The following is a 122,532-nucleotide window of genomic DNA, read 5'->3' on the forward strand; positions in this document are numbered from 1 at the left end:
TTTAGTAAATTTGATAGGCAGCTAATATTGGTTGGGGCTGCAAAGGGTTTAATCATGAAGCTATTGGTTCTGTTATTTTACTGTAACTGGATTAAATTTGTAAATTACCGTACATTTCCTTCAATATGTCAAAAAAGGCACATTGATTTTGGACTGTAAAAAACTCATAACCCCTACAACGTTTGAGGCAGTTGACAGAATTTTGCATTTCGCTTAATCAAATAATCCTACAAAAGTTTTGAGTCTCAGGAAGTGTATGATTATTAATGCAAGTAATGTATAATCATTTATGCAATGCAAATGAAGACACTAGATTCAAATTCTGGAAATAGGCGCTGCTAATTAGAGTAGCGTTTGGTAGATCCATACCACTTCCTATTTGAGTTCAGTAAGATAATGTGTGGTTGCTTATCTTTTCCTTGTAGTTGAATTTTGCAAATATTAAACTTTATTACAGAGTTTAGCAGGGAAAAGGAATTGCATAAAGACTATATTGGCATCACTTTTAAAAATCATTAAATTCTTATAACAAGCAGCCGATTTCAGCTGCTATATCTTTCTCAAACACAGAAGTGAAGCATCTGCTGAGACTGACAACACTTTACTTCTCTTCCTTTTTATCTAAGAATGAGTTTGCCTGAAGCAGTGAACACTGAGTATTAGGCTCTGTTGAGTATTATTGCATCACTGGGTATTAAATCTCAGTACTGTCTTAGATTGCATTACTTATAAAAGTGGATTATGCACAGCAAGGAGAAGGTGTTTAAAGAAGCATTTTGCCCTCTCTCATAACACTAGAACTCATGAACATCCCATGAAGCTGAATGTTGGGAGATTCAGGACAGATAATCACAAAGTGGATAGTTAAATGATGAAACTTGCTCCTACAGGAGACGGTGATGGCCACCAACTTGAATGTCTTGTTTGTGGAATCCTAATGCAGGTCAGCAGGCATATATCTCCTGGGCAGATTACAATAACAGTACTTCTTATTGTTGGAGATTAAGTGGCTTTCATTCATATAGGCTCTGCAATGTCTTTTGAAAATGCTGCAATAGATTTTGCCGCTAGAACAATTTCACAAAAGGTATTAGCAATGTACATCAGAACACTCTGCTTTCTAGGTTACAATCATTGGAAAAGTGTGTAGGTATTCTATAGGGATTTCTGGTTATTGTTTGTGTGTCTGCACTACAACCTGTTATGGTGAGATGACCAATACTATAGTTTGTCAGTCTTTATATAGATTGCTTTCTGCCCAAAGCTTACCGAGAACTCAATATATTACAAAGTACGCTATTATCACAGTTCAAGGCTTTCAAGTAGTGGCATTTCCTGGTTTTGCCAAGAACATTGTCCTAAAATAGAACAGAGAACCAATGGAAAACAACAAGCATCTTCAGCATAAACCAATGAACCCAGTGACTGGCAGTGTTTTAGAAATCTCTACTTTTTATTATATCCATGGAAGAGAAAATTTAATCATATCTTGTTCAAAGCTGCAACTATACTTTTGTATGAATAAAACTATGTAAACCTTAACTTAGCGGAGCCATTCATACTGTTTTATTATATGTGCTAATAAACTTTTGTGGAATTCAGCTCTTTGAGTGAAATTCAGTGGTCTGTAATAGGAATTTGCCTAAGAAGTTGGATGCAGGTCCCACCTTAGAATCCTCATTGCAAGTGAAATTTGAATTTGATCTTGCGAAACGCCTGCTGTTTACATACGGATAGTGCTTATATTTCTTTACACTAGATCAGGGGTGAGGAACCCTTTCCAGCCCAAGGGCTAGATTTGAGGGCCACATGTAAGGGGAGCAAAAAATGTCAACGTACTGGAGGCTTGTTTGATCAACTCTCACACATTCCTCTCTAAACAAAATAAAAAAAATCCTTCCAGTAGCACCTTAGAGACCAACTAAGTTTGTCATTGGTATGAGCTTTCGTGTGCATGCACACTTCTTCAGATACCAGATACATTCCTCTCTGTCCTCCATCCAGACAAGCAAGAGGCATTATAGAGTACAGTACATTATACTTAGGCAAAAACATTTGGGTGGAGCAAGGTTGCAGTCTGGTAAGGGGTTTGGAGGGCCAGACAGAGAGACGTGGAGGACCAAATTTGACCCCTAGACCTGCCTGAGGTTCCTTACCCCTGGGCTAGACCCACCCAACATCAGTGGTGTTTAATAATAATAATTTATTTTATTTATACCCCGCCCTCCTGGCCAAAACTGGGCTCAGAGCGGCTAACATCAAATATATAACATATTACCATGAAATCAAGCAATCAATTAAAATACATCCTAAAATCAAATCAGAATCAGTGACTACACAATGGAAAGGGGCAGGGCCATTGCTCTTGAAGAGTTTGGATTTGGATTTGATATCCCTAAGGAGTCTCAAAGCGGCTAACATTCTCCTTTCCCTTCCTCTCCCACAACAAACACTCTGTGAGGTGAGTGAGGCTAGGAGACTTCAGAGAAGTGTGACTAGCTCAAGGTCACCCAGCAGCTGCATGTGGAGGATTGTGGACGTGAACCTGGTTCACCAGATTACGAGTCTACCGCTCTTAACCACTACATCACACTGGCTCTTGAAGGACTGATGTGCTACTAAGATGTAGTCAGACACTGGTGCTTTGGGAGGACTGCCATACATCCGGATTTTCCCGGACAATACCAGGATTTCAAAGGCGGAATTAACGTCCTGGAATTAACAACCACTTTGTCCTGGATCTTAGGCAAGGGGTTTTTGTGTGTGTGTGTGTTTTTGTAGGGAAAAAAAAAAGCTCAACAGGCAGGCCATTATAGTTTAAGTGGCATTGAGTATCTGAACAGGCCATTATAGTTTAAATGGCATTGAGTATCTGAACATTTAAAAATGACATCTAAATACCAACCCTCCACCACAATATTAGTTATAACTTCATATTCAATGCACAAAAACATTGTCTAGAAAGGTCCTTTGACAGTTTCGGCATAGCTTGTTGCAGGTTCTTGGGAAGTTGTTATATTCCTCCCTGTCAATGAATAATGCATAGGGTAGACTTTGTTCCTTGTTTTTCTTTATTAAAGCATTGATTTCATAACAGTATGACATTCCATGCAGCTCAGTTCTTGGGTACTGTTTAGCTTACAAAATAGGAAGAGTAACTCAATGTTCTGCCCATCCTTATTACATCAGCCGTAGGCCTTTAGTAATTCCCATCTCCCTAAAACACATGTCTTGGTACATTCAAAAGGTATTTATTTTTTCACCTACTAAAAAAGGAGAATGCCGTGGGTGTAACTCTCTGGAATACAGCATAAGGGCAAGGCTCGTGGTGTTGTGTTTCTACAGTAAGCAATGTGAGCCGTTCTATGCACCTGTCTGCTGATATGGAAAGTTTTGGGATTAGCCGTGTAAATTGCCTTTGTGTGTTTTTCTGGAGTCCAAGTTTTTAAAATCCTTTGCAAGATCTTACATGTGCTGTTGTAAAAAAGAAGCAGCTATACAATATGTGCAGAAAACACCTGAATTTAACATTTATTCTGATCTGCTAGACCTCCCTAAAACTACAGCCCATGCATACTTACCTGTGTATAACTCCTATGGATCATAGTGGGACTTCCTTCTGAGTAGCCTGCAGTAAGTGTATTTTAGGAGACTCCTCATCTTCATGGGCATCCTCCTTTCTTAAGATGCCTAACATTTGAAAGTTAAGAAGAGTAGCTTGATGCACCAAGGGACTCTTTGCATTGGCTCCACACTCTGTGGAACTGCCTGTCAAGGATGGTCCACCTCATTCCAAATCTCCAGTCTTTTCCAGCACATTTTAACATCTTCCTGGTTTTGAAAAAGCTTTTCAAATTTCTATCCTATGCACATTTACGTGGGAATAAGCCCCACTCTGCACCATGGACTTCTGAGTAAACATAGGATCTGATAATTTCAGCTTTCTCCCTTCCTCATTTTCCCACTTTTAAATGTAAAGGTAAAGGACCCCTGACAGTTACGTCCAGTCACTGATGACTCTGAGGTTGTGGCGCTCATCTCGCTTTACTGGCCGAGGGAGCCAACGTTTGTCTGCAGACAGTTTTTCTGGGTCATTTGGCCAGCGTGACTAAGCCGCTTCTGGCGAAACCAGAGCAGCGCACGGAAACGCCATTTACCTTCCCGCCGGAGCGGTACTTATTTATCTACAGTACTTGCACTTTGACGTACTTTCAAACTGCTAGGTTGGCAGGAGCTGGGACCAAACAATGAGAGTTCACCCTGACACGGGGATTTCTGCAGCAATTTGCAGATTTTCTTTTTAAAAAATCCTCATGAAAATTCTTCAGCGTTTTTATGCAAATTTCTCCCAACATAATGCATTTTTTGATGTTATTTTTGTGGGAGATTTTACAGTCAGACCTTACAATGCATGTCTATGTCAGTTAGTAAATGAGGCCACAGAGCTGTAAATCCTTAGAGAAGGCTTAGCTAGGTCACACACCCTCAACTTTGGGGAGGATGAAGTAAGGCTAGTTCTCTCTCTCTCTCTCTCTCTCTCTCTCTCTCTCTCTCTCTCTCTCTCTCTCTCTCTCCCTCCTCATAAAAATATAAAAAAAACAAAGGATTTCAAACGATGACTGTATTTCAGTTTTCATATGGTTTTGGAAAGGGCTAATTTGATAAATTTGGCTTTATCAAACTGGATCAAATTTCTCCCCCATTCCTAATTATGACTATTTTATTTAGAAAGAAATTTCGGCCCTTCTGACCTGCTGTGCTCAAGCTATGCTATTATGCAGCTAGTTGTGATTGTGTGGTTTTCTTGTTATTGCTGATTTTTGCTTCGTTCCTTGATTTGATATTTTTAATAAGCATTTGAGGCTTTTTATTCTTCTTGTCATCTGCCTTGGAGTGCTTTGGTAGAAAAGATGGGGTTCAAATAAATAAATAAATAATAAGGGACACCATTCATGGTACTTGAGAATAGGTTCCCAATGAGAGAAAAAAAAGAATGTACAAAAAGACCCAACACAGTTAGATTTTTAAGAGAGGAAGTTACCTCTGCAGTTACATCAAAGGCATTACTGATATTGCATTAATAATAATAATAAAAAAATCTCATGAGGATACTGAAATCACGGATTAAGGAAACATTATACTAAGCATTCGATAAAGAAAGGTGTTCCTTTATTGGCTGATTCTACCTACTGTAGCCTGGGTCAACTGTTTGCTGGACAGTGTGTCATCTTGACATAGCCAGGCATTGATTTTGATGTTCGGTGGCTAATCATCAGCTAGACTGCAGCTAGCACTTTAGTTAATATTTTTCTTTTGCATGCAGCTCTGTGGAACAAACCGAAGCAAGCCAATGAAGGAGCATGGGAGGGGACAGGGAGTTGGTCATTTACAGGAGGGTACAATAGGCAAAAAGTGGTGTCCTTGTAAAATTGATATATAACAGACAGCCCAAATTTTTGTAAGAGTTCCAAGGTTCCCTGAGGGATTCCTTTAGATAAGAATTTGAAGGGCACTGGTCATTTCTGAAGGTACGTTCCCCTCTCAAGGTCCAGCGTACACAAGGAAACAAAACTCTTCAGACATAAAGTACCAAACAAAACCAGCTGTTCCCCCCCCCATGCGTTCAGCAGGACAGCCTGTTCACAATTTCACATGAAGGATAGAGAGAACTCAGGTTGCCCATGAAAGTCTTATTGTGCAGTTTTGGAAATGTCACTTGGACTCTCAGAGAGAGAGAGAGAGAGAGAGAGAGAGAGAGAGAGAGAGAGAGAGAGAGAGAGAGAATACTTGTACCTCAGCTGAGTATTGGTGCAAATACACTGATACTTCAGCACTGAAACCAAAATAATAGATGAACTAGAGCTAAATCATGACGAAACAGGGCTATGAAAACACCACTGACCACGTAAACAGTTTTGCAGGTTGTATTAATGGACATCAGCTGCAGAATGAGGAAGTGCATTCTCAGAAATTGTATAGTCAGCTATATTGCCAACAAGGAATGGACTGTCCCTACAGAGTCTGACTGACCTTTGAAAGCGGTAGATGATTTAGGAAAATGTCAGGAGCAATTGAATGCTGGCAAGGTGAGACCTGATGGATCTTCAAGAAGAACACTAAGTGCAATCCTTTACATGTCTACTGAGAAGTAAGCCACATTGAGGTCAATGGGGTTTTCTTCCAGGTAGGTGAGTATAGGATTGCAGCCGAAAGTAAAGAAGTGATTTGATGAATAGCTGCCATCTTAAACTTGCAGTTAGTTGAATCGGGCCTATATTTCTATAGAATATTATTTAATCTTAACTATTTTACAGTTTCTATTCTACTTCTTGTTAATTCTCTAGTGTGTTCCTCTAATGTGTTTTTAATAATAATAATAATAATAATAATAATAATAATAATAATAATAATCTTTGACTAACTTTTGATTACTTTAATGGCCATTTGGCCTCTACTTTTTATGTAGCAATAGAGATGTTTGCTGTCCACTCTACTTACCCTTTCTCCCTTGAACTTGTCTGCCCTTAATTGCCATTTCTTGTCCTTCAGAAACCCCAAAGTACACAAGTATAACCTATGGGTTTTGAGGGAAACATACAGCTCTTTTTCACTGAAACCCAATATTTTCCTGCAAAGTATTGAATCTTCCCCATTTCCAACCAACCTCACTAACCACTCATTTTACAAACATAGGGAGCATAGCATTATAAAAAGATGTAATGATGTAATGGGGCATTACAAGCTGTAAATGATCAGGGCACATTCCAGAAACTGGTAATTTTTTTGTTCTCAAGAGGCTACCCATGCTGGAGCCAGACCCAGAGCCACACACACACCTACACACCCACACACACACCCAAATCCAGACATTTGCTTTAAAATGTAAAATTCCTCCCTGATGGGCATGTAGGACCTCCAAAAGAGGACATGTCTGGGCATTCCCAGATGTAAAAACTAACCTGTATCAATTGATATCAGAACGATGCACCCTTGGACTCTTACAGCTTCCTGCATTTCAAGGGAATAATATCTAATACCACCAAATATAATTACCATGTATGAGCATGTGAATATGGGTTGAGCAAACATATAGCAGGTGCATTGGGTGAAGAGGAACTTCTGCAAAATGATGAGTAAGGTGTGTTAGTGGAAGAAAACAAGAGTGGCTGGAGGAAAAACCCTACAAAAGCAATTTGGATTAGGGGAAGCATTAGTGGTAGAGCCAAGTTGTGGGTGCCCAGACTTGCTCAAAGGGAGATGGCTTCTATTCCTCCTCCTTAACTGTAATTGCCAAATTACTGTATGACAAATAATAAGGAATAATAACAGTAGTGGAACAGATCCTTACATAATCAAGGAAATGAAAGACTTTGGCTTCCTCTTTGCAGTTCATGAGAGAAACTGATTTGGTGCACCACATACTTTGAAGTATTTAGTTGAGTGGCAGTGGATTTATGCTCATTGTCCCTTGTGTGGCATGCAAAGTGCCACTGCAGCAGTGGAATATGGAGTAATGTTCAGGTTGTCTGTTTTAAAAAGCCAAAGTGGTTTTATAAAAAGGTCACACAGTATAATACGAATAACACAAAATTCAGTATAAGCAATACATTAAAATTACTGAAATAGCAGCACTTAAACATTTAAGAGTAGCATTCAGTAAAAATCTATAAAAACAACAGATCTCTGAATGCTTGTTGGGGAAGGAGAGAGGGACCTAAAAACAGAAAAGAGTGCAGAAGAACAGAAAAAGCTTGCAGAATAGGACCAAAACCCTATTTAACATCCTGCTTCTCAAAGTGGCCAATCTGGTGCCGGAGGAGGAGGAGGAAGAGGAGGAGGAGTTTGGATTTGATATCCCGCTTTATCACTACCCTAAGGATTCTCAAAGCGGCTAATATTCTCCTTTCCCTTCCTCTCCTACAACAAACACTCTGTGTGGTGAGTGAGGCTGAGAGACTTCAAAGAAGTGTGACTAGCCCAAGGTCACCCAGCAGCTGCATGTAGAGGAGTGGAGACGTGAACCCGGTTCACCAGATTACGAGTCTACCGCTCTTAACCACTACACCACAGTAGCCATCTTCTGTGGGTTCGATGCAATTGCCAAAGCCATTTTCCCCAGTTGCCTGCTCTGTTTCTGCCCCCTTTTATTGTTTTATTGTTAAATTGCCAGGCCCGTAAAGCTGAATTCGGACAAATTAAATGCGTGCAAGTTGTGAGTTACCCTATAGGATAGTCGAGGGGAATGACAGTGTGGGATCAACACCCAAAGCTCTGCCAATTGGAGCACCTGCCCCTGCTTTTGTTGTAGCTGTGGTTAGGATCGACCATGTGGATCGCCTGAAGTGCATTAAGTCAGCAATTTGCACATGGGCTGCATAATCAAAGCATCAAAGCCTTTGGAAAGAACTCTCCTTCAAGTTTTTTCTCATCAGCAACTGTGAGTCATGGCACTAGCATGGATTTTGCCTTTTTCAAAACTGTTACACAGTTGGCATTTTCACCGAGTTATCCACTATAACCCCAATATTTCTATAACACCCTTCATCCAAGGATTGCAGGGTGGTTTGCAATATAAAAACACATAAATACATAACTTAAAAACAAACAAAACAATAACACCCCACCCTCTCTCCTGGTCATTCCCTGCTAGCTCAGCCCCTATCAGTATGTATGTAAAGTTAGGGAGTTTGGGCTAAAAGTCATCATTTTACATTTACATGCATTTGTTCACCCACACACAGCAAATCATCTTGCCCCCTGGAAAATCAGGGTTCTAAAATGCACAAGAAGCCTACCCACCACCCTTAATCATTTGGCGTCATCCACAAACTTTCCCTCCTTATTCCATCTTCTAGCTCAGTCTTGGTACCGTCCAGATCTTTTGGACTACAAAAGAACATAAGAAGGGGCTGCTGAATCAGGCCACTGGTCCACCTAGTTCAACCTCCTGTTATCACAGTGGCTAACCAGCTGCCTGTAGGAAACCAGCAAGTAGGAGTTGAGCACAAAAGCACTCTCCCCTCCTGTGGTTTCCAGCAGTTGGTCTTCAGAAGCATTGCTGCCTCCAGCTGTGGAGATGGAGCATACAACTCCCATCAGCCCATTCTTTTGGAAGTTGTGGTCCAAAAAATCTGGAGGACACAAAGTTGGTGAAGGCTACTTTAGGTCACTTATGCTAGCTTTCGACAGGAAGACAACCCCATTGTTTCCCCCCAACATCTCCCAAATAGCCCTGCCTCCATATACAAGGGTCAGTATATCTCTGATTACCAGACGCTGAGGGCAGTATTCATCTTGCTCCACTTGTGAAATTCCCTGGGGCATTTTGCTGGCCAACACTGAAGACACTGTGGGAAGGCTAGATTGTTTGTCTGATCCACATTGGGCTGTTCTTATGTTCTTAGATGACACTGCCATATCTGCCCAACAATGGGTACCATTTTAGATACAATAGCATAACAATGGGTACCATTTTAGATACAATAGCATAAACCTCTGCTTGTTCCACCATAGCTGAAGTACAATTCTACAAGCTGAAAAAGATTTGTATCGAAATGCAGTGCTTCTGCCCCCCCCCAAAGGTGGGGGAACTCACCATGAAGATGGTTTGTTTGCATGCTTGTTGCAGTGCCACAAACCCCTCCCCGGTCAGTGGCTAAATGTAAGATGTGATTAATAAACTCAAGCCAAGCAGATTAGATCTGGATTATAAATGGCCACAACTGGATTAGATGACCTGGATTAGAAATGGCCACAACTTTATTGATTACAGATATAGGTGGATTTTTGGCTCAGGCATTGGGTTCCAGCCCCCGTCCCTGCCCAAAAAACAATTATTTAATTTTTAAAAGGTAAGGGAACTCAGTTCCCCCAAGTTCCTGTTCCCTCTCCCCACTGTCTAAATGCATAGTAGTCCGCCCTCCTAGTGGACAATCTGGTTTAAAAATGTTAATGTGCAAGGGAGATTGCGCAGTAGAGTTTCAGTGTCTGTTGTTGGAAGCACGATGAAGCATGACTCATCTAAAACAAAGGTTGATCATTATCTTCTGTGTACTTTGGAACAAAAGACATGCCCAGAAAATGAGGGGCTCCCAGGCAACCCTACCCAGCATTGGCATGTGACAGCTTCATTGTAGAAACGTGTTTCATGTAAAAAAGAAAGAAAGGATGCAGCATCTTGTTGATACTGCTGGAGGAATTTAAATTGCATGGGTATTATTAACTGCCCAGTAATTGCCAACCATTAAGAGCCTGATCTTAAACACATTTCCTGGAAGCAAGTCCAAGTTTCAAGGAAATTCTTTGAGATGCCACGTATTTTTCATATTTTTTTTTTTAAAAAAGCAGCAACATTTCTCTTTTCTCATGGAACATCCAAGATGCTTTCTATGCATTATGCCAGGTGTATCTGAGCTGATTTGTCCCACAGTGCTGATGTAATGGTAAGGAAAGCTTGGCATCATGTGTGATGGGGAAATGACACAGAAATTTGTCACCCAATTGTCGTCCCTGGCTGGGGAAAGATTTCATCCATTCATTCAGTTGACAAGATTTATACACTGCTGAATCAAAACACTATAAGTGATTTACATAAAATGAAATGATTTTTTAAAAATTAAAAAGCACTAAGAACAGATCTTTTTCAAACATTGGATGTAATAAAGCTTTCAAAATATAGATAAAATAAACATTTTTAAAAAATGTTCATAGTAAAATTATATGTCTGGGTAGGCTTGTCAAGACAGGCGTCAGAAATAAAACAATGAATAGCCCCTGCCTAAAAGAAATAGGAAAGTCCGATGCTGTAAAGAAAAATATTGCATAGGAACCTGGAATGTAAGAACCATGAGTGGAGGTAAGCTGGATGTGGTCAAAAATGAGATGACAAGAATAAATATCGACATCCTGGGCATCAGTGAACTAAAATGGAAGGGAATGGGCGAATTCAGTTCGGGTGACTATCATATCTACTACTGTGGGCAAGAATCCCGTAGTAGAAATGGAGTGGCCCTCATAGTCAACAAAAGAGTGGCAAAAGCTGTAATGGGATGCAATCTCAAAAATGACAGAATGATCTCGATACGAATCCAAGGCAGACCTTTTAACATCACAGTAATCCAAGTTTATGCACCAACTACCGGTGCTGAAGAAAGTGAAATTGACCAATTCTATGAAGACCTACAACAACTTCTAGAAATGACACCAAAGAAGGATGTTCTTCTCATTACAGGGGATTGGAATGCTAAAGTAGGGAATCAAGAGATAAAAGGAACAACTGGCAAGTTTGGCCTTGGAGTTCAAAATGAAGCAGGGCAAAGGCTAATAGAGTTCTGTCAAGAGAACAAGCTGGTCATCACAAACACTCTCTTCCAACAACACAAGAGACGACTCTACACATGGATATCACCAAATGGGCAGCATCGAAATCAGATTGATTATATTCTCTGCAGCCAAAGATGGAGAAGCTCTATACAGTCAGCAAAAACAAGACCTGGAGCTGACTGTAACTCAGATCATCAGCTTCTTATAGCAAAATTCCAGCTTAAACTGAAGAAAGTAGGAAAAACCACTGGGCCAGTAAGATACAATCTGGATCAAATCCCTTATGAATACACAGTGGAAGTGAGGAACAGGTTTAAGGATTTAGATTTGGTGGACAGAGTGCCTGAAGAACTATGGATGGAGGCTCGTAACATTATACAGGAGGCAGCAACGAAAACCATCCCAAGGAAAAGGAAATGCAAGAAAGCAAAATGGCTATCCAACGAGGCCTTACAAATAGCAGAGGAGAGGAGGCAAGCAAAATGCAAGGGAGATAGGGAAAGATACAGGAAACTGAATGCAGATTTCCAAAAAACAGCAAGAAGAGACAAGAGGGTCTTCTTAAATGAGCAATGCAAAGAAATAGAGGAAAACAATAGAATGGGGAAAACCAGAGATCTGTTCAAGAAAATTGGAGATATGAAAGGAACATTTCATACAAAGATTACCATAATCAAGGACAAAAGTGGTAAGGACCTAACAGAAGCAGAAGACATCAAGAAGAGGTGGCAAGAATACACAGAGGAATTATACCAGAAAGATATGGAGGTCTCGTACACCCCAGGTAGTGTGGTTGCTGACCTTGAGCCAGACATCTTGGAGAGTGAAGTCAAATGGGCCTTAGAAAGCACTGCTAATAACAAGGCCAGTGGAAGTGATGATATTCCAGCTGAACTATTTAAAATTTTAAAAGATGATGCTGTTAAGGTGCTACACCCAATATGCCAGCAAGTTTGGAAAACTCAGCAATGGCCAGAGGATTGAAGAAGATCAGTCTACATCCCAATTCCAAAGAAGGGCAGTGCCAAAGAATGCTGCAACTACCGCACAATTGCGCTCATTTCACACGCTAGCAAGGTTATGCTTAAAATTCTACAAGGCAGGCTTAGGCAGTATGTGGATCGAGAACTCCCAGAAGTGCAAGCTGGATTTCGAAAGGGCAGAGGAACCAGAGACCAAATAGCAAATATGCGCTGGATTATGGAGAAAGCTAGAGAGTTCCAGAAAAACGTCTACTTCTGCTTCATTGACTATGCAAAAGCCTTTGATTGTGTCGACCACAGCAAACTATGGCAAGTTCTTAAAGAAATGGGAGTGCCTGATCACCTCATCTGTCTCCTGAGAAATCTCTATGTGGGACAAGAAGCTACAGTTAGAACTGGATATGGAACAACTGATTGGTTCAAAATTGGGAAAGGAGTACGACAAGGTTGTATATTGTCTCCCTGCTTATTTAACTTATATGCAGAATTCATCATGCGAAAGGCTGGACTAGATGAATCCCAAGCCGGAATTAAGATTGCCGGAAGAAATATCAACAACCTCAGATATGCAGATGACACAACCTTGATGGCAGAAAGTGAGGAGGAATTAAAGAACCTTTTAATGAGGGTGAAAGAGGAGAGCGCAAAATATGGTCTGAAGCTCAACATCAAAAAAACCAAGATCATGGCCACTGGTCCCATCACCTCCTGGCAAATAGAAGGGGAAGAAATGGAGGCAGTGAGAGATTTTACTTTCTTGGGCTCCTTGATCACTGCAGATGGTGACAGCAGTCACGAAATTAAAAGACGTCTGCTTCTTGGGAGAAAAGCAATGACAAACCTAGACAGCATCTTAAAAAGCAGAGACATCACCTTGCCGACAAAGGTCCGTATAGTTAAAGCTATGGTTTTCCCAGTAGTGATGTATGGAAGTGAGAGCTGGACCATAAAGAAGGCTGATCGCCGAAGAATTGATGCTTTTGAATTGTGGTGCTGGAGGAGACTCTTGAGAGTCCCATGGACTGCAAGAAGATCAAACCTATCCATTCTTAAGGAAATCAGCCCTGAGTGCTCCCTGGAAGGACAGATCGTGAAGCTGAGGCTCCAATACTTTGGCCACCTCATGAGAAGAGAAGAATCCTTGGAAAAGACCTTGATGCTGGGAAAGATGGAGGGCACAAGGAGAAGGGGACGACAGAGGACAAGATGGTTGGACAGTGTTCTCGAAGCTACGAACATGAGTTTGACCAAACTGCGGGAGGCAGTGCAAGACAGGAGTGCCTGGCGTGCTATGGTCCATGGGGTCACGAAGAGTCGGACACGACTAAACGACTAAACAACAACAAAAAGAAATAGGTAGGGATTTACAGAAAATAGGTGCCACTACACTCAAATATCAAATTCTTACAAATACGGAACCAACATTACATGACACTGAGATCCCATTCTATTATTAAACACTAGTTTTATTTTGTGCATAAGCAAGCAACAATTTTTCCAGGTTTGATTCCCCCCACCACCACTTCAGAGGGAACAAAAATGATTGATATTCATTTAGAAAACATGGGGAGCTCTTGATTTCAATGCTACCACCTTTCATGTAGAACTTTAGTAGTGCTTAACATGGAAAAACAGCTTGCGACTCTGGAATTTCTATCCTCCAGTGTCTCAGAAAGTCAATACTGCTGCAGATCTCTTCAACAGTCATACTCTGTGTTAGTTTCCTGTGTTCACTACTTTTCACTTCCTCCACAATCTGGATTGACTGGTTAAAGAATGCCTTCTCAATGCCTTTCACCTGAATATAGTATTGACGGAGTGAGTCAGCCATTTATCAATAAGGGAAATTTAGGGTGCCCAGTTGGTTTCACTGTACAGTATTGCGTATCTAAACAGTACATAAGAGAACTGGATTCTACCAGGGGCATGAGAATTTTGAAACCAGGTATACAATAGTATTGGAGGATGGATGCAATTCTGGATTTCTGTTTTTCCAGAACAAGAGCAGTTGTGTTGTTGACTGGAGCCCCAAGGTAATTGATGGACCCTCCTTGGCATACATAGGCTCCAGCTCCTAGGGGCTGAGCCTCTTCAATGTTCAGGGGGCATACTGGTTGAAACTGGCATCATCATTTGCCTACAGAATGCAGTGGTACCTCTACTTACGAATTTAATGCGTTCTGAACGCACATTTGTAAGTCGGAAAAATTTGTAAGTCGAATCCCATAGGAATGCATTGGGAGAAAAAAAAATTTAAGTCGAAGCAACCCTATCTAAAAATTCGTAAGTAGAAAAAATCTAAACCTCATCCAAGATGGCGGACGGAGCTCCATTCGTAAGTAGAAACATTCATAAGTAGAGTTATTCGTAAGTAGAGGTACCACTGTGTATTGTTACAGATTTGTATTGCAACCCAGCCAAATGGTCAGGGTGGTATAACAACAACAGCAGCAGCAGCAACAACAGCAGCAGCAACAACAACAGCAGCACATGTCCTGAGGGATAGCTCTGTTGGTAGAGCATGAGACTCTTAATCTCAGGGTCATGGGTTTGAGCCCAACATTGGGCAAAATATTCCTGCACTACAGGCAGTTGGACTAGATGTTCCTAGATGATCCTCATGATTCCTTCCAACTCTATGATTTTAGGTGGCTAAATCTTCTGAGTGCTAAGAACTCCAAGGGTGTTGTGTTTTCTTGCCATGTCTCCCTTGGAATCAGGTTAACTTCAGACTTGCTGGCATATATGCTTTATTTACACGCATATACAAGTTGAGCATGGGCAAAGAGACAATTCAACTTGCACAGATGCCCCCAACTTTGTGACCCCATCAGGTTTCTAAGGAAATATGAAGATGGAACAGTGCAACTCAGCACTCTGTCCTTCTCTCAACCTATACCTAGAAAGGATGAGTCATCGTTTCGCCTTTCTTGCAGGTTCACAAAAGTTTCCTCTCACCTGAAAACTATCAGTTAACTGAGGACGAGATTCTGCAAAGAACTTGCCAGACCAGTCCTTGCTAATCCTGGAATTTTCACAGTCATCATCACTGGGTCAGAAGATACCCTGTGAGGTCATTCAGAACCATTCCCAAACCCATTAGAGTATGTACAGTAATGTACAGTATGTACATTTATGTGGGGGTTTCGTTCCAAGGATTGTGCCTAAAGCCTTCTTAATGAATTGACAGCTTTGCAACAATAACCACTCCCCACAAAAAGGCAGGAAATCACAGGTTTATTTATTTATTATTACATTTATATCTCACCTTTCCTGCCAGGAGCTCAAGTTCTCTCCCCTCCCCATTTTACCATCACAACAACCTTATGAGGTAGGTTAGGCTGACAGATGGTGATGGGGTCACCCACCAATTAGTCTTTAACATTCAGCTTCTAAGGTCAAACGAGACATATGATATATGGGAGTTCCTGCATGCTCATATCTTTCAACGCAGAGCAAATAGCTTTGAGAAGGATTTTCAATGGAAATATGGCTTGGGGAAAAATATCCCTTCCCATGACTCACAGTTCTGATCTGGATTAAATCCTTCCTGCAGCTTTATCCCCTACCCAAGGAAGAAAGCATTGACATTCCATTTGTGGCATTCTCAAGTCATAGCTAGTTTGTAGCTTGACAGGTTTATAGGTTTTGACAGGATTTCACAAAGAGGAAAAATGCAGAGTCATAAGTTTATGGTACAATTCTGTGCGGCAAAGACTAAAATGCTATGTAGGGGCATACTTTGAAATTGGATAAGCCACTAACCTCTAACCTGGAATCTCTTGGAAAATAAGAGCCTTTGATCGTGTTTATCTAGTAACAGCATCTCCTGCTTTAGGGAAGGAACACAAAAGAAATGGCATTTAAGAAAAAGGTCAAACAAATTTGCAAAGAGGCTATAATTGCTAAATCTTTGCAAGTGATGCAATATTTCATGCTTTGAACAAGAGTTCACACAGTTGTTGTTTGTTTGTTTGTTTGTTTTTCAATCTTAAATTTAACAGCTTCACTTCTTTTTTTATCTGCCAAGGATCACATGTCTTAGGAAGGGCGCTCTAATTCACGAAAGCTTTTACTGCAGCAAATGTGTTAGGAAGAAATGTGTTATGCTCGGAGTAGACCCGCTGAAACCAGTGGTTAAATCCAATGGATCTACCCAATGGATAATGTAATTGGATATCTCACCATCTAAGGTGCCATGGGACTGTTTTTGCAGCAGCAGACCAATGTTGTTATCCTCTGGATTGGAAGTAATTATTCAGTTACTGTATTGTACTGATGATTTTAAAGAAAAGTTTCACCAGATGCATATCATTTCACAATACAACTCCATGGCATGAAGGGGAGGATTGCAGGTTAGGTACTTCCTCTCATAGTCTCATTTGGAAATGCCCATGTCGTCTAGAGAAATAAAGGTTTGAGAATGTGTTTATTTTGCTAGAGTAACATAAATGCAGATCTGGCTTCAAACATGAAGGCAAGAGGCAAAATGGCAATACAGTACTCAACTGATATGTGAGAAGGCAAACAAAACAAAGGTATCTATAGTTACCTTAGTTCTGCAAGTTAGCAAAACTTTTTGCAGCTGCCTTGATACGTTGCAATACTATTGTGTCCTTAAGCCTATCTGTCCTCAGATACCAGTTCAGGGTGGAACAGAGGTCCACTTGCTTTTCTTGAGATTATGTGAAGAGGATAAAAAATGGCCTAAAGTGGCTTCAAGTAGAAGCTGGTTGATGATTCTTCCAGGTAATCTCACCAGGGAGTAATTTTTCACAATTTAGCCTAAGAAGGTGATGGCAAAGCAGCTCTCATGGGACAGCCCCCCCCCCCAGCATGGAACTGGTACATAATAAACTACAGCAGCTGATCTTTAAGCTGAAGTCCATGACTCATGCAATGCCTGGAGTCTATCCAGGTGTGATTAACATGGATGGCAAACAGAACTCCAATTAGCCTTAAGTAGTTGTAATGGCTCAGAAGAGAATGTCCATGCAAATCACTTACTTTGTTGATTGCTAGGACTATCTACTGATTTCTTTATCTATTTCTTTTTTAAAAAAAACACAACCCTTGACAAAATAAACAATTCCCAGACAGTTCTGGCTTTAGATTCTAGGAGGGTAAGAGCGGGTTCAGGCAGGTTATGGCAATTTGTCTGTTGACATTCTTCTTGCGGCATTCAAAATGCCCATTAAAACAGGTTCTGTCTATCTTGCTTCAGTGGCTGCTTGCCAAGAGCGTGATCTAAGAGTCTGATGTAGAGGTTTGCATGCGCATTGCAGGACTTTAAATAGCAGAAATTCCATCCTCCTAAAGAGATCTTAAGGAGAAAAATGGCTTATCAGAACAACAGCACAACAGAAAAGTGAGCTTGAGGGAGAGAAAGCCGCTAACACGCGCAAGAGAATTTTTTGCAAATGGCACAGGTGAGATCATCTCCTTGGGTGACAAACATTTACCAGAAAAGTATCACCGTTGGTTTTAATGGGACATGCATCTCAAATAGGCATGCTTCAGGGAAACATCTTGAGATAAACCGTGCAAAAAAAAAAGCTAGCATAAGAGCTGTGTGGGGAATTTAAATCAGGGTGATTTTTCTGTCAAGGACCATATTTCTCCCATTGCGATCTGTCAGAGGCCACACAGTAATGATGGTGGAACTTGAGTTAAAAGTGGGCAGCAGTTGGAGCCAAAAGCAGATGGGATCTGAGCCAAAAGGAAGTGAGTGGAGTTACCTCCTCCTCTCTCTCTCTTTTTGACACTGCTTTGTCATTGCTACCCCCTTTCCTCCTTGCCAAAATTTCCCTCCTAAAATTAGGCCAAGGGTGGCATGAACTTGGGGCCGAGAGTGTAAGCTGCCCACCTGTAATTTAGATGGCAGGTCATGTAGAATGAGCCTGCTTCTTCTCTGTTCTAATGTTTGCAGGGCAGTCTCGAGCAGGTCGCGCGCCCTGGCGCTGAGGGGCGGAGATTGCTCCGGCGCCCCCACTCTCGCAGGGCGCAGCATGGCTTCCGCGCGGCTTTGCCGCACGGCGCCCGGCCTACCGGCCCGGCGCCCCACACCACCAGGACTCTACCTAGAGCCAGCCCTGAATGTTTGCTTGTTCTGAAAAGCAGCATATGTCTTTGAAACCATTTCCTCACAAAGTGGTTTAGTGTTTGGGTTGAATTATTTACATGTGCTTTATCTTGTATTTTATTCTGTGAACCGCCCTGGGATCCCTTGATGAAAGGTGGTATACAATTTTTAATAATAATAATAATAATGATGATGATGATGATGATGATGCATCAAATAACAACCAATAAAATCCAAAGATAAAGCTAAAAGACAATCTTGAAAACTGCTTGCTCCCCTGCCGTTTTGCCATAGCAGTAAGATATCCTATTTAAAGTTTACCATTGTTTATTAGTAGTAGACTAACAGGCGTTCTGCATGCCATAGGCATTCATAACATTCATCCTTAAAAGGCAGCAGGACTTGTGATCACCTTTGACCCAAGGACCAGTCCCTTCCTCATTAACTAATATCACTTCCACCAACTCTGTGCAATTTCTAGTTGAAGAAGAAGAAGAAGAAGAAGAAGAAGAAGAAGAAGAAGAAGAAGAAGAAGAAGAGAGGAGGAGGAGGAGGAGGAGGAGGAGGAGGAGGAGGAGGAGGAGGAGGAGGAGAAAAAATGAAGAGCCACTATGGAAAAAGTACAATGTGGTTGCCATCATCTTCACTCCGTTCCCTGTGTGAAATGCGCTACCCATGGCGTCCACAGCCTGCTTCCCCCGTGACTGTTATGTGCGTAAGAGTGAGATCAGTGTAGGCCAATGAGTTGCTAATTATACGTTTCATCCAAATACGGGAACCAATCTTCCATCTGAGGGGTGATTGTTTTTGCTTGCCTGTTCTTAATTTGGCATATCTTACTTCAAGCATGGATTTGTCCTTATTTTGCTAAATAAATAAGAATGTACTTGGAAGTAAGCCCATCTTTATGGCAAATTGACCTGTGATCCAAGAGACAGATCTTTTCCCAGCAACAATGAATCTATTTAGAGGTAATATGAAATACTGACCCGCTTTGAAACAGATTTGCTTTCCTATACAGGCAGAAATACAGAGAATATACAGAAAACACCAGGTCAGAGTATTTGCCTATCTAGTCCAAAGTAATATTCCCTGATAGGCAGTGGCTCGTCAAGGTCTTACCCACCACCTGCTATGTACCTGACACAGGGACCTTCTGCATGCAGAGCACAGTCGTAGCACTGAGCTATTAGAACAGGGCAGTGCTACTTTTCATACCAAGTGGGCTGCAAGAGTACTTCGACATGAAACTCGCAGGCCGCACACTGCCTTGTGGCGAAGCAAGGCGTCAGGCTTTGTGAAGGAAGTGTGAGGCTCTGGCAAGGTCCCAGAGATTCTCCCATCTCCTTCCCAAAGCTGGGAAGTGCAAACTAGGCTTTGAGAAGGAGTACAGAAGACTCCAGGACCCTGTCTAAACTCTCCCACCTCCTTCCCGAAGCCTAGCACCCTCAGTGCGAGGGCTGAGGGGGCATCAATAATGGAATACTGAATGGTTTAGTTTATGTAAAATATGCAGGGATTTATGCTATGCAAAATGAACCATGGAAAGAGAAGAAAGGAAGTCATTGATATTTTAAGGATGTTTAAATGAGTATTCTAAATTGAAAAACAGAAAATTTAATAAAAAATATATAACGAACAAACGAAAGAAAGAAAGAATGAAATTAAATTAAATTAAATTTCCTAAACGACAATTGTTAAACACTATTTAAACTCTGCAATGGCCAAAATGAAGTTTGTAAATACTGAGACAGTCTGGAAATTTGTAGCAATGGAAGTGTAAAATTCTTTCCCCATGCAGCTGGGCTAAAACAAATAAGGCAAACTGTATCTACTTTGCTCCTGCTTGTTGTGGACCTGGCTTAGATGCCACTCAATTACTTGTGATCCTTCTTGTTCTCTCCCACATACAATTTCCTTGTAACTGTAGTGCTGCTGTGAAAGACGATGTCTAAATTTCATTGTAACAGATGAAAAACCAGCACTCAGAAAAGTAATTGTATGGATAAAACGGACCTAAAATAGAAGCAAAATTACTCTATGTATTCATAAATGATATACTTATTTCCATTCTTCCAACAAGGTTTTAGAGCTGCATAAATTAAGTCTACCATCTTTCTGGAACACAATGACAATATTGTTGAACACCACCCCAATCTCCAAGCAGTGTGAGATCCCGGGGGTTCCAGGAGCTTACCCAAGGTTTGGTTTCCTCAGAATGAGGAACAGCAGAGACTGTGGTGTCTTTAGGTTATATGGTTTATTTACACATATATACAACCTGAGTCTACAGTGGAGGGGCTCACAGCATTAACACAGCAAGAAGGTCTTGCTTCAACCATAGCTGAAGCCTTGAGTCCCTGCAGAAATCAGGCATGGCTCTGTCTCTCAGCTACCCAGCCTGCTTCTAGCCTCCAGCTCTCTCACACACCTCAACATTGTTTTTTGGCTTTCTAACTAACAGCTAGCTGAGGGAGAAGATACCCATTTATTCTCTGGCACAGAGCCACTTTCTTTGTTACCTTATTGACCCATACTTGGGGCCATTACCAAGAAGCTACTTCACCAATTGAATGATCAATTAGATTTTAACCCTTGCTGGATCCAGGAATTAGAAGGGATTCATGCATACAGGCTAATTCCATCCCCAACTCACAGCACTTTTATTACTTTGAGGTCTTATGCAGAGATACAATTTAACTGTAGTTCTACAGAGTTTCTTTTTATGCTATTCTTTTCTAAACCAGCAAATGTATAGGTTAGCATCCATCTGTCTTGGGAGACAATGGAGGACTGGGCCTTCGGGGAGTGTGTCTGTGAATTTGCTGGTTTAGAAAAGAAGAATAACATAAGAAGATACTCATAAATTCATAAATGCACTAGTAACGCCATCTGCAAAGTGGTACCTCCCATTCCATTTCTTCAAAGACTCTTTCCTTGTCAATGAACGACATTGCAGTTAATGGGGAATTTTGTGAAATCCGGAGTGTATGGTGAGTCGAGAGAATAAGCCTTTGTCCCACACAAGGGACGTACAAGAATTTTGAGTAAATGTGCCTTTTCTAAGCGAACAAGTCACAATAAAGGACACACAGTCACATGCAGTGCTAAATATGCATGAGCTTCATCTTGGGGAGAAGTCAGGGTATTGTCAAAATAATCAGTTGAAACCACACCCTCGTTACCAAAAATTAGACTCTGTCTGGCAGTGCCTTTAGGGTACAGCTGTCTCATCACACTCACAAAAATAGCCATCACATGAATTCACATGTAATGTCAGATGGAAAGTCCAGTCTCGCCCCCCCCCACTGCTAATAGAGCAATTGTATGCATTTTATTCAGATGAACCCTACTGTATGCAGTGGAGATTACTCTTAGGTAAATGTTCATAGGACTGTAGCTTAAGACTGGAACTTGAGGAATCTTATTCACACAATGCATGGCACAACCAGTGTCCTGACAGTTACAACAGGCTTCCTTTCAAATTCAATATGAGTTGTAGATATTGTCTGGGGATGGTTCAGTAGTTTTGTGTATAATTTATACCCCACTTGCATGTACTTCAAGTGGCTTACAAGTTCAGTTTAAGAAGCAGTAATCAATAAAGCAACATCAATAAAGAAAATGAAAGTACAGTATCAGCAGCTGTGGCATAAGCCAGATGATGTAATCAAATGCCTGTGTGCAGTTTTCATGTATTTTAGCTACAGCAGCAAATGAGAAGAAGCCATCCCCAAGAGAGAGCCATCTGTTAACTGTATCTTAATATACGGTAAGGGAACATGACTCTCATTTTCAGTAAAAAAAAAAAAATTCCTTCAGTAGCACCTTAAAGACCAACTAAGTTTATATTTTGGTATGAGCTTTCGTGTGCATGCACACTTCTTCAGATACATTTTCAGATAACTGATGTTGAGTGGTTTGACTTCATATTACCATCATGGCCATTAAAAAGTGAAATAGTTTTGTTGCCCTTCTTGAACCAGGTTTGAAGAATGAACACATTCTTGCACAGAACTTGGCTTTGAAAGTACACCTAATTCTGTGCTGGGTTGATAAATTCACTCCTAGATTTCTCCAGACCTAAAACATTTAATTCAATAGGGGGGGATGATGCACATGTGTAACATTTTGAGTTCCTAATCCCTTGATGTATCAGGCTGACCCTGTGAAAGTCTCTGTGAAGTAAAACTCAGATACCTATTTATTTTACAATGTGTATGAGTAAATAATCCTTTATTGTGTTTTTTTTAAAAAAATGACATTTTATTGAATGCAGCTCTATTCTGATTGGATATTGATGAAAATAAAGAACTAGAGAGAGAGAATAATCAAGAAACAAATTTTAAACAAATTTGCAGTGAATGTAGAAATGTGTTTCACTACTTCTAAGCAAGGCTGCCAAGCACATATTATTTTTAAGTGGTAAAGCTCATAAAACTACCTTCTGGCAAGTAACTGGTACCAGGGTCTAACAATCACTAAATATTATAGACAGTGTGAAGAAAGTGTGTGTGTGTGTGTGTGTGTGTGTGTGTGTGTAAGTGTAAGGTAAAGGGACCCCTGACCATTAAGTCCAGTCATGACCGACTCTGGGGTTGCGGCTCTCATCTTGCGTTATTGGCCGAGGGAGCCGGCGTACAGCTTCCAGGTCATGTGGCCAGCATGACAAAGCCACTTTTGGCGAACCAGAGCAGCACATGGAAATGCCGTTTACCTTCCCGCTGTAGCGGTACCTATTTATCTACTTGCACTTTGACGTGCTTTCGAACTGCTAGGTGGGCAGGAGCTGGGACTGAGCAATGGGAGCTCACCCCATCGCAGGGATTCGAACTGCCAACCTTTTGATCGGCAAGCCATAGGCTCTGTAGTTTAACCCACAGCACCATCCGCATCCCTATATTCTCTATTGTCCCCACCTCTGGACCCACCAGCCAGGACATGACTTGCCAGGCTTACTGATGTCAGCCACATTCCAATTATTTGGTGTTGTATGCAAATTAGTCCAGCTTGTAATATTTGGCTGTGAGATCAGTCGCCCATTGTAATATGGATTGGGGTCACACTGAGTAGGGCACAGTGCTGTATCCCCATACATTCACTAGCACCACATAGGTTTGGGAGCAAGACGCTGGAGATCTCAGGCTCCAAACATGACAAATACATAACACATGCCACATGATGTCATACAGCTGTGCATCTCCCAGAAGCATGGAATGGTCGGTACTGCATCATGACGTCTAGTCCCACCCCAAAGGTACCTTGGTGAATATAAATAGGTGATCTGAAAGTAGTGTCAGTGAACCTGCACCCTCTCCAGCTTCTTGCTTTTTAACCAGTTCAGTCATTGCCTTCGAATTTCACCTGCAGATGCAGATTCAATTAGCCCATCTCCAAATGAATCCAATTAACTCCAGCTGCCCTGAGATCACCCCTGTGAACACTGCACAATTATAGACTCACAAAATCCCCTCTCTAGAGGGAGGCAACAACCAGCAGTGAGGCTGTAATTACTATGCACAGACCCAGACTCAGGCTGGCTAACCGAGTATATGCTCCATAAAAGAATCTCTGTCAGAAAAAAGGAATGGAGACAGAGTGACTCCAAGGTCTTTACTTTGTAGAGACAGTTCCTTCTTTCAGACTTGTACTGAGTTCTGCAGCCGTCCTTCCCTGTAGACCGTTCTGTCAATGAACTGCAAGGTACCATAGAAATAAAAAGGCACTGATGAGAAGAAACCCAACAAGCACTGTTTCAGTTCACTGAAACTATGGAGTGCCATTGCACTTGATTGCATGGCAAGCTGAGAGATTTTGGCAGTCAGTGACCATATGCATAACTTCTCTGTGTCCTTATATCTCATTACAAATGTTGTCGCTTCACCTTAGCAGTCGGCAAAAGTGTCAGCTGCTTTTAACTGTCCACGAATATAATGGCTAATGACCGAATTATGGGAGGGTGGGGGAGACAGGGGATCCTTAATGAGACCCACAAGCCATACCTCTGACTTCCCCTAATTTTAGCTCTACTTTGCCTCCTACCCGCATCTTCAAAAAGCAAGCAAATAGCTAAGGATGCCTGGCATCCTCTGGACTCCCATAATTATAATACTGATAATGGCTGCCTCTGTTTATTGATGAGTTACTGTATACATTGAACTTATAATTTAAAAATATAGTACACTACATCAAAGATACTCCATGTATGCTGAATGAAGAGGACCAGTGAAAAACTGAAGGTATTCTAAATGTGCCAAGAGACCACAATGTGCAGCAAGAAACATAGAGCCTCATAAAATCTGGATATATGTCTGTCTTAAAGGGACCTTCCTCACACTTTGGGAGTCATAGTTAAGTCACCAGTCTGTTAACAGCTAATGCAGATCAATTTTATTGGACCATCCAAATAGAAATGTATGTTGTCATGTCTGCCGTATTAATGGTGTTTTAAAGACAGATCTTGTCTTCATCATTCTTCCAACAAGAAACCAAACAATAATATTGATTTGCCTAAGAGTATCTGACAAAATCATGCTGGACATGGATTTTGCTGCAAATTAGTCCAGTACTTTGTGGATTATACTGTTGTATGATTCAAATGCAAGGACCTTGAGTTTGTTTTTGCCATCGCATAGAAATAATGTTTGTGGCTGTTCTCCCAGATGAATGAAAACAATAGAAATGTTTATAAAATGAACTTTTTTAAAAAGAAAGAAAAGAAAAATTGAATTTTTTTATCTCTATTTTACACACCATTCCAATACAGCAGCTTTCTGGTTTGCCTCACCTCTGGGCCTGGGTGCTTAATGCTTAAAGCCATGTTTTTTTCATGATGTGTTGAGGGAAGGAGACCCTCTTGCTGTGTTAGAATTCCATTCCTAAAGGAACCCCATCCCTACAACAATTTAAAACACTGTTTAATATGTCACCATTATTGTTCTTTGGAAGCAGTGCACTTCCTCTGTCCAGTGCTGAAGCAAACATCTAGTCACCTTTTTTAGTAGGGAAAGGGAGAAGCAGTATCGCAACCCTTCTTTTGCCAGCTGTTACTTGCAGACAGGAGACTATGTTACCACCATTGAAAATGGACTTGTGCGAGTATGATGGAAAGTCTTCTAAAATGTGGATGGTCACGTTGTGGCTCATTGCATTGAAAGACCCAGAGGTTAGTATGGCAGACGCCACTGAAGTGAGTCAAAAAGAGGGTGTTCTTTACCTGAGGGACCACAGTTTACCTGACGCTGTTCTTTGTTTAAGCCTGTATGGCTCAATCAGAATGACAACTCTTTTTTTTGTATGACTCACACTACTTATTGGAGGAAGAAGCTACATCTTAAGTTCACATGATTCTCATATGCTATGAATGTACTAGTAGATAATTAACTGTTGCTAGCTCATAAATGCTGGCAGAAGCAAGGATTCTGTTCAAAGTCTTTACAGTCAGGAGTTGCATAGGTGAATGCAACTAAATAACTAATAGGGGTGAATGAAATGCGAGCACAGAAAGTCAAATGATCTCCATCCCTCATTTGTTTTTGAACATTTTTGTTGTTAGAGTTGCAAGGAGCCAGACTTCAAGATGAGATCCAGTGCAGGTTTGGAAGTTGGAACCACTGAACATTTGATAAACAAGGTTTTTGAAGTTTGCCTTAAGTGGCCCTGCATACAATAGTGAATTCTTTCATCCTAGTAGCTGGATGTCGCTATGTGGTGCCTGCCAAATATTTTGTGCAATTGGTTGCCACCAGTTTGCAAAAGGAGACAATCTAGCGAAAGCACTTGACTATACATGTTTATTTAAGAGTGTGTGAAACCAAGAGAGTTGGGTTACTTTTCTAGTAAAAAAATATTTCAGAATGGCTTGCAGGGAAAAAAGAAAGCTACCTAAAGAACAAACAAACAATAATTAAAAGTGTTTTAAACAGAAGAGATCAATAAAACATTTAAAAATGAAATCAGAGCAGCAGAAAAGAGGGTCCACAGCACCAACAGCTATTGTAAGACACTAAAAGTCTTGGGAAACTGGAAGATCTTAAGTTGCATTCTGAATGATGAAAGAATTTAGACCATTCTCAGCTACTGAGGGAGAAGAGTATTATACAAAAGGGTTGCCATAACTGAGAAGGCCTTCTCCATAGTCACCACATACTGGGAGTATTTGGAGAAGGGTCTCTGAGGCAGCTCTTAAATTTCAGTCAGGTTCATAATGGAGTAGATGATCCTTTAAGAACCCAGTACCAAGCTATTAAGATTTCATGTGTCATGACATGTTCACCATTCCTCTTACATTTTGGGCAAATTGGAGACCTCTTTTGGGGATCCCTTGTGTAGTTTCCCACCTGCGTAATAGCTTATCACTACTCATGCATTTTGAAGTAACAGTATAACTAGATATGATCCAGCCAAAGTAGTTTAAAATCCTGTTGATTCCAGTTGAAGAGTTAAGCATGAGGTTGAAATCACTGTGAAAAGCGCTTAGTGAATCATTCCTATTATCTAGGTTTTTCTTCCCACCCTAGGAATTCTGAACAAGTTCTATAATACTGATTAAAAATACAGTAATTATTAACGCAGTTTACAAAGAAAAAATATGACGAAGGAATTATAAATAGCTTGCATGGTGATGTCAAAGAGAGCAATGAATTAATTCACTTCAAAAAAGATGGCATGAAAGAACTCCATTCATATACTATTGCTTCTCTAAGAAAAGGCAGTATATTGAAGCAAATAGATCCCCCCCCAAGAAACAGAGATCACTTAGAATGTCTAACTTAGTTCTTCTTTAGTTTCTGTGATCACTTCATTGATTACTTGATCAGAAACTGAATGGAAGACAATATCTATTCCAGCTGCATCTCAGCTTTCACTAAATCATAGTAGCACCTTTTCTTAAATAATACCAGTCCTTATTTATTATTGTAGCCAGTGCTTTGAGAGGCTTGTGAGTGAGAGGTAATTATAGGACAAATTGTTTTTTCACCTCTAACACAGATTTCTCACTCTGCTACATGTTCCTTTCCCTTATCCAACTGCCCCTTGCTTGAAGTACAGTCATCAAACCCTAACAACCAGTTTAACAGGAATTGTTTACCACGAATCAGACCATGCTGGATTCAGGGGGAGGCTATTGTACGTCTAGCAGCTGTAGGAGCTAGTGACCTTAAAGCACCTGCTGAGAAAACAATCAACATATTTTGTGCTTGGACCCCTGTTGCGTATTTACTAGAGTAGCTGGTATCTACCAGCTATTATGATGTTAGCAATTCAGTTCAGACATGAATCATTGATCGTCTCCTAACTCGGACAAACAGAAAATATCAGGAATGTTTCACCTGCAACTGAGTGAGTTGTCTTGCAGCTTACAAAGTCCAGGCAGGTGCTGGCACAAACTGCATCAGCCTCCACATGGAGAAGAAGAAAGGGAAGAGATCCAGTCGGCTATTTTAAAAAGCCCATTGGAGAAGAAAGCAAGACACTAGGTCTGCATAAGCACAGGGTATACTTACTATGAATCACCATAGTATCTAGGAATTTTTACTGGCTCTTCTTGAGCTCCTTAAGGCATGGTGGGGAAGGCACATGAGGCAACCACCTTGTTGAAGCTAAGCAGGTCTGGGCAGGCAATGGATATGTGAGCACCTGGGAACCCCCTTCGGTTCCATGATGGGTGGGATATAAATGTAAGACAGAAATAAAATAGCCCCACCCCCATTTAAAAGGCTAGATTGATATTTGGTAGGCATATTACAAAAGAGAGTATGTTTCCAAGCACAGTTCAAAGTGTTGGTGCTGACCTTTAAAGCCCTAAATGGCCTCGGTCCAGTATGCCTGAAGGAGCGTCTCCACCCTCATCGTCCTGCCCGGACACTGAGATCCAGTACCGAGGGCCTTCTGGCGGTTCCCTCGTTGCAAGAAGCCAAGTTGCAGGGAACCAGGCAGAGGGCCTTCTCGGTGGTGGCGCCCACCTTGTGGAATGCCCTCCCATCAGATGTCAAAGAGAAAAACAGCTACCAGATTTTTAGAAGACATCTGAAGGCAGCCCTGTTTAGGGAGGCTTTTAATGTTTAATAGATTATTTTATTTCATTTTCCTGTTGGAAGCTGTTCAGAGTGGCTGGGGAAACCCAGCCAGATGGGCGGGGTATAAATTATTATTATTATTATTATTATTATTATTATTATTATTATTATTAAGGGTGTCATGAACTTGTTGGATGCAGAGGAATGGTGGGAGGAGCCAGCTGGGAAACCCCCAAAGGAAGAAGGCTCAGAGCCAGGGGATTGGTGGGGGGGGGGACAATGCTGAGTGGTCAATGGGAGAGGCCTGGGAGAAGGAGGTGTCAGAAGCTGAATAGCTAAGAGGGTTTAGTGACCAACGAAAGTCTGTGGCAGAAAGAAGTCCAGAATCAGAAGCTGAGGCAGGAGAGGAAGGAGACCAAGAGGCAGAGAGGAGTCTGATTGTGAAGAGGCATGAGTGTCTCTCCCTCCTGCTGTGACAAGCTCACTTCCCTGCAGTCTCCCAGAACCAGAGGAGGCATGAAACAGGAGGAGCAGGTACACAGGTGCAGTCTCAGACTGTTTGGTAAAAGCCCTGGGGAGGAGGGGACTTAGACAGTTGTGGGAAGGTGGGGACCTTCAGTCTGCGACTGCTTCATGGGGCAATTCCTATCGAAGAAGAGCTGCTGTGCTCTTTACAGATGCTGTTTTTTTCCTAATAAAGAGTTAACTCCACTTACTTTGTGCAATATACTGCTGCCTTGCTCCTGACAGATGGGGAGGGGGCGAGGAAAATAATCAAAGGTTAATACTATGGCCGCAGTATGTAGTATCTGTGTCTTTTCCTCTAAAATCGTGGCCTAATTTTACAGCTGCCCCTTACTTATCTAACATCACTAACGAAGCTTATAGATGGGCCTTTTCTAGAGCCCGCTTTGAGGCAATGCCCTCAGCGGTGCTGTACGGTAAATTTATGCGGGTACCAATTCATGAGCGCCTTTGCCCTTGCATGTCTAACAAGGTAGAATCTGTGACTCACATTCTTTTATTTTGTGAATTTTATAGTGAAGAACGAGCTCAACTCATTTTACCCCCTTTATCAAAATTTACACCCTTGCAATATTATTTGGAATTTCCCCCCAAACTCTTACGAAAATTCCTTCTGGAAGATTCCTCAAGCCCAGTGTCATATGACGTGGCTAAATTATGCACTTTATCTATCAAGAAACGTAAATCGCTTCTATTGAATGACACATTGCAAATCCCTTTTGTGCAATTGTTTTATTTCTGGTGTTGTTATAGCTGATTTTCTTTTGTTTGGAATTATGTTATTCTGTACTGCTGGCTTTTGCTGTAATAAAAACTGAACTGAACTGTATCTGTGTCTTTAAGGCAGTGTCTCCAGGTGCTGCTGGACTCCAGCTCCAGCCAACATGGCCAATGGTGAGAAAAAGACTGTGAAATGCTTTGTGTGCATTGGCAGAAAGGTGACATATAAATATAGCAAACAAATTAATATTCATAAAACAATTTAAAGTACAAGCTGTTCACCCATAAAGTGTTTTTATTTGACTACCATGATCAATTAAGATAGCATCTCTTTGCCAAAGGTAGAAGTAAATACTACAAGCCAACTATTGCTCAGGTTCATACAGAAGTGAACTTCAATAGGCGCATTAAATGAAAAAGATCAGCAGAAATCACCCACCCCCATTTTGGAATTCCAACGATTTTATTACCAAGGATGAATCTGTTAATGGCTCCAAGTCATGCTGGCTATATACAACCTTCTGTTGGGAAGCAATGCAGGGAGATGTATGTTGCCTTAGGACTTCTTAGGAACGGCTGATTAGTCAATATGAAAGCAAGAAGCTGAATTAGATGGACCACTGGCCCATTCTAGTAGTGTTCTTCTTACAGTGGCTTGTTCTTCTTTTGTTTTCTCATTAAAGAAAATAGCAATGCTGGAGGTAAAAATGGATTTCAGCTACTTAAAATTGGATTGGGAAAAGCAAGAGAATATTGCAGAAGAGAATATATACTACTGTCTAGTCTGAATTATATTCATATGTAGGTCTTTGATTACAGATCACTGAATAAAAGCACTATCTCAATAACTGATTGCTCATGCATTTATCCCATTTCTGTTCTATACATATGCTGCAGCTTCATTGAGTCTCATTCCTTTGTTATGGATTGAAGCAATGTAGCAATATATTCCTATATGCAACATTGTGGCTCTAAGAGAGGTGTCAAGACTGCCAAAACCACTTCTGAAGAAGTGTGCATGCACATGAAAGCTCATACCAATAACAAGCTAAATTGGTCTTTAAGGTGCTACTGGAAATATTTTTTTTTTGTTAAAACCACTTCAGAGACTGAAGATGCAATGCCAAAAGAGTAGTGTCTGGCAACAACAGTTCAGCCTTGAGTTCTTCGCTGCTCATCTTTACCTAACGTATTTTCCACCCAAACCCAAATCATATTGTTCTCTTTTCAGAGCCAAGAATTTTTTCCATAAGTTCAAAGTCACATTCACCCTTTCGGATGCACTGCAATTACTCACATATTGAGCAACTTTTTAAATGAAAGCCAGCAGAAAATACTTCTGTGTTGCAACCAAATTAAAATCGACACATCCAGATCATTATTCATAATAGTTTCAGCATCCAGATCCTTTGTGCCTTACTAGTCTTGTTTTAAGGTAAAGGACCCCTGACCTTTAGGTCCAGTCGTGACCGACTCTGGGGTTACGGCGCTCATCTCGCATTATTGGCCAAGGGAGCCGGCGTACAGCTTCCAGGTCATGTGGCCAGCATGAGAAAGCCACTTCTGGCGAACCAGAGCAGCACACAGAAATGCCGCTTACCTTCCCACTGTAGCGGTACCTATTTATCTACTTGCACTTTGACGTGCTTTCGAACTGCTAGGTTGGCAGGAGCTGGGACCGAGCAACGGGAGCTCACCCTGTTGCAGGGATTTGAACCGCCAACCTTCTGATCTGCAAGCCCTAGGCTCTGTGGTTTAACCCATAGCGCCACCCGCATCCCCCTTGTTTTAAGACTGAGCTATAAATAGTTTGCTTGAACTCTGTGTTGAGAACTGGTGACTTTTCACTCAAATCGAGTTTTGCTAATGAAGAGTGACAGAATTTACAACCGAGTCCTAACAAAATCTCATCAGCATCAGCAGAATTTACTTCCAAATAAATATGCTTAGGTTTTAGTCATACAGCACAATGCTTTATATGCCTACTCAGAAGTAATTCCCTTTGAGCTGAATGTGACTGTCTCCTAGGCTTAGGCTGCAGTCCTAACCCCACTTACCCAGGAGTAAGTCCACTGAATTCAATAGTTGGACTAGATGACCCCAGGGTCCCTTCCAACTCTACACTTTTCTTCCTCTTCTTCTGGGTTCAAAAACAGCAACAGCCCTGTATCTTATGTGTCACTTTCCTGGGTAGAGAGGTATATCTTCCACATATGTCAAAAACTAAGGAGATGATTGAGCTGAATGTGTCAGTGGAAGCCGAGGTCATCAACTTTCAGCCTTGGCCCAATTCTTTAAGCAAGCCTGTTGTCAGGGACTGGGCAAAGGAGGACTGGTGGAGAGACTGCCTCCCCAGCTTGACCCTTTTAGGGAGGAGGAAGAGGAAGACAGTTTAGATTTGCCACAGGGGTTTGAGGGAGGTCACAGCTCAGAGGCAGATGAGGGGGAAAGTTGGGAAATAATGGGAGAGGAGAAGAAGGAAGCACCAGGGGGGCAACAGCTGATGGACACAGTGTCTTTAGAAAGCATTCCAGACCCTCCATCTCCCAGAACCCAGCAAGCCTTGAAAGTAGGAGAGCAAAGAGTTCATAGACAGAGGGCATGTAGCACCCGTAGGAGAGACAATGAGAAGGATGGATGAGGAAGTGGGAAAGACAGGTGTGTCTGGAGATTTACTCGCGACAACACCATTATCCAAGAGGCTGGGTTCTATAGCCTCTCTCTGTAAATACTGAATAAAAAATGGAGGGTAAGAAACATTCCCTTGTCTTTGTACATTCCTGGGCAACCAGGTGGGAGTCACTGGCAGCAGCCTGACACCTGTGTAAGGTGTGTAATCTGACGAGATCGTACTGGCCTATTTACTTTGAATGTTTGTTAGTGATGCCAATAAAGGTTTTGATGCTGGTGTGTAATTGGATCAGAGGGAATTGTTATATTTAGGTTACAAGTGCTATTGCCAGAAAAAACGTGGAATTATTTCTAGAGATGGGCGAGTTCTCCAAATTCTTATCTACACCTGCAGCAGAATGCGGTGGAAACATAGTGGCAAAGTCTCAAGATGGGAGAATGAACTGTACCATTTCCTGCTTCAAATGGCAGAATCACGTTTTCATGGAATTCCCCCATGTTGCGCAGGGGGCAGGATTCATCCCTCCACACATAGAAAATTTGCATGCAGGAAACAGACTGAGCTTACAAATTGTTCCTGACCATTTCGAAACTTCTTTTTAATGCAAAGCTCCTCACCTGCTCACTAAAGAAGTTATGGTCCAGCCTGCAATTTCATTCTGCTTCATGGGAAGAACAGGTCTGGGTTTCATTGCTGATTAGTTACAGGGGGACATCACAATAAGGAAGAAAACCAGATCATCTCACTTCCAAATAGTAACAACAAGGAATGAGGAATGCTGTTTATTTGGTAGAACTGAAAAGAATGAAAATGACTTTATCCCATTCCTGGAAGTAAGCCCAGTGTTAGATAACAAGGAAACTATGCTAATAATTTTCTACCTAAACAGGCAAACATTTTCAGGACTAACATTCTGACTGGTGCCTTTTATATAGCCAAAGCTGTGCAGGTATCTTACCAGAGGCAGAAAGTTCAGTATCCTTAAAACTTTTGGTTATTTTTTAAATCGTTCTGTGCAAGCAAGAAGCTTACAGTATGAGTTTGTGCAGGTAAAGAGATGGTAAATGGATTATGGACTTTATTCAGCTTTATGGGTTCCACATTATGCAGGCCTACCTTCTAAGAGTTCAGATTCAGATTGTATGGGTCTTTCAGAACTGTATCTTACAACAACAACAACAACAACAACAACAACAACAACAACAATTTTATTTATACCCTACCCATCTGGCTGGGTTTATACCCCACCCATCTGGCTGGGTTTCCTCAGCCACTCCGGGCAGCTCACAGCATATATCAGAACATACTAAAACATCAAACATTAAAAACTTTCCGATACAGTACTGTCTTCAGATGTCTACAATGTAAAAGTCAGATAGTAGTTTATTTCCTTGACATCTGAAGGATGGATGTTCCACAGGGCAGGTGCCACTACCGAGAAGACCCTCTGCCTGGTTCCCTGTAACCACACTTTTCTCAGTGAGGGAACAACCAGTAGGCCCTCGGCATTGGATCTCAGTGTCCGGGCTGAATGATGAGGGAGGAGATGCTCCTTCAGGGATACTGGACCGGGGCAATTTAGGGCTTTAAAGGTCAGCACTAACACTTTGAATTGTGCTCGGAAATGCACTAGAATCCTAGAGTTGGAAGGGACCCTGAGGGTCATTTAGTCCAATCCGTTGTGATGCAGGAATCTCAACTAAAGCATCCATAGCAGATGGCCATCCAACCTCTGCTTAAAAATCTCAAAGGAAGTTGAGTCCACCATGTTCTGAAGGAGTCTGTTCTACTGTCAAAGAGCTTTTACCATCAGAAAGTTCTTTCTGATGTTTCTATGGAATCTCCTTTCTTGTAACTTTAATCCATTGGTTCAGGTCCTAGTCTAAGAAGAACTGAGATTCACATGACATGACTTTTTTTTGGGGGGGGGAGAAACTCATGTTGGGTCTTACTAATCACAACATCCTTTTCTAAGTGCTCACAGACCAACAGTTGAGTTATCTGTTCCCTGTATCAGTGTCAATCTTCTTGGTTGGTAGTTATCTGGGTCTTCTCCCCCCGCCCCACTTTTGTAGATGGGGACAATATTTGCCCACCTCCAGTCTGCAAGGACCTCACCTGTTCTCCAAGAATTCTCAAAGGTTATAGACAGAGTCTCTGAGATTATATCCACAAGCTTCTTTAGTACACTTGGGTGCAGCTCAGCAGGCCCTGGAGAGCTGAATTCATTTAAAGTAGCCAGGTGTTCCCTCACGACCTCCTTTCCTATCTTGGGCTGCAGCTCCCTCCTTGCATCATTTATTTGGTTAGCCTTGTGAATTGCTATTAATTACATCATTACCTCACTCTTCCTCCAAAGGTGTTCAAGGCAGTGCACAGTCTCTTTCCTCATTGCATCCCCATTCCTCCTTTTGCTTGTCCAAAAGAGTGCTTCATGCATTTACAACATGGAGCTCTCATATGCAATAACTAGATCTGCCGACCTGGTGTATCAGAAATGCACATGCACTGTCTAATATACCAGTTTTGTCAAAGCTGGCAATGGCAGACAGCATGCGCATACGCCTGCTGCTGATTTTAATACAGTGGCTATTGTGTTTTCACAGCCTCATGCTTGCATGGGGCTCCCCCCCCCATGGTAGATGGCACTCCACAATATAAAATATCCTGCACGTTGAGCAATGGGGAAGCCCTACTTGCACATGCAACATTGCCTCGCATCCATGCAGTGAAAATAAATCACATTCATGACAGAGTCAGAGCTTGCATTCCACAACTGACTTCACCTCAAACGCTACACGTGTCTTGCTGCAAGTCCCTGAGTGATTGATGTGCAAGGATGAGTCAGTCCTTATCTGCATGGAATGAGCTCCAAGGCAATGTGCAATGTGGTGCTTTGTAGTAGGTCTAATGTTGGTTATACCTAAGGGCTTGACAAAAGCACTCCAGGGACTGGCAGCGCTTCTGGCAATCTTTATTCCTGCAATCTACGTATGAGAGATACGGTGGGTTGCACAACCCATGTACCTGGCTGCTTGCTGATGTGTCCAAAGGAAAACTATGTTCCTCAGGATGCATCCCATGCTTCTATTTCCACACTGTCGTGGAACAAGAAAGTTTGGAGGAGCCCTTTAGGTATGGTTCGGTCTCTGTGCCAAGTCAAATATTATGCATATTTATGATTAATATTGAATGAATACATTGCAAACATGTAACAAGCACATAAATAGCTCTTTTATACATTTAGCATTCTTAGCAGCCAATAAAATGTAGCTGTGAAAATGCCCTCCCATTTTAAATGCCTATTCCTTTTTTGTTGTTGTTGTTATTTTCTTTCCCTGCTCTTGCAAAGGGATCTGTTTGTGCTGGTGGAAGTGAGATAAATGGCACCTCCACTTGGAAGTCATCCATGCACCCAGGCCGAGCATCATTACGCACATTTGAAAACACAGGAAGTGTCTCTGGAAAGGGCAGATAACCCCTTTCTTTAAGACTCTCCTATACCAGCGAAGAGGAATTAAAGAACCTTTTAATGAGGGTGAAAGAGGAGAGTGCAAAATATGGTCTGAAGCTCAACATCAAAAAAACCAAGATCATGGCCACTGGTCCCATCACCTCCTGGCAAATAGAAGGGGAAGAAATGGAGGCAGTGAGAGATTTTACTTTCTTGGGCTCCTTGATCACTGCAGATGGTGACAGCAGTCACGAAATTAAAAGACGCCTGCTTCTTGGGAGAAAAGCAATGACAAACCTAGACAGCATCTTAAAAAGCAGAGACATCACCTTGCCGACAAAGGTTCGTATAGTTAAAGATATGGTTTTCCCAGTAGTGATGTATGGAAGTGAGAGCTGGACCATAAAGAAGGCTGATCGCCAAATAATTGATGCTTTTGAATTATGGTGCTGGAGGAGACTCTTGAGAGTCCCATGGACTGCTAGAAGATCAAACCTATCCATTCTTAAGGAAATCAGCCCTGAGTGCTCCCTGGAAGGACAGATCGTGAAGCTGAGGCTCCAATACTTTGGCCACCTCATGAGAAGAGAAGACTCCCTGGAAAAGACCCTGATGCTGGGAAAGATTGAGGGCACAAGGAGAAGGGGACGACAGAGGACAAGATGGTTGGACAGTGTTCTCGAAGCTACGAACATGAGTTTGACCAAACTGCGGGAGGCAGTGCAAGACAGGAGTGCCTGGAGTGCTATGGTCCGTGGGGTCACAAAGAGTCGGACACGACTAAACAACAACATACCAGCCACGGGGAACCTTGGGCCCTCCAGATGTTGATAAACTGCAACTCCCATCATCTCTGACCTTTGTTGATACTTGCTGGGGCTGATGAGACTTGTAGTTCCAGGATCAAATCAGAAGCTGGGATGACTTCTCTAATTCCAGGAATGTCTCATTAAAATAGGGGCCGTTGGAGGCTGTGGGTACAGTATATGACTTCTTTCAAAAGGCTGCCCAGAAGGGAATGCAGCCCTGGGTGAAAAATGTTCTTCACCCCTGACATAGATGATTCCAGTTTGCAGGTAGCTTGAAGCAGACTCAGAATTGCCCGTCAAAAGATAACACAATAGGTGCCTTGTCAGACATACCTGTAGGGGATACAGAATCTTTTCTCCCATAATGACACCTGCATAGTCATACAGTGGTACCTCTACTTACAAATAACTCTACTTACGAATTTTTCTACTTACAAATGGAGCTCTGTCCGCCATCTTGGATGCGGTTTAGATAGGATTTTTTTCTACTTACGAATTTTTAGATAGGGTTGCTTCGACTTATGATTTTTTTCTCCCAATGCATTCCTATGGGATTCGACTTACAATTTTTTTCGACTTACAAATGTGTGTTCAGAACGCATTAAATTCGTAAGTAGAGGTACTACTGTACTTTCTCCCCCAAGGTAAAAGCATAGGCCAGCTTTTCAAGGTAGACCTGTCAACTTTCCCCTCAGGCCAGGGGATTTTAAGTCTTGGCAGGTCACCCTGCCCTCTGTGTAATTCAGTGGAAAGGGGAAGAGGAAGAAGAGATGTGTTAATTGAATGGGAGGCCAGACAAAGAATCATGTAGTACGTGCTAAATACTGTTAATTAACTCAAGTGGTGCCTCATTATAAGGAGGACTGGCAAACCCATTAGCACAGTTGAGGGGTTACATTCCACTTCATTATTTTTCAGTATAATTTCACATTTCTTTGTAGTGGGTTCCACAGCAAAAGGGTTCAATGGAGAGAGAGGGGGGCATTATCTCAAGCAAATAAACCCAATAGTCTGTGCTGTGCAAGCAGACACTGAGATGGCCTGTCAATTGTGGCCTTCTCACCCACTATTTATGAGCCCCTGGGGAATTTTCAGATTTCCATCATTTGTGATTTGTCCCCACTTCTCTGTGAAAATATCTTTCTTCGAATTGTATTGATCTAGAAATCACATACAGTCATATCTTGGATCCCGAATGCCTTGGTACTCGGACATTTTGGCTCCCGAATGCCACAAACCCAGAAGTGATTATGGAACCCGAACATCCCACAGGGCTTCTGCAGCTTTGGTTTCCGAACATTTTGGAAGTCGAACAGACTTCTGGAACGGATTCCGTTCGACTTCCAAGGTATGACTGTACAGCGGTGGTTGGTGCATTATGGCAAATGGGGGCACAGCCTCACCCACTTCAGCCTGCCTCCATCATCCTGCCTTCATTCTTACATTCAGTCAAGACGAGCGATAGCTATTGTTAATCTGGCTCCTGCTAAGTCTGTATATTCTCAACACCCAGCAGTTAGGGTATGTTGCATGCACACAGTAGGACAACCATGATGGATCAAAATGGATGACACTATGCCATGTCTATGTCTCTGCTGTTGAAGCTGCTTGCATCTTTGCTACTTTGCTTTGCTACTTGAGGACCTTAACCTTGTGTCATAAGAAAAACAGCTGTGACACAAAAACCAAAGTGAACCCGTAACAACTTTTGGGAAACCAGCACTGGACTGTGTCAAAGTTCCCTTTGTAGGGAGCTGCTGACACAGCAGAGGTTCTAGTTGCTCATTTGCGGTGGGGGACAGTAGGCATGGCGCACGGCCCCTTCACAAGTCACTCAACTCACACAGGGTTTATTTGCATGACCACTATGTCTAAACAGCTTGTCCCCTCCCAGTAGTGCAGGCATGTCCAAAGTCCATTTTGGGGGTCTGATCTGGCCCGTTGGTCAGTTCAATCTGGCCGCTGTGGCAGTTTATTTCCTGGGGTAAAATCCTAAATAAAACCTCAACAACTTCAATCCTAAAAAAAAGGTCAACAACATTGGTTGGCCCTTTGGTCAGCCCTCATGGCCCTTCACTTCATCAAATCTGGCCCTCTTTGAAAAAGTTTGGACATTACTGCATGGGTCCCACAGGGTGTGGAGTGAGTGCTGCCAGATACAAAGGGAAATGGGGTGTTTAAAGAGAATGGATTATGAAGAAAGCACTGGTGAGGGAAGTGTGCATTCTTCGGAGACATAATGGTGTGATCCATTTAAATGTAAAAAAAAGCAAAAGAGACAATCCTGATTTGTAGACCCCTCTTTGAATTAGTTCTGAGTCCTAGGTGCTCTGTGGTTCTCCGTTAGCTTGAGATGCTAGCAAAGTTCATCAAGGCCAGGCTTAGAGAAGAATTTTGGTGAGCTTCCTAAGCCCTCACATTCTTCTCCAGCTCAGATAAAAATTGTTAAAGAATTCCTGGCATCCTTCCCACCAACCCGGGTGGCCCTTTCCCCCCAGATCCTCTGCACCAGCCCTTTCCCCAAACACCCTCCCTTCTTCCCTGGCAAGCAGAGGTGGGAATAACAGTCGCATGCAGGGAGCAGGAGTGTTCCTGCCTTACTTCCCCCCTCATCTGAGCAGTGGTGGAGCTTCATGCTCCGGCACGGGGGGGGGGGCGGAGAGCAGGCGGGGCGGGGGCGGGGCTGGCGCACATCCCGAGGCTGTGGTGCACCACTCACAGAGGTGTGACATGCGTCCAGGGACGTGGCATGCATCTTGGGGGTGTGGTGCGCCGCCTGTGAGGGCATGGCGCCCAGTGAGGGCAGGGGGACAGCCGCAATGGCACGCTGCCGGGGGTGATGCGCTCCTCCCGCACTCCTCTTCCTCCGCCAGTGCATCTGAGTAGCAGCACATGGTGGTACAAGGCCCAGAGGCAATGCACTTCTCCCCAAATCTACTCTGGATTTACTTGGTGTAGAAAAGAACATTGGAATTTTGTCTGCATGCTGAGCACACAGAGTCCTTTTCATTGCGTTCACAAGCCAGATGACTATTCTTTTAATCACATTTATTTATGAGCTCTGTAAGCGGAACAAGGCATTTTCTTTTGCTCCTTCAATATCAAGATATGTCCTTGGTCTTGACACCTCCTTTTAAACTCTTTTTTTCCATCGGATATAAAACGGCATATAAAAAGTGGGGGGAGTATGAAAAGAAGATGTAACTTTCCACAATGATATATCTCAGAGTAGGGGACTGGATCTGGCCAATGGATGCAGATCCTTATGTCCCGGACACACTGCAGGTCGGATTGGACAGGTAGGTGGGGCTGCCCATCACCGGACTTAACAATGATGTCAGGCGACACGTTGCTTTGAAGCCTCAACATTCAGCTAACCTGTGCTACAGATTCAGGAGGCCTCTTTCCTCCTATGGCACATATTGGGAAGAACTAAAGTGCTGATAAAAGTGAAGATAAGAAACACCAGGAGAAGCTAAAGAAAAATGTTGACCGGACCTTGGTAAATATGAGGCTTCCAAAGGTGAAGCTTTTGATCAGAGGAGCAAGGCAGTCTCTGTCTAGCTTACAGTAAGAAGTGCCTTGCTTTGACCCTGTCCAGTTGGCTTGCTCTCAGAGTGACTCAGAAACCACTGTGATGTCAAAGATGGGAAGCCTGCTTTGGTGGTGGAGAATTGCCATTATTGTGCATCCCGCATGTAATGGTTGTGCATTTTGGTGCTGAATTTGTTGATAATGGAATTCAGTAACTGGGAACGAAAATCCTTCTGGATGCTTTTCAAAGGCAGAGGTTTCTTCTGATGTGGCTTTGCTCCACACCAGCCCCTGTTGTGTCATTATTCTGGGAATACTGTACGCTGCCAAGAGTAAAGCTATGATATGGAACAAATAGCGCAGAGGGTTGACGTAGGTAGAGGGGCAAGGTGAAGAATTGGATCACTCATCTTGAGCAAGCATAAACATTTGCTGCAAGTACAAAGCCATTGAATGCAATCCTACACCTCCACTTTGAATCCTGGATGCAAATGTGCACAATATTTGATATACGTGTTTGCATGTAGTGCTAAACTGAGTGCATGCTCACCATAGCTTAGAAACCCTCCCTTTCAGATGTCAGTAAGTATACACTCTGTATCACAAGCACTGATGGAAGGGTCAATTTGGGAGGTAAAATACATTTGCAATCCTTGGATTTTTTTTGGATTTTTGGATTGGATATTTTGGCGAATAGCATAGCTCTCATGAGTGCAAAAAAAAGGCCATTTCTGTATCAGGATGGAAGAGATTACATTTGTGCAGTTTCACTATCCTTGTTAGTCCCGCCGCCCCCCAAATAGAAGCAAAGCCCATAGATGATGGTAGTTGTTGCTCAACCCCTTGGGAGAGCACCATGTTGGCTACACTGGCACTAGGTCATGGGTCAGCAAACTAAGGCCCAGGGGCTGGATCCAGCCCAATTGCCTTCTGGATCCGGCCCGCGGATGGTCCAGGAATTGCCACATGGATCAGCCCACAGAATCTGATTCTGATCATTTGGGCTGCGCCATTCCCCCCCTCCCTCTCACACACCATGGTGGCGCCTTCTCCCTCCCTCCTCCAGGCTTCTCCCCACCCTGCGGAGGAAGGGGGCTGGGCTTTGATTGGTGCCAGCAGTAGCGTGATCGCTTGAGCGACCGCCATTTAAAGCAGCCCCTCTCCAGAGCCCTTTCGCATGCCACTCATTGTTCCTCCTCCTCCGCTGCCGCTCGCAAGACACAGGAGCTGCAGTTGGCTGAGCGCCCCTCTCGAGTGGCTGCCACTTAAAGCAGCCCCTTTCCGGAGCCCTTTTGCGCCCTGCTCATTGTCCCTCCACTGCCGCCACCCCCTAGGTCTGAGGGATAGTGGACCGCCCCCCCCCCCTGCTGAAACTTTTTGCCGACCCCTGCACTAGGGAGTATCTTTTGTTAAAGTCAGGATATCTGAGAATGAAAAAGCACATTTAGGATTGCACTGGACTTAAATAGTGTTGCAATGTGCTCTACATGGTAAATGGGAGGTTTGGTTTTCCCAGCCCAGAATCAGCATCCTGGGGAAGCTGCCAAGACCCCAGCAGGGCCCATCAATGTCCTGACAGTGGCAGTGGTAGGTGACTATTTTAATGTCAGATAAGCCCATGTAGGAGCAGGCCCCACAGAGGCCACTGTGCTGAGAGACCTCTCAAACATGGAGCTGGCTTGGGATTTCCCGTCTGAAATTCCCTAGGCCTTAAAAAAACAAACATAGAGCTACCGTTCTCAGTCTGGCAAAGGGTGTTAGGAGTCTGTCTATGAAGTGGTTAGTAGAGGATGACAGAAGACCAGCTGCCCATGAATCAGGCCAGACCCCTTCATTATCAAGGACCAAATATGAAGAGGAATGACATCACACCCATTTGTGGCTGAAACTAAATCCAGAGGCTCATTTGTAGTCCTGACAATGAAGAGCAACACGGAGATTTTGTGGAGTGTTGCGACGATTATCAACTGATTCTTGTTGGGAGAGAAGGACTTTAACTGTATTTTAAGGAAGAGATGAAAACACTTTCAAAACTCATTCGGACGCAAAGTCCGGAAGGCACAACTTTTGACCCTGTGGTGGTTTTATAGAGGTCAGACTGACATTTGTGTTAGTGTTTACATTAGGCAGGAGAACCAGCCCAAGACAGCCAAACGTTGCCTGATCCCTTAAAAGGGTTACATGACAGTTATTGAAAAAGGAAGTTGATGTTTTGTTTTGTTTTTTTAAAAAACTTTTATATACAGATATAACATTCTAGAAGCAATGGGAGTGCTTTATTGAGGTTACAATCCTAAGGGGAGGAAGAGTTTAAAGATGGGCCGAAGCATGTCTAAATTTGCCCCTCACTTGGAGGTATGGACGACTGTGAGGTCTTAAGATCCTTTGGATCCCAGCCATGTCCCAGAACATTCATTTTCTGGCCTTCCTGATGTCAGAGCAATGGGATCAAGTTAGGCCATGGTAGAGTGTTAAAGCTGCTTTCCTTCCCTGCCGCTATCCTCATCTGAATTGCTTCCTCTCTCCACCTTCCCTGCTATGGCTGAAAAAAAATTAGTGCGGAATGGGCAATCATACGATTAATGTCACATCTACTTTATCCCTTGGTGAACTCCCTTTCTTGCAATATATCCTGGTGCAATCCATGAACATAGGATGCATATTTATAGCCTCTCTCCTTTGCCTTTCTTTAATTTTAGATACTGTAAACTCTTCTTATACAGCCTCTCAGCGTTCTGCAACTTTCTCAATAACCCTTTCACTTTTGTGGAGCTGTCTAATCCTCGGGGGGGGGGCATTCAAGAGTAAGGAAAAATACACACTGCATTCTTTTGTGTTATTTTACATGTGATCCCCATGCCAAACCATATTACAGAATGCCATATTATGTATATTTAGTGTGTTCACAGACACTGACGGCTGTGAGTACGGAATGAGAATCAATTAAATATGCTCCACGGAATTTTGAGGTTGGGCTTGCCTTATTTAGGCAAATTTATCTTTTTTTCATATGGTGAAGTAACATGTGATTGCTTTGAGAAGAGCAACAACCAAGAGTCTCATGGTGCCACCTTAAAGAATGATGAATTTATTGTGCTGGAAACTTTGGTGGGCAGAGGTCCACTTCATCAGATGCTTGTGATCCTCAGTTTTAGATACACACATGGGGTGGACGCTACACCAGCCTTTGCCATCCTCCAGATGCCCTCCAGATGTTCAGATGTTCTTGACTGCAACTCTCATTGGCTTCAGCCAACGTGGCTGCAGGGTCTCCTTGGCTCTTCCCTTAAATCCTCTTCCCCATTTTTCAGGGGTATTGTTAGTGGGTAGCTCAGAGCCCCTGATTCTTCCATCATTTGCCTCGGATCTTCTGTCCCATTCCCCCCCTTTAAAAGAAACAAACTAGTATTTTTATGCTTACAAGGCTTCTGGGTATGTTACAAAGTGCAATGCCCAGCCAGCCACCACTTTCATTTGTTAAGCAGCTGGAGGAGAAGGAGAGGACAGAGGGTTAAGATAGAGCTGTGAGTGGACGTCAGCTGTTTCCCATTCTCTGGACCCTTGGGAAACTCAACAAACCTGCTCTACCTGGAACTGGGTGTGGAAAGTGCAGCTGATTAATAGGTAAGGTAAAGGTAAAGGACCCCTGGACGGTTAAGTCCAGCCAAAGGTGACTATGGGGTTGCGGTGCTCATCTCGCTTTCAGGCTGAAGGAGCCGGCGTTTGTCCACGGACAGCTTTCCGGGTCATGTGGCCAGCATGACTAAACTGCTTCTGGCGTGATGGAAACCAGAGCACACACAAACACCATTTACCTTCCCGCCGCAGCAGTACCCATTTATCTACTTGCACTGGCATGCTTTCGAACTGCTAGGTTGGCAGGAGCTGGGACAGAGCAACGGGAGCTCACCCCGTCTCAGGGATTCGAACCACCGACCTTCCGATCAGCAAGCCCAAGAGGCTCAGTGGTTTAGACCACAGCATCACACACACAGCTGTGGGCAGTCTCTTCTCATTGTAACACTTTTGTGGGTGAGCTGAGAGTTTGTTTGGACCCTGGGTGAGAACCCAAAAGCTGAGAGGGAGGGTGTGTCAGAAGGAAAATGAATCGATTTTTATTTTTATATGTTGGTAACTTTGTATTAATGTAACCAAGTTACATTAGGAACGGTTTCAAGTGGCCGGCTAAATCAGGTGTGGGTAGCTGATGGGTCTCAAACCCTTGATGAATTAGGAGGTATGTATTGCAAAGACAGGCTCCGGCAGATCAAGTGGACGAGACCGATAGCAGGCCCCACAGAAGGCAGTTTCTGCACATGCTGTAGAGGGAAGTGAGGGGCAGATGGGACTCATCAGCCTGGGAAGGTAGCCCATCCAGGAGAAGAAAACTCTGATCCTAAACCTCTGCTGCCTTGCAGGATATCTTCTGGAGAAGAAAATGCTAAGTTGTAAGTGCCTAAGATGGTTGGATGGTGTCTTGTACACCTCCTTCCAGCAACTCCTGCAGCCAAGTTGGTGCCAGAAGTATTGCTCTGCTTTATTTTGGACCGCATTAGTGAAGCTGAGAGAGGGAACTTGTCATCTGGAAAGCCCAGGCTTACAACTTAGGAAGGTTACTTCAGTGCTGCTAATACAGCCATTTCAACTTTCTCAGTCCTGGAACTTTGCAGCATTCGACAGCAACCTTACTCTGGTGTAAACGACATGGATCTGGGCCCATAACCTTGTTGACACCTTCCAGAGGGGGTCGAGAGGCCAGCTGGCTAGCCCCCAGCTGGTTCATGCCCTTCCAGCTGACATGCTGGACGATCCCCCAATATCTGGAGCAACATAGCCAGCGACTCAGACTTCAGAAGTCTGAGCACACTATATTAGCAGTGCGCTGTGTGAACAGAAGCGGCGTGGAGAGGCTTGTGAAAGCATAATTACAAGCACATTTATTAAGCATAAATCAGGACAAAGAAAAACATGTCTCTCCTTCGTCTCCTCAGAGAGAGTCTCAAAAGCAAAAGCTATACACAATGGAAGTTCCCAGCAGACTGTGCTGGAACATAAACAGACATGTGATATGTAACAATTTCACACGTCTGCTACTTAAGGTGGAATGGAATATCCCAACATTGATACCCCCTCCCCCCGAGGCATACTCTATTGTCTCTTGAGACAGATGGCTGCCAGCAGTAACAACAAAAATAATGTTACTTTTTTATATGTATCATCATCATCATCATCATCATCATCATCATCATCATCATCATCATAAACTTTATTGCACTAGCCAAAGGCCATGGCATCATTCATAAAGGGAACAAAAAGAAAAGCAACAATAACAATAAACACCATAAAAATATCAGGCACTGCAGATACAATAAACTACGATCACGTCTCCTAAGAATTATTTGTTGCATACCACTTAGAGATATTTTAAATACTCAAATAATTAAATCAAGAGCTGTAAATTTCCATCTATCTACAAATACATATAGTCATACCTCGGTTTAAGTACGTCTCGGTTTGAGTATTTTCAGTTTAAGTACTCCACGGACCGTCTGGAACAGATTAATCCACTTTCCATTACTTTCAATGGGAAAGTTTGCTTCAGGTTAAGTACGCTTCAGGTTAAGTACAGACTTCCGGAACCAATTGTGTTTGTAAACCGAGGTACCACCGTAAATGAGAATTTGCTGATTTGATGCAAATTTGCATCACAGGCCGGTGCTTTGGATCTTTAAAGTACCTAGCGACATCTCTGCCATTCATGCTTTCTGCCTTCCCCATCCACAATCGCTGATTCATCCACTATTATCTGATCAGACTATGTGCTGTACTTGTGAGCAGAATATGCATTTATGAATGTGTATGTGTTCGCCCATTCATGTCCATGAGAATTTGCTGCAGACGCCATCCTTTAAAAAAAAAAAGGAGCGAAGGATAAGCTAAGATTTATAGAGACAATGAAGCAATACATACCTCTATTGACTTTCCACTTTCACAATCCAGTGACCTGTATTCTGGTTTTCTAGATAAGGCAACTCCAGCTTTAACAGTCATTGCCAACCCATTTTGGCATAACCAGCTACAGATCAAGCATGACTGCCTAACTGGATGGACTTGTTCCACTTGTCTCATGCAGCAGAATGCTGCGTCAGCAAAAGCTTTTTCATATGCTGCATAAAAAAAATCCAGTCTTAATACTGACACTCAACAGGCTGTTTTTAGTCTAGAATGATTCTAGATCATTGGTTCCCAAACTACACCCCTCCCTGCCCCAGACCACTTGAAAATCGTTGAGATTCTTGGGAGACCACTTAATGATTTTTCTGCCCGTTGGAGCAATTGTAACACATTGTGCTAGATAAGATAAGATATCTTTATTGTCATTGTCCCCTTGCGGGAACAACGAAATTACTCAGTTGCTACATCCACTCAGATAAAGCATTCCGCATAATCCAAAATTACAAAGCCTAATTAAAAGCAGTAAATATAATACAAATAACAAGTAAAATAAGATGACTTCAAAGTCCAGGCTTTCCATTTAAGGCCAAAATCGCTCTAGAGAAGAAACTGTTTCTGAGACGGCTCGTTCTTGCCTGCATAGTTCTATATCTCCGTCCCGATGGCAGGAGCTGAAAGAAACGGTAACCAGGGTGCGTTGGATCTCTTGATATGTCTAGTGCTTTTCTATGGCACCTGGTGGTGTAGATTTGTTCTAAGGTGGAGAGTGAGCAGCCAATAATGCTCTCTGCTGTTTTAATAATTTTACACAGCCCTGCTCTGTCCTGAGAAGTACAGCTTCCGTACCACACACATAAACCGTACGTGAGCACGCTCTGCATAGAAGGCAAGCAGCAGCTTTTGTGGAAGATGGTTTTTCCTTAAAATTCTCAAAAAATACAGTCTCTGCTGTGCCTTCTTCACAAGCCCCCTTGTATTAACACTCCAGGACAGATCCTCCTGTAACTCAATGCCTAGAAAGCTAAACATTGTTACCCTCTCCACACAAATTCCATCAATCAAAAGTGGCTGGACCTCGTTCTTCTGTCTCCTAAAGTCCACCACAAGTTCCTTTGTTTTCTTTGTATTTATGAGCAAGTTATTAACTCTGCACCACTCTGTCAGCTGCTCCACCTCATCTCTATAGTCCATTTCACCCACCCTCCTTATCAGAGATGAGCCCGATCACAGTTGTGTCATCTGCAAATTTGACAACCCAATTTCTAGGGTGGGCAGCGACACAATCATACGTATAAAGAGTATAAAAGAGCGGACTAAGCACACATCCTTGTGGTGTTCCTGTGTTAGTCCTAAGCATGTTAGACATATAAGGGCCCAACCGGACCCTCTGGGAGCGATCTGAAAGAAAGTCCAGTATCCACCCACAGAGTGATAGCGTGAGCCCCAGATTTCCCAATTTAGTTATCAGACGTCGCGGTAGAATGGTATTGAATGCCGAGCTGAAATCTACAAAAAGCAGTCTGGCGTAGCTCCCCCGCTGCTCCAAATGTGCAAGAAGAGCTTGGAGGGCAATCGCCACGGCATCCTCAGATGCTGATGAGTTAAACTGTATTTTTAACAGACATACTGCAGAACATCTGAATGATGTTTGCAGACCACTAGTGGCCCAAGGACCGCAGTTTGGGAGCCCTGATTCTAGATCTTGCTGTCCACAAGGGTGAGTGTGGTTACTTGATACCCATTTGAAAACCTTCCCCTTGATTAGGTTATCCATGTCGTTTTCCTTCTTGCGCATGTCCCAGGTGACTGAAGAAGGAAGTGGTGATTGTGATTTGTCCACCTACACTCTCCATTTCTGGGGTTGCCTACATCTGTTCTCAAATGAAGTGTGGACTACACAGCAAAAACAAGAGCTCAATTTCTATTGATTCTACAATAAAACATTGTATGAACACAGCCCTCACATGGGAAAACTGATCTCCAAGTCATAGATATTGCAACATCTCCTCTAGGGCACATCATTTTTAAAAAATTTTTTTGCAAAGTGCTCAGAAATCCTCAGAAATGCAACAGGCTGAAGTGATGTACCTTAGCAAGAGCTTCACAATGTAGCTGGGCTTTTAAAAAGTTGTTTAGCTTCTACATAAGCAACTAAATGGATAGAATCTTTTGAAATGAGTTCCACCCTCTCCATAAATATTTGCAGTGTGCTAGAAGCAATGCCAACAGCTGATTGTGTTTTACGAGCACTTCCCATCCTCTAGTCTAAATGGTGTGGCGCTGATTGATGAATGGCTGTTTTGATTCCCATCTTTGCTTGGAACTTTGCGCAGAGTTTCACAGTGGAAGGATCTTAGCATTAGTGAACCACGCCATCAAAGGAGGACGTCAGAGGGAATCTTTTGAGGCTAGGCTTCTTTAATGTGGATTTGGTGGTTTTAGGCACTTGCTACATTTTAGAGTTAAAAGCTCATTTAATGATGCAACGCAATGTGAACGTTGCAAGATAAGAAGAGACGGGCAGTGATCCAACACATGGATGTAAACCGGGTGATATCATATTCCACATATTAAAAATCATTACCTCCTTGTTAGCCCAAGCAACAGTCCAGATTTCTGTACATTTGGAAACACTCAGGCATAGCGGGAGAAATTCAACTCACTGGAGCTACCGCAGGGATAAATTTAGCTTGTTGCTGAAAAGCCACTGCATGCCTCATGGAAAACACAATTTCACAATAACAATACTTGGCAGTTATATAAGAAGTTAGATTTCAAAACATTGACTAAAACTCTCACAACAGTGGCAGCTAGTGAGATTCAAGGGTTGGGCATCCCACAGCCCTACTTTCCTGTTCTGTCCTTCCTGGATACCAGAGCCAGCGCCCACACATGGGGACCTTGTGGTTCTGTCAGGATCTCAGTGCCTGGCAGCACCCACCACCACTTTACATTTTTTTCCAGGCCCAATACTCTGATCATCGTGGGAAAGCTGGGTTGAGCCACTACTTTAATTACCCACAATGCCCTTGACATATTGTCATTCCAGGGCAATATGGGAAATCAAAATGGTGGCCAGGCCTGGCCACCTGCACTGCATGGACTGTTGCTGTCTGCCACAGCCAGGTTAGCCCACTAGTAGGGAAGAAGCCCAGCAGAGGCACCTCTCAAACCCACAGCCAGCAGCCGGTTAGGTGTTTTATTAATCTGGGTCACTCACAAGAACTAATTGGAGATCCGCCTTAAAATTAAGATCTATAAAGCACAACAAAGTACCTGTTAGTGATGGATGCAAAAAGTGAAACTGTAGAAATTCAGTTATATATATTGTAATTCAGAATTTGACACCTGCTTCACCCAGACTCCCAACCTGCCTTCCCCATTCCTTTCTTGCTAGCATTGTTTATCCCAAACCCAGTTCTGCCTGCCTTTCTATGGGACCAAACTGTCAGTCACTTGTTGCAATTGGTAGACCTTTGTTTCACCCCTGTTTTATAGGCTAAGTAGGTCCTGCCATTACATCAGCTGTCACAGGCAATTTCCTATTGATGTACCACCCAGGCTTATGTTAAAAATTTCTTCTATTGGGAGCTAGGAGAAGTTAACATCTTTGGATTCCATGTGTTTTGTTAGGGGCAGGTTCTAAATAACCATATTTCACCCCAGGGCTGGCCCACCCATGAGACCGGGTGAGGAGACTGCCTCAGGCGGCAGGGTTCCCAGTGGCAGCAGATCCCGATGTTGATCTTTCTTCCCATCACCTTGTTCCTGGGTGTCAGTCTGCATTCACCCCTTCTTCCCTGGCGGTGAGGGGGGCACCTGATTTTGGGGTTTGTCTCTGGTGGCAAAATGTATTGGGCTGACCCTGTCTCACCCCAAGTTAATACTTCAGCCTTTCCAACAAAAGTACTGAAAAAGGGAATTAGCACATTCAAAGGAAGTGGTATCGGTAAGGACTGGGAACTGGCAGCGTTGAAACACGATAACCCAGTGGAATCTCTCCCACACAAGAATGCTTCTGCTCATTAATCCTGTGGGTGTGGTTCTGTTAATAATAAAGTATTTTAGAGTAGATCTAGTCCCAGTAATAAACCTGGACCAACTTAAACACCCCTCATTTAGCTTATCTAATGAACTTTTGGGAACGAAAAAGCAGGGGCAAAGAATCCCAGAAACATCACAGTACCTTTGAGCCTCTCTCCTGCACATGTATATTCAGAAGGAAGCTCCACCAAGTTGAGTGTATACCAGGCTTCCTCAACTTCAGCCCTCCAGATGTTTTTGGCCTACAACTCCCATGATCCTTAGCTAGCAGGACCAGTGGTCAGGGATGATGGGAATTGTAGTCGCAAAACATCTGGAGGGCCGAGGTTGAGGAAGCCTGGTGTATACCTTACAATAGTTACAAGGATGCTTTCAGCATGGGTCACACAGACACCCTTTTCTCTATCTCTTTTTCTTTATTTGAGCAAAAAAGGATTTGAGACTTTGACACGGATATCTATTTAAATGTTTATAAGCACTGCAGCAACTCCCCCCCCCCATTTTTATCTGGACAATTTTCCAATTCACAAAACGCATATCACTAGTCAAATGTGAAGTAGATTTGAAGCCCTTCTTTGGAATTTCAATTTCAGCTCTTTTAAAAAAAACCACCTGCCTCAAATACATGTTTCCCTTACATGTGTTGTTTACTCAAAGTCTGTATGAGCACACTTTGATGTAGATAACGGTATATATTATTGCTTCAGGTACCTCTCATTTTAAAGCAATGCCTATTCCTATGGAAACATCCCAAGCAAACAAACCATCGCTGAACTTCGCTTCTGTCCTCTTCACCACTGCTGACTTTCATCTTCTAAACAAACATACGCCTACCTAACTCATCCGCACACCCATGCCCAAATATGTCACAGCATGTGAAATATGATGATGAAATGATGATGCATTCTGACACCTGGCACAGGCGCCAACACACACAGCGGCATCACGAGCACCCTCTGCTGCTGCGGCCGGGTAGCTGCTACACCAAGAACTGTCTGGTTAATCCAGACCAGTGGCTCATGCAGATTCCTATTAACAATCACAATTTGACTGAGCTGCTGTGCTACAAACAATTCACAGCACGTTAAACTGTGTCAAGCAACCTCAGTAATACGAATGCTGCCAACAAGCAAGGACATCTGTTTCTGAGAGATCTTAAGTTCGTTTGAGTTACGGTAGTTAGCCATACAGGAACATGGTGATTCATGCATTGGTAACCTCACAGCTCAATTATTGCAATGCACGCTATATGAGGCTTTTCTTTGGCTTGGTTTGGAAGCTTCAGCTGGTGGAAATTGCTGTGGCTAGACTGTTGATGCGGACAGACTGCCACCAACACATAACTGGCGCTCAAATGCTTGCCGTGGTTGCCCATATGCTACCAGGCCAGACTTAAGCTTGTTGTTTTTAATTTACCAGGGGTGGATCTAAACACATGGGGGAAACTGCTATGAATAAGTCAGAAATTGGATCATTTTAACAAAAGAAAAAAATCTCTATGGAAAATCGTGTTTTGAAATTTCCTCTGCTCTCTGGCGCTATCTGGTGTTTCATGTTTATAGTGCATTCAAATCAGTGTTTCTTTACTAATGTAGCTGACTCCCCAGTCCTTAACAGTTTGGGTCCAGGATACCTCAGGGATTGCCTGATCTCTTATACCCCTGCTAAATCCCATGGTCCCCCATGGTTCGTATCATGGGCGTACCCAGCTAGGGGCAGGGGGGCAGCTGCCCCCCCCAGAAGCAAAAAAAATTTAAATGGTTATAAAGTGATAAAACGAAACAAAATTAGGTAGGGCGATGGCGAATAATCAGTTGTTTACCACACTGAAATGGTGTAAAAACTGAGAAGTATCTAGAGCCACCTAGCAACTGGTAGAGGAATCTATGTCAGCCAGCCATTGGGATTCAAGGGAGGGAGAGGTCTCTAGTGGGCTCTAGCAGAGAGAAGAGGGAATCTTCTAGAGGGGTCTAGTGAGTTCCGCGTCACTAAACTGAGCCTCCCGCCGCTAAACTGAGCCGCCCGCTATTAGTTTACCTTCTTATTTACATTTAGAAGACATCAAGGCTGCCTAAATGGATATAAGAAACTGGTTCCAAAAAGGTAAGTTAAGTAATTTCTGTAGAAAATTAAATTTTAAAGGGTAAAGACCTGGCTCAGAAGTACAATGGGAGAGGACAGACTGACCGGGTTGTGTTTGATGAGCATCCATCGGAAATTCTTCAAGGAAAATCAGGACTGGATTGAAACGAAAGTTTTGAACACGTTTTCTTCAAACTTGTTTTCAATTTCAATATCAAACAAAATGATATTAGTATAAGACATGTAACTAGAATAAAAATTTTAAAAAATCAAGCAAATAATTGTAATAACTACCGTAATAAAACACTGCTATAATTATATATCATTTTCTTAAAATTTTGGTTTCGTTCGCCTTTGGTTTCGTTCGCCTTTTCTGTGCTGAAATATCACGACCTGAACAACCATGGCTTGCTCCCCCCCCCCCCCCCAGTTTTGATCCTGGGTATGCTCCTGGTTCATATCCATTTTTTTTTAATGTTACCTGCTTGCTTTCTTGCTTTCCGGATTACTTAATAAACTACTTACTTGGATTTTCTTTCCATCCTCTCATTGGCTTGGCTCCATGCATGGGAATTATTTATAATTTATTAATTGTAATAATAAGACATGATAGAAATATATTAAATTAATAAATAAGCATTTTCGTTAAAGAAAAAAAGCCAAACACTTCTCCAAGGATTTCAATATAGCTCCATACCATTACAGACATAATACAATGTCATGATGAAGCTGCTTGGATATACCTTTACTTTGGTAAATAAACCGTTTGAAACGTAATAGTTTATATCTGCAATTTCAAATAAGTAGTAACTCTTGGGCTGCATGTTTGTTTGATCTTCTAGATATGCACATTTATTTGTGGTGCTCAGTATGTGAGCATTCTGTATTTTTGACCAATTTATTGAACAGATGCTTTTAAAAGACAATAGGAAATGAAACACAACTCCTTGCTTCTAACTTTTAAAGGTCTGTGTGATTCTGCCTCATACCAAATTTAAATGCTTCTTAAAAAAGAAAAGAGAGAATGTTCAGCTGAGAATAGAAAATTGAGATAGGTAGGTGTTAATTCTTCTGGCAAGTGGCTAATTATAATTAACACAAGCAACAATTCCTGGTAATTGGCCTCCATAGAGTTTGATCATTAGCTTGTGAAATCAGTCAGCACTCCAGCTGACCCCTTGCATAGGAAATGGTAAGAAAATTTGAAACAAGTCTTTTGGTGCAAGTAAGCTCCAGGGTGTGATGCATGTGTGCCACACATAATGAGCATACTCTTATAATCTGTGCATTATTCTTCATAGCTCAGCATACATAATGTTGAGCTTGAAACAACAGTAACCAGAGTTTCAATCCCAAGTTCAAAATGGTTTCTGAGCAGCACAATGCAAACTGACACACAATTGTGGAGTTCATGAGATGCTATCATTTGTGTGATGCCAAGTGGCAAGCCTCTGAGGCAGCCTTCCACCATGTGGAAGACATTCTGAATTTCTGAACCAGACCCACTTGCCTATGAGCTTGGCCCCTGTGCTCTCACAATCTGATCCAATGTTATAGTCTGCGTTCCGGCTCCGTGTTTTCAGAGCCCTGTGTAATAAAATGGTCATCTCGATATGCCCTAGAGCAGGCATCCCCAAACTGCGGCCATCCAGATGTTTTGGCCTACAACTCTCATGATCCCTAGCTAACAGGACCAGTGGTCAGGGAAGATGGGAACATCTGGAGGGCCGAAGTCTGGGGGTGCCTGCCCTAGAGATTTACATTCACTCCAAGTGCCCAAGTTTGCCAGGCCCTAATTATGACTCTAATTTTGCCTTTTAGGGACGTCTTGTTATTGTCATTGTGAATTGCCTGATGCGTCATTTGTTTGGGCCTCAGCTTCCTTCCCAGGTAGGGGCAGAGGAAGGGAGTGTGGTGGGTGTGGACCGTCCCATGTGCCACAACTGAGGGGGGTGACAAAATGCCAGGTGGCACTCGCCGGGCACGTGCAGGGCACTGCAGGCTCAGCACTGCCCAAATGGTCTGCCCGCTGCCTCCCCCTCAGCTGTAAGGCGGCTGAGTGGGAGGAGGCAAGCAGACTCCGGAGGCCCTGACATACGCCCTGCCCTCGCCCCGCCCCTATGGGAGGCTCGCTCCACCCCTAGGCACGCCACACCAGGAGCCCGAGCGGCTTCCTCTGCTGCTGTTCCCAGGGTCTCTTGAAGTGGAGAGAAGATGCACCATCTCTAGCACCCATGCATGCATGTGTAGGAACATCAAGGCGCCATGCATGCAGCATGCTATTCCATGCCTAGCAGCTGCTGCAGTATATAACTGTTGGTAGTCTAAGGGAGGGTTGAGACACTGCTCCATGCATGAAGGGGACTGTGAGGCCGTGCAGTGCAGGCTAGTCACATTCCCACCATGCACAAGAGTAACCCACCACACCATCCAGGCATTGGGCTGGCATTCTACAGATGCACACCAGTATGTATGCAAAGCCCCTTTGCATGCCAGCCGAACTCATGGACTCATGAACACAAGTGTGGCCACTGCTTTTACGATGGAGGTGGAGCTAGCCTGCCCAACCCCCTCACTCATTCTTTCAATGTATGTGTGCGTATTCTGCAGTATATTGAAAGGAGAGATAAGCAATGCATGGCCTTAGGAGTAAGGGTGGCCCTTGAAGTAATTCTTTGTATTTGGAGTACAAAAAGCATCGCCATATATTTGTTTATGGAACTTTGGAGAGTATGGATTTCACCGCTCTGTTTGGCATTATTTTGCCCTTTCTCCCCCCACAGCATGTCTGGATGCACTTTGTTTTGCTGTCAGATAAACCTGCTGTTCATGGTCCCGTCAGCATTTTCGGTGCAAGCTCCCAAGGCTAATAATAAATTGAGCTGTTAGTTCATGGCGGGAAGCAGTAATCACGGCAGGTTGCAGAACTCCTGACTGTGAATCATATAACTGGGAGCTGTAGAGATAACCAGCGGGAACAACATGCAAATCCCTTTGCATTAAATTGGCCTGATATGCAAATACAAAGTATATTATGGCTAGAATGGCTTTTGGTTTCAAAATGCCCCCACCCAGTCTATTCCCCATTAAGAAATCTTCACATGTGGCATTTAAGCTAAATCATAGCCACTTCTTCAGCCAAACTAGAGTTGGCTGAAGGTGTGTGCCTCACAGTTAACAGGATGTTGGAAATCATGGTGACTCTCATAAAGATTCTGGTGCCCCACTTCATAGCTGCCTAACATTTTCTGGTGTAATAAAAGTACTTTAGTTTTATGAAAAGTGGAAAAAATGGGAATGTCAATGCAGGACAAGCATTTGAAAACCTGCAGAATAATTCACACAATGGACGAGAGGTGCTGGAAGTGGGATAGGAACTGGTAATCCCTTTAATCAAAGATGAAAATGGTTAGGTCAAGAATCTCACCGCCATGAAATGCCACTCTCAGACAGGAAAGGCAGGCATTTCTTAGCTGCCTGTGAGTGAATCAGACCTTGATATCTACAGGCCTTTCCTCCTTTTCTGTGTGATGTCATAAGACCACAAGGATCAGTCCAAGGGCCCTTTTCATCCAGCATCCTGTTCTCACAATGACCAACCAGATTTCTAGGGGAAGCCAAGAAAACCCTGAGTGCAACAGCACTCTTCCCACTTGGGATTCTCAGCGACTGGTAATCTGAGGCATACTGCCTTTGACAGTGGAGGTAGAAGATAGCCTTATCGTCCATGAGCTTGTCTTTCAAAACCATCCATGTTGGTGGCCATCACTATATCTTGCAGGAGCAAATTCCATAGTTCAACTACGGTATGAACTGGGTGAAAACGTGCTTTCTTCTGCCTGCCCTGAATCCGATGATGTCTGCCAATGGACACCACCTGCCCTTTGAGCAAGAAGAAGAAAGCATTTTTTTAAGCATCAGTGTTTTACTATTTTAAAATTGTAAAGCACACTGGGCGTCAGGACACAACAGTGGTACATAAATGCAAATAAATAAATAAATCTTCCAACCTTCAGTTTTATTGGATGGCCGTGAGTTCTAGCATTTAGAAAGTCCCTGTCCAGGGAAAGGAGTGAGCCAGTTGTGAAATTAGGATGGAAAAGCACCATAGGAAAATAGCACTGTGGTGCCAATACCTCTTCACCACAAACAGACACACAAAAAGTGGGCTGTGGCCATGTGCACTCAGCCTTGCTTCAAGAGGTTTTGTATTTTTTTCTATTTTTGGAGGGCTGTTCTCTTAGCAGCTCCACAATAATTTTTAGGACTGAATGCTTGAAGCAGAGCCCACTGCTTAAGCCACCCTAGCTGACAGACATTCATGCCTTGGAAAAATGTCAGGTGAGCTTAAATTGCCCTTCCTTTGGAGGCAGGCTGGGGGAACTAAGCTATAAATAATATGTGATACTAGCATTTGTAAATTATCTGGTTTTCTGTTGTTATGTTGCCCTAAGAAGGAACCTTCCTCTTGGCACCAGAGTAAATGGCCACAGTAGCACAAGTAAATATTTGTTGTGAAGAAGTTTGCAGTTTTGGTTAGCCACCTCCCTATTAATACATTAATCTTCTATGGCACTGGGCAGATTTTGCATCATGGGAATTGGGGGTGATTCAATATTGGTCAACCAGTAAAGCCATGCCATTGAGTGGTGGTGGGGGCACTAAGCTTGAGAGGAATGAGGAAGCCTCAAGTATTTTCCTTCAACATTTTGGATGTTGTTCAAGTTCCTGGTTCATGTTATGAATATGGGCTAATTGCTAACCCATAAAGAGATTCCTTCAGAGGAGATTAACTAATTCCATTTCCTTGAGTGAAAGGCCTTTGTTCCCAGTGTAGAATTGTAGAAAAATAGGCTCAGACAACTAGATGAGAACAACATGAATTACTTGGGATTTCTCAGTGGTATCACAATTGCTGTCCGTTTATTGAAATTCACAACTGCCCCATGAGCAAAACACAAGCCGACTTCTCACATTGCTTCAATGTGAAATAAGTGGATGCACCTCTCAAGGTCTGTGTGTAAATATAATTATAGAACTCTCATTCACAGTCATACATGTGTCTTGGGTATAAAACACACTTCCGTATTTTTCAGGTATTCACGTTGCATGTAAAAACATTACAGAAGCAAGGACGAGTGGGCTAAGCTCCGTCCTCCCTGCTGCCAGCCTGGTAGCCTTCTGTAAGTTGGAGGGCAAACTTCAGAAGTTAGACAACTCCAGGAGTACAGGAGTCTTCTTACTTCAGAGTTTGCTACAAAGGTACCTACGATAGATGGGGCTTAGCTTGCTCCTCTCTGCTCATGTATTATTATTACGGTACATGTCCTCCAACATGTTCAGGCCCAGAACTGGGGTTCACATCTTCTGGAGTCTGGACTGTGCTCCTGAGAGAGTAATAGGACCTGTGTGAGATCATAGCACCACAAATAGCTGCTGTGCTCTTACGCGAAAAAACAGGATGTCCTGGTTTTCCCGGGACAGTTGAGGGGTTTGTTATTATTATTAATTTAATTCCATACCACTTAATATTTTTAAGGAAAAGAAACCTCAAAGCAGTTTGCAGTGTATTCAAACATCAAATAAAACAATCCAGAATAAGCCATTACTGAATAAAGTCAAGTATAAAATAGACATTCAAACCAACCTAATTAATAGGAAACCATTATGCCAATAAAGGCTGAATGAATTAATGAAAATGAATAACAGGAAAGTAAAATATTATCTTAAACATTTCAAAAGAAAACATTACTAAAGGAAGTCGGAGATAAAATGCACATTTAAAACAGCATAACTGACAAAAGATAAAATTATTATTGTAAGCATAGAATATATCTGCTGCTGTTGCAGTCTAATCCTGTCAATGGTGGTTTGTAGCAGGTGGTGGCTGTGGAAGCTCAGGCTCAATGACCTGGGTCTGCACTAAGAGACAGCTATGATGGTCTCTAGCCTCAGCTGTTGTTGTTGTTGTTGTTGTTGTTGTTTAGTCATTTAGTCATGTCTGACTCTTCGTGACCCCATGGACCAGAGCACGCCAGGCACTCCTGTCTTCCACTGCCTCCTGCAGTTTGGTCAGACTCATGTTGGTAGCTTCGAGAACACTATCCAACCATCTCATCCTCTGTCTTCCCCTTCTCCTTGTGCCCTCAATCTTTCCCAACATCAGGGTCTTTTCCAGGGAGTCTTCTCTTCTCATGAGGTGGCCAAAGTATTGGAGCCTCAGCTTCACGATCTGTCCTTCCAATGAGCACTCAGAGCTGATTTCCTTCAGAATGGACAGGTTTGATCTTGCAGTCCATGGGACTCTCAAGAGTCTCCTCCAGCACCATAATTCAAAAGCATCAATTCTTCGGCGATCAGCCTTCTTTATGGTCCAGCTCTCACTTCCATACATCACGACTGGGAAAACCATAGCTTTAACTATACGGACCTTTGTTGGCAAGGTGATGTCTCTGCTTTTTAAGATGTTGTCTAGGTTATCGTTGTTTTTCTCCCAAAAAGCAGGCGTCTTTTAATTTTGTGACTGCTGTCACCATCTGCAGTGATCATGGAACCCAAGAAAGTAAAATCTCTCACTGCCTCCATTTCTTCCCCTTCTATTTGCCAGGAGGTGATGGGACCAGTGGCCATGATCTTGGTTTTTTTGATGTTGAGCTTCAGACCATATTTTGCACTCTCCTCTTTCACCCTCATTAAAAAGTTCTTTAATTCCTCCTCACTTTCTGCCATCAAGGTTGTGTCATCTGCATATCTGAGGTTGTTGATATTTCTTCCGGCAATCTTAATTCCAGTTTGGGATTCATCCAGCCCAGCCTTTCACATGATGAATTCTGCATATAAGTTAAATAAGCAGGAAGACCAATCAGTTGTTCCATATCCAGTTCTAACTGTAGCTTTTTGTCACACATAGAAATTTCTCAGGAGACAGATGAGGTGATCAGGCACTCCCATTTCTTTAAGAACTTGCCATAGTTTGCTGTGGTCGACACAGTCAAAGGCTTTTGCATAGTCAATGAAGCAGAAGTAGACGTTTTTCTGGAACTCTCTAGCTTTCTCCATAATCCAGTGCATGTTTGCAATTTGGTCTCTGGTTCCTCTGCCCCTTCGAAATCCAGCTTGCACTTCTGGGAGTTCTCGGTCCACATACTGCCTAAGCCTGCCTTGTAGAATAGAAAATAACCTTGCTAGCATGTGAAATGAGTGCAATTGTGCGGTAGTTGGAACATTCTTTGGCACTGCCCTTCTATGGAATTGGGATGTAGACTGATCTTCTCCAATCCTCTGGCCACTGCTTAGTTTTCCAAACTTGCTGGCATATTTTATTTTATTGACTCTAGCTTTTGTAGCTAGAGTCAATCAGCATCCAACCCTCCAACCCCAGGTGGGAAAAAAGGCCTGCAAGCAGGGAGCCCATCTTCGAGGACTCACAGCCAAGATGCTTTTAGACACAAGGAGAATGCCTGAAGAGGGTTATAATCAGTACTTCTGACTTCCTTTTTCTACATGATTGTTCTCAATGTTTTTCCAGAACTGCGTACCCTTGTGTACCCCCTGAAAAAAAGCACTGGTTATTCTTGTCTCCAAGAACTCTCCTCAATTCCTGGAATCAGATTTCTCTCCAAGAATCTCCATAAATCTTTAGACTTTAGATTAATGGAGGTGAAGGCTATTGTTGGCGACTAGCCATAATGGCTATGCTCTGCCTCCACAATCAGAGGCAGTAATGCCTCTGAATACCAGTTGATCTAATCCAGCATGGCGTATCTCATGTTCTTGCATCCAAGTACATCTCAATTTCAAACCGATTGTCTCCTTGAATTCTATCAGAAATGGAATTACCCAAGAGAAGCAATGACAAAACGATAAAGTATGTGAGATCAGATGGACATTGTGCTGTGCTGTCAATGATTAAAACTATTAACCTCAAAGAGAATTTTTATGAGGTCATGTGGAAAGCATGTGCAGGAAGTTGGAGAGCCATCCTGTAGCAAGTCTTGTATTGACTGATAACATTTCAGAGAAGTACTTTCCCCTTGAACTCACATGGCATGGTTCCTTTGCTTGTGAGGTCCTGTAAATAGGGTACAAGTTGCTTAGGATCTCCTTGGGAAAAGCAGGTCCAAAGGGGAGCAAGTCCTCTTAGTTCGAGGGGTAGTTTAAATAAGTAAACAAGGAGAGAGAGAGAGAGAGAGAGAGAGAGAGAGAGAGAAGGTCTCTCTGCTTTATTTCCTAAAGGGCTGCTTCGTATGCTACATTTTCCCATTTTCCCTTGCAATGCAGTATTAAATGTTTCCCCGTTTCCCCACTTCCATGAGGGATTGGATGTGCCAGCACTGAGTTTCCTCTGGAGCACCTGTAGTATTTCCTTTATTTACATATTGGAAGGAACTAGGCACTCCTTCAAGGGACCCAGGTGGTGCTGTGGGTTAAACCACTGAGCCTAGGGCTTGCTGATCAGAAGGTCGGCGGTTCGAATCCCTGTGACGGGGTGAGCTCCCGTTGCTTGGTCCCAGCTCCTGCCAACCTAGCAGTTCGAAAGCACGTCAAAATGCAAGTAGATAAATAGGAACCGCTACAGCGGGAAGGTAAACAGCGTTTCCGTGTGCTGCTCTGGTTTGCCAGAAGCGGCTTTGTCATGCTGGCCACATGACCTGGAAGCTATACGCCGGCTCCCTCGGCCAATAATGCGAGATGAGCGCGCAACCCCAGAGTCGGTCACGACTGGACCTAATGGTCAGGGGTCCCTTTACCTTTACCTTAGGCACTCCTTCAGCGGGCAGAAAATCCCATTGGAGTTCCATGATTGATTGATTGATTGATTGAATCAATTTCTATCCTACCTTTCTCCCAAGTTGGGATTCAAGGCAGCTTGCAACATTTAAAAACATCAGTTATAAAATATGAAATAACAAAACAAACTAGTTATAAACAATAATTAAAATACACCACAACATATCTAAAAACAGCAATTAAGAAATAAAGATGAAGCACCTCCAGCTAACACATCATCCTGAAAACCACATTTTCTCTCTCTCTTAGTATATCCCCAAATGCCCTTCCACCATTGTTGGACACCAACTCCCAGAAGCTTCAGCCATAATGGGCAATGGTCAGGGATGATGGGAGTTGTATTCCAGCAAAAACTGGAGGGCCACACTCATAAGGTAGTATGGAGTAGTAACTGCATCTGTTTGTCTGGCAAGAGACTATGATCAGGCTGCTTCTGTGTGAGCTTCTAAATTCTTGCCTGAGAGGAGGCTTAGAGTCTGTAGCTACAAGAATCTGCTGGTTTCTGCTATCTCTTCCACTGCAACATGGGCAAAGGAGGTGCCGAGGCACCTGGATGGATGCCTTATGTGAAAAGTTGGGCTTACCGAGTTCCAAAGCACCATCCTGGCATTCAACCATTTTTGTGCCTTGATCTGAGGCTTCCCTGGGTGGGTAAGATGCAGGCATTGTTGGGGCGTAAATCAATGTTGTAACTGGTGGGAGCATTGACATGGAAGCTAGGGGAGAGGCTGCCAGGGTTGTTTTGCTATCTCCTGTTTCTGCTGGTAATCGTCTTGCTCCAGGCAAAACAACTTTGCTGCTGGGAGGGGCCAGGATCATTGTGATGTGATGCCAGGGGCTAACACCAGCATTGCTTTGATTGACCTCTTATCTGCCGCTTCTTGGAATTGATCTGGAATGAGATGTACCCGAACAGGGTGAAGATTGATGTCATTAACTTGTTCTGCTGGGCTTAACTTATTTTTCAGATGTTTCTAATACTTGGGTAATATAGCCGTTATGATTAGTAGCTCCTGATAATGTTACCCTCCCTGAATTCATCTACTCCCCTTTGATATCTGCCCGCATTGGCAGCCACCGCTATATCTTGAAGGAGCAAATTCCGTAGCTTAGCTATGCCGTGTGCGAGGAAGTACTTCTTGTTGTCTCTCCCACTGTTCAGCTTCATTGGATGACCCCTGGTTCTAGGATTATGAGAAGGGGAGAAAAATGCCCCCCTATCCAATTTCTCTGCACCTTGCATAATTTTATGCACAAATAGGAAGTCCAGCTTTTCATAGCCTCTGATCTGCTGCAATTATGCTTTAAGCCCAAACATACACAGGAAACCCTGCCACAACAAAGAGAAAAGCCACAAGAGGTAGATAATATTAGGGAATGTTTATTTATGCTTTCCCGTTCTTCCAAATCTCTTATAAAATGAAAGGAGGAAATGCAGTTAAATCCTATGAAAACATTCCCTGTCTATGAAGAACATTATTTTCTGTCCATTCTTTTCTTAGATTTCTAGCATCCCTGAAGTCAGTCCCAACAAAGTCTGAGCTGAGTCAGATCCATGTTGTCGTGCAGAACCCAATCTCAGAGCACTGAGAGGCTTCAGGGACCCCGATGCTCTCCATTCCAAGTGTGGTCTCACCAGAGATTTGTATAACAGCATTATGATTCTGGCAGTTTTATTTTCAACCCCTTTCCTAATGATCCCTAGCACGGAATTCAGCTTTTTCCCAGCTGCTCTGCTCTAAAATCTCCTGACTTTGCCTTTGTTATAGTTGTGGTCACTACTTTTTCTGGGGGGTACGCATACCCCTAAACATTTTGTGAATCTAAGTTTGGCCTCATTGAGGGGCAGTATTTCAATATGAGTAGGAAAATGAGAGTACCTCTAAACATTTTTTAAAGAAAAAAGCACTGGTTGTGGCAATTTTGTTGCTTCCTGCCCCCAGTGTGATTTGTGAAGAAGGCAGGTGCCACTTCCAGCAGTGGCCACAACTTGCTAGGGGCTGATGAAAGTTGTAGTCCAAAACAGGGCCGGCTCTAGGGGTAGGCTGGGTGGCGCGGGCTGGCAGAGCCGCGCGGAAGCCCACCAGCCGCTGCAAGAAACGGGGCGGGGGCGCCGGAGCAATCTCCGCACCACGACGCCAGGGCGCCCCGGCATGCTTGAGATGGCCCTGGTCCAAAACCTTTGGAGCGGGCCAGAATACTGATCCAGACAAACAGCCCCAGTTAACTCATTTATACTGGAGGGGGAAATGGTTACAGTAATGTTTGATAACATCTCCCGCTTGGTGCTACTTCATTTTACAGCTATTTATAGTCAACACGGGTTTGAACCCTTCCCTGGTGATACCATCTCAAGAATGCAAGAAACACTTTACCTTTAAGTATCCTTCTGAGGACAGAACTCCACGTTGCAAGGCAACAGAGATAACAGTTATCAGATGAATTTGACGTTGTCTCCAGATGCTGGAAGCATCGGATTGGTTTGAAAGATCTGGATGATTTCCACATCAGTGGAAAACAAATAGAAAGAAACTCCCAACAAGCCAGATTAAATGGAGTTAAAGAACATCTTTAAAAGGTTTTAAAATGTTAGAGCTATGCAGCCAGACTTGATGTTTCTATTTTGGGGAGAGGGAGGGGAAATGGTTTCCAAAATGGAATATTCGCAGAGTTCAAGGCAGAAGAGTTGGCTTTGAATGAAACCTGTGGGTGAAGTAATGGGTAATGTCAATGGTCACCTGAGTAGGGGAGGGACTAGCACCTGAGGGTTCCATTCTCATGTTGAGCTTTGATATCACTCAGGAGTAAAGAAGTCACATTACAGTCACGGTAATGGTGTGAAAAAAGCTTTCCCTGCTCTGTTTTTCTTTATCAAAAGAACCAATATTTAAGTAAATGTTAAATAACAACATAATAAAAGAGGGTTGGATTCCAACACTGCTGGATTTTCCATGCAGGAAAACTATGAATGGCGATATTCCATTACCTCCATTTCCATTAAATGTGATGGTGACTGAGCAAAAATGTAGCTATTTTTCTTCAAGAGTGTTGCATATGCTGTATGGCATTTGCCCTGTGTATCACAGCCTATCTAGCTGAAGTTTAACTCCAAACATTTATGAGATGCTCCAAAACCAGCCAACAAGGAATGGGAGCTTTTTGAGTTGCCCACTTCAATGAAATACTACTCAACTGGCAGAAAACAATGGAGGCTGTCACATTGAGCAGAGGATAACACCTGATTTAATTGACTTTGTTGGTTTTATACTTTATTACTACTAGATTTATATACTGTCCTTCATTAAAAGATCTCAGGGCGGTTCACAAGATTATCATGCTAATTACTCAGCAGCCCTTTATATTACTTAAAGAGAGTGTTTTAAAAATCAGTTTTGTGCAAGCATTGATTAAAGATTTCCTGCAGTATGTGATATAGGGAGGCATTATTAGCTACTGTAGTTTAAATGAGAGGGAAATGAACTACAGTTTAGTTTATTGTGTGTTTACATATTACTTCACACACCCAAAAGAAGTCCTGGAGTGATTTACAGGACAATAAAATACAGGATACAATATGTAAAAGAAAATACATTGAGACAACGCAAATATATAAATACTGTATTAAAAGTAAAGGGGGGAGTGTCACCATAGGCCTGAAAATTAGTGCTCTCCAAAAGTGCAGGAGAATAAAAATATATTTGCCAATATTTGCAAAGTTAAAAACAGGTAAGATTCCTTGGGGAGAGCATTGCACCATCAAGCAGCTACCGCAGCAAAATTATAAAGCTACACTCAGGAGTTGACTGACCAGGAATGTCGTAGCTCAGGGAGGGTGTCAACCCAGTGTGGTAGCTGTGAATGGAAAATAAAATTCTGACATAATGTCAGAAATCTAAGGTGCTGCCACATTTGGAATACTGTGCACAACTCTGACTGCCTCCCCTTCAAAAAAGGTTTTGTAGCATTGGAAAAGGTTCAGAGAAGAACGATCAGAATGATCAAGAGTGGGGAAATTCCCCTATGACACAAGGTTGCGGCACTCAGGACTTCTTCCAACAGGTGCTTTTTGCAGCAGGAAGTACAGGCTCGGAGGCCGGGGTGGGGGGTAGGAACCAATGGTTCACTGTGTCTTTCAACAGGTGTGTGGCTAGCACAAATTAAACAGTGCAAGTCTTTTCTAGTATGTAAATGCACACACCTGTTGAAATGATGTCTGGCAGACATCTTTTTACCTGTGCGTGGTCCTGATGTACTTTTGGGCCTTATACTTGAGCACCACAGCTTGTTACATTCCCAATGCTGTTAAAAAATGGCTACGGATGTTTGTTTTTTAAAATTCAAACTGAACTAGTCCCTTTTGGGGCAGGATGAACTTGAACTGCAGCTAAAAAGGTAAAGGGACCCCTGACCATTAGGTCCAGTCGTGACCGACTCTGGGGTTGCGCGCTCATCTCGCATTATTGGCCGAGGGAGCCGGCGTATAGCTTCCAGGTCATGTGGCCAGCATGACAAAGCCGCTTCTGGCAAACCAGAGCAGCACATGGAAACGCCGTTTACCTTCCCGCTGTAGCGGTTCCTATTTATCTACTTGCATTTTGACATGCTTTCGAACTGCTAGGTTGGCAGGAGCTGGGACCAAGCAACGGGAGCTCACCCCGTCACAGGGATTCGAACCGCCGACCTTGTGGTCAGCAAGCCCTAGGCTCTGTGGTTTAACCACAGCGCCACCTGGGTCCCTGAACTGCAGCTAGTTCCTTCTTAAAACGAACTTTCCTAGCACTGGCTAGAGACCATGGGCTGCCAAGGCTTTTGAGCATATACATTTGCCAAGTATAAAGGTGCCTCCCACTTATGTGGGGGTTACATTCTGGGGTGCCATGTGCGTAAGTGAAAATCAGTTAAGTTAGGAGCACCCTCTAAAAAGCCTCTAAACACCAGTTTCCCCCCTGCTCTCCAGTTCTCTCTCCACACAACTCTCTCCTCCACCAGAGCTGAAGCACTGGGGTCGGCTGGAGGCCGCGCAGGAAAGTTGCTGCTGCTGCTGCACTACCCCATATACCAGCTGCTAGGCGGGGAGGCTGAGCAGCATAAACAAAACTCTGCTCCACCTCAGGTCTCTTCAGGGCTTCCTCCACCCTCGCTGACATCCTCTTCAGGTTCCGGGGAGGGTTTCCTCATGCGCCACGAGGACTCTCCAGCTCTCTCTTGCCATTTTCTGGTTTGAATCTTTTTTCCAGTGCCAAGCCTATATATGCGGTCATGTGCAAGTCGATTGTGCATAAGTGGGAAGGCGCCTGTATAAGAACAGCCTGTTGGATCAGGCCAATGGCCCACCTAGTCTAGTACAGTACTCGGTTCCCACAGTGGTAGACCAGATGCCTTTGTGAAACCTAGATGTAAATGAATGGAAGCCTTGAAAGGCTGGAAAGAAAGAGGAGATTCTTGTGAACGCAGGTTCTGTAACAGATTTTGGATTCTGTATCCATGAAATTACTTTGGACAAATAACTCTGTCTGAGGCTGTTTTGGAAATATGCTCTGGCCTGAGAAGCATTAGGTGTATTCCTTTGAAATCCTGGCTGAAATTTTGCTGCTTTCCTTGGAAGTTTTCTTTTTGAACTCGAAATAATTATGTTTCCTACATTGGAATGAGTCTACCACCCATGACCTGTCATGGGTCCTGAACAGTACACTTGCCGCTGCTTTATATATTTTCTTTCTGGGTTTCTAAACTTTTGAAAGCTGGCTAGTGTTTTCATTTCCTAATCTAAGGCTTATTGGTTTAAACTCACGTTTGGACAGCACTCTGTTTGTTCATTTGGGGATTCTCTGAAATTGTTAAAATATTCCAAATGACACAAAGCAGTAGAAACATAAATTCAGTCACAAAAAATATACAGCGAGATGAACAGAAATGCTTTCTTAATGTTTTAAAATAACAGTGATTTTTAATGTTGAGCCCAGGGTTGTAACAGTATCCGAATTAATGAACCAAGGGACAGTTCTGGAACATTTTGCTGATTCCTAATCCAAAAAAGGGTTCCTGTGCTATTAATAGCTTTTTAAGAGACATAATGTTGTGACCAAATGTTTCAGTCTAGTGAATCTTCCAAAAAATAGGAGCACCCTAAGGCCTGGTGCTTACAGAATGCAGGATAAATTCTTAATTGAGAATAAATATAATGTGTATGTTATAAGCTAGCTAAGCCAAACCATGGGTAACTGGGACTGTGGGAGAGAAATGCACATGTGCCTTATTCCTCCCCCTTTTTACCCCCACACTAAGTGCGCTCTGGGCTAAGTGAAGTGTCTACAGCCTATGGGTCATGGTTAGTGAGGGGACAGATTAAACATTTGTCTAGCTAGGGATGACATGTTAAGACACACCTTTGCATAACTTAGCATAGTATATGAACAAAAAGAATCAGAGAGGACCAAAGAGTCTACAAGCTCCTCTCTCATGTGATCCCCCAAAGCCATCGTTTCTGTCTTACCATGTTGTGTGAACCAGGCCTACGTTTTGAATGGCAGTCTTAAGGTGCAGGTGTATTGCTGAAACTATGCAGAGCTTGCCCTGCAGGCTAAAGGAAGATTGCCTGGGAAATTATACAGAAGCCATGCGAGCCCTTCAGAGAAGGATATCTGGGGTGCATGCGAATAACACAGAAGCCTATGGGGGAAAGGGGGTGGGAAGAGCTGGAAAATAATCTTTATTGACCAGGATTCCACCACAACTACACACACACAAATAGTAAGTAAACTACACTAATTATAACTATGGTTATAATTATAATCTTCATCATCTCACTCTTCACCCTAAACTCATACATTAGCACTAAGCCATAGTTTGGATCAACATGATGTACAAACCAGGCCAATATCTTGCCTGCCACCATTGCACCCAAGCATAACATTGATGCATGATAACTTTGTTCACTTTCAAGTGCTTGGGCAATCTAAAAAGCTGTTTAGAAACTGGGAAACAAGTGCTGGAATTTCCTTAAACTTTCTGGTCACTTGTTTTGAATGCTAATGTATGTTTTCAAAGGGTGTGAACTATTTATTTGGTTGTGGGACTTTCAATAAGCATTATATTTTTAAAAAAATTAATTACATGGTTGTTTAAGCAAAACCACATGCATGGCCTCAGAAGAAACCTTTTAAAGACCTTAAAGTATCTCCTGTAATTTTCCAATGGAGATTGTGGAAGAATCCCAGTCATCTGCAACAAGCAGCTGAGTGGGCATGTTTTTCTTTAGTCACCCTTGAACGAATAACCTTCCCTGTTTTGGCAGACAACTGTTCTGTGGGTGATTTTTCCACCCTTTATGATACAAATCTCCTTCTGCTAGGACTACCTCACTCCACTCCAAAGCCCTGGGAAACAGCAGGAACTTGCTGGAAGCAACAGAGAATCTGACTTGCTGACGGGATCTTTGCAGACAGAATAGGTGAGATGATCAAATTACAATGGGACAATGCCTAATGGTACAAAAGCTAGTTTGGGGAAAGAAGCAAATGCTGTTTAGTTGCATCAAAATCACCACCAGCCCAATATGGTGCAAGTGTACAGATGGATGGGATGAGGGTGCCAGTGGAAGAGGTACCTAAATGAAATGCAAGCGGGGGCGGGGGGGGGGAGCATTCCAGAAAATGTTGTGATGGACACAAGCAGAAGGAAGCCTGTGGTTCTCCAGATAGGGATAGGAAGGAAGCCCCTTTGGTCTCTGCCAAAATGACCACAGTATATTCTAACACAGTTTTTTTCTTTCATCCATCTTCTGGGTTTGCTTTCCATATGCTTTTCAATTTCTTGCCTCCTTGGTGTGCTCACTCAGGCATTTATTCCCAATGAAGGAAACTGGAATCACCTGCTGCCTCCATGACAGGATTGCTATTGCTTCTATGGCTACCCTCTGCCGTCTTTTTCTTCTTCCCCCTCATCCCTGCCTTTATGGATATTGCCCCTGACTGGTGGTTTTTTTAAGGTAAGGCTGGCTGCCCCAACTGAGCCCCAACAAAATGGCTACTGGCATGCAGTATCTAAAAATGACAAGCCTGATGCCACCACTTATGAGATGCTGGGTAGAAACAAATGTCTATCACACCCTCACTGGAAGACTAGACCAAATGAACCTTTGTCTGATTCAGCAGGTAAGTTACCATTACCATTCAAAACACAAATGACATCAATAACCCCCCCCCAAAAAAAGTCCACAGCAACGCGTGGCCGGGTCAGTTAGTATATATATAAAAAGATACTTGCATATAGTGTGGGGAAAGTGGCGAGCTCTCAATGACAAAAGTGGTGCCTGCTGTGCTTAAAGAAGTGGCACTGTGACTGCTCCATCGGCCTGAGCTCCGGTGGTAGCGGCTGTGCAGCACCAGGCCCTCCTAGAGGAAACAGATTATCTAGATGTGACTGAATCAGTCCTGGTCACCCTGAGGGGGTGACCATTAACAGGAGAGGGACAGGGGAAGTGCAACCCTGTTGATATTGCTCACTCAGCAACTTTTGATACCGTTGACCTTGGTATCTTACTGGACCATCTTGGTGGGTTGAGAGTGAGGCACTTGGTGCTCCACTTCTATCTACGGGGTTGGTTCCAGAGAGTGGCACTGGTTGACTTTATGCCAGCCCCCTGGCAGTTACCTGTGATAAGTATATGCAACAGAACCTGCCACGCTTTGGAGTACAAATGCTCTTTATTAAAGGCAAGGGCTGTGGCAGCATCTGCTCAGCCTTCCATTGGGAAAATAACCCTACAAAGTCAATAGGTTGCAATACTACAGCAGTATTGGTTATTAGGTGAGACAGTCACTGCACAATTTTCCTACACAGAAATAACCTTGATATGGGGGGAAACCTCCCACACGTTGCCATAATTGCACAGTGATGTTCATGGTTTTCCAACGCTCACGCCTGCAGTGATATAAAAGCCCCTCAGCTAAGATGGCACAGGCTCTATTATTCCTCTGACACAGGAGATTCATCTCCACGTAGAAAGGAAATCACATGTAAGGCAGTCCTTGAACAACCCAAGGAGCAGACTTTGATTTCCACTCTGGTCCGAGTTGGATGATCCCACATGGCCCCACTTCTGCCAGTGCCACGAAATGGTGTTCTGATGATGGGCTGCCCAGCTGGATGTTCCCCTCCAGCAAAAGCCAAAACACTTTGGTGGAATAAAGCATATATGCTATTCAATTTGGCCCTGCAGGCTTAGTGTCCTTTGTGCTGCAGTTCTGCCCATCCTTAGATTCCAAAGTGACATTTGGGTTGCCACTTATTAACTCTTGCTCTGCGTCTCTGCTCCTTCTCTTGCAGCACCGGCAGAGGCCACTGGAGTTCTCTAGCAAGCTGATGCACAGATTGATGATCAGGGCTAGCCAAGCCATCCCAAAGAGAATCCACACAGACACCACATTCTTATACCAGGAGGGGTAGGTGCGCTCCGGGTTCATGCCTATGGAAAAACAACATTCGAGCTGTTTAGAGGTATGAAACATCACTCCCTCGAGAGAGAATCAAAAGATTAGCAGCCTGCCACTTGAGTATTTTACGATGAACTGAATCAACCAGGATTGAGCCTAGAACACTCTGGTGATTGAGAAAAATGAAATCCTGCAATGTCTGGAGCATCTAAGAGTACACCTGAGACACCACCCAGGTCAGAGACCAACTCAAAGGACACACTGAGCTATGATTTCATTACCCAGGATTGTATAGCATAAGTGAACCAGGGAAATGTAGCTTAAGAGACATGATTCCTAATGGTTGAGTCAGTTGAGACACCAGCATAAAAAAGAATACCCATTATGTGGAGGTAGAATTTGCATTTTGCACCTCCTTTTGATTCAAAGTCCACATTCCATTGGCAGGGCTCTTGATAGAGATGCACCCAAGAACTGCAACCTTAGGGCCTATTTTCATGCAAGTACTAAGGAAAGGAAAATACAAAAAGCCCAGGCCATACCATAATGTAGATGGAGTTATATATTGGACTAATCAAGACTCCTTTACACAGGGAAATGAAATTAATTTACTCATTATATAATTTAATACAGTGGTACCTCCGGTTGTGAACGGGATCCGTTCTGGAGCCCCGTTTGCAACATGAGCAGTACACAACCCACGTCTGCACTTCTGCGCATGCGCGGTTTGCAATTTGGCGCGTCTGTGCATGCGCGAACCACCGAACCCGGAAGTAACCCGTTCTGTAACTTCTGGGTTCGGCGCGTTCGTAACCTGTCTTGTACGCAACCCACAGCATTCGTATCCAGAGGTATGACTGTATGGCCTTTAAAAAGAATATACTGTATACACTGCTCTTTTCCACCTTCTTCTTCAAACAAATGCCCTCAAATCACTGCCTCACTGGAATGAATGCCATATTCTGTGTGATGCACCATCCGTTGATGCCTCTTCTCATCTGAGAGCTGCTTGTGGTTCATTAGGAAAGGGCAGCTTCCCTCTCTCGGGGTGTGTGTGTGTGTGTGTGTGTGTGTGTGTGTGTGTGCGCACACACATGCATACTCACATGGGATTGTGTGAGAAACACCTCACATAGGGATTGTTCTAAACCTTTTTTTGTGCCTGCTGAGTGATTAATTCGGTGCTTGTTTTCCCAAAGAGTTAAGTGCTTCCCTCGCTGAAAAGGGCACCACAGCAATGTGCCATAAGGTTGTTTGTGGAAGTGAAGCCAAAAACTGTTCTCTCACAAACTGTGTTTGTGTAATCAAGCACATAAGCACTCCAGAGCCAAGGGCCCTTCACGTTCAAGTAGAGCCGCCTCTTTCAGCTTATGCTGCAGAAGAAGCAAATGTTGACACTTCAGCTTTCAGCTGAAGAAACAGAGTATTATTCCTTGTCATTATTAGCCTCAAACTTGAGAAGGCCACTTTTTTTGCCCATAACAGGAACTCACACACGGGAGCTTACTGAAAGGAAGAGAGAAAACCAAACTAAATAAACCTACTGGTTTATCTAAGTCTAAAAACATTCAGTATATAATAGGTCTGAACTACTTACCAATTACATAATCTCCAAAGCCTATTGTGCTAAGAGTAATGAAAGAATAATAGAACCCTTCTTCGTAGGTCCAGCCTTCTATGGCAGTAAACAGCAGAGGAGGTAGCAGAAGGAACAGCAGAAGGCCAGCAACCAGCGCACAGGTCCGCGTCAAGACAGCTGCCCCTTTCTAACAAGAAACAAAAATAATGCTTGAAGCAGACTGGTAGACGGGCAAAGGCTCTTGTATCTCTTCCTGATCTCTTTAAGCCACAGTTCCACATTGCAGCGTGTCTGAAACAGGGAACTGTGGTTTGATGGAAGTGCAGCAACCATGCTTTGATGATGGTTTGCCATCCTGGTTAGTGAACTGACATTAAACCACAGTTCCCCCTTTCACTTGAAATGACCAGGATTAAAGTGCCAAAGTCACCATGCAATGGGAGGAAGGAAAGGTGAAAACGTCTTGACCAAACATTCCTTCCTGGTTGAATTATGCTACCATTTATTAAGCCAGGGACATTACATCAAACCTGGCCCTAAGTCTGCAGACAGAAGTATGGTCTCAAGAGTCAGCCAGTGTGGTGCCCTCGAGATGGTCTACAGCTTCCGTCCATCGTAGCCAGCATGGTTTAAAATATCTGGAGGTCGCCAGGTTGACAAAAGGCTGACTCAAGGCATCACCAGCCTCAAGGCAAAGGCTGAATTAAGGCATTTTTGCTGCCTGCTAAAAACATTCTTGTTTAGGCAAGCCTACCCAGATGCTTAGAAATTCTGATGTGAATTTAAATCTGTTTTAGCAATAATAATAATAATAATAATAATAATAATAATAATAATAATAATAATAATATATTTATACCCCGCCCATCTGGCTGGGTTTCCCCAGCCACTCTGGGCGGCTTCCAACAGAAAAACAAAACACAATAATCTATTAAACATTAAAAGCCTCCCTGAGCAGGGCTGCCTTCAGATGTCTTCTAAAAGTCTGGTAGTTGTTTTCCTCTTTGACATCTGTTGAGATGTCAAAGGCCCTCTGCCTAGTTCCCTGCAACTTGGCATCTTGCAACGAGGGAACCGCCAGAAGGCCCTCGGTGCTGGACCTCAGTGTCCGGGCAGAATGATGGAGGTGGAGATGCTCCTTTGGGTATACTGGACCGAGGCCATTTAGGGCTTTAAAGGTCAGCACCAACACTTTGAATTGTGCTCAGAAACGTACTGGGAGCCAATGTAGTTCTTTCAAGACCGGTGTTATGTGGTCTCGGCAGCTGCTCCCAGTCACCAGTCTAGCTGCCGCATTCTGGATTAGTTGTAGTTTCCAAGTCACCTTCAAAGGTAGCCCCACGTAGAGCGCATTGCAGTAGTCCAAGCGGGAGATAACTAGAGCATGCACCACTCTGGCTAGACAGTCTGCAGGCAGGTAGGGTCTCAGCCTGCGTACCAGATGGAGCTGATAGACAGCTGCCCTGGACACAGAATTGACCTGGGTTTGTTTGATTTTAATGTTTTATCTTTTTGTAAACCACTTTTTAAAAAACAAGCAGTGTATAATTTTTATGAAACAAATAATAAAGTCAGGGATAGCCAACATGAGGCTCTCCAGATACTGTTGGACTTTAACCCCCTAGCCAATGGTCAGGGAAGATGAGAACTTGAGTTCAATGACATTTGGAGGGAACCACATTGGCTATACCAGTTAAGTGTTAAGTATGATCAAGAAGGTGTCTGTAATTCCGTGTGGCTGTGGGTTGCACTACAATCCTCAATGGCAGTGGCTTGTAATTGGGGTGGTCTGCACATCATCTGATGTTTCTCTCAATACCATAGAGGACCTCAACTCACATCCTTTATAAAACACACACACACATTTCTAACCCTCATCAATGTGAAAAGCTTAAAATCATGGGAGCATGGTTCTTCTTAAAATCATGGGAGCCTACAGAGGGCTTTGGATGGTTCTTCTAAGGTCTACGAGTTTGGAACTCTAGTACATCTTTCCATCAGTCCCAGTAAATCTCAAGTTATTTGCTCTGTAAACACCTTGCTGCAACAGACCTGACTTTTGTTTGTTGTGCACTGTGGCTTGGACTACATAGGTTGGTTGGTTTGTGGAAGAAGACTGGTAGATGGATTGTCTGGCCTTGTGGCCACTTTTTGATCCCTTACAGTTCTGTGGGTTTGGCCCTGACTGGTCATGCTCAGTGACTCAGAGACCTCAAGTTACAGATGGGAAAATGAATATTATTATTCCCACTAGTTTATGGCTTAGCTGAAACTTGAACTTGGATCTTCCAGGGAAATTCAATGCTATTCAAGGCAGATTTGAAAGATGCATGACTAATTGCATCAATCTGCCACAAAAGTGGGTTGAAGGAAGGTTCTCACAGATTAAAGGAGACAGCACTATCAATTCTAGGAAATATGTTTTTTTTATGCTCTCCAGTTTTCATTTACATTTGCTTCATAACATTTTATTTTATGTTTGTTTTTTTTATCTGGAGATGTGGGAATGGTAGGCTGCTAATTTCCTTTCCTTTCTCCCCTCTTCATGTTAAATGGGCCTTTCTGGGATCTAGTATAAATATATAATTATATGGCCATATAATTATAATAACTATAAGACTACACACACATGGCTCTCAAAGATAAAAGTAAAAGTAAAATGCAATGTCCTAAATTAACAATATAATAAAACTACAACTCATAGCCTAAACATTTCCAGAAGAGAGAGAGAATAAAATCAGATGACTAAAAACATGTACATAGCATAAAAACAGTGATTTAAAACAGCAATATCGCATATTGTGTGGGGGGGGGTTAAGGCCAGGGGGGAGCCCTCATTTGGCATGCCAATGACCAGGTGCCAGGCAAGGCTCTCTGGGGAAAACATTCCACACCTGGGACACCACCACACATAAAAAGCTCTGATGGCCACCCAGCCGACATCACCTGTGTTGGGGCACCTGGAACAGGGCCTCCAAAGGGAAGGCAAATGTTCAGATACTCTGGTACCCAACCACTTTGAACATTAAGACCAGTAATTTGAACAGGGCCTGGAAACAGACTAGTGTTTGACCAAATTGCACAGGACTGGTGTTTGACCAAATTGCCTAGTCCCAGTTAATACTTATGTAGCCCTATTTTCTACCAACTGCAGTTTCCAGGCCACATACAACACATTGCAATAACCTAAATGGGAAGTTACCAGAGATTGGGCCACTGTGGCTGGTCTATCTCCATCCAGATATAGCCACAGCTGGTGCATCAGCTGAAGCTGATTAAAATGTTTGGAAACTTTTACTATTGCAAGTGGAAAAATAAATGTCCCCAGCAAAAGAGTGCACATTTTCTTTCACTGGCATGACAATGTTTGCAGTAAACACAGGGTTTTTTTTGGCATTGGTGGGTGTGAAAGGTTTGGATCTTGATGTGCGATGCAAGCAGTCATCAGAACAGAGTCAGATCTTCAACCTGTGCTGGGCCTGGGATTTGTCTGAAAGAGCTGATGTGTTGCTGTATCCAGGAATTGCAAAGCATCTGAAAAAACTGCAGAGTTTTTCAGGAATACTGTGCACAGTACAGTAGTTGATCCTAGCCTAGTTCAGGGACTGGGGCAGGACTATGTACGTGCGTCATGCTTTCTGGATACTTGGAACCAGAGACACTGGTAGATAACCTGAGGAATGCAGGTCCTGGCCAGACATAACGTGAAGGGGGAAACATGATGAGGAAGAGGCAGCAGGTAATAACCCAACCTTTGCATGAAGGAAAGCAATTTCTCCTTGATAACAAGTTACCTAAGACAGGCATTCAAGCTGGGCACTCACACCACATTTTTGTGAGCTCTCTCTTTTCCCCCTCCTGACATATTTTACCCCAAAGTTCTGGTTTTTTTTAGTGGAAGTTATGACTCACACAAACTTTGTGTTGCTTTTCAGCACTGTCATTACAGGATCAGGCCAAAATGTTCTAAAGTAGTCTGCGTGTGGAAGAGATTCTTTCCCCAGCTCCAAGTTCCCCAGCTGGTTGAATTTTTTTATCTACGTATATATTTATATATTTAAAAAATACAAATTGCGCATTTCTGAATTCCACACCAGCAATATAACAAGCTGATGACAGATACCTGAGCCAAAAGGGAAGAACATCTCCTTCTAGTGGAGTTGGTAAATTATAGTAGGGCAGTGTTGAAAAGCAGCACAGTGGAGATTTATCGGAAAGCTTTTTTAGTGGGGAAGAGACACAACTACTACTTCCATGCATGCTAGGGGGGGCAGGTTGTGAATGGTGTTGCCAGATGTAGAAGAGAAAAGGGCTCCTGAACCTCTATTACAGGGTTCGGCAAGGCTTACTGGGCATGGGCCGGATCACTCCCGCAGAGATCCTCCATGGGCCAGACCAGTGCAGCATGACACCGGAAATTGTGTCTGTGCATGTTCACGGCGCCGTAAATCATTTCTGTGCATGCCCAGATGCCGGAAATCGCACCTGTGCAGAAGCGATTTCCGGTGTCTGGGCATGCGCAGAAATGATTTCCGGACCAGCGGAAGAGAGTCCCCGCATCGCGCAGCACCAGTTTAGCACAGTGTGTGGGGACTCACCGAGCGGGCAGCTCGGTTTAAGGGCGGCTCGTGGGCTGGTTAACCTCCGGCCCATGGGCCGCAGGCTGGGGACCCCCGCTCTAATAGGTGTGTAAAAGAGGGGACCTCAGTAGCTGTAACTAACTATTCAAGCTCCACCTACTGAAACTCCCCCTTCCAACACAACTATTAAAGGTCCAATAGCCCTATCTGCTTTTGTATCTGGCTATCCTAATTATGAGGGGACGCGGGTGGAGCTGTGGGTTAAACCACAGAGCCTAGGGCTTGCCGATCAGAAGGTCGGCGGTTCGAATCCCCACGATGGGGTGAGCTCCTGCTGTTCAGTCACTGTTCCTGCCAACCTAGCAGTTCGAAAGCACGTCAAAGTGCAAGTAGATAAATAGGTACCGCTCAGGTGGGAAGGTAAAAGGTGTTTCCGTGCACTGCTCTGGTTCGCCAGAAACGGATTAGTCCTGCTGGCCACATGACCTGGAAGCTGTACGCCGGCTCACTCAGCCAATAAAGCAAGATGAGCGCCGCAACCCCAGAGTCGGTCACGACTGGACCTAATGGTTAGGGGTCCCTTTACCTTTACCCTAATTATGAGTTTCCGAGTATGTTTCCGAGCACTATTCAAAGTGTTGGTGCTGACCTTTAAAGCCATAAATGGCCTTGGTCCAATATACCTGAAGGAGTGTCTCCACCCCCATCATTCTGTTCGGACACTGAGGTCCAGTGCCAAGGGCCTTCTGGCGGTTCCCTCACTGCAAGAAGCCAAGTTACAGGGAACCAGGCAGAGAGCCTTCTTGGTAGTGGCACCTGCCCTGTGGAACGCCCTCCCACTAGATGAAGGCAGCCCTGTTTAGGGAAGCTTTGAATGTTTAATAGATGATTGGATTTTAATATTCTGTTGGAAGCCACCCAGATTGGCTGGGGAAACCCAGTCAGATGGGCAGGGTATAAATAATATATTATTATTATTATTATTATTATTATTATTATTATTATTATTATTATTATTATCATTAGAGATACAATACAGTGCTGGAGGGGTGCTATGGGAAATGACTGACCAGACAGTCAGTCTATGGCACTGATAAGTGGAGGTGAAATAACCTTTCATCCAGAACTTAGCCTTGGGCAGCATCTGCCATCTTTTCCTTTCTTTCTCCTCTCAAAGTGTTGCATTTGTGGGGCTTCTACTCCCTATTTTGTACAAATTAAATAGTTGTGACAAGGCTTGGAATTGGTTTGGGTGCAGATAGAGGCAAATTAACGTAAAAGGCATAAAACAGGAGACAAAGACTAGGAGCCCTGGGGGAAGGACAAATAATCCAAAAATGCTGCAGCTGCTGCATATATTTGCACCTTCACCAAATACTAATTGTTTTATCCAATCACACCTACGTGAAACCTTGTTAGATACCTCAATAAATAATGCTTTATTGTATAACAGAAACCACGCTAGTACAATGAACATAGTACAGAGTTCATGTAGGTAGGGTTGCCAGACTCAATAAAGGACAGGATTTTGTGCTTTTAATTGCCCTGCTCTCTTTTGAGTCTGGAAACCTTAAAGAGAAACCAGCAGACCCTTTGTTTAATTTCCAAGCAAAGGGTCTGCTGGTTTCTCTTTAAGGTTTCCAGACTCAAAAGAGAGCAGGGCAATTAAAGGCACAGAAGTCCTGTCCTCTATTGAGTCTGGCAACCCTACATGTAGGCCTAGTTGTGAAGTTCTCAATTTTTAAGGATTATTTCGAAATAACCAAAACTCCCCACAATCCTGATCAGAGTGTCAAAACTGTTTTGAAAGCATAACTAGTTTTTTAGCCCAGAGCTGTCTTAGCAGAAAGTGCTGAAGCGCTCTTCAAGTACTTACACAAGGTATCAGTACACAGAGGGTTAAGAAGAAAGTATATTAGTACTGATAGTACCAGTAATATAATTAACTATAATTTACAGAGCTGGTCCTACCATTAAGCAGGTGAGGCAACTGCCTCGGGCAGCATATGCTGGGAGATGATAGTGTCCCTCAGCTCTTCATCCTGAGCTCCCTGATCATATGCTTCTTGGAGAAGAGAGCTGTTCTGTCATGTTGTCCTCTGCCTTTATAATTACCCTATTGATCTCCCTCAGGGGCAGCCCTGTTGCTATTATTGACTTAGGAATTGCAATAAGAAATGATGCGGCAATAAACAAGCCTGTGCTTTGGTCTCATAACTATTCAGTGTGGTGCCATTTTCAGCCACAAATCAAAAATGTTCCCAGGACTGCAGTCCTACATATACTTACCAGGGAGTAAGCCCCATTGAATTCCATAGAACTTACTTCTGAGTAAACATGCCTAGCATTGTTAGTTTTGCCCTCAGCTGGTCACTTAAACACAGAGGGAAGCAAGTGTTATACATAGCCTCTGGAGGCCATGCTGCAGGGTGTGGGGAACCCTTTGGCCCTCCAGTGGTTCCTGAACTACGTCATTGGCCATGTTTGCTGGGACTGATGGGAGTTGTAGTTCAATGCCGTCTGGAGGGCCAAAGGTTCCCCCCACCTACTGTATTGCAACGAGAAGAATCTGTACATCAGAATCACAAGCCACTCTGTGGGTTAAGACACCATACTGTTGCATTATCGGGCCAGCTGATTGACCTGCAACAAACTTAAGTCAAAGACATGTCACTTTTATCTGCACCTAGACAACTCATGCATGCTGACAAAAATGAAAAGTAAAGCCCCCTTGCTGTTTACCTGCCAGTGGAACTTCTCACCCAGGTGAAAGGCACACAGTTGAACACCAGAGAGCATCAACTGTCCTATCCTATTGAGGAGGACAAGGTTCAAAGGAATCCCAAAAAGGGCAAAGAAGATGCAGAAGACTTGTGCAGCCACCGTGCTGGGACTCAGGTTTCCATAGCCTGGAAGGGGAAAGTTGATAGTTTAAAAGAATGTGGCTGTAAAAACATAAATCTGTTTCAGTGTTATCTGACAAAAAGAAGAGGGTCAGAGGTTAATGATATGTGGCACGAGGCTCACAGCTTGTATGCAGCCCTGGAGGTACTTGTGTGGCCTTATCAGAAAATCCCAGCTTCCATTAAGTGAAGCAAGGTTCTCACCTCATCAGAGGTAAGCTAATATTCTGGTATGTGAAGCCAACCTGTACAAAAAGCTAAAAGATCAAAAGGTTATTAGATGCCTGAAGTAACAGATATTGAAGTGGATATTCTAATTCTATTATTGCATGGATGTGGTGAGACAAAAGTCTCACATTTAGGGTTAACAAATTTTTATTTGCATGTTAAGTACTGCGTATCTACCAGCCAAAGATATATCAGCTGTATTCAGGTAGATAAAATAATCAGTTTTACTAGGCTGCCATCATAATCAATGCTTGCTTAGAAGTAAAGGATCGCTGAAATATTACTAGGACTCACTCCAGAGCAATTGGATTTAGGAATGTGGTCAAAATACTTACTTTCCCCCCTAAACATTTGTATCCTTACATCCAATCCTTCAGCACTGCATAACAAAAATACAAATGGGGGGAGGACGACTAAAAATCAATACTGTACCATAAAACCAAACAAGAATCAATGACAATAAAAGCAGCAGTTAAAAGCACCAGCGATGAAACAAAACTCATGAGGTCAGTAAAACTCAAGTTTAACGTACATCATCTATAGCTCATGGCTTCATGCCACACCTCCCAGCAGGTGCCAGGCAGGAATAGCCCAAGTCATTCTTCTACCTGATCATCGGATCTTTTTCTATATTTTCAAGAGCATTACTAACAACAGTAAAAATTGTCATGATATGATTCATAGCGACACTTTTTATTATTATTGCTAGTAGTATTTTTTGTAAATAAACATGCAATATAAAACTACTTCCCATTCTTCAAACTCTAGTTCCATCTATGAAACAAATGCTGGATTTCCTCCAGTCAGTCTCATTCCCCCAGCTAACAAGGCGTCTGTTGAGACCCACTTTTTTGTTCACAAGCAAACCAACATTACAAACATCATCATCAGGGTTACAAGGGATAAGGCTGTAAGGAGGCAGGTGCCAACAGCAAGCACTCTAGATTACAGAAGGGTCCTAAAATTAGGAAACCTTCCCACTTGAAGGCTTCAACAGACTCTACACTCTATAGATGTAACTCTCTGAAATCTATGTGATGTTTGCTTCTGGTTGGGGAGGTTAATTGGACCGAATGGCAAAACAAAACAACCAGAATACCATGTCTTCCTGATGGGAACAGCTTGCTCTTTCCTCTGCATGCCCCCCCCCCCGGCCATGTACTCTTTAAATAGGGGGGAGAAAGCGGCAGGCTGCCTGCAAGGAAAAAGGAATAGCCAAGCCAGGTACCAAAAGCATTCAATATAAACACAATGATTACTGAGAAGAAAAGTCACCTGGCTTCATAGCACACTTGCTTCTATTGGCTGTGAAGACTATTATGGCAGACACATTTACAGAGCTAAAGCAAAACTGAAGCATAAATAAGTCTTTAAACTGCATTCTATGGGGCCTGGGACTTTGCACGATGGTTCTTGCAAGGAGCAGTTCTTGGAAGTTTGTTAGAGAAGTTGTCCTCTATACCAACCATGTATTTGGCATCCTACAATAGATTGCACCGTTAAGATGCTCTCCATCCCCGTGTTGGATTTTACTAGTTGTTTGCTTTTATTTGCCCACCTTTTAAAAATCTGGATAGCATCTGGATAGCAGTGAGATGGAAAAAAGCAAATGGCTCAATATCCCTGTGTCTCCACAATTTTAGAATGTCTGGGTGCGGCACATGATCAAACACTTCCCCATATCAAAAACTCACTGTCCATTCAAAACAACCACATTTTGATGTGCAGGAAAGTATTTTGAAGTAGGCGTGTGTTTAAAGATGCAACCTTGCATTCTGGGGAAAAAAGTGCAAAAAAATTTTTAGAACAAAAAACAAAAACCCACACAGTACTGTTCCAATTCCATTTTAGCATCCTGAAAGAATGTTAAAATGGGTTCCATGGAGCTCTCTAGAAGAGGGGAATTCTGAAGCACTGTGTGACTACACCGCAAGTATGGTTTTCTTTGATCAGCTGCGTTTATATTGGCGTACACATTTGTTAGCATAAGGAGTGATGATGGTAAGCACTGTACTAAAGACATATCAACCCACAATGCACAAACAGAAGTAGTTCTAAAACTATGTGGGAAAACAGGAAAGTTGTGTGTGAGAGAGAGATTTAAAAGCAACCTCAGAGTACACAGAGACGACACACAGGGATGTCCATAAAACACCACAGAACAGTTCAATTTAACCAAATGGCACTTCAACCATATTGAGCATTCAATCAAATCAGAGGTTACAGTGATAGTAAAGGGCAGTGTGGTGTAGTGGTTAAGAGCGGTAGACTCGTAATCTGGAGAACCGGGTTCATGTCTCTGCTCCTCCACATGCAGCTGCTGGGTGACCTTGGGCTAGTCACACTTCTCTGAAGTCTCTCAGCCCCACCCACCTCATAGGGTGTCTGTTGTGGGGGAACAGGTGAAAGGAGATTGCTAGCCACTTTGAGACTCCTTCGGGTAGTGATAAAGCGGGATATCAAATCCAAACTCTTCCTCCTCCTCCTCCTCCTCCTCCTCCTCCTCCTCCTCCTCCTCCTCCTCCTCCTCCTCCTCCTCCTCCTCTTCTTCTTCTTCTTCTTCTTCTTCTTCTTCTTCTTCTTCTTCTTCTTCTTCTTCTTCTTCTTCTTCTTCTTCTTCTTCTTCTTCTTCTTCCACCATGGTTTCTGGAGAAACAGCTGTCTCGGATAAGCAAAACACCAAAAAGTAAGGTTTGTTTAGGGCTACTTGTTGGTTTTCTTCTTCTTCTTTGATGATCACTCGTATCCGAGTAAGATTGTCTTCCATAAACACGATTTTAACAATGGGTCCGTAAGTGGCTGTGGAGGCCAATTCTGGATCCACACATCCTTCCACAGTGGGGACATTGCTTTCCGGGCAGGAGTTGATCACAGTGTGGATTTGCCAAGCGTGCCTTCCTCTTAGCATGTTTCTCCCTTGCGTCCTGTGTTCGAGCGTCTTCAAAGCCCATGACACCTTTACAGTACTACACGCAGGTCCGGCTGTTTGGATATCTGAATCTGTGGTGTGTATAGAGAGAGGTTTGTGTACTAACTCCTCATGCACGGATAAGTGGATTTCTGTATAACGAGCAGTTCAATAGTGGACCTACATGTATTTGGTTAAACTGTCCACTAGGCCCTCCTGTCTAAATCATGCAGCAGAACTGTGGCGATGTCACAGTATGTTCAGGATGCCAGGGCATCAAAGGTGAAGTGCTGAACTCAATTTTACATATTGAACTGAATAGAGGGAATCAAAAGGTGGGGATTCTTCAAGTAAGCCATTGTTTACTAATAACAGTGCAGTAATTGGAAACATTTTAACTTCATTTCAAATTAACTATCAATGATTTTACATTTTCTAAAGGCTCTAGTTATGTTAACTGTCTCGGTTAAAGATAATGACTTACACAAACATGGTATAATTAATATAAATATGCACATGCACGCACGCATGTATGTGTTTGTCTTACAAATGTTAACTGGACTACTCGGTTCTGAGGGAAAATAATGTGATGTTATTTATCCGCAGAACTGGAATCCACAACGGAACATGGTGACCTGTAGGTAAATATACAATCAAGCTCCAACCAGTTGGTTCCCCCCCCCCCTACTCTCCACTGAAAATGAACAAATACTTTATAAGAGCTTAGGTGGGCACTTCCTTGTCCAGTGGAAGGTCAATGATCATGAAAATGGTGGTTGGGGTGGGGAGGCTGTTCCTAAAGTGCCTGTCATGTTGTACTGAATTCTAGGGTTCTTCAACTTGCCCTCATCTATTTCTCACCATAGCTCTTTGACTTGGAGAAAGCAAAGTAGCTCCCACCCTGTCCCACTCCCCCAAGTCTCATCTGGACCCCCCAGTGTCTCATCTGGATCCCCCAGTGAGCCCCTGTTTCCAATTGGGGGTGGTGCTTTTGTAAGCACATCTAACCCCACTGGGTGGCCTATGACAAGAAAAGCAGTACTCAGAAATGTTGAATGGCTATGGTCTGGTGACCCTGTACTGAGACAGGGAACCAGGAATTTATAGAAATGGGGTTGAATATTTGTGGATATGATAATGCGATGGAGAACAACTTTATTTGAAGTTTCGAAAAGCCTGTTCCCAGGTGTAAGTAAATAAGGAAGTTACTGCATTTCACTTTTTGTACACTTTGTCTTAACATTCTGTACTTTTGCATTGTGTGCAACTTTGATAAGATCACCATAAGATGTACTTTTTGATAAAAGGGGATATATATATATTCATTTGCAACTGTCTCTCAGGCTCACATAATGCTGCCACTGTAATACTAGCCTTCCTTTCAGGGCTGCTTACCAAACTAATGCACTTAAGCTGCTTTGAACCACGTAGGCAAAAGCACCATATATTACCATCATACTAGTTACAGGCTCATGAAACAGAGGAGCTGAAATTTAAGAAGGGCATGTGTAAGAAATGGAAGAAAGGTGAAATCCATGAAGGAGCCTACAGTTGCAGGGAGAAGGTCAGGCAGGCCAAAACTCAGAACGAGCTCAGGCTTGTAAGAGTGGTGAAAAATAATTTTTCAAAGGTTTATTTGGTAATGTTTGAAGCAAGGGGAAGGACAAGGACAAGGAAGTAGTAAGCTCTCTGAGTGGAGAAGATGGAGAAATGATATTGGGTAACTGTTCAACACCTACTTTGCCTCTGTCTTCATGCAAAAAGAAAGCAAGGAAACCTGGCTTGCCATTAGTACGTATGTGTGAAAGGGATCTAGGGGTCTTAGGAGACCACGTTTAACATAAGTCAACAGTGTGAGGAAGGAACAATAATAAAAAAGCAAAAAAAGGAGCTAGTGTTATTGTAGGCTGCAACAACAGATGTAGAGTGTCCAGATCAAGGGAAGTAATAGTACCACCTCCAGACCACATCTGGAATACTGTGGAATGGACTCCCTCACAAGTTTGTGGGCTCTCTTTCCTTGGAGGTTTTAAAGCATCTGTTAATGGATGCTTTAGTTGATCTAGATTGAAAGCAGCAGCTTGAGGATGAGCATGAATGATTATGGATTGAAAAAAAATTGATGTTTTCCTGCTGCAAATGGGTTAGTGTGTGTGTGCATCCCTAGTCCAAATTTAGATGAACCTGTTTTGCTCATCTCTGTATCATTCTAGCAGATGCAGGTTCTAAGTCCCACTTGCTACAGAAGGTGCTGCTAAGCAAAGGAATAGCAGGCCAGGACCTTGTTAACAAGTCCGGTGTCCCCCACACTGCCCTTGACCGCAGTCCTTTTACCCTCTAATTTGTTAGCTCAAGATTTAATATATTGCTTTGCCTTGTGCTGTTTGTTAAGGAAGCCATTCAATAATTCACCCCACTCTGATTTGCTGGATGTAATAATGTGCTACGTGAATTTCCAAGAAATCACATTCAGGGAGCACCTCAATCTTCTAATCCTGGTAGGTGTATTAATATTAAAAATCAGTTACACTGCATAGAAAACAGTAACTTGATATTTTGTTGGAATATATTGGAAAACTCTCAACCAAAATTGACTGCAAGGTTGATTTAGATGCGTAATCCGTGGGTATTAGAATAATGCTTATCACCCCATACCACTGTTTTCAAAAAGTTATGCTCACAGTGAACAAGTCCTGGAGTCCTGGAAGACTGATCACTAATTGTCAAATCCTTCCCGCCGAGCTTGTACTGCCATCTAGTGGTTTGTTATAGTAACTAAGTGCGTCCAACAGATGAAGGAGGGTGATCAAATTCTGCGCTGTGGTCAAACCTTTTAAAAAACGCCACCCTTACTTTAAATTTTTTCTCCACTATAAATTAAATACATATATTCCTAAATACAGGAACATGTCCTGCAGAACATTTAGAAACTTTCTCAAGAGGGGCAAAGAGCAGGACGTTTTTCTTCCCTCTTCTCCAATCCCCTACATTTTTCAACTCAGTCCAACTAAAGCTCAACTCACCCAACTTCCGGGATGAGAAACCACTGCTGCAAAGCAGGTGTGCAGCTGCTGTTGCCTGCACAGTGCAGTTTTCCATAGAATGAGCATGTACCTCCCAATTTGACTGGGGATGCTCCTCTCGATGCTACACAAAGCTTTGCAATGTGCACACAATTTCACATCTGATTTACACCCAGAAAGCAGCAAGTACTTAACTGAATAAAGGTATTCTGGCCCCATGTGGCTATCCCTGGAGAGAGCTGATACACAGCTCCTTTTAAGTCAGGAGCTCAAGCAGGAGACCAGGAATGGTTTGGGAGGAAGACTTAAAGACACAGATCTCCGAAGGGGATTGGAGACCCACTGTGGCCTAGATCTCCCTTTTGCTCCTTCTCTACCAGAAATCTACCTTAAAGATCATGCATATATTATGGTACCTGACCCTAGTCTGATTGCAACCACATCAATGAAATCCTATCACCACTCGGTTAGAAGGGGTGCAAGATGTTATACACTTACAGTGGGAGTGCTGGTGATCTGATAGCCATGTACAAAGTTTTTTGTTTGATCTTTACAGCTCTCACAGTGGTAGCAATTCAGCTGAACATGGGGCCAGCTTTGTTCAGGGAGGCAATAAAGGATTGGCACGTACCTTGTTCTTACAGAGAAATTGACACAACAATGTCAAATGGTGAACGGGGAAACTTAGGAAGGATACCTTCATGGAAGAATGGTTTGAATTCCTTTTCCTTGTTAATTTCAGCAAGGAGAATAACTGATCTCCAATCTCTTAATGATTGCTAGGGATTTTCTCTCCTATCTTCAGTATATCATGCTAGGGGAATAGTGATTTTCTGCCCGTTATGGGTGACTTATACCCCAGAGGACAGGATCACACTTAAAATGACCTTAATAGACAACTGGGCCAAAGCAAACAAGATGAATTTTAACAGGGAGAAATGTAAAGTACTACACTTGGGCAATAAAAAATAAAAAATGAAAGGCACAAATACAGGATGGGTGACACCTGGCTTGAGAGCAGTACATGTGAAAAGGATCTAGGAGTCTTGGTAGACCACAAACTTGACATGAGTCAACAGTGTGATGCAGCAGCTAAAAAACCAATGCAATTCTGGGCTGCATCAATAGGAGTATAGCATCTAGATCAAGGGAAGTAATAGTACCACTGTATTCCACTCTGGTCAGACCTCACCTGGAGTACTGTGTCTAGTTCTGGGCACCGCAGTTCAAGAAGGATACTGACAAGCTGGAACATGTCCAGAAGAGGGCAACCAAAATGGTCAAAGGCCTGGAAACGATGCCTTATGAGGAACGGCTTAGGGAGCTGGGTATGTTTAGCCTGGAGAAGAGAAGGTTAAGGGGTGATCTGATAGCCATGTTCAAATATATAAAAGGATGTCATATAGAGGAGGGAGAAAGGTTGTTTTCTGTTGCTCCAGAGAAGCGGACACAGAGCAATGGATTCAAACTACAAGAAAGAAGATTCCACCTAAACATTAGGAAGAACTTCCTGACAGTAAGAGCTGTTCGGCAGTGGAATTTGCTACCAAGGAGTGTGGTGGAGTCTCCTTCTTTGGAGGTCTTTAAGCGGAGGCTTGACAGGCATATGTCAAGAATGCTTTGATGGTGTTTCCTGCTTGGCAGGGGGTTGGACTGGATGGCCCTTGTGGTCTCTTCCAACTCTATGATTCTATGACTTTATAACTCAGTGATGAAAGGTTTATTTTTACTCTTTTGTGTTGCTGTTGTTTGGATTGTTATACTCCTATGTTAAAAAGCTTCCTGCCTGCTTGGAAATCAACACTAGTGAGAAGTAAGAAGTGAAAAACTTGCAGCATGCCAGACATAGCATGATGTAGTACTGCCACCTTGTGACTTGTAAGAAGGCAGAGGCAATAGGACTGCTCCTTGTACAATTCCATGTGCAGAGCTGTGTGCAGGTGGGTGTACTTCCCACTGTGAGGACTGCTGCAGTTTATATGCACATGTTGTGGAATGTAATTTTTGTTAAAAAAAAATATTGGATGAAAACAAGAGAAGCAGCTCAGGCTCACACTAGATTTGATGGCAGAACTGCTCCCATGTATAAACTAGGGGAGTGGGATCTCCTGTTTGCAACAAGGTTTGCAACAAAAGGGCCATTCAAGTGGGGTGCTAAACTCTCTCCCCTGTATCATAGCTTCTCTCCAGGGTCATTTTCTGCCCAGCTTGGTTCCAGAGCAATGTTAAAAACTCCTCAGACACCAGGCACATTATGCTACTGGTGTGGGTCCAATTGTAACCACCCATGTCCTCAGTTAATCTCTACGACAACCCTGTGAGGCAGATTAAGAGGTTGTGAGCTTCATGACTGAGTAGGGAATTGAACCCTGACCTCCCAGGTCCAGTCCAACGCTCTAACCAATATACCCCACAAGCTTTCTAGAGTTCTTCTGATATGGGGCAGCTGTATAAATTGAGTAGGTAAATAAGTACGGGGAAAGCAAAATGTCACTTAGAGAAGGATCTGAAGCTTGAATTTGTTTTATTCTGTATTGTTTTATTTGATGTTTGAATGTGTTGTAAACCGATTTGAGATATTTTCTTTAAAATATAAAGCAGTTGTTGTTGTTGTTGTTGTTGTTGTTGTTGTTGTTGTTGTTGTTATTATTATTATTATTATATCCAATGGGGGGGGAATGGTGCCTAGACATTCCATTGTGGCAACCGCAACCTAGGTTCAAGGTGCCATTTGGTGACTAGCTTATTTGGTGGTACCTCCGGTTACGAACTTAATTCGTTCCGGAGGTCCATTCTCAACCTGAAACCACTTGTAACATGAGGCGCGCTTTCACTAATGGTGCCTCACGCTGCTGCCACGCTGCCAGTGCACGACTTCGGCTCGTATCCTGGGGCAAAGGTCGCAACCGGGAGCATCTACTTCCGGGTTAGCAGAGCTCGTACCCCGCAGCGTTCGCAAGGGGGACGGTACGTAACACGAGGTTCCACTGTATATCTGAGTTTCTGACACTGTTCCAGGAGGAAAAGCTACATGGAGCCAAGCCCTAAGTGCAGGGAAGATTCAGTTTCCCTCACTCTATGCACTCTTTCACTAAAAAAAAGAAAAAAAATCATTTGCAATTCCACTTTATATGTGACTGGAGGTGGAGGACCCACAAATGGAGCTGCTGCCATCGTGCACAGTTTGAGTCACAGATACACAGAGCATTCATGGCCACATGCCCAGATTTTAAAAAATGTGATCAGAGGCACCACATGAAGAAACAAAAGCAATCATGAGAGCATTGAAGAATTTTCTATAGGCTGTCTGGGCATTTTTGACGTCAGCACATTTATATCAGTGAGTCCAGGAGCAACAATGTCGGGTTTGTGGGGCATGTGCGTAAATGTATATAAAAAAACACGCACACCCAAACATCAAAGAGAACCAAGTAGGATGACACAAACATGGGAATATATTACCACCCTTAGGCAATCCCTAAAATAAATGACTGACCCTTTTCAGCCCACTATTCATGCTATTCATGCTGTTTGTCAAAAGGGAAAGAATGCCAGAGAAGACGGTTGAGAAGCACTTTACTTATAAATAGATACAGCTGGTTTCTTTATGAAATTTACATGGCACTCTATGGCTCCTAAAGCAGCCGCCAGATAACAACTTGCAAAGACCATCAATAAAACAAAACCAATAAAACCATAAACTGTTAAACCAGAACAAAGCAGTTTTGTGAAACCTCAGGACAACAAATTAAAATCCACAAAAGGTTTATATCAATCTCCTAAAAACCAAGGGACTGGAACTGTTAAGTCTCTTTGGAGAGAGACTCACCTAAAACAGGAACCACGGCTGAAAAGGCCCTGCCCCTCCCCTGAAATTAGGGGAGCCAGAAGAACAACTGGAAGCCATTGGTAAACCAGTGATTGAGAATATCAGTTCTGAACTGAAATAAAAAAATTCCTTCAGTAGCACCTTAAAGACCAACTAAGTTTTAATTTTGGTATGAGCTTTCGTGTGCATGCACACTTCATCAGATACACTGATGAACTGATGTCAGTAAGCAGTTAAAATATTAGTTTATGTTACGGTAGTTTAAGCCAGTGGTACTCAAAGGGTGTAGAGTGCCACCCTGGTGTGGCAGGAGAGGATGGCAAGTGTTGTGGGAAGATTCAAGGACAATCAAGGAAACATTAAAACGTTTCAGTGTAATATAGTATAGTATAATATTTATTTTATCTGCAGAATACGGATAGATATCCTTTCAAAATGAGAGCAAGAACATCAGGTAATACTGAGACCAATCCTGGTTGTGATCCAAAATCGCCATTCAGACAGAGTGCTTGGGAAGGCTCCTTTGACTCCAGTAGCAAGGAGAAAAAGGAGGAGGAGGAGGAGAAGAAGAGCTTGGATTTGATATCCTGCTTTATCACTACCCTGAGGAGTCTCAAAGCGGCTAACAATCTCTTTTCCCTTCCTCCCCCACAACAAACACTCTGTGAGGTGAGTGAGGCTGAGAGACTTCAGAGAAGTGTGACTAGCCCAAGGTCACCCAGCAGCTGCATGTGGAGGAGCGGAGACGTGAACCCGGTTCCCCAAATTATGAGTCTACCGCTCTTAACCACTACACCACACTGGCTCTCACAAGCCCAAGCAAACCTCCAAACAAGAAAGTCTGTCAACCATATGTGGATAGCTATGCGAGCCTCGGATTCACATGGACTGGAGATGAAAGCTGGAGTTTGTTTGTCTAAAAGTAGACCTCCTAATATAAATGAGATTACCTGGGAAAAGCAATCTCATACCTGTCATTGAGTTTGTACACATACTTAAAGTACATTTGTAAGTGGCATGTTTATACAGTAATTATATTTTGGGAATGATTTGTGTTCTTATGTGGCTGCATTGTTTTATACTTTTGGGACGTCCCATAATCATATTATAAATAGTTGTGTTCCATGTTATAAACCAAGCACAGCTAAGAGTTGTTTCTTTTTGTCTTCCAGTGTATTTAAAAGTTTTGGTGTGGTGTGAGCAAATTTTTATTATTTGTGTGTGACCTAGAGAAAGAAGTTTGAGAACCATAAGTTTCCTCTGTCTTTGCTATCTGCTCCTCCAAGGTGTACAAATTTAGATTATCACAGCAGACTTTATCAGGGGAAGGGCCACTCTTCCTTGTGCCCCCTTCTACTCAGATCACAGTGGGATGGTGGAACATTTGGGGATCAGTTACCTCCACAGATCTAGTATAGATTAATAAAGGTAATTTGCTAGGAAGCACAAGGCATTCCATTATTGGCTGATGAGAGAAGGCCAGCCTTCCTGAAATTTATTTTCTCCCCTCAAACTTCACACTGTTCCCTAGAAGCTTGTACCACTGTTTAAAAAAACAAAACAACAACAGGCATAATTGTGTGTTTCCATTCCGTAACCCAGGGTTTACTGTCTCTGTGTGGAATTCAGAAGCCCCACAGGAACATAAGACAAAGCAGTACAGGAATCTGCCCATTTGTAGGCTAACCTTGCTTCCTGAAGGTGGCGCCTCTGTCAAGGAAGAAGGGGGAAAGGTTGTTTCTATAACTGGTTTTACGCAATTTTCTCAGAACATTTCCTACCGATGGTTGTTGCTGCAGAAACAGAGAAGAAGAAGGAGCCAACAAAATCCCATCTGCCCAGGCTCGTGTTTCCCTTAAGGTAAAGCCCACTCTTGTAGGCCTGGATGATGCCCTGCAAAGAGATAAGAAGGAATAAGAGTGAGAGTTTCTGGCAACAAGGCAGCTACCGTAAGTCAGCCTGGAGACTGTCAGTCCAAGGCAAGATCAGATTTTGCCTTTCTGACATGGCATATATTTAAAACATAAATAGCCTCGTCTCTCTAAGGGGCTATCCTAGGTGGCTCTATGGGGCTTTTTATGCACAGCAATTTTAAGGATAGGTTGTGTTTTCACCATGTTCTTTAAAATACATTGGAATTGCTGCTGTTTTAGTGTTTTTAACTGCATTGAAGCCTGCCCCAGGATCATACGATAACGGTCAAGTAAAAATATTCTTAATAAATAATGGGATGTGGCAGTTTTCAGCTTGAATATGCAGACCACACTATATATGGAACATGGGACTTACTTAGTAGTAGTCATGTGACATAATTACTCCAAAGTAGCTACAACAGCCAGAGGTGAAGGGAGCACAGAAGCAGTGAGGAGATGCACTGTAAGTGTGGCTAGTTACTGAAGAGTAAAGCCCCATCATAGTTGTTTGCTGCTGGGTGACCCTGAAGCTAAACTGTGCATACACCAGAGGGTTAATGTGTAAATGGGTCACACAGACTTTTCTCTGAGTATTTTTTTTTACACATTCTTCCACATGCAAATACTGTCAGTTGAACTCTTATCTCAGTGTTTCCCATCCACGCTAGTGGGCAATGCTTGGATGTATGTGCACTGTGTATTGCCCCTCCCAATTAGTACTTCCCACCTTCCCTGAAACCTGTTGTGCATTTTTGGGCAGGTCTGGAAGCATTTGCTTAACTTTGCCAGAAGCCCATAGTTGTTTTGGCCAATCAAAAGTCAGCATCCAGAGAAAATAATACAGTCATGTGCAATGCAAGAACAGGAGGAGGAGTGTATGGCTTGAAATTAAAGACAGCGGAACTGGTTGACTAGTAAACCAAGGAGAATGGCAAAGAACTTCTGAACCCAAAGCATTGTGCAACTAGATAAATGAACATAATGCAGATACATTCTTTTTAAATGAGACATTGTATGATAAAACTGTCACTGCATTCCACTAATTAACCCTGAAGGTTAGGGTTAAATGAAGTAAAATAAAACCCATGAATACTGAAATGCAGGAGAAATGTTCTAGCCTGGCATTGTCTCTGATATGTTAGTGTAGCATCCTTTTTATCATGGAAGAGAAAAGTGATACAGCCTGGGAATTAATTCAATTCAATACTTTTTTGCGGTCCAAAGACCCACAAAACAATTTCAAAACTAGATACAGTTAAAATGACCAGATAGACAGATGGAAGAAACCAAGGCAGTAATTTTGTTTAATAATAATAATAATAATCAATCAATCAATCAAGCTTTATTACGGTCGTATACCAGCTATTAAAATAAAAATGCTTTACAGGGCTATGGGGGTTGTCATTCGGGGTGGATATAAGAGTCTATAAGTTTGAAGCGGCTATGTTTCCAGAAGGCGGGTCCAGCTGGCCTTTCCCCTGGTGCTGCTCAAAGTTCTCAGTTTCGTGCCCGAGCGAAGGAACTACTTCCCACAGTCCAATCCCGCGTTTACTATTCCAATGGCTGTCTTGTTCTGGGGGGGAAGACTGGTCCTGCAGATCTGGGTGCAGAATCTGGCTACCATCCGAGTTAACTTTTGCTCCTTTCCTAATAGTAGGGCCTTTAGTTTGGCCTTATCTGGGAGGTCGGCCAGGCTCTCCAGAATGGGGGCGATGGTATCTCTACGTACCTTATCGAACAGAGGGCATCTAAAAAAAAAAGATGTTCAGGGCTGCCTACTTCCCCCAACGGGCAGGAGCAGAGTCTCTGCTCGTATGGGATCTTTCCGAATGAGCCTAGCAGCACTGGCGAGGGCAATGCCGAGCTTCGGGCGAGTGTGAAGGCTCTTCTTGGGTTTCTGGATTCAAGATAAAAGAGATACGCTGCCGGGGCAGCAACGTATTTCTTGTTTTCAACTATATTGAAATCCGGGGACCTCATGCTGTCCAGCTGTCTCTCCGTGTCCACAATTCTTTGTCTGACCTCAGATTTCGCTTGGTCTATGTCCAAGGCCAATAGGGCTTGAGGTGAGAAGCCCAGTTTCCGGAGAGTGGCCTGGACCTCAAACTGCCAGCTGGACTGAAATTGGTCTCGAAGGATCAGAGGGGCCAGACCTCGAGGGTGTGATTGTAGGGTCAGCCATTTATAAATTGAGGTCAGTCTGATATGAGCCTCAACCCTCATTTGCCCTGTTTCTAGTCTTACCCAGGCATTTGAGACACACCTGGGAACCTGCAGTAGGGCTCTGAGAAATTTTGATTGGACTCTCTCAAGTAAGATGAAGGAAGGGGAAGGTGGGCCCAAGAAGGTTCCATAGGTGAGCTGGGACAATGTTTTGGCCCTGTATAGTTTTAAGGCCGCAGGGACGTAAAAGCCTCCTTTTGATCTGTAGAAGTTGAGGATTGAATTTGCAGATCTTTCTCCGGCGCTCCCTGAAGATGTTATATGGATTTTGTTTGATCCTGAGGATTGGACCACCATCCCCAAATACTTGTAACTTGAGACTTGTTGCCAGAAGCCAATTTCTTACTTTGCTTTGATATCCAATACAACAGACTTACACAAAACAGCTAATTTAAAGTGTGGGGGGGCATACCCTGCCTTACTAGTAGCCCACTCTTCCTGAATTCTGGAAACCATGGGCATGCACACAGGTATTTGTTTTTCATGCACATGGCCATTGAGATAACTGTTTGTATACAAGTTTTTCCATATACAAGATTTGCACAGAACAGTGGGTTAAATTTTTAAAAATGTGTGTTAAATACAAATATTATTTGTGTATCTGAAGCCATTACAAAAACAAAATACCCCAAAAGAACCCTACTAGCCCACTGAGGAGCATCTGCCAATTGAAGGTGGGGGTGGAGTGACAGATGGCACCCAGCAAAATGTCACCATGCATGTTTTAAAAAGTAGCCAAATGATGTGCATCCACTAATGCAATATCCACAAATCAGGAAAACCAAAATTAAAAGGGGGGGGGGTGCAGGCTGCCACCTGAATAAGGACAATGTTGTGTTGACAGTACAAAAAACCAAACGTGCACACACCCATTTTAAACTGGTGTGTGTGTGTGTGCACGCGCAAAGCCCTAGTTGCTACCTTTTAGCTCATAGGGTAAGGTTACCAGATGTCCCTGTTTCCTGGGGACAGCCCCCAGATTTACAAATCAGTCCCCTCACAAAATCCATCTATTTAGTAGGAAGTTGAAAAGTGTCCCCGAATTCATTGAAAAAAATCTGGTAAACTTATCATAGGGTAGCTGTGACTACAGAGGGCAGGGGAGAATCACATAAACCACTCCATGGAAAGAAGATGGGATATAAATTAAAGCAGATAGCTGCCTCTCTCACGGTGATACTTTGACTAGGGAGAGAGAAGCCTTTGTTTCCCCTGTTTATACTTTCCCTATTCATGCATGAGATGACACTTTGCTCCACCTGCTAAAGCTTAATTAAGATGTTGGGACATAACAGAGAAGGGAAATTAAGTTATTAGTTATATTTGCACTATTGATTTTTGATCCACGCTTGCTCTTGGTCCATCCTGCTTTATTAATATACAAGGAAATACAGTATATATTTTATAATAAAATGCTGAAATGAAGAGAAGAGTCCCTGTTCTTAGTTGTCCTGGCAATACTTTATAGGGCCAGCCTGCTTGTGATAATGGCTTTAATTAGTTCTGTGAATTTGGAAACTGGCAATATGCTGCCACCTTCCCACGGAAAAGCTATAGCTCAGGTAGGATTCTTGGCCACTGACAGGATGACGTATATCTCTCTGGCCTGCGACAACAGTCCGATCTGTTAGGAGCATATGAGGCACATGGACTGGGCCAAGACTTGGAATAGCTCTTGCAGAAATCCACCTCAGAGCCTGAATGGTAACTTTGTAGGGAGGACAAACTATTGTGTTTCTCCAAAAATAAGCGTCTTATATTTATTTTTCCTCAAAAAAACACACGGTGGCTTATTTTCAGGGGATGTCTTTTTTTTAAAGTATGGTACAGTTTAACCTACAAGGTTAAACTGCCTATCACTATGGCATATTTTCGGGGTATGGCTTATTTTCAGAGACACGGTAGAGCGAGAGGTACTGCCATGTCCTGCCTGTGGGTTCTCCACCCTCCCTCCCGGCATCTCCCCTCTCCATGCCTCAGTTTCCCCCTTTCTCTGTTCTGCCAGAAATCTAGGCTGAGTAAACACAGTTCAAAGAGTTAATTCCAACACATAAGCAACACATAGACTTGATTTTGATATACCAAACAGAGGACTTGAAGAATTCTAGGTCCATTTTGGCATCTTAATTGCACCATGGATTTTATGGTGAGATATGTCCTGTGATGACATTGCAAAGGAAACTGGTAACATGGATTGGTTACAACATTGCAGCCAGCCTTCTTGGTTCTGCAGGTCTAAAAATTGTTTTGTTATAAATGTTTATCAAACAATAGCAGGAGCTTTTTCTAGTATGGAATCATGGATTTAAGAATGTGTGTTTTTAAAGAAGGGAGACCTACTTCAATTTTAAGTAATGCAAGACCTATGTGACTCACAAATAGTTGATGTGGGAACACATACACTAGAGCTATGTCGAATTGCTTCACCACATGACAAGCAAGATATGTTCTTAGCAACATTTTTTATACTCCCTTCCAACAAACAATGACCCTAAGTATAATAAAACATCTTTATAGACCCTAATGAATGAGTAGATAAAAATTAAATTGTCTCAAAATGGGCACATTATCACAAAAAATGAAGCCTTAAGCATTAAATAAATGACACTGATAGATGATAATGACCATCCAGGATCTGTGTCTTATGTCTTTTGGCAAGCATCATCACTTTGTCTTACTGTAACTAATAGATCTAATGTTAGAATAGATTCCAAATCTGGAAAGTAATATTGGGATAATGAATCAGGAATGTCATTGCCTCCATTAAGAATCAGTTCTCATTTATTTAAAAGATACTGTGCATATTTTTTTGTGTGGGAAAATCAAGATGACTTAGCCCTTGTTCACACATCACATTAAGCCATAGTTGCAAGACCCTGTGATATTACGTGATATTACAGTGTGCCTGTGCGCACTGCTGAAATCTTGGGTGTTGAAGTCCTCCTTTGCAGCTGGAAAGAAAACCATGGCCTGCCTTTGCATTACCTCCAATCCTGGGCTCATGGTGGGTTTCCTTCAAACAAACAAGTGCTAAGTCCAGAGCAAATTTGGTTACTGAGAGGAACCAAACACAAATCCAGGTTCAGATGCAACACTAAGTGAGATCATGGCTTGTTTCCCAGCAATGGGGTTGGAGTGAAGCACCCATGATTTTAGCAGTATGCCCAAACATACTCTGTGTTCTCATTAAACTAAAGATAAAATAAACTATGGTTCAACGCGACATGTGAGGCAGGCATTATTGGGTGATGGTTTTCAGGGTCTTCTAAGAAGCCTTGGAGAGGATTACTTTATAAGCCATATCTGGGGGGGGGATTTCTTTGCCAGAGTACCTGCATCTGAGTGCCAGATTATCACGGTGTAGTGGTGATTAAGATTGTTTTGAAGTTAGTTGGACCTTGCCCTTTCCAAATAAAAGTTATTATTTCTCCACATTATTAACACAGATAAGTAACAACAATATATTGGGGGTGAATATTAATCTTAATGTGTCTTTTCAGGTACATAGGTGAAACATCATAAACCCTAACTGGCTCCTTATCTGAGAGTCTTTACTACAAGGTAAGTTCTCTCCCACACTGATAATGTGGAAGAAAATCAAAACAGTGAGACCATATACGCAAACAAGACATGCATGGAAGCATCATTGGGCTCCCAAGGATGCTTACAAAAGGTTGCTTACGAAGGATTACCAAAATCTGTTCCTGCTCCCAAGGAAAAGGCTATGAAACTTGGTATGTGGTCCAAGAAGAAAGAGCTTAACCATGATCCTGCCTTTGGATGACATGCTAAGCCAAACCTTGGCTTAGCTGCTGTTGCAGATCCGGAGGGGGAAAAGCAGGTGCTACAGCTTGGCTTACTGTGATGTGCAAACCATGTCAGTGAATCATGCCCATCTCATGCACCTCCTGCATTATAATAGGGGGCTAGTCATGTCTCAGTCTCCCTATTGTGGAAGAGAGAAGACTAAAGAACAGTGGTATGAGATGAAACCAACCAAGCTCAAAATCACCTACTTCTCTCCCTCACCCAGCAAGGTTCTCCCAAAGACTAAGCCACAAAATTCAAACCAGACTGTGCCAGAAGCAAGAGTAGAAGCCCAGAGGGTACACCAAATTGCCTACATATCAGTTGACTCAAAAGAGTGAGTCCGGCTTGTAATTTCTATGATCAAAAGAATCAGTAGCAAATCACAAGTGGAAAACAGTCTCTGCTTTTTTCAATTGATCTGCTTTCTCTAACCCTTATCCTTCTTCATTGATTAACTCTGCTGTTTGTTATTTTCACCTACCAAATCGTATCTAAAAACCCGTTTATACTGCTAGTGCCCCTGCCTTTGTATTTATCTTGTAAAGCCAGTGGAACACATTAGGTGGTGCATCAATAATAAAAAATAAAATAATGTTAAGCCCAGGAGAACTGATGTGAAACACAACACATGACTTAACACCTCTATATGCTACTTCAATTTGGCCATGATCTCCCATGAGTTCTTCAGGGACAGTCACATCCAAATATGGGAATAATGCCAATGGAAAATAGCACTGAGATTTTTTTTTTAAAAAAATCCACTGTCATTTGTCTTGTTCATAGCAACAGCTGATGTTTTTATAGCAGTACTGCAAGTATATTTCTCAGGGCATCTTGTAAGAGGGAAAGGAATCCTGTGGCCCTCCAAAAGTCATTGGACTGCATCAGACCTAGCCAGCATGGTTATTAGCCAGGGATGGTGGGAGTTCTAGTCCAGAAACATGAGTTTTTCTCTCTGCCTTGTCTTACAACAACCCCATAGGGCAGCATTATCATCTCCATATTACAGAGGATGAGCTAACCAGGGCCAGCTCAGAGGCTGAAGCAGCCTTGCTCAAGCAGCAGAATGTGAAGTACCAACAAAACAGCCTTCTTCAACTTGGTGCTCTCCATAACAATAAAAGGAGGCAAATGGTTAATTATTTTGTTTGCGGTTGGATTTCTAGTACAGGCTTCCCAAAACTGTGGCCCTCCAGATGTTTTGGCCTACAACTCCCATGGTCCCTAGCTAACAGGACCAGTGGTTGGGGAATATGGGAATTGTAGCCCAAAACATCTGGAGGGCCGAAGTTTGGGGATGCCTGGTACCATGAGAAGATGGCACTATTTTGACTGTATTAGGGACACAGTCAGTACTTCTGTCTGATAATGCAGTAATGCGATAATGAATAAGCTCACGACTGAGGGAACATCTGAACTGAGGACTTCCTGCTCAGACTTTCAGATGTCCCAGCTCACATGCATTCAGCATCTCATACCCCTTGGGACATTCTTCCATTTCAGCAGGATGGGAGGACCACAACTCTCACCATCTCTTGACCTTTGACCAAGCCAGTTAGGGCTGGTGGAGCTTTCTTGCACAGTATCTTTCTACACCAGGGATGAGGAATGGAGAGCCTTTGGCCCTCCAGATGCTTTTGGACTCCCAACTCCCATCAGCCCCAGCTGCAGTGCCAATGAACAGGGTGGATGCGAGATGTAGCCCAACATCCGGAGGACCATGGCTGCCCTATTGTTTCAGGTAGAGCTTTCTTTCAGGGAGAGCTCAGCCCCAGCACCTCTCAGGTGGGCGCCATTGCCATTATAACAGAACAAGGGAGAAGCTCATGGTGAGCTCCGGCACTTTTTCCTTGAAAAACACCACTGGCTTCAGGTATAACGTGGTCTTCTTCAAAGTCTTGCATTTCTGGACAAGCAGCTTCCCTGGTTTCTACAGAAAACTCCTTATCGCAGAACCCTTTCTGCGGGGGCTCTCTTTGCCTTCCCACCCATCTGAGGGTGGTACAACCATCTTCATGGATGTGCAATGCTTCACTCTACCAGAGTATTTCCAGAAGGGCTGGCCTGTTCATGGACTTCTACTTTTCCTTTTTTCAAAAGTTCTTCCGGACAGACTTCTTCCCCACCCGCCAGGCACCTTCCTTGCCACATTCCCGCGATTATACAGTCTTCCACCAGCCAGTTCTCTCCCCGCTCCCAACCTCCTTTCCGGCCAGGACCAGCCTTGGAGCGCGTGCAGACGAGCGCCCTCCCCTCAACCGTAAAAGCCCCACATTAAGTATCTACAAACAACAGCCTAACGGGCTGAGAGGAGAGAGGAGCAGGCGAGGACATGTTTCCCACATAGCGGGCGCCTCCCTTTCCTCATGGGATTCGGCCCAGCCCGGCCGTCGCCGTCCTATTGTCCCCTTCACCACCCCGGGGCTCAGGGGGGACGCTCTCTTCGGAGGCGGCGGGACGGGCTCGGCCCCCCCCCCCCGTACCTTGGCGAGGGCCTCGAGGTCCTCCCTCTCGAGACACGTGTAGTTCTCCAGCAGGTCCCATTTCTCCCGCAGCAGCCGCCGCGCCGCGTCTCTCTCGCGGGGCGACTCGAGTGCCCAGAATGCGACGCTGCCCAGCAGCAAGTAGCTCACGTAGGCGAGCAGCAAGAGCGGCGTGGCGGGAAGCCGGCGGCCTGAGGACGAGGCGGCTCCCGGCGTCGCCCGGCCGCAACTCCCGCCGCAGCCGCACATCGCCAGCTTCGTGCCTTCACCGGCCTGCGCGCAAGTTAAGTGGCTTCCCCTAAGACGCCGGCGGCTCTCTGATGCTCTGGGAGGAGCCAAGGAAGCGCCTCGAGCTTTTCAAACCGGGCGAGTAGCTCCGCTTCCGAGTCGCAGCGCGCTCACTTGCGGAGTTCGGCTTCGTTTGGCCCGCGGGAGCGAATTTGTGGCCCTCAGGGTTGGGGCCTGAGGAGGCGTTGGGTGCCCAAAACTCTCCAGAAGGGCCGCAGCATCGCCGTCCTCGTTTTAGGCCCGGCACCCCGCCAGCCCCTGGAAGTAAACGTTGAGAGAGGGAGTGCTGGCCACAGAGCTGAGTAGCTACCCAAAGAGTAACCCACATTTGGTGCATCTCAACAGGGGCCCGAGAGACCTACGGTAGCATTAGGTCGCCAGAGATGGGCGGAGCAATTCTAACTAGGTAAAGGTAAAGGGACCCCTGACCAATAGGCATAGCTGCCAAGTTTTCCCTTTTCTCACGAGGAAGCCTATTCAGCATAAGGGAAAATCCCTGTAAAAAAGGGATAACTTGGCAGCTATGCCAATAGGTCCAGTCATGGACGACTCTGGGGTTGCGGCGCTCATCTCGCTTTACTGGCTGAGGCTCATGTGGCCAGCATGACTAAGCCGTTTTCTGGCGAACCAGAGCAGCGCACGGAAACACCGTTTACCTTCCCGCCGGAATGGTACCTATTTATCTACTTGCACTTTCAAACTGCTAGGTGAGCAGGAGCAGGGACCGAGCAATGAGAGCTCACCTCCGTCGCAAGGATTCGAACCGCCAACCTTCTGATTGGCTACGCCTAGGCTCTGTGGTTTAACCCACAACGCCACCCGTGTCCTCTAACTAGGTAGAGGCACATAAACAGCATCCTAACTTCTTCTGGCCAGAAGGTCTGTGGTCAAAATCGGGGGAGGGTAGTGAAAACTTGGATTTTCTGGTCTTCCTCGGACTCCTGTGGATTTAGTTACACCTCCATTTTGGGTGGTGCAAGTGGGTGGGGCCAGCTAATCAAGGGAGTTAGGGTGCAGCCCCCACCATGCCCACCACCTTTGGCATAATTTATGACAGCAAGGCTTTCCCTCACCCATAAATAGATCTGCCAGGGCAAGTAATTGCCCTTACAGCTCAGCCAGGGGCGACATACACCGCGTACTTACCTCTCCCAGCCAATGCATCTAATGGTTTTGGATCATGCTGCTACAGACCATGGCTCCAGCTATAAGGATTAAAAGTGCTACAGTATTTCAGTTCAGGGATGATCCATTTAATAACAAGTGTCTAGGATCATTCTGGACTAGACAAATGAGGGATATTTTTAAGTGTAAATGAAATAAACATTTTGGGGGGCAAAATGACACTGAAGCATATCCATTTTCCTCAACATTCTCTTGCAATATGGGCCATGCAATATTTATTTTATTTCTTCACTTTCTATCCCATTCTTCATCAGTATACGATCCATGGGCAGGTTACATCATAAAACATATACAGTACAACAAATCCAAATACAACAGGATACATTACATTGTGAAAGTAAAACACAACTGGAATTCTTACAAATAGTCCTACATTCCTGCCACTACTTCACTATGTTTACAGCTGACCTCATAACATCAAGCCCCATCCCAAGGCCTGGGCAAAAAGGCAAGTCATTAGCTAGTACCAGAAGGCACACAGTGTCAATGTGAGCTGTACTTTGGAGTGGAGGGTCCCTGCTTTTCCTTATTTTGATTCCTTCTCTTTAAACTGGACTCGGACAGGACACTACAAATAGAGGACTCTCCTCTATAAAGTAGGGCAGAAGGCTGCCTTAGGAAACAGGAAAATACCCACCATGCCTAGGGAATTTCAAAGGAGTCCAGCACAAACATGTCAACTAACTTCCCTACTTTCAGTAGAAGACGTTCATTTCCTTCCTGCCCTGTTTAAAATGAACGTAAGAAGTGCTCTGATGGATCAAACACCTAGCGGGTCAGCATCCAGTTCTCACAGTGGCCAACCAGATTCCTGGTAATCAGAGGCTTAAGGTAAAGGGACCCCTGACCATTAGGTCTAGACGTGACCGACTCTGTGGTTGCGGCGCTCATCTCGCATTATTGGCCGAAGGAGCCAGCATACAGCTTCCAGGTCATGTGGCCAGCATGACAAACCCGCTTCTGGTGAACCAGAGCAGCACACAGGAACACTGTTTACCTTCCCGCCAGAGCGGTACCTATTTATCTACTTGCACTTTGACATGCTTTCGAACTGCTAGGTTGCCAGAAGCAGGGACCGAGCACGGGAGCTTACCCCGTCGCGGGGATTCAAACTGCCGACCTTCTGATCAGCAAACCCTTGGCTCTGTGGTTTAATCCACAGCACCACCCGCGTTCCCTCATAATTAGGATGTTCAGATACAAAAGAAGACAGGGCCATTGGACCTTTAATAGTTGTGTTGGACGTTTCAGTAGGTGGAGCTTGAATAGTTAATTACATCTACTGAGATCCCCTCTTTTACACACCTATTAGAGCAGGGGTCCCCAACCTGCGGTGGACATTACTACATCTTGAAGGAATGAGTTCCATAGCTTAACTATGTGCTGTGTGAACAAGTACTTTCTCTTACTGTGTCTTAAATTTTCCAGCATTCAGCTTCATTTGCCTTGTAACCTTAGCCGCCTTTTCTCCAAACTAAAAAGTACCAGATGGTATAACTTTTCCATGTAGGGGAGTTGCTCCAACTCCTTGATCACTTTGGTTGCCCTTTTCTGAACTTTAGGAAGAGAAGCTTTAGATTACTGGCTGTGAAGAAAGATGCCTGGAAGAGCATTACCATTCCCTGCAGCACCTTTGTGATGAACGAATGCAGGGGTAGCCAACCTTTTCTCAAAATGTTTTGGACGTCAACTCCCATCAGCCCCAGCCAGCATGGCTAGTGCTCAGGGATCAGGGGAGTTGTAGTTCTCAACATCTGGAGGGCACCATATTGGTTAACCCTGAACTAATGTGACTCTGAGAGGATTTTCTTTGATGCATCCTGTTCCATGAAGTGGGGGGGTAGGTCTGCCAATGGAGCACACAACATTTGCACATGCCTGAAATTTTACACCCACAACAGAAACTGAAGCCATGTAGAGAAGCAGTAGCTGCAGCCGTAATTCAGAATAACATGCTTTAGTGACCAGCAACCAGACTGATAGTGCAAAGGAATTATCATTGATTCCTGGAACACTAGATCAACTGTTGCCTCTGAACAGCCCAGAAACAATGAAGAAAGACATCCATGGGCCTTTCCAGCTCTGCTTTGCACCCTGTCCTGGATGATGGGAGAAACAGATGTGGTATATAAGCAAGACCATCTCGGTGAAAGGGGCAGCACAGGCCCCCAGTTCCTAACTACTGACATAGGCACATAAAAACATGATTGACGGATACAAGTGTCAGAACCCACAGAGTCTAGAACCAGGAAGTTTGGGATCTCTATGCAGCTTCCCCGTGCGGTAAGCTGGTCAAACATCTTTAGAACAATAGCTTGGAACATCTTCCTGGCAGTGAAGACTCTCATCCAGCTGGGTTAGCTATTGTGTGCTCCTAGACAGGAAGGGCTATAAAAGAGTTACTGTACAGAAAGAGGCCTTCCTTAGACAACAAGGTTTTCCTGGCTCCGGTGTCTGTGTACTCTTTCTATGATCAAAAGAATCAGTAGCAAAACACAAGGGGAAAACAGACTGTCAATTCTTTGCTTTTTTCAATTGATCTGCTTTCTGTAACCCTTATCTTTTCTCATCGATTAACTCTGCACATTTACCGTACTGTTTTTGACTGCTGTTCATTTTTCTAATTCTACATGGAAATTTATTAGTTTATTGTATCTCTTTAAATACTTCCAAAAAATCCCACTCTTCCCATATCTTTCTCTCATCTTGGACTCTTATCCTCGCTGTCATAGTTGCAAGTTCTACATATTCAAGCAACTTATATTGCCATTCTTCTTTTTTTGGAGTTTTTTGTCCTTCCATTTTTAAGCATATAATATCCTAGCCACTGTAGTTGCATAGAGGAAGAGGCTAAGTTTCTTTTTAGGGATATCTCAATTAGTTATGCTTAGTAAAATAAAGCCTCATTTTCTTTCTTTCTTTCTTTTTTGAAAAGTCAGCCTTAGCATCTTTTTGAATTCTATGTAGATCATTTCCCAATACTATTTAGCCTGTTTACAAGACAGCCACATCTGCATGAGGGTCCCCTCTACCTCTTGGCATTTCCGACATAATTTGGATCCCTTTTCACTAATTTACTAGGAGTTAAATACCACCTATAAATCATTTTTTCCCCCTTTAGGGCATAGCATACCAAGTTCAGTGTTGATTTCCATACCCTCTCCTACGCTTCCATTTCTATATTATGGCCAATGTCTATCGCCCAATGTGTCACAGTGGCCTTTATAATCTCATCCTTTGTCTCCCATTCTAGCAGTATTTTATAAATTTTTGAAATGAAATTTTCATTGCTTCCAATTATCACTTATGGATCAGTAGCAGGTTAGAAAACAAGAAGCAGAGTGTGGGAAGGTGAGTTCTTTCATTAAACTTTCATTAAATGGTCTGGAGTGAGCAGTGAGGTAGCCAAGTTTGCAGATGACACTGAATTATTATGGATTACCTTTCTAAAGTCTTAACCCATGTATGGCATCATGTATTATCTATTATCAATTACCATTTATCATTGTTGTCGTTGAATTTACGCCCCTTCCTTTCTTCTGACAGAGTCCAGGGCAGCAAACACATCCACAATACCTACCTTATTTGATGTGGAAACCATGTATAGTTTATTGCTCCTCTTTTATAAAATCCCAAAATAATAAAAAGTGTATTGGCTAGCCTCCACCCTCAAACAAGAGAGTCCAGATTTTGTGGTAAAGGTGAATCCATTTGCCAGTTTCAAGAAAGATTATGAATGGCTTCTTCAAGGGGCTTGCCATTTCCCCACAAAGAAGTGACAAATAACAAATGACCAGTTGGAGAGTAATATTCTACACACTGTTGAACACTGCAACATGTAGTATTCTGTGTGCTTAAAACATTATGATCCAGGAGATGGGGGAAAAGGTGTGTGGATTGCTATATTTTGTGTCAGACAAATCAAGCTGGTATGATACTGAATGGCTGATGTCGAGGCATGGAGTTGGAGGTTATGTGAGCCTTATATCCCTAAACTTCTTATCTTGAAATAGACAACTTTGAGGACAATTGTTATCTCCAAGAATAAAATCTGACATATGGAGTTCAATTTTACTGTTTGCTGATTATGGCTTGGCCTCCAGTGGTGTCCAAACTTTTTTCAAAGAGGGCCAGATTTGATGAAGTGAAGGGCCCTGAGGGCTGACAAAAGGGCCGACCAAAGTTGTTAACTTTTTTTAGGATTGAATTGTTGAGCTTTTTAATGATTTTACTCCAAAATTGTTGACTTTTTAAAGGATTTTACCCCCAGAAATAAACTGCCACAGGGGCCGGATTAAACCGACTGGCGGGCCGGATTAAACCCCCAAAACGGATTTTGGACATGCCTGGACTGGCTAACCTTTTGGAGGCTCAGTTTTGTGCAATTTTAATGGGGATAATTTTACTATCAGCATTTTTTTTTTACAAACGGAACCTTTCCCCATCCCGACTGGTTCTATCAAGGCTTTATAAGGAAGGGAAGGCGTCTAAGGAGTGATTGCCAGAGCTACCATTTAAAAAGTGTCACTTTTTTGGAGTTGCCAACAGAGCCCCATCTGCACCATGGAGTTCTCAGTGGAATTGATAGTTAAAGCACTCTTGAAATTGTGGTACTCTGATGGGAATAGGGATCACCTAACAACTCTCAACAGTTGGTACCTGTTGTTGTTGTTGAGAGGTGCTTGAAAACAGATGAAGGAATTCTACCCTGTTAGTTTTACTATATCTCTTAACAGCATTTGGTGCATGAAGAAACAGTGGTTTAGGCTGGTATTTGCAGAGCTCCTGACAGTCGACTCAATCTGTCCAGAAGATCCAATGGAGCTGGTAATACACAGAAGATCATCTTCATTCAACAGCTTTCTCTGTCCGGGTTTTGTCTTGCTGATCAATGTGGACATGCATGCAGCCACTTTGCAGAAGTTTGCAGAATGTAGCACACAGGTCATTCGGTCTCCCATCAGTAGAAGCAGGGACAGGAGGAAGCATGTCTTTCGCATTTTATTTGCCCTCAAGGTTCACTGCTGTATGTAGAAATCTATTTCCCACTCATTTGTTTTAGCTGTTGGCATTTCTATGTGCTAAGTAAAAGTTTAACCTTTTACACATTACTGCTACCCAGTAGTCACTTAGCTCAATCCACACTTACCAGAAGATCAGGAGGAAGGAAATTATTGAATGCTGGCTGGCCTAGCATGACGACATCTAGAATCTTGATCTCTCTTCCCACAGTGGTCCATTGTAGACTTAAGGAGTCCTAAATTGGTAGTATAGATTTTCTGGGGATCATAGGACCTAAAGCTGCAAATACCCTCAAATTTGAAGTGATTGCAGTGGATAAAATAAGTTGGTTTACCTTTCTCTGTCTCTGGTAATGGAAGAAGGGGAGGGAACAAATTCTCTCGGCAGTCTAGAAACCTGAGACCAGAATCTGTCCCAAACTTTCTTAACATGTGGAACTGGGAACATCTAAATCTTGTTCTATCCGCAAAGATCAGAACCACTTGAGAGATTTCAGATTACAGTTTGCTTAAGGAAATCACAGAAGCAGATAGCTTGATTCTCTTGATAACAGTTTTGGAGGAAAAATGAATCTCTACAAATGGTGTGTTGCAACCTTGGTAGTATCAGCTGGTTTGCTCCTGCTGGAAACAGAGGTATCCATCAGCCCAAATGCTGACTTGAATTAAACAAGATGATGTGGCCTAATGGTAGACTGTATATTTGCTGAAGGAATCAGATGTGTGGAAAACATGTGGCATTGACACTTTCAGTTTGTTTTCCTCCAAGGGCTTCATTGGGCTGTTTGCAGTACATATTGTCAAAGGGTTTCTTCTGTTTCAAAAAATCTCCTTTCCCTTACGAAGTGACCAACTCATTATGTACAGTATTTGATGCAAGGTGTCTTGCCCACAAACATCGCTTTGTAGGCATAAGGGAGAGGACAAGGGAGTTGTTGGTTTTTTGTGTTGCTTATCCATAAGTCACTCTCAGCTAGGGATGTGGATCCTGGGTTGATCAGGGTTATCCTCTAATTTGGTGACAGCTGTCTCTGCAGTGCCTGGGCCAGACTTCTGCCAATTAAGCTGTAGGAATTTCTCCATCAAGTCAGCTCCCAGATTAAAGATCAGAGCGAGCCAGACTAAGCCAAAAATAATCCAGATTGCTGCCAGGCTTCTGTACACTGATATATAATGCTTATTAGGATCTGTGCCTAGAAAGAAAGAAAAAACCAAGAAAACCCACAAGTAAGAATTGGTTTCTTTATGATTGGGAGGAATATGTGCCAACACAATGAACACCATGCACACATACACAACTCATATGCACATGTGTACAAAACCATGCAAGATTGTTAACTGGCATTCCACCCGTGTGTATTTGTTCACAGATTAGAGGTGGTGTGATATTTTCCTGGATACTCATTATAATGAGTTGCATGCCTAGGATAGGTTTGGCTTTTTACAGTGTGATATGTCGGATTATGCCCATTCTCACTTTCCCTAGGTTTACAACTTCCCCAGACTGTTATCATCCCCAGTGTTGCCACCAGCTCCACTGTTAGCATGAACGAGATCTACATGGAACTAGCCTTACTATAGCCATCAGGTCATTGTCCCTGAGCCTTGCTACTCTGATGACAGCAACACAGAGAAGGATTTTTTTAAAATCATGCTGCATAAACTAATTAGCTACTAATGCCAGAATATCTGTGTTCATCTAGTCCAACATTATCTGCTCCAATTGGCAATAGTTCTACAGAGTGTAAGGCAGAAAGGTGCTTTTCTTATCATCTGCTACCTAATTCTTCTAACAGGAGTTTCTGGGGGGGGCATGGGGGAGATTGAAACTAGGACCTTCTGCAAGCAAAGCATATGTGCTACCACTGAGCTGTGTCCTCTCCCCTGACAGGTCAAGAGAAAACAATTTGGGATACACATGACCTCAACTTGGTCCTGTAACTAGATTTAGGAAAAGCAGATGAGTCTGCAAGAAAGTTTCACGTGTTGCTGGCTCTGCATGAAAGCAAACCAGAGATGCAGGAAGTGGTACTTGGGGAACAAAGAGGAACCAAAGTGTCAGGGAGAAATAAGCTTCCCTATGCATGGAGGCGTTTTGTGTGTGTGTGTGTGTGTGTGTGTGTGTGTGTGTGTGTGTGTCTATAAATAAAATAGAACACACTGCAGTTTCTTACTGCACAAATCAATGGCAATCTCAAGGATCCTTTTTTTCTCCAAAGCAAATACAATGAGGAAAAAGGAACAAACATTTATGTCTGTTTCCAAAAAGAAGACCATGTAATGTTGTCAGCTCCTATAGCAGTCTATGCACAGGTTTAAACAAAACAAAACAAAATGGCACCATAGGCATTTCCTATGTTATGAATAGTGTGTTAAGTCATCTTGACTGTGCCATTTTGCAGCACATGGTTTTTCGCAACATGTTTTTGTGTAGAATGGCACCAAACACACAATATTTTTCAGACATGGAAGGAACAGCATTTGTTTTTTGTTTTTGTTTTGCGTGATTTGTGAACTTGGCTGAGCACATTTCAGGCTCTATGTGTATATACAACCCCCCCCCAAAAAAACCCCATCTATATATGCCTTGTAAATGTAGGTAAATGTAAATATATGCCCATCTATATATGCCTATATATGCCTTGTGTAAATGTAGGGTTGTCACCATCGTGCTCAGCTTATACGTTTCCCAGAAGCATCTGGCTGGTGAATGTTCAAGATGGAATGCTGGACCAGATGGACCTGACTGGTCTGATCCATCCAGCAAGACACTTCTAATTCCAGTTACTCCTTTCAGGATTGGAGGACCTTAACAATGCATTGAGCGGGAGAAATAAAAATAACAGAAGGAGCACCCCTCTGCCAGTCCTGTGCTGCTTAGTGTGGAACTGTTCCTATCACTATAAATGAGGAGACTCACTCATGGCCATAGTAAACAAGCAGGGCTGGCTCAAGACATTTTGCTGTCTGAGGCGAACAAAAGATGGGGCACTTCCCCAGAGTATTTGAGGGCAGCAAGCTAGTGTAGGGGATGCAGTCACATCCCTGGTCACTCCCCCTACCTCAGCATCTGCCACCTGAGGCAGTTGCCTCACTCTGCCTCATTGTAGGGCCGGCCCAGATCACAAGCAAATGGCCATTGCTATTAGTTCACTTTGTCATTGGTTTTATGCTTAATTTGATTGGGCGTCATGTGATTTAAGCAAGAGCATGTTTTAAACCAATGTCTTTTCCTCCTTGAAAGTATAACTCCTTTACGTAGTTCTTAATAGAGCTGGTTAGCTGGTTAAGCACTGTTTAGTGAATGAATGCATGAATGAATCAATTTTGGCACTTATTTGCAGCCTCAGCAGAGAAGCCATGAATAATCTAGATGTCATATGCACTGATTGCACTGTGATCACATTGCTGGATTTCACTAGAGTTCCTCCTAATCAAAGTTAGTTGAGAGAGGAGGACGATCTCAGGGGTAGAATATGTCACCACCACCACCCTTTCTATTACCTACTACATAGTCTCCAAATCCGATGGTGCTGAGGGTGATAAAGGTGAAGTAGAAGCCTTCTCCATAACTCCAGCCTTCCACGTAACTGAAGATCATGGGTGGGAAAACCAGAAAAAGCAAAGTCCCAACCATCAGGAAGAATCCCATTGTCAGAGTCTGAACCACCTGAGAAACATGAGAAGGGAAATGACAGTTTAGAAGGACTATGCTTCTGCCTGGCATGACTTGGTCTGGTTGGTCTGAGTGCTTTCAGATCTGCTACCTTAAGGCTGTTTCATACCATTTCATACTGTTTTATAGACCCCCAGTGGAACTTCTAAAAACTTCTTCCATGGAGCAAAGTTCCATGTAAATCAGAAGTGGGGAACCTTTTCTGTCTGGTAGGCCAGATCCTTATCCCATCTGTCAATCATCTGTTGTCACTATGATGTCAGGTGACCTTGTACTGTGAAGCCTCTGTTTTCAGGACTTCAAAGTACAGTGCAGGTTGATTGAAAGGCCTTTTGCAAGCAGCCCCATACTGCTCTTTAAACTTCCTAAAACTGGAGGTTAAAATAGTAGCACAGGGCCGCTTCCCAATGGGCTTTCAAACAACCTCACACTGCTCTTTGAACCTCCATATTTCAGAGGTTCAATGAGCAGTGTGGGGCTATTTGAAAACCCCTTTGAGAGCATTAAAAATAATACTAATAATATTTTTTTATTTATACCCCACCCTCCCCAGTCAGAACCGGGCTCAGGGCGACTCACACCAATAAAATTACAATAAAACATAAAAAGCAATAATTAAAATACAGATTAAAATACAGTATTAAAATTTAAAATGCAGCAGCATAGGACTGTTTACAAAAGGGCTTTCAAACAGCCCCATACTGTTCACTAACCCTCCATTTTTTTGGAAATTCAAGGAACAGCACTGGAGGGAGAAGTGGTTTTCAGTCAATGGAAGCCATTTCACTCTCCTGGAATGCACTCCTTCTGGAGAACACCCTGCTCTAGCAGAGGAACAACTGGGAACTCACTTTAAGTTCCCAATTGCTCCTTTAAAGCCCTGCCCTTACCTGCCCCACACCTGACATCATATATGTATGTCAGGTGCAGGGTGGGTGGGTGTAGTTTGCCCAGAAACACTTCTCAGCCCAAACGGGAAAGCCTGGCAGGCCAAGTTTGGAACATGGGTCAGAGGCTCCCCTCCCCAGATGTAAATGATGGCGGTCTTTAGCCTCTTAACTGTGTATTCAGGAGACTGACCTTTGCATAGCAAAAAGACAAAAAGTAGGAAAAGACAGAATTTGTGTCCCTTTCCATGTCTAGACAGGAGTATCCCCCCTCCAAGCTCACAAGGGCTAGAGAAGTTTAATCAACTAGTGTTAATTAATGCCTCCTCCACAATTCACTCCTAGCATTCTAGAAATCTTTATCAAACCAAGACTTGGTCTGTTTTCTTCTTCCTGTTGTGCAGGCAGAAGTCCTTGAGCTAATGGGAGGACTTCGTTGGATGCAACCTATGATCAACCGTGATCACATATTAAAACAACAGGTAATGGGCTTGTTAAAAAGAATAACAGATAGGAACTTGTTAAAAAAGAAAAAGAAGGTAAGGGCCTGGTAAAGTGAGGAGTGGAAGTCAAGAATAGATGAAGACAAGAAGACAATTCAAGGAACAAGCACAAACAGATTCTTGGCAATAGACAATTGGTGGTGCAGAACAGGGACCCAAGACTGACCCCAGAAAACATTTTATGGAGTTAGGAAACAGTTAACTGGGAATGCAGTGGGCAGGACTGCTGATACAACTAGCCACAAGAACTTTCATATGCAGTTTTTTTCTGCAAAAGAGGCAAAGTTTGTGGACTAGGAGGCAACTAGAGCAGTTTTAAAATCTGCAGTTCCCCTGAGCTATGTCAGGTAGGATTTTTGTTCCTTCTAAATAAGAAAGTAGTAGTGGAAGAAAAACCTGCTTTGAGAAAATACCAAAAAATGTCCTTCCCTCTAAAATTGCATATTCATACCTAGAAAGCATACTATACTGGGAAATAATATGAATAATCTGTCTGATATTTGTGTTTTGTGAAATTGGAATCTTTCATCCTGCTTCCAGGATTTCAAAACTTGATATGTCATGAGAGATTAACAGTGTGATCCTATACATTTTTACTTGTGACTAAGTCCCTTTGAGTTCAGTGTAACAAACTGCTATGGAAGTGATTCTAGCCTAAGTACCAAAGGCAGAGATTTGGGTTGGGTTGATGGTGTCTGCTATTTCTGGGAACAATGATTTAGAAATGGCTTTTTCCTGTATGTCTTTTTCCTTTGTCATGGAGTCATGGAACATGCTCATTTTTAAAACACACACCTCATGAAATCTGTTTTTCTCAGGAGTGAAAAGGCTCCTTTGTGTGGTACGGGCCACACAGTTTAGAACGAGCCCAAACAATTGTCTCCTGGAATATCCCTGTGAACAGTTGTAATTCAGAGGAGGCATCTACAAAGTTTGCCTGGCCCTAGAGGCTAGCTGAATTTCTGGTTGCCACAGTGCCTGATCCCAGTCTCTGACTCAATGGTTGAGGTAAATTCTCATTTCTGGTTAGGTCCAAGGAACAAGCAAGAAGTCTTGTTTGTTTATGGGTGTCTATGAAGCCCAGTGCAAGGTCAGGGACAAACCCCTGCCCTTTATTCCAGATCCAAGACTTGGGAGAAGAGATTGGTCTTACCAGTGAGGGTACACTGCACTGGAGATGATTTCACCAAAGCCTAGTGTGTGGTCATGAGGACCTTCCTAGTTCCCACTTTGTGCTGGGTCAGGCATTAACTAGATCAGATAGGGTTGCCCCTGCTGACAGCTACTCAAAATTTCCTCAGACCCTCTTAATTCACACTGGAAATTGTTGTATAAGGAGAGAGGATATGTAGCAGTCAAATGAGTAGGTATGGACTGAGCAGATTGCATCTCACAAACATTTCAGTGTCTTTCAGGTGCTGGACATGTATTCAGAGCAAGGTATTGTCTACCACCCCAGAGCGAAAGAGATAATGGAAAGAGGATGGAGAAGGCCCCTCCTGCTCCCTTGATATGCAACCTGGAACCTTCTAGAACAAGGGTGGGGAATCTCAGGCCCCTTAGGATGCTTCCCAGGCTATGCCACCTCCCCAGACCACACCCCTCACTGGCCCTGCCTCAGATCCTCTTGAGTGCTTTTGCCTGGCTGTGATGTGTCCTTGAATTGTGACCAGACCATGCCTTTTGGTTGGATGGATGGAGGAACGTGTTGCTGTCTGCCTGGATAATTCTTTGATTTCTGGTGCTTCCAATGTGGCATACTTTAACCAGGCAGGGGTCACCTTCATTTTTATGCAACTGATTTTTGTTTGTTTGTTCCAAGAACTAATTGTGCAACTTAAGTTCTACTGATGGTAAACAATGAGGGCCATCTCCATGGGGCAATAGTGTCTTGAGGCACCAGTGTTCTCAGTAAAACAAAGGTTTCTCTTCAGCTCACCTTATACTTCCACAAGCAATTACACCTTCCTGCAATTTGTCTTCTCCACAAAAGACTGAGTGTCTCATGCAACTTGAAGAGACCACTCATCCTAATGACCTTTTGATAGTTTAGATTTACTGGGTGGTGAAGGTTGTTTATTCCTTTTAAAATAATTTTTTACAAATTTTGAGGGGTAGGGTGGTTTCCACTTGTTAAAGATTTTTTTTTAAAAAAATACTTTTGTCATGTCTGTCATCTTCATTTGTCACTGTGTTCTGGCAATCCTGTTTTTATATTACTGATACTTTCATTTTGCGCATCATCACCATCCAACTCTGCCCCCATCTCCTTCCATGAAACCTTGCCTGCTTCCTCCAACATTTTCTCTTGGAGCTACAAACCGTATGGAATCATTTGTTATTCTTCATATGAGGGATCTTTTACATTTATAGGACTGCCGGAACTGCATTTGCTGAAATGGAGTCTGACTCATTCTTTCTATAGCGGTTTGCAAGAATAGGTTCTGGTAAATGAGAAAATGACACAGAACAGAGAACTGACTTGATAGCAGCCATGGGTGTTTGCAATCAAGCAACCTGTATCTGTTCAATTTAAAGCTGTCTTCTTCTTCTTCTTCTTCTTTTGGAAATTCAAGTACATCCCTGTCCCTAAGTCCTGAGTCAGCAAATTACTGTCACAGGAGGGGAAGCAACATCTGTATGAGTTATAATGGGTCTACGGCATCCCTGCCTGTCCTAAAATGATACACGAAAGTCACCTTTGAAAAGCAAGGAAAGGGTAACAATGTTAAACAAGCATCTGTACCTGAGCTCGGCCTGGCTTGTGGACCCATCTCTCCAAGTTGATCAGGTGAATGGTGAGCCCTTTCCCCAGCTGATTGAGAAATGCTAGATTAAGGGGCACACCAAACAAGGCATAGAACACACAGAAGACCTGCCCTGGGACTGTGCTGGGGGCCAAATTCCCATAACCTGAAAGGAAAGCAAAAAGAATTGAAAATAGTCACACTCACTTAATAGGCCTCAACATTTGCTTTTACCACATCGGACATGGGGGGAAGAAGCCAGGAATAGTCATCTCTATTGGGTGACTATAATCCCAAATTCCACATGAAGTTACAGACTCCCCACACCTCATTTATTTGAAGCACATTTGTCACTATCTTGTTGGGGGAAAGTGGGCAGCGTGTAGCTGTCTACTCAGAAGCACACTCCGTTGAATTCTATGGTACTTATTCCTTGGTGAGCAAGTTTAGAACTGCTACAGAGCATTGGCTGGTTCATGCTGTATATTTACAAAGCAGACACTTTCAGATTTCCCTGAGTACCGGTATGCAATGGGACCCCACCAATCCCCACCTGCCTGGCTTTTTACTGGGGGTGACCCTTCTCACTAGTTCCTCTTCCTTAGTTTCAGTGTTGCCCTCAACAGGGAAGAGGTTGGAGACAAAACGAGAATGAGTTGGCTCTGCCTGTCATCAGTTGTGGCTCCACCTACTGTTGGTCTCCATGGCTACTGCCCTACCAGTTCTGATTGGCACTAGTTACTGCTGGAATGCACTTCATAGACTTCAACACATGCAAAACTGGCTACACACACACACACACACACTCCATCCTACAGGACCAGAACGTCCAGTACGTCATGGAAAACGTATGCATAAAAATGGGCGTTGGTTGAATATATGGCTTTTTAAATACATCTTTCCACACCCGAGACCCTTCTGACGCAGGTTTCCCAGGTTCGCATTGTACCTTCAGTCACAGATGATTCAGTACTTCACTGAAAATCTTGCAGAACTCCAACAAGGAAAGATTTATCGGGGGGAACCTCCTGCAAAACACCCAGCTCACCTTACCTACGGTGGTGACCACCGTTCCTGCAAAGAAGAAGCTGTTGCTGAAGTCCCAGTTGCTGGGGTTGGTTGAGTTCCCTTCAGGGTTGACACCTTTCTCCCAGGCTTCCATAATGACCTGAAGTGGGATCATTTACAGGGGGAGGAATAGAAGAATGTTGTCACGTCATGAACTGAAGGAGCGTCTCCACCCCCATCATTCTGCCCGGACACTGAGGTCCAGTACCGAGGGCCTTCTGGCGGTTCCCTCGTTGTGAGAGGCCAAGTTGCAGGGAACCAGGCAGAGGGCCTTCTCGGTGGTGGCGCCCACCCTGTGGAATGCCCTCCCATCAGATGTCAAAGAGAAAATTAGCTACCAGATTTTTAGAAGACATCTGAAGGCAGCCCTGTTTAGGGAGGCTTTTAATGTTTAATAGATTGTTTTATTTCATTTTTCTGTTGGAAGCCGCCCAGAGTGGCTGGGGAAACCCAGCCAGATGGGCGGGGTATAAATAAGAAATTATTCTTATTCTTATTATAACTGGGAGAGTCTCACCAGCCAGAGAGCAAAGCACATTTATACGACCACAGGTTCAGTTGCTTTTGAAGCAGGGCTGAAAAGGACAACGGTCAATGGGCCAAAGTAAGCAGCACTTCTTGATACACCAACATACCCACATAGCTTCATAAAGTGGCTCTGTATATGCAAAAAACCATAAAGTGGTTTCTTGGTAAGGATTTCCTGGTTAATGCTGGAACTGTTTGGACTGTAGATATGCTTTTGCATTGCTCCTGCACTCTGTGATCAACACTGTGATCTGAGTGGGCTAGTGGAAGGGGCATCTGCTGTGGGCCAAAGTGTATTAGGGAAAAGAAGGGGAGACATCATACCTGTTAAGTTTAATACATAGTGTCAGCTGTGTTCTAACTACCTGGTTGCTGGTGTCCCAGACATTGTCCTTGACATTATTGCTCCCTGCCGTGCCTGTTTCACTCTAAGGCAAAGAGGAGGAACCTGTGACCTAACAGATGCTTCTGCATTACAGCTCCCATCAAACTTGAGCACTGTCCATGCTGGCTGAGGGCCACAGGTTCCCTAGTCCTGTGTTAAAGGTCTTCCACTACCATGGGCATAGCCAGGATTTTTGTTGGTGGGGGCAGAAACTCAGTTAAGTATTTTTTTAATTGATTTACTTGATTTGGGGGAAGCAGCTGCCCCCCTGCTCCCCTTTGGCTATGCCCATGTACGCTACTGTTTGTGATTAAACAGTGTCATTGGCTGTGGCCCAAGAAAATGCCTAACCTTATGAAACCGCTTCATATGCCACAGAAATCAGAAAAGCGTCAACAGAGAAACCCAGCAGATAGATACAGATGATGAGAAGTTCATCCTTGCAGACTCAAGGATGCTGAGTGATGGTGTAGCTTAGCATGAAACATCGCATCAAAAGGGTGTGCTAAGATACAATAGGATGAAGCCAAGGGTGGTGATAAGGATTCCTATTTACTGAATAAGGTCATGGATGATTTATTTTGATGAGATATTTACGGTAAAAGCTGTTGTGTTGTAGCTGAAATTTTGGTGCCCTCTAGTGGTTTTGTTTGTATAGCAACCACTGCTGTAATCCTTGCGACATACCTACATCAAAAAAGTTTCCTTTTAATGAAAACACTTATGCACATGCCCTGGCTTTTCTGAACTTCTGCTTATATAACAGAGGAGAAAATGCTCAGCTCCCCCGCTCCCCAAATGACCTGCATTGTTTGCCTTTGGACAGCAATGTGCAGGGGTCTTCTCACTGTTTAAAACATCGTGGCAGAGAAAATGTTAAAACAAAATAGCAATTTGTGTATGTTATGAAGCACCCCTAAGCTTTGCTGTGATAGCCTGCCTCTCAGATGGAAGTGTTAGTTATGGCCTTAAGAGAGACTGCATTACAGAAAGCCAGGCTTACATGTCCAAGCGAGCTGAGTTGCAGAGAGCATCTGGTAAATATTTATTACCTGCCCTTCACCCCAAGGTTCCAGGGTGGGTGACAACATCAAATACATTTCATAGAATCATAGAACTGTCCAATCCCCTGCAATGTTGTAATAACAGCTAAAGAATCTCTGACAGATGGCCATCCAACCTCTGCTTCACGAAACCCAATCAATGGGAATCCATCACCCTCTGAAGTAGTCTAAGCTCTTGCTGTCAGAAATGTGTAAATTTAAAAGTAAAAGGACATCAGGCTCCTCCTGGAAGTATATAACCAATATAGTGTCACCTACATGTCATTCCCTCTAGCCACCACCTGCTCCCCCACACAATTACTAATCAATGTTTTGATAGCCTGAGGATCTTGCCAGCAGAGCCCAGAACATATGTTACCCCCTTTCCTCATTTCATACACACAGCAGAATAATATTTTTCCAGAAGGCATTTTGCAGTTCTTTAGACAAACTCTTCCCAGCTGGCACCATTCAAAAGCTTCTTAAACCTATTCACTGTCAGGAAGGCGGGATTTACAGTCTTTGTTTCTATGTTAATTTCGGAAGCCCAGCTCAAGCCTAAGAGGGAATGCTTTTCATAACAGTGGCCAGGAATCTCTGGCTGGTCAAGAGGATTCATCTGTCTCTACATAAGAACATTTCTTGTGGACTCCTTCCCAACTCATCTTCTCTCTTAGGCTTTCTTTCACTCCTGCACTGAAGAGACTTCCATCCATTCCCATCAACCCCTATGGACCCGACTCACAGAATAAGGATAAGGCATTCAACTCTTTCTATCAAGCTCAGCAGCTGGCCCAAGCCCCCTCTCCTCCTACCTTCAACTTTGGAGCCCCCTTTCTTGGGGAGAACTGCTCTCTTTCTCTCTCCTTGCTGTGCTAATTTCTTCCTCCTTAGTTATGTCACCCCAGAATCTCAGATTCCCCTATTTTCACTACTCTCAGCCATTGTCTCAAATTCTCCCACTTTTCTTCTGATTTCTTAACTAGAATTTCCCACAAAGCCCCAATTTCCAGTCCTCCCTTATCCAGAAAAGTTCGACTGCTCGTTCTATATCCTCTGGCATAACTTTCATTTCTTCAGCTCAGCCCCCCTCCCCAATTTATCTAGTCCCACCAAACTCTGGAGTGCATCCAGGTTTTAGCCCTAAAACTCGGTGTCAGGATTTCATGTGAGAATTGCAGGCATGCATGTAAACTGTACTCTTCATAACCATTATCATGCCCAATGCAAAACCAGTGGTTTCAAATGGGAGCACAGCTAAATGATAGAAAACTCCTTTAAACATTTCAAGTAGTGAACTAAAAGCTTGTTTTCTCAGAAACAGGATCTCAAAATTCATGGCAGAATTGAGATTTTTAAATTAAACAAAGGATTAAATTTCCCATGATTCCTTAGCAACTGTATCTGCATTTACTGTTTCATATGCAGCCCTTTAAATCTGGAGAACTTTTCAACCTGGTTTTGAGAACTCATTTAATATCCATCAGTAATGAACTGGAAAGCCAGGTGTCAGTGGCTGTGCACTGCATAGCTTCCTCAACTCCATATTTTTAACATCCTTAGTTTTATCTCAACAAAGGAAATGTATTTCTAATTAAATCTTCTTAGAGAGGGAAGTTGCATGAATAGAAATGGGCAAATGATTTGGGGATATAGTTGCTCAAGTGTTTCTGGCAAAAAGCAACGACAAAAGCAATAGTAATAGCAACAGCAACAAATAATTCAGGTGATGAATGCAGAACCTATTTGGGTACAGATTTATGTGCATTTGGGTCTGTTCACAAGTTCCATGTCCACAGGAAGTTTCAGAGGGAGGGACATCACACTTGTGGCCACACAGCCACAATCCACAGAGCAACCACTCTGCAGCGAATGCACTTCTGGGTGGGGCAGGGGGAGTGGGAAAGAGGAAAGAATAACATTTCCCTATTCAAAAAACACTGGAAAGTTAAGAAACAACAATATTCACCCACTGAAGGTGCAGCCTTGAAGAGAAGACATGTAGGAAACCAGAAACACGTGTGCATTTACAACTCATTAAAATAGATTGTGGAGGGAAGCCTTTGGTCATATTAAAACACACATACATATACCCCACTGTAAAACCTTATTCATAGGATGAAAAGGGAAAACTGGAACAGCAGTATAATTTCAAGCTCAATATTAGCTGCATTGCTAAATTTTGAAAAGGGATTAGGGATCAGAGAGAAAAATCAAGAAATTCAAAATGGCTGCCGCATACATAGGTGTTTCCACAGCACTGATTTCTCCTAATCATATGATCTCTTCTGGGCATTCTCTGCTGGTTGTTGTTGTCCATTTTCAATTCCTACGGGCACAGATCCTCTCTAGAACGATAGTATCAGAAGTTGTGGAAGACCCAAGTCCCAGGCTCTAATCCTATGCCAGGATTTCCTGCACCCCACCCACCCACCCACCCCACCATTAAAGTTACATGATGCAAAGATGAACATAAAGTTGGTTCCTTGGGATTGTTCTCCTTACCTGCACAAATTGCTCCAGGGCTTGTCGATCCAAGCACGTGTAATTCTGCAGGAACTTGAGTTTCTCCATTTGGAACTGGTCCCGAGTCTTGGCTTCTGCCTGCTTTTCCAGTAGCTGAAACACCAAGGCCCCCAAGAGGAGGTAGAAGAGGTACCCCAGCACCAGGGGCAGAGTCCAGCTGAGCTGCCGGTTGCACACTGTGAGGTAGGGCATGACTGTTGTTGAGAAGGCAGGGGCGACCTAGTTGAGTGGAGCACTCACTGGGTTAATGTTCCTGTTCCAAGAGGCACGGAAGAATCGCACGGCTGTATTCTCAGCTCACGCTGCTGAGATTCTGTTTAAACAGCTTTATGAGCATCAGGTCTGGATAACACGAGACTAATGCAAACAGATTTCACGCACCTTTATCTTTCATTCAGCTGGGAGCAGCACACTTACGGCTAAAGACCTACTGTAGCTGTCTGTCCTATGAAGATGCTCACATAGTTTTAGGGAATAGTGAGTGTAAGGCGGCTCTGCTCTCGAAGCTGATATCTTAATTTCCTGGATGGGCCGATGGTGATAAAAAGTTACTGATCAACTGTGGCTCATGTTGGTGGATCGGCCAGTGTGAAAGTGCAGGAGCTGTGATGCTCACAGCACTTTGCTGTAACCGCTAGACAACAGTACAAGGGTACGTTACTTGAGGAAAGATTTCCTGAAGCAAAGGGAATACCCAACACCCCCAAAAGGCTTCTAACTGTGGCTTGTAATATAGGGAGCACACCGCATTTGTCTGCCTTATTAATTGCAAACTAGATTCTCATCGTTAGCATAACAAGTTCGCCACCCAGCTTTTCAGCTGTATTCTGTGTTGTTGATGTTTGTACATGACCGAATCTCTCATCTTTGCTGCTTCCCATCTCTAGGTTGCCCTTTCAGTCTAAGGTGTGTGTGGGAAGCTGGTTAAAGGTTAATTTTTAGCTCAGATGATCCCACAGATTTGCCTGGAAGGAAGCAATGGTTTCGTGGACAGAAAGTGGCAGAGAACCTCCAAGGTTAGTCGGAAATTGTCTTGGGTGCACATGGAAGATCCTTGACCAAAAAAACAGTCCCTGGTACCCTTTTTAATAAGCAATTCCCTATTCTGCGTTTAAGGAACATGGTTTTTGTTAACCAGAAGAGCACCACTTGCAAAGAAAGCATTACACTGACGATCTTGAGCTAGGGCCCCTATTTATTTGCTACTCTGATATCTTGATTTCCATTTGTCATGGAATCCAAGGTGATGCAAATGCAATCCCCAGGCAGTCACCCATCCAGGCACTAACAACATCCAGACTTCCTTAGCTTCAGCAAAGTGGTGGGCTCACATGCCTTTGGACCACACTCTGCTCTGTGCTAATGCACATCCTTTCCATCTAGGCCTCATTCTCTACCTGTTATCTCTAGCTGAAAGATCTCAGGTAGGTGAATTAAAAACCTCTACACCACCTAATGCCTTGGGGGAGATACTATCAAATATAATAAATAAAGTATTTACATTTTATTTAGTTTGAATGTGTCAACTGCCTAGAGGACATGGCTAACTGTGTGGTATATAATTTCCAAAAAATTAAATATGTAACCAAATGGAGGGTGGTGATTCAGGAGAATGGGTGGCACCAGCAATATCTCTTTTAGGAGAAAACCCAGTTTCTGGGATTTTGCCTGGCATTTGAAACAAGTGGAAACTTCCTCTGAATTTAGCACCGTGTTTGGATGCTGCAGTTGTGTTGTTGTTGTTTAGTCGTTTAGTCGTGTCCGACTCTTCGTGACCTCATGGACCATAGCACGCCAGGCACTCCTGTCTTGCACTGCCTCCCGCAGTTTGGTCAAACTCATGTTCGTAGCTTCGAGAACACTGTCCAACCATCTCGTCCTCTGTCGTCCCCTTCTCCTAGTGCCCTCAATCTTTCCCAACATCAGGGTCTTTTCCAAGGATTCTTCTCTTCTCATGAGGTGGCCAAAGTATTGGAGCCTCAGCTTCACGATCTGTCCTTCCAGGGAGCACTCAGGGCTGATTTTCTTAAGAATGGATAGATTTGATCTTTTTGCAGTCCACGGGACTCTCAAGAGTCTCCTCCAGCACCATAATTCAAAAGCATCAATTCTTCGGCGATCAGCCTTCTTTATGGTCCAGCTCTCACTTCCATACATCACTACTGGGAAAACCATAGCTTTAACTATACGGACCTTTGTCGGCAAGGTGATGTCTCTGCTTTTTAAGATGCTGTCTAGGTTTGTCATTGCTTTTCTCCCAAGAAGCAGGCGTCTTTTAATTTCGTGCCTGCTGTCACCATCTGCAGTGATCAAGGAGCCCAAGAAGGTGAAATCTCTCACTGCCTCCATTTCTTCCCCTTCTATTTGCCAGGAGGTGATGGGACCAGTGGCCATGATCTTGGTTTTTTTGATGTTGAGCTTCAGACCATATTTTGCGCTCTCCTCTTTCACCCTCATTAAAAGGTTCTTTAATTCCTCCTCGCTTTCTGCCATCAAGGTTGTGTCATCTGCATATCTGAGGTTGTTGATATTTCTTCCAGCAATCTTAATTCCGGCTTGGGATTCATCTAGTCCAGCCTTTCGCATGATGAATTCTGCATATAAGTTAAATAAGCAGGGAGACAATATACAACCTTGTCGTACTCCTTTCCCAATTTTGAACCACTCAGTTGTTCCATATCCAGTTCTGACTGTAGCTTCTTGTCCCACATAGAGATTTCTCAGGAGACAGATGAGGTGATCAGGCACTCCCATTTCTTTAAGAACTTGCCATAGTTTGCTGTGGTCGACACAGTCAAAGGCTTTTGCATA

The 122,532-nt window shown here is 43.3% G+C and overlaps 2 protein-coding genes across 2 annotated transcripts; both read right to left on the reverse strand.

The window, feature by feature from the left end:
* Positions 1 to 69,637: 69,637 nt before the first annotated feature.
* On the reverse strand, positions 69,638 to 100,174 carry KCNK17 (potassium two pore domain channel subfamily K member 17). Its single transcript, XM_035110509.3, has 5 exons — positions 99,865 to 100,174; positions 91,217 to 91,328; positions 79,287 to 79,453; positions 71,983 to 72,151; positions 69,638 to 70,417 (listed from the first exon to the last, which is right to left on the reverse strand). The coding sequence occupies exons 1-5, from the start codon at positions 100,111 to 100,113 to the stop codon at positions 70,155 to 70,157; spliced, it is 960 nt and encodes a 319-aa protein (XP_034966400.2). The 5' UTR covers positions 100,114 to 100,174; the 3' UTR covers positions 69,638 to 70,154.
* Positions 100,175 to 106,046: 5,872 nt separating this feature from the next.
* On the reverse strand, positions 106,047 to 120,018 carry KCNK16 (potassium two pore domain channel subfamily K member 16). Its single transcript, XM_035110648.3, has 5 exons — positions 119,701 to 120,018; positions 115,225 to 115,339; positions 114,171 to 114,337; positions 109,863 to 110,028; positions 106,047 to 107,551 (listed from the first exon to the last, which is right to left on the reverse strand). Exons 1-5 carry the CDS (start codon positions 119,911 to 119,913, stop codon positions 107,328 to 107,330), a joined length of 885 nt encoding a protein of 294 aa, XP_034966539.2. The 5' UTR covers positions 119,914 to 120,018; the 3' UTR covers positions 106,047 to 107,327.
* Between the last annotated feature and the right edge of the window lie 2,514 nt (positions 120,019 to 122,532).

This window comes from Zootoca vivipara, chromosome 3 (genome assembly GCF_965207765.1).
Source record: "Zootoca vivipara chromosome 3, rZooViv2.hap1.1, whole genome shotgun sequence".
NCBI classification, from domain to species: Eukaryota; Metazoa; Chordata; class Lepidosauria; order Squamata; family Lacertidae; genus Zootoca; species Zootoca vivipara.

Excerpts from the sequence above, each read along its gene's own strand:
- KCNK17 (XM_035110509.3), bottom strand. The coding sequence starts at position 100,113 with ATGTGCGGCTGCGGCGGGAGTTGCGGCCGGGCGACGCCGGGAGCCGCC. Across the intron at positions 79,454-91,216 it reads TTCTGCAGCAACAACCATCG|GCTATGGAAACCTGAGTCCC; the intron begins GTAGGAAATGTT and ends TTCCCCTTCCAG. Across the intron at positions 70,418-71,982 it reads CTTTGGAGATTATGTAATTG|GCATGAACCCGGAGCGCACC; the intron begins GTAAGTAGTTCA and ends GTTTTTCCATAG.
- KCNK16 (XM_035110648.3), bottom strand. The coding sequence starts at position 119,913 with ATGCCCTACCTCACAGTGTGCAACCGGCAGCTCAGCTGGACTCTGCCC. Across the intron at positions 115,340-119,700 it reads CCCTGGAGCAATTTGTGCAG|GTCATTATGGAAGCCTGGGA; the intron begins GTAAGGAGAACA and ends ATCCCACTTCAG. Across the intron at positions 110,029-114,170 it reads ACAAGCCAGGCCGAGCTCAG|GTGGTTCAGACTCTGACAAT; the intron begins GTACAGATGCTT and ends CATGTTTCTCAG.